Source organism: Cryptomeria japonica, chromosome 7 (assembly GCF_030272615.1).
Source record: "Cryptomeria japonica chromosome 7, Sugi_1.0, whole genome shotgun sequence".
Classification (NCBI taxonomy): domain Eukaryota; kingdom Viridiplantae; phylum Streptophyta; class Pinopsida; order Cupressales; family Cupressaceae; genus Cryptomeria; species Cryptomeria japonica.
The window spans coordinates 507,817,653-507,961,831 of record NC_081411.1 but is presented as its reverse complement, the minus strand read 5'-3'; the positions used below and the strand labels follow the sequence as shown (position 1 = coordinate 507,961,831).

At 36.4% G+C, this 144,179-nt stretch overlaps 1 protein-coding gene across 2 annotated transcripts; it reads left to right on the top strand.

Moving 5' to 3' along the window:
• The first annotated feature begins 34,914 nt into the window (after positions 1-34,914).
• Positions 34,915-103,966, top strand: LOC131060154 (mitochondrial carrier protein MTM1). Of its 2 annotated transcripts, XM_057993272.2 has the most exons (10): positions 34,915-35,434; positions 35,523-35,615; positions 71,395-71,514; positions 71,639-71,698; positions 83,372-83,542; positions 83,809-83,908; positions 102,104-102,195; positions 102,859-103,008; positions 103,161-103,219; positions 103,335-103,966. In XM_057993272.2, exons 1-10 carry the CDS (start codon positions 35,180-35,182, stop codon positions 103,465-103,467), a joined length of 1,233 nt encoding a protein of 410 aa, XP_057849255.1. In that variant the 5' UTR covers positions 34,915-35,179; the 3' UTR covers positions 103,468-103,966. The 2 variants fall into 2 exon arrangements, with proteins under 2 accessions (XP_057849255.1, XP_057849256.1); XM_057993273.2 differs by lacking the exons at positions 34,915-35,434; positions 35,523-35,615 and adding an exon at positions 47,705-47,725.
• The last annotated feature ends 40,213 nt before the right edge of the window (positions 103,967-144,179 follow it).

Sequence of the window (144,179 nt, the reverse complement as noted above, 5' to 3'; positions counted from 1 at the left end):
ATATTACTCAAGCATCTTGGGATGAATTTCAGAAGATATATCAGAATTACTCTAGACCTGCCATGAAGAAGGCTCGAGGATATAGTTTTTTATCGAATAAATCTAGCTCAGGAGTACCAAGGATTGGAATTGGGTAATTTTCTCAATGATTTCAAACAAGACAACATTAATAACATGGCTACATAGTTGGATACTCTTCAAGCCAAGTAGAAGCATGACAAAACTGAGGCTATGTTGGTAGAATATTATCCACATTGTAAGCAAAAAAATAAATATTGTAGATGAGAGGAGACTGTCAACATGGATAGCAGGCCATTACAACCAAAATTTAGACTAGTGGAGGATGATGAAGGCCAAATTTTCTATATTACTTAAAGAAGGCCATGGGCCCTAAGACAAGGTATGCCTCAAGAGTCCCTATCTTTTAATCTTCCATATGCAAACTCTTTTTCAAATAATAACCAATGGCAACCTTCAACTTTTGTAAATTAGGGAAATTATGGGTCGCCACCACCATGGATTAATCAACAAGTATTTTGACCAAATTACCAACACCCTAATTTCCAACCTTGATTACAACCATCTACTAGAAATTGGTAGCAATATCCCCAATGGAGAGGAGGTTATAAATGGTCTAACCAATCCACTGGTTACCTACAAACACAACCACCACCTAGCCAGCCAGCCAGCCATCATGCTACCTGCCAATTTCAATGTAAATGCACCTAGGCCTACTCATTTACCAACACAACCTGCATTGAATCTTAATTACAAGCCATAGCATTAGGAATATTCTTCAAATTCTATCTAATACCTTGCTTATGTTGTGTACATAAGTGGCATGCATCTTCACTCAAGCAAGACCTTGCAGGAACCTACTTCCCCTGTTATTACAAAATAAGAAAAATCAAATAAGTTAACTTGAGCCAACTCAACTTGCTAATCCAGTACCACCATTCCCACAGAGGATGGAAACAAAAAAATGAAATAGGACTAGCCTTTGATTTTCTATATTAGTTAAAACATGTGTGTCAAAATTTCCTCATTTCAGGCCATTAAGGATATGCCTATATATGGAAAAAAACAATAAGGGAATTGTGCCTAAAGAAATCAAACATAAAGAAGAAAAACCCTTAGATTGTTCATGTAATGGGGAAACTAGAAAACATAATGCTAGGTAAAACCATTGTCCCCAAGTATTTTGATCCAGGAAGCCTTTAATGATAGAAATTACCATTAATGACATCTTAGTACAAAATGCATTATTAGACTTATGTGCAGCCATAAATATTATAACACAAGCAATCATGCAATACCTTTATATTACAAATATAAGACCTAACCCCATATTTATTTAGTTGGCTAATAGTTCTATAGTTAAACCAAAAGATGTTATTGAGGATATACTTGTCACTTTAGACTCTTGAGAATATCTTGCTGATTTTATTCGATCCTCTCTCCTAAAGCTACCTTGGGAGGATATCTCATCATTCTAGGAAGGTCATGGTTAGCTACAATAGAAGCTTATATAAGATTTAGGTCATGAGACATGCCAATATCCAATGGAGATAGTAAAAATAAACTTATACTATATCCTCTATCTTAACCTCATGGTGAATTAGAGCAACCCATTTAGCCAGATGTGGGAGATGAGGAGGAAGAAGACAACTCCTTAAAGATGCTCATGATGATAGACTAAGGTCCTATTATGTAACTCCAAGATGAAAATGAAGTGTTATCTTAGCTTATGAAAAATGATTATGAGTTATATCGACAACAAAATAAGTATCTATCCCATTCAACATGCCCTTTGTAGACACTCCTACCTGCATTTGATGCATCTACATTTCTTGCAACCGCATGTATGTTCCATACATTATTTCCATATGAAATTAAGATGTCATGTATTGATGTGGCCTCTATGTCTGATATAATCAATCAAATAGAAATTGCATTAGGCAGATGCTTGAATATCAACAAAAAACTTACTACGACACAACAAGATTCTTTGACAACCCTACTACAAACTCACAAACAAACTTCTGCATGGGATTATATGGAAATGAAGGAGCTAGATCTAAAACTTTGTACACATAAAATCTTTATTAAAGAAGATAATAGGCCTATGAGGCAACCCTAGAGAAGGGCAAATCTTGCAGTTAGAGAAATAATAAAGCAAGAATTGAAAAAATTATTGAATGCAAGGTTTATATAAATCATTTTAGATAGCCAGTGTATCTCCCCTAGTTATTATTCCTAAAAAGGGAGGAAAATGGAGGGTTTGTGTTAATTATAGGAAACTAAATGCAACAAATAAAAAGGACCACTTTCCTCTTCCATTCATATATCAAGTTCTGGACTCCTTGGTAGGTAAGCAATATTTTTCATTTCTAGATGGGTTTAGTGGGTATAATTAGATTTAAAATGCATTAGAGGATCGGGAGAAAACTACCTTCACCTGCCCATGGGGAACTTATGCATATTCAATGCTACCATTTGGTTTATATAATGCATCGACCACCTTCCAAAGAGTAGTAATTAGCATTTTCTTAGACATCTCTCATGATTGCATGGAATTCTATATGGACAACTTCACCACTTATGGTAATACCTTTGAGGAAGCATTGAACAATTTGAAAAAGGTGTTACAAAGATATGAATACCATAATATATCATTAAATAGTGAGAAATGTTTTATGATGATGCAAGAGGGAGTAATATTTGGTCACTATGTCTCTCATAAAGACATTCAAGTGGATCCAACTATAATTGGAGTCATCATTAATCTTCCTATTCCTACCAAGCAAATGGATTTCAGAAGTTTCTTGGGACATGCAAGCTATCATAGATGATTCATTCAAGATTTCAGCAAGATAGTTGCTCCATTGTATACTCTACTCACTAAAGATGCAGAATTCCAGTGGAGACCATCATATGAGAAATCAATCCAAGATTTAAAGACTGCTTTGACACAAACTCCTATCCTTAAAGGGCCCAAATGGGATATCCCATTTCATATACATATAGATGCCTTTGATTATGCAATAGGGGCAATATTAGGTTAGAAGAAATGAGCTATTGAGAATGTCATCTATTATGTTAGCAAGAACTTGCAAGGAGTAGAATTAAATTATACAGTAATAGAGAAGGAGATGTTGGTTGTCATTCATGCCTTAAACAAATTTAGATATTATATAACTCATATATTTTTTTTTACACTAAACATGCTACCATCAAATATCTTATGAACAAATCTCTAATTACAGGAAGACTTGCAAGATGGTTGTTCCTTATGCAAGAATTTGACATTATAATTATTGACAAACCAAGCAAAGCAAATGTTGTAGTAGACTTTTTATCTAGATTGACAAAAAATATTCAAGAACCTGCCATAGATGATTCACTTAATAATGAACATCTATTTGCTACAAGTGTGAAAACACCATGGTATGCATATATAGGAAATTATCTAGTTGCAAGTAAAAGCCCTCCACATTTTTCCCCCAAGGAAAAAAGGTAGCTAGTGGAGAAGATTTTTCCATTCTCATGAATAGCAGGATGTTTATTTTATATAGGACCAGATCATGTGATGAGGAGATGTATTATAGAAGATGAAATATTTGACATTCTTCGTGCCTTCCATGATGAGCCCTATGGGGGCCATTTTGCTGCTAAAATAACAACAATGAAAATTATAAATATAGGGTATTATTGACCTAGTCTTCACAAAGATACAATAAAGTACACAAGGAAATGTGATAGATGCCAATTGATGGGGAGACCAACCAAAAGTGATGAGATGCCATTAAATCCTCAAGTTGTTATTGCATGATTTGATAAATGGGGTATGGAATTCATTGGACCTATTGATCCACCATATAATGGTAAAACATACATCGTTGTATGTACTCATTGCCTAAAAAAAGGGTTGAAGTAAAGGCCATCAAACATGCTAGATATAATAAGGTTGTTGAATTTCTCTATGAGTAATTTATACCAGATATGGAGTTCATAGAGAGATACTGACTAGATCAAGGTGCTCAGTTCACTTCGACTCTGATCATAGCCTTGGTGAATGAATATAATATAAGGCATAAGAAGTCTAATCCTTATAACCTATAGGCCAATGGATCTAGGTAGGGGTGACAAACCAAGAAATTGAAGTAATTCTAACAAATAATATGGCATTTCATAAGAAGGATTGGGCAAATAGGTCACCAAAGGTAGTGTGGACCTACAGAACAACATGGAAGACTACAACTGGTTTTACCCCATTTGAACTAGTGTATGGAAAGACAACAGTGATGCCTATAGATTTCGAGCATAAAAATCTTAGGACAACACTAGACCTTAACATGGATTTATCAAAAGCACAAGCAGACCATGCCATGTAGCTCAATGCCTTGAATGAAATGAGGAAGCTAGCCCTTCAGTATACTGAGCTTATTTAACAACAACAAACTAAATGACATGAAAAATATATAAAAGAGAAGCAGTTTAAGCTTGGCGATTAGGTCTTATTGTATGATTCTCAGTACAAAGATAATCAAGGGAAACTTAAAATAAGATGGTTGGGACCTTAAGAGATAGTAGAAGTTTTCCCAAAAAGGGTTGTTCAACTGCATACTATCGACCCAATCAAGTTTCAACTATTAGTCAATGGTCATCACCTTCATCTTTATCATAAATTTGTTAGAAAGCAAGAGTTATTGCAACAATTTATGAAGTACCAAGATTTCAATCTTGATGCAGCCAAAGATGGTGAGCCTTATGGTTCACCACACACATCATAAAGGTAAGTTTACTTTATTCATATAAAGTTTTCACATATATGTGAAGACCCCTTTCTTCATCATTCATGCCACATCACTTCCATTAAGTCACATATTCCATTTTCACTCTCTTTTATTTCCATTACTATCATCTTTGTATGCCACATCCATCTCTAAGTTACCTTTATAAGTAATAGTTGTCACGTCAAGATTGAATATTCTCTCGAAGCTTGTTGTTTTAATTATTGAATATTTCCCAGTACATGTTATATCTTGTTATCTATCGTTACTTTAAATGTATTTTTTCTATTATTTGAATTGTTGATATATCTTGTATAAAATTTCAATTTTTACCCAATACCACTCTTATTTCAGCATGCATGGACACTTGCTTCACATTAAGTTAAAGGGAGTTCCCAAATGTCAATTTGTTATTTGATGAACTCGTGTCTTATTTAAGAAAAGCTTGCGAAATAAATTTTCAAACAACCATGTTAAACGTACACATGTTGCATGGTCTAGCTAGTTTTAATTCCCAAATCATAAAGCTAACTTCTCCCTTCCCTCTTTTATTTTCATATTGTCTCAATATTTTTTAACCCACTAGCTAAAACAAATTGCCTTTTGTTGCCATAATTAAAATTTGGGAGGTGTGAGGTATTGGGAGGTGTGAGGTATTGATGCCATAATTAAACAATGGTTCTTCATTGTTGTGTTGTTGAATTTTATTGTAGATCTAAGGTTTTGTGGTTGTAACTAGGGTTTACAATATTAGGGTTCAAATTCAACTTATACAACACTTGATCTCATTATTTTTCTAGGTCCATAGGTAGTGTATTATCACTCCCTTTACCTATTATGTTGCTCCTCACTATGTGAGACTAGAAGCTTGCCTTTTGGGGGCCCTTTCTCATTCATGGTGGTACAATTTCATGTGCTATCATACTTGGATAGCAACATAATAGCTTCATTTTTATTGTCTCCATGCTTTGGGGGCAAGAATAATTTCAATATTTTTTCTCCTATTTTATAAAGATTCACTTTTCCTTTGTTGAGTTGCATTTTGGATAAAGATATCCTTTCTTGCATAGAATTGTTCATCCTTCATGGGATTTTAAACCTTGCTTGGAGGTGTGTTTCCTTTGTTAGGACCTCTTCCTTTCTTGAAAGTGTTCATTTTTATACATATCTCTCCTTGGTTTTAAAAGTAATCCTTCATCAAGAATCCTCTATCCTAGCAATAAGGAAGGTGCACATTCTTGGTATCCTTCCCCTCCTCTATAGTTAAAGATGTTATTTTTGTTAAAAAGATATCCTCTCAAGGTAGATATCTTTATAAAAGACCTTTTCCTCCTTTCATCATGAATCCCTCAAAAGGATCCCTTTACACTTGTTGCAAGATATCTCTTTTACAACTATCTCTTTCTGTTAGTTCTGATACTTGATGTAAATTACAGATGCCAATAGCTAACAAGATGAGAGGGGGGGGGTGAATCATACAAACTTAAACTTCAATAAAATCAACAGATTCAACCTCGGTAACTTATACTTCAGCAACTTAACCAAAAACTATTAAACATGCAAACTTAAGAACACATAATCATAACAACACTCATAACACCAGATTTAACGTGAAAAGCCAAATAGGGAAAAACCATTGTGGGATTTCGGACCCACTAAGAAATATACTCTTCTAGAGTATGCTCAGTTAAAAGCAAATCCTGTTAAAGATTACAAACACATTGCTAGATGTGACCCAATTAAGGGATTTCCCATTGTTAGGATCTTCACTTTGTTAGAAGTGACCTTGTTAAAGGATTTCACACACTCACTTAGAATGTTACCTTGCTAGAGGGTTTACATATAAGACTGTTAAGTCCACTCGGTTAAGATATTTTCTGTCACTTACAAAATAACAATAATAAAATCTATCTAAAACTTCACATCTAAAATGCTAAAGCGGATTCTTATTTTCTTAAAACAATCTAGTCATAGGACTTATCTTGTCCCTCTGCTAGGCTCTCTACTCTGTTATTCAAACAGGTCTTCAAGCTTCTGTGCTCGGTAATCACTATGTAGCATCCCTGTGCATACACTTGCCCGCATACATTGTTTATCAACAATTCCTTATTTATAAACAATTGCTAACCGCTAAATCTCCTTGATCACATTTCCCGTGATCAATCTTAGCCATCAGATCTTCAAAATTGACTAGGTTCAATGTATCCTTTTGATCTGAAAATGTTTTACCTTACCTCGGGACTGGCATTCCCATCTTGGAACTTGCATAAGGTTATAGCGGTTCAATCTGTGCTGTAGATCTTTCTGTCGATTTTCCTTTGCCATAGATCCTTAACAAACTTCATACACGACATACCAATCATTTATACATTTCCAACTAATCATTGTCCTTCATTAAATAATGCTTTTATCCATCCCATGTGCACTGTCATAACTCGGTTGTAACTCGGTAAATATTAAACTTTACTCGGTAGACATTTCGCCTTCATTAACCGATATCGATAACCTTAGGGTTTACTGACTAGGTTCCTTAGGGTTTACCGACTAGGTTCCTTGCTCGGTTGCATAGTATAGTATTAACCTTACAATCAACAACATATGTAGGATATCAAAACAATCTAAACATCATGATCTCATCATTGTCAAACTCGGTAATAGTTGCCCATTGAATAACTTATTCCTCCCTTTATTCATCACATTCTTTCTATGTCTTTTACCGACATCTTAATTCTCTTATAATCAAGCTTCTTAAGATATGGCAACATCATACTAAATCAAATAATCAATTTCTTGACATCAATGACAAAATAATGTTATAAAGATAGTTATCATCCTTCTTCAGTTATATCAATAATCTTCAACAACCTTCTTAATATCCTTATTGAATATCAACAATCTTTCTTACTGTAATGCCAACAATCTCCCCCTTTGGCATTGATGGCAAAACCAACAATTAAATGGTAGTACCAACAAGGTATTCAAATTGATTCGGATTCAGATTGTTGTTAGACTTCTCCTGTTATCCTTGATCTATTGTATTCTGAAGTCTTCTCCATTTTCAATAGGCTTCTGAGTTGTTGACTTGCATTTAGTCTTCTCCATTTTGCAATCTACTCCCCTTTTCATTAGTCTTCTGTTATTTCCATCATTCAAGGATTTAACATGCAGTCAACCATTTAGTCTTTCAACCATTTAGTCTTCTCCCCCTTTGACAACAATGCCAAGAAGTAAAAGAACTAAATCATGATTCCTTCCTTTGTGAAGTGATTTGCCTTTCTGTGTAACATCTCAGTCTCAGTCAAATCGACTTGTCTCTATTCATTTTTTTTGCACACCTTTAGAAAACCTTCTAAAGTGCGTAAATCAGCATCAATCCACACATAATATTCTGTAGATTCATCGAATTGATGCTTTCACCGAACTCGGTCAGTGAGTAGAAGATAGGGGTAGGACCCCTAACTTGCTTCTGAGATACTCAAAAGTGTCCCTTGGCAGTGGCTTTGTGAAAATGTATGCTAATTGCTCCTTTGAACTGATATATTCTAGCACAACTTTCTTCTCTTGAACTTCTTCTCTGAGATAGTGATACTTTATAGATATGTGCTTTGTCTTAGAATGCATCACTGGATTCTTTGAAATGTTTATGGCACTAGTATTATCATAGAATATAGTTACTGGCTCTGTAACTTTCTCATTTATACCTTCCAACAGTTGTTTGATCCATGCTATATTGGTACAATTCAATGCTGCAGCAACATATTCAACTTTTGCTGTAGATTGAGAAATACATCCTTGTTTCTTACTAAGCCAACTTACTAGTCTTTCTCCCAAAAAGAAAGCTCCACCACTTGTGCTTTTCCTATCATCTATGTTGCCTGCCCAATTAGCATCAGTATAAACTTTTCAATCAAAATTATTTCTCTTTTCATATACAAAGCCATAATCTTCAGTGCCTCTCAGGTATCTGAAAATTCTCTTGATTGCTATCATATGAATTTCCTTAGGATCTGCAAAGAATCTTGCTACAATACCTACTGCATGTGCTATATCCGGTCTACTATGCACAACATATTGCAATTTTCCAATCATAGATCGGTAAAGTGTCTCATCAACAGATGCAGATTCATCATTCTTTGATAATTTACAGTTAATAGTCATAGGAGTACTTACTGGTTTAGAATCCTCCATTCCAAATTTCTTCAAGATTTCTTTTATGTACTTGGATTGAGTAATGAAAATCTCATCTTTCATTTGCAATATCTGTAAACCTATAAAATACTTTATCTCACCGATTAGTGACATCTCAAATTCTTTGCACATTTCATTTCCAAAGTTCTTGCATAAGGAGTCATTACCACAAAATATAATGTCATCAACAAATATGGCTGAGATCAATATTCCATTGTCCTCATCTTTCTTCATGTATATATTGTTGTTTTCAATTGTCCTTATAAAACCAATCTTGATTAAATAAGAGTGCAATCTTTCGTACCATGCTCGAGGTGCTTGTTTCAGACCATATAAAGCTTTGTTCAGTTTGCATACCTGATCTTTACTCGTGTCTTCAACAAATCCTTTAGCTTGTTCAATGAAAACTTCTTCTTCTAGTATACCATTCAAAAATGCAGATTTAACATCCATTTGATATACCTTGAAATTTTTGAAAGCAGCATATGCCAACAATGTTCTTACTCCCTCAAGTCTAGCCACAAGTGCAAAAGTTTCACCATAATCTATTCCTTCTTCTTGAGCATAACCTTTGCAAATGAGTCTTGCTTTATTGTGAATGACCTCACCTTTTTCATTTAGCTTGTTCCTAAAAATCCACTTAGTACCGATTACATTTTTGTCCTTTGGTCTTGGGATTAGTGTCCATGTGTCATTCTTCTTGATTTGATCAATCTCTTCCCTCATAGCATTTACCCAATCTTCACTGTTAAATGCTTCTTTCACTATTCTCGGTTCAAATTCAGAAATTAGACATGTGTTCTGTCTCAATTTGTTTCTTGTCATCATTGGATCATCTTTATCTCCTATAATCCGACTTGATGCATGATGTCTTCTGACATATTTGGCTAATATAGGCTCGGTAGGTTCTGTATGATCTTCTTCATCACTCGGTAGCTGGACAATATCTTCATTTTTTTCAGTAGTATTCTCGGTAGTACTTCTCAGTTGAACATAAATAAATTCATCATAATCTTCTGGTTCTTTGAAATTTTCTTCATCATTTCTTTCTACAAATTCATCAATTTTCACATTTGCACTTTCCACTATTTTGTTAGATGATTTGATCAAACATTTAAATGCTTTACTTCTAGAAGAATAACCAAGAAATGTTCCTTCTTCACTTTTCTGATCAAACTTTCCATTTCTGTCATCTTTGTGAACATAGCATCTACTTCCAAAGATTTTAAAGTAACTTACATTAGGTTTCTTGTCATACCAGATCTCATATGGTGTCTTCATAGTTCCTTTTTTCAGTTGAACTCGGTTCAGGGTGTAAACTGCAGTGTTGATTGCTTCTCTCCAAAATGTTTGAGGTACCCTCTTTTCTATCATCAAGGTTCTTGCACAATCCACAATTGATCTGTTTCTTCTCTCGGCTATCCCATTTTGCTAAGGTGTTCTTGATGCAGATACTTGCCTCTTTACACCATGATCATTGCAGTATAAGTTAAATTCATCATAAGTGAATTCTCCTCCTCTATCAGATCTAAGACATTTCAATTGTCTTCCCGTTTCATTTTCAACTCTTGCCTTGTACCATTTGGACATTTGAAAAGCTTCTGATTTTTCTTTTAAAAACATAACTGACATCATCCTTGAGTAATCATCCACAAATAATATGAAATATTTATCACCATAATAACTTTGAACTTTCATAGGACCACAAAGATCAGTGTGTACTAGATCTAAAATTCCTTTAGAAGTGTAGGACTTACTCGTAAAGCTTGATCTTGTCATCTTACCCATCTGGCATCCTCGGCACATAGCATTCTCAGGTTTTTCAAGACTCGGTAGACCTCTTACTCAGTGCTTCTTACTTATTTTGATCAGATTATCAAAATTTGCATGACAAAACCTTTTATGCCATAACCAAGTATCATCTATCTTTGCATAAAGACACTTGTTCTAAGTTGAGTCAAGATGAAATGTATTACCTTTTGTTTGTGTCCCGGTAGCAACTAACTTTCCATGTTTGTCATGAACTTTGACAATTCCTTTCTGAAATTCTATTCGGTATCCTGTATTGTTTAGTTGTGCTACACTCAACAAATTGTATTTCAATCCTTCAACCCAGTATACATCATCACATTTAGCATTGTCAAGAAGTGTTATAGATCCTTTACCTTCCACCAGACATGGTGCATCATTACCAAATCTTACATAGCCTCCATCATAGTCTTCTAATTTAACAAACTTGTGTTTATCACCTGTCATATGATGTGAGCATCCACTGTCTAAGATCCAAGAATCATTATTATTTATGTGAGATATTAGGGCTTTCTCTTCATACCTTTCCTCATCAGATCCCTCTTTAATAGCCACATAAACAACTTCCTCAGTATCAGTTTCATCAGATTTGTCATCGTTGGATTCCTCATCTGCTACTAGACATATCTTTCTATCTCTCCTTCTGAAGTTTCGGTGTCCTCTGTATTGGTTATCTTTTTTCCTGTTATCTCGGTATTCTCTCTTTTCACTAGATTCTTTGTCAGGGCAGTTAGAAGCCATATGTCCTATTTTATCACAATTGAAACATTTTAAAGGTAGCTTTCCTATATACTTACCTTTTCCTCTCGGTAACCTTCTGGCTAATAATGCTTCAAATTCTTCTTGCTTCTTGATTTCCTCATACAATCTATGCACTTTTTCCATGTTCATGCGAAATCTTTCACTTGCTCCACTGTGATCTCCTTCAGAGTACTTACTCATTCTATCATTGTAATCATCAGATTCACCAATATGAAAAGAACTGAATGTAGATTCTACTTTATTTACTGAAGACCCACTGTTATCAAAATTACTTAACTCAAATGCATGTAGCTTACCAATAGTAGCATCCAAAGAAACTGGCATGTTAGGTACAGATCTCAAATCATTGATTGCAGAGACTCGAATAGCATAAGCTAGTAGAAGGGTTCTCAACAACTTACTTGTTATATCCTTTTCTTCAATAGTTCCACCTGCTCCTTTAATTTGATTGACAATCTCCTTTAGTCTTGTACTGTATTGGGTTATGTTCTCACCTTCATTCATCCTCATGGATTCAAGTTGTCCTCTTATACTATCTACTTTTGCTCTTTGAACATGTTCATCACCTCCCTACATAGATATGAGCTTAGTCCACATTGCTTTTGCATCATTGCAACCTTCTAGATCATTAAACTCTGAGTTGGTCAATGTTGATGTTATTTCAATCATAGCTTGAATATGTTCTTGCTTGGCTTTAATCTCTTTCAAGGTCATAGGGTTGGTGCTCGGTGCAATTTAATCATTCTCTAGATAATATGTTGCATATTCTCTAATTCCTGATAAATGTAGCTTCGTCCTTTTCTGCCATGTGGAGAAACTTGACTTGTTCAGCTTCGGTGCATCCCTTTTATACATCTTCGGATCTTTGCCTCAAGTACCTTTAAACTTTTTCTTCCAGAGTCCTTAGCTCTAATACCAATTGTTAGTTCTGATACTTGATGCAAAGTACAGATGCCAATAGCTAACAAGATGAGAAGGGGGGGTGAATCATACAAACTTAAACTTCAATAAAATCAACAGATTCAACCTCGGTAACTTATACTTCAGCAACTTAACCAAAAACTATTAAACATGCAAACTTAAGAACACATAATCATAACAACACTCATAACACTAGATTTAACGTGAAAACCCAAACAGGGAAAAACCATTGTGGGATTTCGGACCCACTAAGAAATATACTCTTCTAGAGTATGCTTGGTTAAAAGCAAATCATGTTAAAGATTACAAACACATTGCTAGATGTGACCCGATTAAGGGATTTCCCTCAGATCTGTTAGGATCTTCACTTTGTTAGAAGTGACCTTGTTAAAGGATTTCACACACTCACTTAGAATGTTACCTTGCTAGAGGGTTTACATATAAGACTGTTAAGTCCACTCGGTCAAGAGATTTTTTGTCACTTACAAAATAATAGTAATAAAATCTATCTGCAAATTCACATCTAAAATGCTAAAGAAAATTCTTATTTGCTCAAAACAATCTAGTCATAGGAATTATCTTGTCCCTCTGTTGGGCTCTCTACTCTGTTATTCAAACAGGTCTTCAAGCTTTTGTGCTCAGTAATCACTATGTAGCATCCCTGTGCATACACTTACCCGTATACATTGTTTATCAACAATTCCTTATTTATAAACAATTGCTAACCGCTAAATCTCCTTTATCACATTTCCCATGATCAATCTTAGCCATCAGATCTTCAAACTTGACTAGGTTCAATGTATCCTTTCGATTTGAAAACATTTTACCTTACCTCGGGACTTGCATTCCCATCTTGGAACTTGCATAAGGTTATTGCTGTTCAATCTGCGTTGTAGACCTTTCTGTCGATTTTCCTTTGCCATAGATCCTTAACAAACTTCATACACAACATACCAATCATTTATACATTTCCAGCTAATCATTGTCCTTCATTAAATAATGCTTTTATCCATCCCATGCGCACTGTCATAACTCGGTTGTAACTCGGTAAATATTAAACTTTACTCGGTAGACATTTCGCCTTCATTAACCGATATCGATAACCTTAGGGTTTACCGACTAGGTTCCTTAGGGTTTACCGACTAGGTTCCTTGCTCGGTTGCATAGTATAGTATTAACCTTACAATCAACAACATATGTAGGATATCAAAACAATCTAAACATCATGATCTCATCATTGTCTAACTCGGTAATAGTTGCCCATTGCATAACTTATTCCTCCCTTTACTCATCACATTCTTTCTATGTCTTTTACTGACATCTTAATTCTCTTCTAATCAATCTTCTTAAGATATGGCAACATCATACTGAATCAGATAATCAATTTCTTGACATCAATGACAAAATAATGTTATAAAGATAGTTATCATCCTTCTTCAGTTATATCAATAATCTTCAACAACCTTCTCAATATCCTTATTGAATATCAACAATCTTTCTTACTGTAATGCCAACACTTTCTTGCTTAAAAGAGTTGGGGCCTCTCTATCTTGGAGTGTATGCACATTGTCACTTAAAGGGTATCTCCTTGGCGATAAAGGTGTTTATCCTTGTTCTTTTTTACCTTAAGATCTTAACATAGGGATAAGTTGACATCTCAAGGAGGGCATATATGCGACCTCCTTATTGCTTATTTTGCAGTTGTATTTTACAAATTTAATTGCAAACATCGTGTTTTGTTTGGTAATCCTTGTTCAATTTTAGCAGAACCTTGTCCTAGTGTCAATGCAACACACATTTTGCAATAGGATTTCCTTAAAAAGAATTTTGTTTGGTTATCCTTGTTCAATTTAGTAGACCCTTTTTAGGTGTCACTGCAACACCCACTTTGTAGTGGATTTCCTTGCAAACAATGTGTTTTGTTTGGTAATCCTTATTTTTTCAAGATGAGTCAACTAGCATAACACACCTTGCTAGACCTTTTGACTCTCCTTTCCTTCTTCAATGGATCACACAACATAACATAACTTATTGTCCTATAGAATCCATGCTTTACCATGGATCACCTAGGATAACCCAACTTGTTAGCCTATGGAATCCATTTTCCTTCCCATTCTCTTTTCCATGAATCACCTATCTTAACACAAATTGCTACCCTATGAAACCTATGTTTTCTTTCTTTCTCTCCCATGAACCCATATCATAACACACCTTGCTAATTGTTGGATCATGGTTTCTTGCCTCATCAATTGATGCATGTTATTTCTCTTTCCATGTGATCACTCATGCTCTTGCAATAACATTCCAAGAACAATATTAGTGATTGAGACATTTTATTATCAAGGTCTCTTCAACTAGTTGGTTTGGAGCCTTTGTTTATAGTACTAACCCCTTTATCTGTGTCTTCTAGTTTTGTGTTTGCTTGTATTTTGATTTACTTTTCTTTGTTTTTTGTTTTTTTTGTGTGTCCTTGTACGTGATTGTATGATTTAATATCCTAAGCTTGGGGGCTTGTTACCTTGAATCTAGTGATGTCTCATCTCCTTGTAATCTTTCTCTCTATTGCTTATGTCTCTTTTTTTTTCTACTTCTTTACCGTGACTATGAGAATAGGTTCATACTGACACTAAAGTGGGGGCTAAATATAGTGTCATAAATTATAGTCTTGTATAATTTACACTCCTTTTTTATGCCCTTGACTTAGTGTGTTCTCTCCTAGCTCTTTTCCAAGCATGTTTTTGGTCTTTGAACTCTCAAACTACCATCATATGATCACATTATGATATAGGCCTCTGCCCTAGGCTTGAGTGCACCCAAACCACCTTTGATTCACCCCTTTCTAGGTGGACAGGGTGCTAGGCATACTTATCCCTCCAGATTGGGCCCATTTTTAAATATGTTGGTGCCCTAATTCCTACCAGTAGATCCTCGATCCCAATATTTCAATATGATTGTTGGAGGTTGGCCCAATTTATGAAATACCTTGGGAACCCTATACAAGAGCATCTTTTCTCAATCATCTTCATCCACAACATTTGAGAATTATTGAGATCACTTTTTAGATCAATGATTATTGGTGAACTCCTTTGATCTAATCATTATGGAGTAGAAAGTTATAGCAATCTTCATGCAAGCATGTTTTCATAATTGATCCTTTTTATGTCTTGTAATGTCATGTTATGCATCAACACTTGTGATCACATTTAAAGAGCATTGCATCATCACCATTATTAACATCAACAAGCTTGGGTTATAATATTACATAGCCAACATTTTACTTCAAAGCTTTCCTTTCAATTATTTTATCAAGGGTTAATTCCAAACCTAGGATTTGACCTAGGTAAACCCCTATCAACCCGACACCTTTTTCCCCTCTAATGTGCACAAGTGATAGGAATTGAAGATAACAAATATAGATTTGAAAAGAACAAATTGAGATGCATAGGACTCAATTTTGAAGAAGTAAAAACATTGGGACAAGGCTGGCTAGTATATGTGTCTGACGCCTTTTTGACAAAATTTTAAGGAGATACACAAAGCGACATCCTAATTCCTAAACTATTTCCGTTGTCCACATCTGACAATTTTGGGACAATGACACCTAACATCTCTGTCCCAAATTTCTAAGCCCACATTTCAACCATGGGTTTCTGTCTGCTTTCCATTTCCAAATATGTGGAACTTCATTTTGTAATACCCCAAAAATGGTCACCTAAACCATGGGCCCCTAATCTCGACAACATCACCAAGGTCCTAACCAAAGGCAATCAAATCAACCTTGAGCACCTAATTAATTAATTCTTCAATCATCAATGTTACATGACAAATAAATCACTCTATATTAATTAAATAATCATTTAATTAATTAAATCATTCAAAGTAAATCATTTTAATCAATTATCCTATTTATTTAATTAAATATCCTAGCATATTTAATTAATAAATCAATTTGCCATTTAATAAAAAAATAAAAGAATTAAATTGAGAGAAGAAACCAAACTTAAGATATTTATTTTTCTAAAATTGAGATAACTTGAGAAATTTCACAAAAGCAATTAAATTGAATTAATCATTTTCTCTAAAATTAAAACTCAAAAGCTTTTCTTGAGGAAAGAGGTTCAGTTGCATTGAAAAAGCTTCTTCTAAATAAAAAATCTTGAGCAAATTTTATCTCATGTGCATGGAATCAACTAATTTTATCTCAAGTGCATGGAATCAACTAATTTTATCTCCAATACAAACTTAGACTTATAATCCGAATGCATTTAATCAAGCTATAATTGGAATCTATCTCAAGATTAACTTAATCTGATCTCCTCTGAAACTAAGTCAAATCACTCGATTATTTCAATTAACCTGGATTGTGCTTTTTCTTGGGGAATCTCAATCGCTCATTGTTAATTAATCTTGACCGTTGGTCTCTCTTTTGAGTCTCTATAAATTCAGCCCTTCATCTCTCATTCAAGTAACCCTGGATATTTATTATTATTATGCAGTTTTTTGCTCTATAGTGATTGAATATATTGTGCTTTGAGATTATTGCATCTTAGTTTAGCAAATTGTATACTTGTTTAATCATGATTGCTTGAATTCATCTATCTTGAGAATTCATTCATCTAGCTTGATATTCATTCATCTAGTTTAATCTTGCATACATTTAGCTTAATATTGTGCCCATATAATTTAAATCCTTCGTCTTGGTGTAGTCCAGTCACTGGTATTGCTTAGACAAATCTGAGAGCAAGTCTATACTCGCATCTTTTAGAAGGCAATAGGTCGATTTGTTATGGTTTTTATATTCATGATTATATTTGTCTAACCATGCATGCAATGATTTATTGAAGTGTTGTATCTTACAGCTTGCAGATTCCCACTTTTCACACATACATTTTTGGCGCCCACCGTGGGGCAGAAGACTACAATTTTCGGCCTTACAAATTAGCTTATTTTTATTTTTCGGATTTTGTCCATACAGTTACTGCTAAAACTCGTACGAGTTTTAGCACAGGCTAGTATGAAAATCTGTAGGTTCTCGTACAATCCGTGGTGAATTATCATATGACCGGGTGAGAATTATCGTACGATTTTCTGGTTTCTCATATCAAAACAAATTGCATTTTAGGGTTTTTCTTATTGAGTTTTGATGGTACTAATTCTAACCCTGGATTGTTTTCCGTCTGCCTAAGAGATTTTTACAGCCTAACTAGTTTTTGCAGAACATTTGTCGAAGAACACGTCTGTCGCACAAAAACAATATGACTACTGATTCATTGTTTTTGCAGGTTGCCTGAGGAGATTCAAGTGAACTTCATGTATTCTTTATTATTTTCTAGGCACTTAAATTGTGATATGGTAATAAAAAAAAAAAAAAAATCGTGTTTGAGAAAAGTCTAAAAGGTAGGAGAGTATGCTCTTGTCTGCATAGACAATCATAAATCTAGACCCTTGAAGCTTTTCTAGTTTTAAGATTTGTGTTCCTTTAGCGGGCCTATCATAGTGGGAAAAATTAATCACCCTGTGAGAATGACCCAAATGAGTACAGTTGGACCTGAGCATTCCGACTCACTATAATAAATAGGCCTCTTAGGATTAAAGTCTTAGAGGATGGGATTATTTGAGTTTTCTCTTTGAGATCTCTCATATTGGGCATTTTGTAGGACCTCGTGGTCTCAATCATGTTTACATGACTATAGCTTGTTTCGGTACCTTGTCAGGCTATAGGCCTCAATCATGCTTGTTTGACTTCAAGGGGTAATTTCAAACAAAATTATTTACTAAGAACTATAAGATAGAAGCTACCTGATTCACCACTGAAAGGGGGATAATCTTTGTGCAAGAGAGATAGTAACTCTCCCAAGATACTTGCCATTTCGTGCCCCCATTAGCATTTGGAGTTGGCTAATATGACGTTGAGAATTCATTGCGTGAGACTCAATGGTCATATTTTGATTAGCTATTGGGTGTGTACCTGAGTCTGTAAGCAAAGGTTTTCTCTCTCAGCCAACTTCCGTAGGGTTAGCGTGTTGTGCTTGAAGTCATTTCACATCTTGCGTGTTTGTTGTGTTTTCATCCTTGAAACTGAAACTGAAATACTGAAATTGGAGAAAACAATCAAAAACTCAGTGATCAAAACTCTATCCTTGTCAGAAACTAGTCTATGTCTAGTCCTCTATTGTACGAGTCTATTGTTTTGTCATCTGGCTATATCTATTGTCGTACGAGTATACTCTTTTGTCATTTGGTTATATACCTATTGTTGTATGAGTCTGAATACCTTAGGTTCATCCTTTCAGTTTGTCGTTTGGTCCTGTCAGAATTGTTGTCCTGGTCCTTGAGAATTGTCGTCTAACCTTAGAAACATTGTTGTACGAATAATCATTATCCTCATTAGATTATCATCTAGAGAACATTAAACTGTCATGCGAGTATAGGCAACAACTTGTACGAGAAACTGCCTATGTCATCTGGAACTTGCTAAATTATCGTCTAAGTCAGAATACTCTGTCGTACGAATTTCTGATTTTGTCAATCTAGAACTTTTCTATTTGCATACTTTTCCAGAACTATCATACTTGCCTAATCACTCTACAACGAGCGTGTATTTGGTCTTTTTCATCCCGAGCATAAACAATCTTGATAGTGTACCCTTGTCGTTGTGTTGCATGATTTTGTCGATAATCTTTCAGCTAGTTCAATCAACTACTCATCAAACTTACTCAACGTAAGTTACTTAGGTCACGTCTTATACATGATAGATCATTCCTAAAACCAGACTTAGTCTTAGTCACTTCTTTCAAATCAACCTAAGTTACTTATATCACATCTTATACAGGATAGATCATTCTTGAAACTAGACTAGGTCTTAGTCACCTCTCTCAATCACTACGTTAAAACACGTAACTAGCTTTGATTTAATCTTGACATCTGCATCACATCTTGCCATCGGTCACGTCAGTTGTAAATGCCTGTTTGAACTAGAAGCTCTTCTAATTTTTTTGACAAAAGTAAGAAGCCCATGGCTACCTTGGCCCAACATATTCAAAATCTCAAGCAAGAAATAGATGACATTCAAGCCCAACAAAAAGATTCAATGACCCCTCTTGAGATAAAATTTCATGATATTAAGAACACCAGACTTCAAGAAGTGCTAAAACAATTATATAAGGTGGAACATAAATTAATTGAAAATCAAAATCAAAATCTCATACAAGATCTCAAGACATATTCACCAAGACAAAAAGACATCTATCCCTTGGATAGACAGTTTACACCCTTGGGGCAATCTATTGAGTCGACTTTGGAAGAGCTTCTTAAGCACACTCTTATCATATTGCCTAAAAGACCACATGGGGATGTGAAATTTTGAGTAATTGCTATGCATATCATAGGCATAACAAACATAAGACTTCAATGTGTATGGAATTAAAACATAAAATTCAAAACCTCCTTGACGATGGTGTTATTGAAATTGAAGATCCTAATAATTCACCTAAGGAGAAACCAAATGTCATTACCAAGCATGATCAAAATTATGAACTTGTGTCTAGAAATGGCCCACATGTAGCCTCCATGTCTTCCATGATGCCTCCATCTCCTAAGGCTTCTCAACAACAATCCATACTATATCCCTCAAATGATGAACCTAATGATGAAACTTCTCATGTTGACCCTCAAGGGCTATCTCAAGGGCCATCCCATCCAATGGTTGAAAAAGATCCTATCTCCTTAGAATCCCATGATGATCCCATTATAGCTTTCCATTTCTTCAAAGATGATCCCCTTCCATCTCAAGAGAAAAACATCCTTCCAAATCCCATTCCTAATCCACTTCCTAAGCAAGATCATGATGCCTCTTCCACCTTTTCAAATGATCCTATTCAAAAGGAAGAGTCAAACCCCCTTCCTACTCTATCCAATGGTCCTCTTCCATGTCAAGATCAAAGTATACCTTCATCTCCTTGTCATAATCCTCCATGTTCGCCTCAAGGATCTGTCATGCCTACAAAGCACTCTCATGATCCTACAAGTCAAAATATTTATAGACGCAAAGGGGTAGACCTTCACAAGAAAGAACCCCTCCATGTTAAAGACAATGTTAAGGGTCATGGCCTCAGTGACATTCCTCGAGATGGTGGTATCCTTATTAAACCAAAATCCAAATACACACTTTCCCCTTCATCTCTTCCATCCATTTTAGGACCCTATATTCCTCCATCCCTTGTGCAGGATCAAAAAAAGCGTATATATTTGAGTACCTTCCATCCATCTAGAAGGACACAAAGGCTCACTGAGAAAAATAAAGAAAAATCAAAAGATATATGGGTTCCTAAGGCACTTGTAGAAGCAATGCGTTCCAAGAAACTACAAAAGCATGAAAAATAAAAAACCATGTGTATCTCTAAGTGTCTCCTTGGAGCACAACAGTCTAAAGAAAAATCCAAATCAACATCCAAAACTATTGTTCCTCCATCCAAATCTTCCAAATCTATTCTTCCATCACCTCCTTCATCCATTTTGGATCCTTATGTCCCAAAATCCCTGGTTGTTCCTCCATCCAAATCACAAAATCTGTGATCCACTTTTCCTCCATCAATCCACCATCCCTCAAGATGTGTGCCAATGGTGATCCCGCGAACGTTTCCATTCGCTCATGCACCAAACTTTCAATATCTGGTCTATTATCCAATACCTCCTTTTCATCCTTCCATACCCCTTATCCAATCCTTTGCATAAGACTTTACCCTAGCTTCATTTCAAAATCCAAAAAACTAAGGAAATCAACATTGGAGATGTTGAACATGTATACTTAGCTGAGTCCTTATTTATATCCTATGGGAAAAGACATCTTTATCCGACTTTTCAAGCAAAGATAGATGCACTACCTACACAAAACTTTCTAACCCTATGAATAACATGCACCTTAAATGATATTATATCTAAGGGCTGGGTTAGTTTAGCATTTGCTTTCTGCACTGCATATCATTTTCTTAAAAGCACTACATTGCATATAGTTTCTTTTTCAAATGCATCGCATTTGCACAATTTCTGCATTTGCATATAGCAACGTTAATAAAACAAGGCAACTGTCCAAGTTTATCATTTATTTTCATTCAAGAGAAACAAGGATTGTCTCCTTTCTTAGTTATTCAGACATGAAGTCGTTGAGGTCCTAAGGTCATTCATTTTCAACATCACCTTGTGATGATTCTTTACTTATGGTTGGGTAGTGATTTCACTATTTGAGACTTTTTAACCCAAAATCCATCAATTTCTATATCTCAAACACATTAACAAAATCTCTAATTCATTCTAGACACATAGTTGATCATATGACTGGTGAAAAATCTAAAATTCTACTTCAACACCACTGTAATTGTCACACCCAAGTAGGTTTCATTACTTACAAGTCAAGGCAAGAAAATAAAAAAGAAAAAGTGTTATGCCAAATATTCATCTCAAGGAAAAAGAGCAATGATATATAATTGAAATATCACACGTACAAGTGCAACAAAAATCTTGACTATGGGAACATGTGAGTAACTCCATCAGGGTTATGAACGCCTGCTGGCAATGGAGCAATATTCAAGAGATTATAGTCTATAACCTCGTTAGAGCTCTAAAAGCTTTCTGGCAACGAGGCTCTATTCGGGATGCTTTTGAAGTTAGAATAATCCACGTAGCTAGTCATATAGGATGCTAAGGATCTTTAGTGACACAAGAGCCGAAATTAACTCATTTGCACTCACATGGGCAAAAGAAGATCAAAGTTTCAAGAATCTATGGGGAAGTTTTTTGCATCTCCATTTGTAAATCTTAGTCACTAAAAGTGTTAATTTAGATGTTCCAAGGGACCTTAAGGATCAATTGAATGCTTATCTATGAAAGGTTTTGTACCTCTAATTCAATTGGTGTATTACAGAATGTTAAACAAACACAATCATCTTTGTTCGCATCATCATCATGCATATTGCATTAACATAGGCCATATCAAAAATTCATTATCTCCACATGCATTTTGCAGATCATCATGTCATATAGGTCTGCATACTGGGCACATAGCTGAAAAGAATCCTAAATATCATAAAATATCTTGAGCAAAATCCTAAAAATCATAAAATGTCCTGAACAAAATCATAAAAATAAAAAATTCAAAAAATAAAATAAAAAACTAAAAAATCAAAGCAAGAAAGCATAGACTATCCTTCAAACCAAATCAACTACAGACAAACTCTCAAGGTCCGCAATCAAACTTATCACATGTCTTGTTAATCAATCTATCAAACTCTATCAAACATCAACATGTCTTATACAAGGAAGGGTTCACTCAAAACCAGACAGATCGGTCTTATATGGGCTACTTACTCTTTGAAACCAGACATTCCTATCAATGATCACACAAATCAAAATAATGACATCGATCAGTATGGTTGTTGGATTTTATCTAGGTTAGTCTTCTCTCCTGTACTGAAGTGCTGCATCTTTGCTTTAGCCTGTACATATCTTTTAGTCACTTTTGTGACATCCAGGTTCTTTTGGAACCCTCATGGCTTAAAACCGATCAATGTCCTAGTCTTAGGGTAATTGACTGATCAATCTAGTTGTCCTAAGTAGTTTAACCAAGTCATCTTTCTGTCGGTAGTACCATGTCATCCACTTCAAGTCAGTCACCTATCTCTACACTACCGCCAAGTTTTATCACTGAGTAAACAAGCAAAACAAGACTACTGAAAACAATCATTAAATTGTTTCAGATATAATTGACATTTTCTTTGTGTGTTGTCTTTTAAATTGGATTTCAATTATTTTTCCCTCTGAGTAACTCGAGGAAGTCTATCTTGACTAAGAGGAGAAAGGATTGGGGGCATAATACGTTTTCTTTGTTTTCTGCTTGTAAGAGTGATTCCGATGATCTGGAAACATCTAATAAGTTGGGTGTCTGTGATTAGTGCCTTCACATCAAGGTGAAATCGCCACACATACCTCGACTCCGCTTATTTGTATGCTACAAGGAGGTTGGAGTCATTTGTTTGTTTGTTTTTAAGGGAAATTATTTAATGTTCAATATGGATGCATGTGTAATCTATCCAAGGATATGAACGATAAAAGGGTCATTGTGGACAAGATAATCAATAGTTGCATATAAAAAGGAAGGAAGTCTATTTTGCCAAATGTGTTTGTAAAAGGCTCAACGATGATAATTAAGCATACCAAATTCAGTGACTAAGTTTAAGTTGCATTCATTCTAAATTTTATGCATTTCAATTGATTTCGGGATGATAACAACGATCTCTTTATATTTTGAATGAGAGTTTGAAGCAATCATCATTTCTCGGCCAAGTGGTCCCCTTTTTCATAATCGTTTCTCCGATCGAGTACTTGTGTATTGAGATGTTAGCTGCATACATGAGCATCTTATATAGATCCATAAATTCTATTATATATTTATTTGCATTCATATTATTGCATGAAAACTAAACATTTACACTACTAGTTGCTCATTTTCATCATTTATCTACATATGAAAAAGAAATGAAAAAAAACCACAATATTCATCTGCATTACATACATCCATACTGAAAATATATGCATACATATAGAATAAAGCATATAGAAAAACATCTCATAATCAATCAACACAAGTACGATGAAATCAAATCAAGAGCTTGTATATCTCATCATAATCTCAGTGTCTAAGAGTACAAATGATATCAACTGTCATATACAATGTCTCATCGAAGCAAGAATCGCATAAGCTACAAAAATGGGGTATATAACAAAATCTAGGAGGTAGACAAATCTAGCTCTCTGCCTCTCCCTCATCATCGGGTGGAGGAGGTTGTGCCTGCTGATCGTCATCCTGTTTGGATGCCCTATCTCCCTCAGATCGAGCCATATACTGAGAATATGACACAACCTTCTACGCTACTAGGACCGCTACGCTATAAGCTGCAACATAATAAGCTGCTTGACTCATCTAATGCAAAACCTATCACCGAAGAGCATCCCGCTCTGCTCTCATCTCTGTGATCTGTCGATCGCACTCAGCTCTAATCTCAACGATCTATCGGTCTCGCTCTGCCAGCTACGTCTATGCCACTATCAACTGTGACAGTAAACCTGTCACCCTCACCCTCAAAGACCAAACCATATCTCTCCCCATCTCCTCCTCTCCACCTTCCACCTGCTCATCGATCCGCTGCCTCACCTGTCGAGGAGCCACTCTCTCCTCCTCACCTCCAACCTTTGGTACCCTAGTCCCGCTAGCGTCACCCCCAATAGCTCCTAAGGATCCACCCTCCCCTTTCTATCATTGTCGACCTCCCGCTGGTGCCCTACTGCTACTAGCACTAGGATCATCTCTTGTTCGCCTAGGTGGATCTGCTCTTCGTCACCGTGCCTATGCTGGTGCATCCTCCTCAACCTCATCTATACGAGGCACATGATCTCTAGGATCTGTAAATCAAGGAAAAGGGTGTCTCTGAAACCAATCTCTATACTAGGGCAATACCCCCGTGTCTGCCACATCCTCCAGATACTCCCATATCTGCGGTTGTAAACTCGCTAACTCCTGCATGGTCAAGGCATATGAGATTCTAGGTGCCCATCCTCGTCTCTCCTCGTCCCCAAATCTATCATACACTGTAAACTCCTGGGATATACTCTATGGTCTCCCATACTGCCTCAAAACCCTAGACACTACAAACTGCTCAATAATAGTAGTCAATCTGCTGATAAGAGGTCTAGTCATAAACATATATCTTCATTATACCCTCCAATCATCCCACAGTTGTAGACCCCTATATGGTCTCCATACTACAATGATCAAGTCATCTAACTGCCTCCTCCAAAAATCAGTCTTGCCCAGGTGGGGCTGTGTGATATAACCTGAATACCAACATACGATAGGCTGATGTGCCTCCCTCAAATCATCCACAATAGGTCTGCAAACTGGGATATGCTCCCATGCCCATATCTACAAGACTAGGACACTTGTTGCCATGCTCTTTGCCTCTCGATAGGCGATCTCATGCATCTCATGGTACATATGCACCAGTAAGCATGAACCCCAACCTAATCTAACTAGATGAGTAAGCAATCTCTCTAGCATTTTACCCCATCCACATAAGAATCCATGTTGCCCTTTGTTAGGCATCACAAAACAACCAATCATGCTAGCCAAAACACAAGCAAGAGGGTATTCTACACCATACCTACTCAACAAATCGTCCCAACTAATAGCATGATCAAGGATAGTGTCATCATGGAAAATGCGTTTGAGAGCCTCAATGCCTAGTTGTGGAGTTGAATCGTAATCTACCTTATCTCCAAGGAAAGGAATTCTCAAAATCCTGTAAATATCCTCAGGAGTGATCGCCATCTCTCCAACCGGCAAATGAAATATGTTATGCTCAGAATAGAAACGCTCAACCAATGCGGTCAACAAACCGTGATTCACATGGATATCCGACATCTGCAACAAGTATCAGAATCCACACAACCCAATGTGACCTCACTGTGCATCTAATAAGTCACGCACTAATCTCATTGTCGACGAATATGTGCACCGAAACTGTATATCTGGCAACTTAATCTGCAAAGTCAAACACACAAATCATCAGTACGTGATCAAATTTGTGCTAAGAATGTGTGAAACATGCTAAAGAATCCAAATTTACAACATTGAAAATCCAAAATTGTTGTTTGTACCTTCAAAAATACTTGTTGTTGTCCATACAAGTTACCACAGTCAAGCAACAACTCGTACGACAAAACATTACGAGTTGCATGAGTAAACACTCTTATACGACAGATAGTAACATGTCAAACGATTAAATGGTCTCTAAAGAACACTCTTGTATGATACAAGGGTAGACATCATACGACAAATCCTATATGATCATACAACAAAACACAAATTGACAGATACTCGTATGAGAAACAGTAATGAACCGTATGATAAAATGACACAAAACAACTTCACATGAAATTAAAAATGTGAAATTCAACAAAAAATAAAAAAATGAGAAATGCACAAGGCTTGCGATCGATCACTTACTGCTGGGGAATAGTTCTGAGGTTGATTATGTTGTCTCTAGCGCTCAAATCAATGCTCTTGAATAGGAATTGCCATTTTTCTTCGCAAGAGGGTTTTCAAATTTTTAACTTTGAGAGGTAAAAATGAATTGACAAAGACACATTGAACCCCTTATATAGCCCAAACCCCAATTTTCAAACTTGCTCCTATGGACATATAATATGCACCCCTTGCCTAAATTGATTGTCCTGGGTCCATTTTTGGGATCGAAATCGAAATCTGAGATCAATTTTCTAGTCGCAATCTCACAACGTTGTCCACTTGGTATTTTTGTCTTCCGATCGCTTTTTCTCATCATTTTGCGCTCAATTCAACTTTGATCTCAAATTAATTCTTACATCAATCTTCGTGCTCAAATTATCATCGCTAAATCTTTTTATCTTTTCAAATTTGCCTAAAATCATTGTACCCTTGCTATCTTTAGATTTTGTTCCCGAGGGAGCATACTCATTACATCTTTTTAGTGATTATCATTATTTCAAAAGTCAAGAATTTTTTCAAATCTTCATCTAAAGTCAAGCAGAAATATTTTTCAGTCAAAGAAAATCAACTAAACCTTGTTACTAGGGGCATCTTAACTAAATCACCTCGTATCAAGTTGAGATTCTTCGATGTCAAATAAAGAAATCTCTAGGGGCATATCAATTTTTGTCCTTATTTGAATCAATCTCCAAATCGGTGTTCAATTTCATCACATCAAATCAAGTTGGACATTCTCTCTTGCTAATAGATTCTTGTTCAATCAAGTTTGGAATCGGTTTTATCTCTTGCTAATCGGTTCTTGTTCAATCAAGTTCGGAATCGGTTTTATCTCGCTTTGCTCGGTTGATTCTTGTTCAATCAAGTTTAGAATCAGTTTTATCGCTTTGCTCGGTTGATTCTTGTTCAATAAAGTTCGGAATCGATTTTATCTCTCACTCAATCGGTTCTTGTTCAATCAAGTTCAGAATCAGTTTCGTCTCTTCGCTCAATCTAGTTCAATCAAGTTCTAGATTGATGCTCGTTTCTTGATCCATCAAGTTCAAGAACAGTATCTCGCTCTTTTTTGGTCCTAGTTCAATCAATTCTAGATCAGTATTGCTTTAATCAATCTGTTCAGTTTCATCGCTTCAAATCAAGCAGAACATCTCGCTCTTCATCGGTTTGTGATCCATCAAGTTCAAAGCTGATATCTATTTGACATCAACTATTCTTTGAACCAACGTGTTGCTCGCACATTAATTCAAAGAGGGGCAAATGTAATACCCTAAAAATGGTCACCTAAACCATGGGCCCCTAATCTCGACAACATCACCAAGGTCCTAACCAAAGGCAATTAAATCAACCTTAAGCACCTTAATTAATTCTTCAATAATTAATGTTACATGGCAAATAAATCACTCTATATTAATTAAATAATCATTTAATTAATTAAATCATTCCAAGTAAATTATTTTAATCAATTATCCTATTTATTTAATTAAATATCCTAGCTTATTTAATAAATAAATCAATTTGCCATTTAATAAAAAAGAAGAAGAATTAATTTACAAAAAAAGAATTAAATTGAGAGAAGAAACCAAACTTAAGATATTTCTTTTTCTAAAATTGAGATAACTTGAGAAATTTTAGAAAAGTAATTAAATTGAATTAATCATTTTCTCTAAAATTAAAACTCAAAAGCTTTTCTTGAGGAAAGAGGTTCAGTTGCATTGAAATAACTTCTTCTAAATAAAAAATCTTGAGCAAACTTTATCTCATGTGCATGGAATCAACTAATTTTATCTCAAGTGCATGGAATCGACTAATTTTATCGCCGATGCAAACTCAAACTTATAATCTGAATGCATTCAATCAAGCTATAATTGGAATCTATCTCAAGATTAACTTAATCTGATCTCCTCTGAAACTAAGCCAAAGCACTCAATTATTTCAATTAACCTGGATTGCGCTTTTTCTTGGGGAATCTCAACTGCTCATTGTTAATCGATCTTAACCATTGGTCTCTCTTTTGAGTCTCTATAAATTCAAGATACACTGGAGTTTTATTGTTATTATGCAGTTTTTGCTCTAGAGTCATTGAAAATATTGTGCTTTGAGATTATTGCATCTTAGTTTAGCTTTTTGCATACTTAGTTTAATCATGATTGCTTGAATTCATCTAGCTTAATATTCATTCATCTAGCTTAATATTCATTCATCTAGTTTAATCTTGCATACATTTAGCTTAATCTTATGCTCATATAGATTAAATCCTTCATCTTGGTGTAGTCTAGTCACTGGCATTGCTTAGACAAATATGAGAGAAAGTCTATACTTGCATCTTTTAGAAGGCAATAGGTCGATTTGTTATGGTTTTTATATTCATGATTATATCTGTCTAGCCATGCATGCAATGATTTTATTGAAGTGTTGTATCTTGTAGCTTGCAAATTACCACTTTTCACACACACACACACATATCTGCATATCTGATTCTTAAACTATCTGTGCATGCTCATCATTGTCAATTTCGTACCATCAATCCTAGTTCTTGCATTCGATTCATATCATTTCGATAATTATTTTCAACTTGATCAAGGAGTATTGAATTTACCTTGTGACCAACCCTTTTCTAATAAGTTTGAGGTTGAGCCTATTGAGGTCATTCTCCTTCAAAATGTGATTGTTGCAAAGTAATTTTAATTCCTAGTTTGAATGCATAGACTAGTGAACCCTATTTTCCAACATTACACAAACATGGGGAGATGAGAGACCAAAAGATTACATTATACAATTCATCAACCAAATTTATAAATACATCAAAACATATCAATGCTTAATGCCAAAACTAGTCACAAAATAGGGGCTAACCTGAGGGAGACCCACAAGGAGTCAAAGAGCTGGTAGAACCACTAGGACCAGAGTAATCCAACAATAGAAGTGATTTGATCATCTCTATAGAGATATAGGGGAAATGGCTTAGTGGTGAGTGAATACTAGTAAATTTGTCAAAAGCACCATCTAAAACACAGTCATTGAGCCCTAGATGAAGGCGGTCCATAGACATCATAGTATCTTCAAAGAAATTACAAATAAGACCCACCAACATTGAAGATAGAAGCTCAACATATGCCAAATTCCACCCCAATTCCTAAATTTCTATGAAACCTTCAAGAGTGTCCAAGACACTAGAGATTGTGAATGAGTGTAGGCCTTGCTTAAAATCCAACAAGGAGAAGGCAAATGGTTGAACATACAAATTTGCAATTGAAATTATCATGTATGCATACTGTAAGATATCCATGCAGTTGGACAAAAACCAAGTGACCATTTCTGAGAATAGAGTTTTTGAATTCATTGCCAACCATTGCTTATAAATAATTGCCCTAATTGATATTTCAACATGATCATATTAGAGAATGAAAGCTTTGCCTAGTTTTTAGTTATCATAACTATCCGATCAAGGCTTTCCCAATAGCATTTTGGCATAGACAATCTCCAACAATTCGCCATGAGCACTTTGAGAATTAAACCAAAACTAGAGGTTGTGATAGATGTCATGGAGAAGTGTAAATTATCACCAATGGATGCCATATTTAATACTGAATCCTTAAAGGTTATAATGAAGGATTTTACTAATTTCTTAAATGAAAACTATGCAAAAAAAATATTGATGGAATTGCTTTTCAATTCTTATGATTGCTTCACAAAGACTATAATGAGATGAATTTATTTCTATTTGTTATTAAATTGAAAAATAAATAACATGACGTTTATTAGTTGATTAGAACAAATTAGGTTAATTGCAAATGAAGTGGAAAGAAAGGTCAATTGAGATTCAACTTGAATTTCTAAGGTAGAGGTAGGTCATCTTGTTTCCCTCTTAAAACTAAAAATTTAAGAATTCACTTTTCAAATTACCTTGAGTGTCTAATTTAGGAGAATATTGGGCGTGAGAGCAATCTTTCACAACCTAATTTATTTATTTTTACTTTGTTTATTTGTTAAACGTAGTTTTTAAGTAATATTCAAGTCATCATCCAAGCACTAAATTTCTCATTACATTCCATTACAGTTATATACATCACATTTTGGTTGGGAGCACATATTCAATTAAGAGATGAAAATTCCCCATCCAAAGTTTAGGAGCTCATAATCATAAAAATGCATACTTTAGTTCCAAACTACTACCAAGGATAACAAGGTAACAATCGATTTCACTACTTAAAGCTTAAGACACCTTTTCAAAGCATGTGACAATAAAGGAACATATTTTTAGACTTACTAGTCCTTGGAGAGCTTGTGTTTATAACCACATCAACATTAAACCATCATCACTACATTCATTCTAGAAGGTTTATCTCTATATGTTACATTTATAGGACTAAGAATCATTATATAAAGATCATTCATGATCATTCAAAGGTTGCTTAGTCCAATTCCTAACTTTGATTTTGAAAATGATCGATAAGTAACATATTGTAATATTGTTCATTAATTTTATAATTTAGACAGTTGTGCTTATATATCTTTAAGATAAAGGCCTCATATTATACTCCCTCTTGAAAAAATGTATTTCAATCATGACTGTGAATCGATAAGAATCACAATTATTATTTCATGAGTTCTTTCGTGTGTTTTTCATTTAGCTACATGGTTGGATAATCCTTTATTAGATCCTTCACCAATGATTTACGTCACAATTAATGGTTCATTATTAGAACGGTATCACTCCTCATAGTCTATAAATAAATACACATCTTATTGAATCTACCTTATCCATTCATATTTATTTAGTGATTAAAATGAATGCGTAGTATCGTACTTCTTTTCTTGAGTAAACTTTTTATTGGTGTGTGTGTGTGGGGTATTGTTGCATCATGATGCATGCCACCATTTGCAAAATATAAAACATATATATTTTATGTGTCACTTACACATCTCTTCCATGCATGTTTGATTGTGTTAGGGTAGAATTGAGTGACAACTACACTATGGCATATATGTGCACGTTGCAACATTGTTGTGTGTTGTATTTATTGGTACAAAAAAATGTTAGTCTTATTTTCCATGTATTTTACTAGTTAAATTTAGGTATTATAGTTCACATGAAATTTAAGGACTCGAGGAAAGAGATGAAGTGGTTGGTCCATACAAAGCATATGTGGGAGTGGATAGAGAAAACCATAAGGATATTGTGGTGTGTGCTATTTATGAAGCTTTGCATCTTTCTAGGATAATATATAAGACAACTCTTACTAAAATGAAGGTCAAGGGACTTAAATGGGTAAAGATTTGGTAGATATGTGCACCTAACTATATCAACGTTTTGAGATGGTTGGTGAAACTCAAATGATAGAAATGGGTGGTAAACAAGGGCTTGAGGTGATGCAATTGGCTCACCAATAATAAGAAAGGTGTTGTTGAGCCATTGGCTTCTATAAGGGTACTTTTTATGGCCTTCTCATTATAAAAGGATTATCAAAATAGTGAATCTTGTGAAGAAGTTGAAACATTATGCACAAATGATCACACGGAGTCAAGACATTAAAAGAGTATCGCATGCACTTAATAGAAGTTATAATATTTCTCTAAACACCTAAAGTTATCCACACCTAACTACAATCGATTTTATCTAGCTCTAGTTTTCATTAAATAAAACCAAGTATTTAATTGTCCTTTCCAATCATATTCCCAACATTAATTAAATAAGTAGAAATTATTTATTTAATTCGCTCTTCATCTCCAATTTCCTCTATGGTCATATTTATTAAATAAGTTCATCCTTCATATTTGTATAATCCAAAAATGAAAAAACACATCTTAATGTATTTAATTATCCAAAAAAAACCCTCAAACAATTAGTTGACTAAAATAAATGAGCTAGCTTATTAATCCATTTGCATATTCCTAATCATGCTTAAGACATGATCAAACCCAGTAGACACTTGTCACATCCATCTCTCTTCTCCAAAAATTCTTCTGTCAAATTACAAGTATTGATTTCTCCAAGAAGATTTACATACTCCACTTTACGCATCATTCCCACATATGTGAGAGATATCTTATCTATCAAATCATATGTCTATATGCGATTCTCACATATATGTGAGATATCTTATCTATCAAATCATACATCCATATGAGATTCTCACACATGTTTAAGATCAATCACATCTCATAATCATACATTCCCATAATCATTTCACATGTATGGAAAATTTTATTCCCCACCTTCTGTTCAAATCAAGATATTTTTGACTATCCTAGCCTCTTTGATCCTTACCCTCTTGAAGAGCAACAATTAGGAGCTTTCACTTAGAAGATCCTACTTCTTACAATCCTCTCAATTTATCCTGTACCAATGATCTCTTCGGTCAATCTCAATTGTTGATCAATCATCCTCTCAATCTATAAATCAAACCATCCCCCAAGCCAAAGAGGGGGCCTCTTGAATGGAAAGTTATGTTGTTAGTTTGAAGAGAAACTCATGTACCAATCTCTTAGTTACACACATTTAGGAATATATCCACAATATCGGTGTACAACAAAATGTGTTAAGAGGTCTCCTACGATATTTATCAAATTGGGCACACTACCTCTTAGGATCAATTAGAGGTGCACTTGGATGCAAGGTTAAGGATTAGGTTTTTGTATTCAAGTCTTATTTTCATGCTTTGTTGCTTCATGTTCATAACTTCAAAGGTTGTGCAAAATTTTTAAGGGATTAAAACTATTTAAGGAAACACTCTATCACGTTATTGAAAACTTATCACAATATTGGCTTGTTTAGGGACAAACAAGATACTTCATCTTAGGGGATGTTGATTTGAGCAATGGAAAGTGGGATTATAGATTGGATGTCCTTATTATATGCATCACAAAAGCCCTTGTTGGGTGAAGGTTATGTTTAATAAAATTATTATTGGATTGTTTGTTTAATGATACACATTAGAAACCCATGACAATAAAGGATGTGAGAGAAGCAATTGCAAAAGAAAGGAGTTGGCCACCTAAATATAGAGGAATATCTCCTTGAGAGAAGTTGACTAGTTAGGTCAACATGACCATGCACTAGGACAATCATAAAAAAATGAGGAGGATTGATCCCAACAAAGTAAATCAAGACAGATCTTGACCAAGCAATATGAGTACAAATGTGAGATAGTTAATGTGTTTATATTCTTATAGGTAATTTATGAAGAACATTGTAACACATGATTGGATACAATGAACAATATCAATTTTTTAGTGTTGAATGATGATGCTTTTGACTAAAATTATGAATGTCATCAATAATTATTAAATACTAAGTAGATAAATTTACACAAATGTTGATTCCTTGTAATAATCTATTTGCATGACACTCTAACAACTTCCACAACATCTTTATGCATTTGTAAGGGTCTTTGGGTAGTGTTGTGCTTCAAGTGAACCCGTGTATTCATCCATGGTCTATCTAATATGATAGTGTGATATTTTATACTTGTTTGAGTGATCATTATTCTGTGCATGATTGGAAAAAAACTATACAAATATCCACACTTCAACAAAGAGACCAACAATATTGCAATTTTCTCTCCTCATATATTTAAATAGGTGTTAACTATGCGAATGAAAGGTCTTCACATCTTAAGAAAAGAGCATATGAAGCAAAATATTTTATCTTCTCTTAGATTGTTATATCCCATCCTTCACTCATATGATCTTGCACAAAAGAATTATATAGGAGCAAAAATTAAATGGAAGGCAAAACTGTTAATGGCTCAACAAAGAACTAGTTCACACTAGCTTAAGTTTGATTTTGAAAGGTGGACAATGCCTAAAGAAGAGGGTAGATAGAGTATGCTATTATTGTTCTTTGGAGCTAGTGAAAATGAAAGTACTATGTCATAGAGTGTTTGAATTATATGGATATCAAGGCTAACTACACCAACTTTTTAAATGTGGGTTGCTTGAGTTACTTGTTTGAAGAAGAAAGGATAACAAAAATTGTTGACTGTTTCATCAAGACTCACAATAGAAAATCCAAGGTTTAAAAAGGAAAGGGAGATCAAATAGTCATGATGTTGGTGGTAGGTTTCTTTTAACCTTTTGTGTTTATTGATACTATTGACTACCCTCAGGCCCCATAAACTGTTTGACCTCATAAACATTATTAAAATCCTTCATTCATTCATAACAATATCTATGCAACTTTCACTCCACATTTGACCGTATTAATTAATTAAAAAACAGCTACTTCTTTATTTTTTAGTTAATAAATAAATAAATAAGGTGTGACAAGAGTTTCATTCATTTCTCCCTTGTATAAAAACTTTTGGTTTGAAAAAAAAAACCTAACCTTAATTCAACCCCACCATAAATTCCATGCGAGCTCAAGAAGCTCCTAATTTTTGATTAGAGGCAATGTCACCGTTAGGAATCAAAAGAGGTTTGCCCGCTACCTACGCCAACATTGGTGGTGAGAAAGTGAACAAGTGGAGCTGGCGTTGAAGTTCAGAAAAACAAACTCATCTGAAGGGAACAACAGTCAAACACGAAGGGTGGAAAACTTGTTGGGAGTCGTGGATTGTGGGTTTTTGGGTTTTAGGTATTCAAGCCGGCAACTACAGTATAATACTGATGATATTGGGATTTGAATTGAAGGATGGGTCATCGTTGTTCCTGGATTGCATCAATGAATTTCAAGAATTCCACCGCCTTTTCTTCTTCTGGATCAACTTCTTCATCCGATGACAGGTCGGAGGTTCAAGTTCGCGATTCGTGTACACAGACTACTCAATGTTCCTCCTTTTCTTCTTCCCCTTCCCAGCTAAGTATAGGTTTTAGGGAAAGAGCGTTTTCTGCTGCGGGCGCTGCTTTTCTATCCGCCATCATCGTAAATCCCCTCGATGTTGTTAAGGTTTGAACTTTGCCTGATTAGGTATTAATTTAAAGTTCTGTCATTGCAACTCCAATACATTTTATGAATGTGGGCGGCATAAACGCAGACGAGGCTGCAAGCCCAGGCGGCAGAGGCGCCGTCTTATTCACATTATCACCAGAGTATCAGAGCGCGTATGCTAACTCTTGGCGTAGACCCGGTAATGTTTCCTTCTTGCATCTTTTCTTACACAAGGTTGTAATTCAGGTCCACAAGATTTGATAAATACGCATCGCCCCTGCTCTAATGCTTTTAAAAGAATTAATTTTAGCCCGAATTACGCTTGCTACAAATTTCTTTATATTAATCAATACAATCTCCAAATTCCTTCAAAGCTATATATTTATCACTGCATGACACGCCTGCATGTTGTTATAAAACGTCCTAATCAGCACTTTATAGGCATTGGACGTATGTGGCGGGCGGCTTATTCTTTCTTACCAGCATGATTTGAATCTCTTCTTGATAATCCTTTAAAGACAAGACGCATGCGACTGAACTTTTTCAGGTAAACTTTAGGCGCGGCCCAATGTTCTGCAGTTTTTCCGTGAAGAAGGGCTTCTCTTTTTGGTGTATGCTGGCAAAAGGGAGCAAGATTGTAGAATACCAAGAACCAGGAACCATATTTAAAAGGCCATTTAGTTGCATATTTCAAAACTTTGTGTCATTTTAAATCCTTATAAATCACAGTGAAGTCCGTACTTTCTTCAAGTTTCCACTTATTGCATAAAAAAGTGATGGTTTGCCACCTTCAATAAGTGGTTGATTGAATACCAGAGACAATAGTTTGTGGTTGTATCCTTGGCACTGAAAATTGGTAAGGGTGGTCCAAAGCAGTTGCTAAGGTTGAAATCTACGACGATGATCTAACGAGATACACAATAACACCCTGATTTCTGAATCTCAAGAAGACACGTGAAGGAGGAGGACACTTGACAATGGAGTCTTCATTGACACGTGATCATTCATCTGCTTTGCAAACAACAAGTGATAGGTGATCTGGAGGTTCATTTTCTCAATAAGGGATTTGATGACCTAATAGTGGTTTACTCGATTCCACTTGACAATTTGAACTCTTTCTTCATTTAAGGAGTCCGATTCTTTGTTTCCAAAACTGTAAAACACAGGGTGACAAGGATGATGAACTCATGGACTTAAATTGAAAGATATGGTTTCTCAAAGAAAATAACCATATTACTACTAAAAGGATACGTCTGTTTTGTGATCACAATAGTCTTCTTCTAATGCATAGGTTGCAAAATGCTAAAATAGCAAGTGTGAAGGTTTTCAATGACATATCAACTATGTTTAAAAGGCCCACAACTATGTTCAATGTTTATATGCTTCAGGTTGTCATGATATATAAATTAGCCCTTCCTAATGGCCAAAAGATTAATATAAGGATGTTTATTTATTTGATCAATTCATACCTCTGTTATGAAATGAATTAATATATTATTTTGCATCAACTATTTTAATGAATTTTTTTTAAAGGAGAGATAACCAAAACTTAGTCATGAGTAGGAAGTAGAGAAGAATATATGATGTGTAGATGGATGTGCCCATCGACTAGTCTTGTAAGGCATCCATTTTGGAATTAGAGTCTCATGAACTCCAAAAGTAGGTGCGATATTTGGAAAGAAAGTTTTCACGTGGGTTTGGAAAGAAAATATAGTTGATTCAAGCAAACTTAAGAGCATCACTCAAGGTGAACATAGTGATCACAAACTTAAAATTAATTTTTGGGCCCACCCGATCAAAAAGACAAGTTCCAAGGCCAGCAAGATTCAGTACTCACATAGGCTCTGTCCTCTGCTTCAAAGTTAACAATGCATGCGAGAGCTTGTTTATACACATCAAATCTACTGAAACATCTTCACCTTCCACTTTAGCTTTTATCAAAATAGTCTAAAGTATGTTGGAAGTTGGAAAGTAGAGCTAATTTACAAACTGGCCCCACTATTGTCCTACCTGGTGATTTTTTCCATAGTTTTAAAATATGTGGAGGTTGCTATTTTCTTGGAGAATGGGCTAGGTATTGGAGAGAGATTTTGCTGAATGATAAAAGTTAGTTAATGATGCTAAGGTGTATGGTTCTAGTTTTTCATCATTTGCAATTGTCCAAAGAATGAGGTGTTTTGTTTGCTAGAGAGGGGGAGTTTCATTGTGAAATACGTTCTTGCTAAGATTCCATTTTTGAAATGCGGAGAGGATTCATGATGGGTTGAATAAGGAAAAGTGTGAAAATTTATAATCTACACACAATATTGGATTATGGTAACTCCAAATTCTTAATTTAATAAAAGTACAATTGATTAAAACATCCCCAATCAAAGCTACTTTTGGGTGTATGAAACTTACAAAGGGAGTATTATGAAAATTGATACACACAAAGAAACCAAGTAACAACTCAAGAGAGAACTTGAAGGAGATAAATCCTTCTTATAGGTATTGATAAAATAGCAATGCTCACTTTATATGAAAGCAACAAAATAAGCCCTGGTACTAGGGTGACACAAACCCTAACTAATGACATAAGTGAATGTTAAGTCATCCCTTAATGGTCATTTTGGAAATATACCCAGTTTACCTCTAAATTTTACAACTTTATCTGTGCCAAGAGACTTGGTGAGAATGTCTACAGTTGGATCCTGGATTGGACAAATATGGAGCTCAAATTCTCCGTTGTCTATCAGTTGTCAAGTGAAGTGACAATGTATGTCAACATGTTTTGCTCACTCATGAAAGGTGGGATTCTTTGCTATGTTGAGAACTCCCTTTATCACAATAACGTATTAAGGGCTCATTCTGATGAACTTGAAAACCTGCCAGCTTCCTTCTAAGCGAGGTTGCTTCACATGATCCCTTTATTGCTTTGCTGTATTCTGCTTCCGTAGAGGAAAGTGAAACTATATGGTGTTTCTTCTTGATCTAAAAGATTGCTCTTGTTCCAAGTTTGAACTTTTAACTTGATGTAGACTTAACATCATCCATAGACCTTGCCCAATCTAAGTCTAAATATCCATAGACCTGAATCTCCTTACCTTTACCATATAAAATGCCAAAGTCTGATGTCTCCTTCACATATCTGAGGTCTCTCTTTATTGTTGTCCAATGTTTTGCTCTTGGAGCTGTCATAATTCAAGAGATATAGCTGACTGCATAGCTCTAAGATATATCAAATTGCGAATTAGTTTCTCAGAGCTGATTCATTTACTGCTTTCGAATTAGTTTTGGCTAAAATTTTCAGCTGTATCCATAGTTGTAGATACAATTTTACAATCTACTATCCCGAAGTCTAACAAATTTTTTGCATGTTTTGTTTGAGAAGCAAAAATATGATTATCAGTTTGCCAAATTTCTACACTTGTGTAGGAATGTAAGATGCCTAGATCTGTAATGTCGAAAGAGACCAAAATTTTATTTTACCGTTGCAGTTGATTTGACCTCACCACTGGTGATGATGATATCATCAACATATATCACTAGAATTACCACATCACCAGTCTTGCTTTTGATGTAGAGATTGGGGTCATAAGGACTTCTTCTAATTCTCTCTTCTCCCAAATACATGTCAATTTTGATCTACTGGGACCTGAGAGCTTTCTTCAGCCCATAAAGAGCCTGCTTAAGTTTGCCTATCGTATGTTCCTTCGTGGTAACCCGAAATCCCTATGATTGGTACACCGTACATGTATACTTGTTGCTGTAAATCTCCATCGAGGGAGGTACTTGTCACATCTATTTGATATAGTTTTCAGCCAAACTGTGCTGCTATTGCTAGAATCAATTGAATTGTTTCCACTTTCGCAATAGGAACAAATATATCCTCATCATCAATTCCTTCCTTTTTTGCAAAGCCTTTTGTTACAAGCCCTGTTTTATGTTTGTCAAATGTTCCTTTTGCTTTATACTAATTTTTGTATAACTATTTGTAACCAATGTGTTTCTTCCTAGTAGGTAGCTCTTCTAGGGACTATGTTTGTTTCTTCATCAAAGTTTCTTATTTGGCTTGCTTGGCCGCTTTCCATTCTAGTCTGCCTATGGTTTCTTGATATCAGGCTCAAATGAGGGGTGAAGGTTATCCATTAAAGCATAATTCATTGTATTGGTGCCTATACCTTTTTCTCGTCTTTTTTGCACCCTAATATGGAGAATATCATTTAACCAAACATCCCCAATAATATTGTACCACCATCGTGATCTTCGCTTTGCCTCCTTCAAAGCATCATTGTTCTCTTGCTGATTTGGGTTATTTCAGTGGCTTCACTAGAATTAATCTCAGAGCATTTATTGTTTGTAAGTGATTGAGTAGTGATTATTGAGTGTGTGTGTGCGTGGCGGGGGTGGGGATGGGGGTGGAACAGTTGTTAGCTAGGATCCTTGTTGCATGGTGGTAGGGTTGGTGGGTGGATATCTGTTGGGTTTTGGGAGGTGGGTATGGGTTTTGTTTTTGGTAGGGGGAGGTTGGGTGCTTGGGTAACTTTGCAACTAGTAGCAGGGTAGGTGGGTTCTTTCGCTTTGTTTTAAGGTGATGTATTACATATATACTGATAGGGTGCATCAGTCAGTTTTTTGCTAATGTGAGTAGTTGGTGTTTCAGATATATTGATTCTCCTTCCCTAATTTCCCTTGTTATGGTAGTGTGCAGTATATTTGCTGGGTCTAATTGAATTGCTCTTATCTAGTATATCTCCTTTATGTGAGACAAGTTGAGGGTAGTGCACAACAGCTAGCTGTTAGTGGGGCACATGTTGGTAAAGGTTGTCTCTAGGTGTGCTATCTCAAGAGTGCATCCTTCCCATTAAGATGCTACATCTCTCTTGTAAGCTTGCATTGACAAAGTTTTGATGGCATGCATGCAGTCCAACTGATCATAAGGTAGTAAAGAGTATGTTATCAAGTTTGTAAATATAGGAAGTTTGCTGGTCATTCTATCCCTTAACTTATGATAGTGATGCTAGAGTCTATACTGGTTTACAGTTACAACCAAATAATGGCTATATTCTTTGGCCCAAGGCAAATGTTTGTTATGGCTCAACGCTAATGCATTGTGTTAGGGAATTGATGCTAATTGTGCTAAGAGTCGCAATATTGAATGGGTATTTAAGGAAATGTGCTCTAAAGCAAGGTGACAATGAACTAGTTAATTACAAATTTGACTATAGGAATCAATGGTTGTCCTCCTTGTTGAAGCACAATCATTCCTTTTTTTGGGAGATATTGAACTTATTTTACGTGAAGTATTGTAAATGAGGTGTTCGTACTTCCTATATTTCTTCCTTTCATTTAAACTTAGAGTTGAATGTACCACCTACACAATGGGCTCTATGTTCTATAAAACTTCCTCCTTTTTCTGTGCTTGCCGCTCCTCCATTTCACATATACTTGGAGTTCAACATACCCAATACCTAGCAGGTTCTACTTTCTGTCCTTGATGGGGTAGGTGTGCTGCTCTTGGACTAGGGCAATCATCAATCCATTAAATATATCAAGGTATGTGTGTTCCCTTCTAGTAGTTGAGGTAAGAAGTATCTCCATGTTCATGAAAAAGGGTGTTAAGGAAAGGTTGTAGTGGTTTAGGAATAAATACAGGTAGGTGTGAATCCCTCTAAGCTAGTGTAGGCGTGTTAAGAAGTATCCTTGCAATGAGTAAAAATTAAACCAAGGATTGAATCTTTAAAAGCACAAACTTCCATCAAGGAGGCCTTGGAGTCCTCAGTTCAAAGATAAGTATTATATTGAGATAAATATTATCTTACGTTATAGGGGTGTGCTCCCTTGTCCCTAGCTTCCTATTAGTAGTTATGAGCAATTTTAATTCTCTTAGAGAAAGTAGGTGCTGTGTTCCTTGGAATGTTATCTAGTGAGATGCTGCTTTGGGGAGAGGGTGTTGTTATGGGTGTTGTTATATGCCTTGGTATACTACCTCGTGACATTTTGCATTGTTGTGATACATTATTTAGTGAGAAGCTACATTGAGCCTCCTATTCATGGAAATAAATACCATGTCTTATTTTGAGCTGTATTTCTTCTCCATTGAGGAGTGAATAAAATACAAAGGTAAAAATGAAGCATATTATGTATGGATATAGAGGGAACAACCCAAGGTCCAATGGAATCGATGCGCTGATAGCCTGCATACATTACTTATCTCAAAATTGATGCCGAAAGTCCTCTGGATATTCTTTTCTCGTGATATAACACTTATCTCAGAATTGATGGCTACACCCCCTCCTATGTGGGATACTTTTGGTGTGTTCCCTTGTACACTACCTAGTAAGATTTGCAATGAGAAGAAATATTTGTAGCAAGTGAAGAGTGAACCAAGGGCCTTTGCTTGTATCATATGGATAATCAACTGCTAGGAAGGCCAACTACTATATTTGGGGGCGAGTGCACTTCCGGTGGGCTAGTTATTGATTTGTATACAGTTGACAGAGAATTTATATCTCGTTTCTATAGTGGTGTCTATATGCAATAGGATCATTTTGTTTAGACTAGAGGCAGGTTGTTGTTTTCCTCCTATTCCTAGGTAGTAGTTCTTGGCAATTCAATAGCTTGATACCTTGTCTTATTCTGAGCATCTTTGGGAAATAGTTTTGGTTGTGCACGATCATGTCATGAAAGGAAGTGAGGGGCCATTGATTTAAAAGAAAATTAACTTGGACCTGATCCCAAACTTGAATCTGAAGCCTTTTGGCTAGCAAAGGGACGTCATGTCTTATTTTGAGCATCTTTGGGAAATAGTGAAATATTCCGAGCCAAATTTTTCGTTTGTACAAATTACAAATTACATTCAATGCACCTGTTAAGGTTAGAAGATAAACCAAAACGTGCTGAAGCAACTCTAACCAGAATGTACACCAGGATCCCGTTGTGGGCAAGGTGTGAGCATTGGTCAGAGGATCTAAAACAAATTGCTTATGCAGTAACTCTAACCAAGAATGGCGCCGATGATGGCGAGCATATGGTCAGAGGATCTTCTACCCTAAATGCTGAAAGGGAACTCTGCACCAAGTATGTGCTACCCAATCCAGAATGGAGTGAGGGGCGACCATATGGTGGAGTGATTACAAAACAATGCTTGAAAAGAAATGCGGAAGCTGGAAATACTCAACACCCAGAATGTGCTTGCTAACCCAGAATGGGAAAGTAGCTACCATAGGGTGGAGGTCAATTAAATACAATATCAAATGCTGAAAGTAAGAAGAGCATTACAATTTGATAAAGCAAGATTATACTCTGCTGTCAGTACTACTGCCAGCTTACACTATGAAAGATGAAATCTTGCAAACAATACGTATCAGCATATAAATAGAGAGGTACAATATTAATGAATTCCTTTGTTGAGAAGTAAGATTAACGGAAATGGCAATAAACAGATCCAACCTTTTCTCCAGACTTGAATAAATCTTCAATGAAGCATTCCCATCGCTTTCAAAGAACTCTCACCACCATCGAATAAAGATATTGCAGATTTCTCCAAACTGATTTAACAGACCTGCACCTTTCAACAAATAACCAGCAACATAGGATTCCTTTGAAATGCTCGGAACTCACTCTTTACTCATTCAAAATGCTTGATATCAATTGCAAAACTCTAATAGAAAGGAGGCGCTCAGACTAAGAACAGAAAACAGACTTTAAAAGCATCTAACACTCAATGCACAATTCCCAAGACAGCAAAGGTACGACCCAGCTGGAAAGGGCGATTTCTCTTTTAAAAATCTGATGCTTCACAAATAAATCTACAAATTGGCACACATGGGCGCCTTCCCTATATGGAAGGGAATATGCAATACCCACAACGAATTTCTTTGTCTTTTTTGATTTATGAATTAAACATCCAATCTGCTGAAGCTAACATGCAAAAACTAGGAACTTCTAATATGCAAAAATCAGAAACTAAGAACTACAATGCTGATTACAATGCACAAATTTCAAGGAACTCACAAACTAAACTAAAATCACCACTAGTTGTTGTCTTACAAACAAGAAGCGATGCCCAAGCTAGGAGGCCTTCATTCCTCGAAGCAAACCCAGAGCCAAACCGGCAACATAACAGTACTGTAGACCAAAGATGTGAAATGATGCTCAAAGTCTTCCTTTTATAACTTCCTGTTGACTTCACGAAACCCTAAAATCCACTTCAATATCCAAACCCTAATCCTTTCTCCAAGATGGCGTCCTTTTCCTTTCAAGCTTAATATTGATATTTTAATTAAATTCAATACCTTGATAAATGCGCCCACATTAAGCTTGCTTTGACTTTGGAAATTAATAAAATAATCTTTAATGAAGGCGCCACCCTCAAAAAGCCCACTTTTCAAAACAACATAAAGTCAATAGACTAGGCCAAGGGGTCAACATTCGAATATAATATTAAAACGTGACCTTTTAATTAAATATATCAACTTAACTCTTCAATCATGCCCTGAAGCCAATAATGACCAAGTCAAAGATCAGGTCTGAGAAGGGGACATTACAAATAGTTTTGGTTGTACTTGATCATGTCATGAAAGGAAGTGAGGGGCCATTGATTCAAAAGAAAAAGAACTTGAACCCGATCTCGAACTTGAATCTGAAGCCTTTTGGCTAGCAAAGGGACACTTTTCTATTTTGTACATGAATTTAAACTCCCTTAAGTAAATTTGTGTGAATTAGATCTGGATGAAGATGATATGGGACATGTGCACTTGAAGAGAGTGAAGGAATAAGACATGAGTGCAATGTCTTTCTTTTAATTTTATGAAAGGAATGCTACTGTTAGAGCAAGATTTTGGGCCAAGTTAATATTAGCATCCACATAGAAGGCGAGTTTTGTAGTTTTTCGGAAGGGTTATATGTTGGGATTGGCACATTTAGAATATGCTCTAGACTTACCCTAAATCATGAAAAATGAGATGGTGATGAAGGCTAGGTTTCTTGTTACATTTTATCTTACCATGGGGGTGTTGAAGATTTTGAGAGGTGAAGCAATGCAGTAGATCACTTAACAAAGACACGCTACATGATGCTTTTGTATGTTTTTTGGTGAAGAATAGAATGCTAAAAGATGTAATACCTATGCTAAATGCACATAAAACAAACCCATAAATACCCTGAAATGCTACAGCAATACAATTTTTTGTATTTCTAATGTTTCTTTAAAACAGTTCATAAGCAAATTGAGTTCAATCAAACTAATACAGCTTATTAAACATGCCCACATGCAGAATTGGACAAACTCATATTCCAGTTGTTAGTCTGAATGTTTGTTTGCTTCTTAAAAAGTTTCCATTCTCAAGAAGCCTGATCTCTATGTCTGAGGTGTTTCATTTTAGCCACAGCTGCAGAAACACAATGTCTAGACCAGGAAAAGAAATGTTTGTTTTTGCCAATTTCAAGTGTATCCTTTTTTCTCTGCCATTTTGTAACTCAAACTCTCCTTTCCCAGAGCACCCCAATCAGATGCAAGATGTCTCTCAAATGTTGGCAGTAACTGGGCAAATTAACCAACAAATTTAGCTCCCCACTTGGGCAGTTACCTGACAAACTGGTCCCATAAATTGAGGCAGTTCCAAATGGTTAGCTGTCAAATCCTTTCCTCCATCGATGCAACCCCAAAAAGTTAATTGATCACATGTCCACTTTTATTTCAGTCCTAACTAGCTGAAAGTAACTACAATTCCAACTAAGCTACTCCTACACTGGCAGTCCATTCAATAAATAACCACAGATTAGAGAAAAGGATCCCATGCATCACGGACTTTGAAAGGGGAGTTTACAAATCTTTCCTTCCTACAATTGCTTGTCCACAAGCAATGTAGTGCTGGACATGCACTTATCTGTAGTCTTTTTCAAGTACATTTTTTGTAGGTAGATTCCTCAATGGACTAGGATCCCAAACCATTATATGAGCCCAATTATTTTGGGCTTGAGAGAAAGGAGCACAGCGCTTTTTTCAAGTACCAGTACCCGTCAATTGTTGCAAGTTCAGTACATTGCTGCTAACAATTGAGGCTCAAAAACTTCTGCTGCTTCCTCAACTATGATAAAAGGTGAGGCTAGCATCTTTAAGAGATCTTGATGATAATTGCACCCTTGATGCATGGGATATTGAACCCTGCGAAGTCCTCTGCAAACCGCTCAGGCTAATACTCAGCAATATATTCTTTTGATGCCTGTTGCTGTTCTAAATTATCAGCTTCATGTGCAAACTCATATAAGAAGATCTCTTTCAAATATTGAATTTTTGCATTGAACATCCAGTGCTGATTTCTGATTTTGTTCATTGAGAATAACACTTTACTGGTGTGAGAATTCATTGCTACTAACATCGAAAGTTGTAGTATTCAATTTTATTCATTGTTTGCTTCAACTCATTTTTGTTGTCTTTTTGGCTACTATTTTGGCAATTCCAGTTTTGAGGCATCTTTTCAAATATCTCCAAGTAATTAATGAAAGAGGCTGGAGCTTTGAAATCTTCTGCATAACTTTGATACTGCTAAAAAAATTGTGCCCATATCCTCTATAGTGGTTGTCTCATGATTAGTTTCTTCATCCTTTTTCAGGATATGGATTTGGCCAGCTATGGAATGAGACTTACTGTTGGTTGGTTATTTGCAGTTGAGCTTACCTCTTTTTGTGATGTTCTGATCAGATTTGGATTTTGTATGCTACTTGGAAGTTGCAAATTTTGTTTCAGTAGCTTGATCATTTTATCTTGGCTCCTCTGAATTTTCATTAGTGTTTATTGAAAAGATCTGCCCTCTTTCCTTTTATCCGATTTCTCAAAATTCTCTCCATGATTTACAAGCTAACAAGATCACAACTCTGATATCACTGTAGTAATCTCATATTGAATGCGCATAAAAGAAAATCAAAATGCTACAGCACTGATAAAACAAAACCCAAAAATGCTACAATAATATTTTTTTTTTATATTGAGATTTGTCAAACTAATACAGCTTAAAACACACCCACATGTAGAATTGGACACTTTTGGTATTTCAATTGTTAGTCCGAATACCAGCCTGCTGCTTAAGGGTTTCCAACCTCAAGAAACTTGATCTTTTTGCTTGAAGGGTTTTATCTCCAAGCCCAGCTGCTGAAACACCAAATCCTTCTCAGAAAAAGAAATGATTTTTGTTTTTCCCAGTTTCAGGTGTATCCCTTTTTCTCTGCGTAGCCCATCATATATATTATAACTCAAGTTCTTCTTTCCCAGTCCACCTCAATCAAAATATCCATCAAATGTTGGCAGTAACTAGGCAAATTAACTGACAAATCTAGCTCCTCAAACTGGATAGTTAACTGACAAATTAGTCCCTCAAATTAAGGCAGTTCCAAACAGTTAATTGTCAAAGCCTTTACTCAATTGATGCAATAACAAATAATTAACTGACTGCACATCTACCGTTGTTCCAGTTTTAACTGAAAGTAACTAGAAGTCCAACAATGCTATTCTTACACTGGCAGTTTCTTCACTAAATAGCTGTGGATTAGAGAAATGGACCGCATGCACTCAAAAGTGTACATTACACAAGATTATGTTGGTGTACTTGATTGAAGAGTTTTTGAAGATGACATCAACATCAAGGATCACTATAATTTTATGGATCCAATGGGAAGTGCTCCTGTTTGATCAAAACTATTACTTGAATCATCATGTGCTTATGGAGATAGGAGCTATTACAAATTTAGATGAAAGCTGCAAAGAGGAGAGTCATGAAGTGAAGATCAAGTATTATTTTTTATGTCACAGTTGGGGTGACCTCATTCTAACTCAAGTTCATGAAATCAACAATTAGAGCTAGTTTAGGTGATTTTGTTAGAGTTTTTGTTAGCGAGTAGTTAATAAATAATTAGGATGTAGTTATAAAGTTAGTAATGTGTTGGTTATAAGGTAGTTTCTCTCACATAAGTACCTCTTGTAATTTGAGCATTAGAATCATATGTAATATCTTTGAATTACCAAGTACTAAATAAATGCTATGAAATTTCTGTTTGTTGTAATGAGAACTACTTTGAAGATCAATGAGAAAGATGAATGCCATGGAGTTTTTTATGCCACATTTTGTTCATCATTTACAATTTCATTTTGCAGATCTTCTATTTCAACTAGTGATTGCTGCCTTGTATTGGTTTTTTTGATAAATGAAATCCATGTTATTTCTATGTATTATTTAGAGTCTATTTTGTCATTCCAGAGAAAGTTGGCTTTGGAGAAGGAACTCTGTTGCTAGTACATTGAGGCTGTCACTTCTTGTTTTTGCACAATTTTCAGTTATGTGTTCTTACTTCTTACTATTTGAGACAATTGCATCATTTCACAAAGAACTGGCATTGGAGAAGGATCTCTCTTGCTAGTCCTGCATGCCTCATTAAATGAATTTTTGCATGCCCAAATTTTACATGGAGGCAGGACTTATAAAATAATGTGACCTTGTTCTCATTGTAAGGATTTCAAAAGTAGAACAAAATCTTCCAACCTAGATCCAACTTACTTAAATATTAATTTTCGATCTCAATTAATGATTGACATGACCAATAAGATGCTATTTAAAAAAATCAATGTTTAATTGTCATAAATATTAGTTTACTTTTATATCTGTAATGTGAGGGATATGGGTCGTTGCCCTTTGTATAACTTCCATAATAAGAAACATTACATTCTAGTTCTTACATATAGTCAACTATGGCTGAGCTTTATAGAGTATCAACCTTAGGAACAATTACTAGCACTTACTAACTCTAACTTTCTACTCATACTATGGTTGACATTATCTATACTAATTAGGGCAAACCTTACACAAAAGACCCTTTTGCAGTTCAAATGAGATGTAAATCCATTCCCTCACAAATAAAGGGCCCTAGCTGTTGTCTGAAGATCAAACCCTCCATCCAAATTCCTCACTGAATTGACACCAGTAGCCTGAAGAAGAAACCTGACTGCTCAGTGAGTCTGTGATGCCCTTTTCCCATCTTGGTGCATCGATGGGGTTTTGAATTCTAGGGAATTGAAATTAAAGACTGGAACACATCCCCTTTCCCTTAGCCTTCTGCAACAATGGTCCGGAGTTTCTCCACCTAGCAGCTAAGGCATGAACCTCCCCTTTTTCTTGGCAATTTGCAACAATGGTGTGGAGTCTCTCAGCTTAGCCATGAAGGCACAAAACTCCCCTTTAGCTTCTTAAATGATGCCATATAGTCATCGAAACGTGATTCCCGCAGTTGTTAGATCTCTAACAGAGTGTCTGCATGTTCTGGTGCTATGCCAAAACCACCTCTAAAGTCCACCCTCATGAAGCTCAAAGCTAATGCTGCATTGTTAACTTATTGTTCAAGAAGGTTAGGAGATTGGAAATGAACATATAGGCAACTTCTGATTGATTTAGTTGTAGTTTACAAATTTTAAGTAGTTGGAGCTGAGGGAATCTATAAAGGCATTCTTTATTAATCCATTCTGTGTAATTAAATGATCTTCAATCTTGCATCTGAAACAGGCCTACAAAATTCCATCTCCCTCGAGTGTATAAGAAGTACCTGGGCTTCATTTAGCTTTTGCAAGCCATGTCTTCTGTCCCCCTTGTTACAAAAAATGGAATTTGTTTGCTGCTTTATCAACCTTTTGCCCACCATTGACATTTAATGCTTATGTGGTCTGTCACATGTAGGACCACTTGTCACCAGACAAGGGGAGTAATGGATTCATACGAGGAAAGGTTTAAAATTGCTGTCATTCATCAACACTTTAGCTTGTCTTGAGAATGATTAGTGTTTTATAATTTGGTTTAGGGTCCTGATTCCTAGATATCAAGAAGGCCTGCCCAATGATCTATGACATTATTAATGATACATGTTTCTTGAGAATCAACTCTGAAATTAACAAGTAAATCTGCCATCTTGTTCACTTCTCTATAACAGTGGTGAAATGAAAACTTTCAAAGGTGGGTCCAATAGTGATCATGTGAATTTGCGGATGTTTTCCAACTTCTAGTTATACAAGTGATGATTTTGAATGGTATTGATTATGACCATTGAATCTCCATAAATGCAAATTTTCAAAATCTCACATTGAGTGGTTACTTGGAGACCCAGGATAATGGAGTGGTCTGCTTCATAATTAGTCCCCTCAACTAATTTCTGATATGCAGCTCTGATTAAAGATTTTGAACAAGCCCAAATAATACACATGACACTAAAAGCTGCAGGATTTACCTTGACTGCTCCATCAAAAATTCAATTTAAAACATTCTACGAGGAGGAGGAATCCAATTTGCAAGTGCCCTTTCTTGAGACTTCTGGTAAACTTGAAAGGACTTATTAACTGGAGGATGGGTGTGGAGGTGATCTTCAAGAGATTCTAGGCCTTAGATTTCCTCTTTTCAAGGTCCATTGTTGCCTGTGTCATATCTACCTCTAAAACAATATCTTCCAACTGATTCAAATATTCCTTAATGGAGAGATATCTATCTTGAAATATGCATGCAGTCCTTTCCCTCTAGATATGCAAGATAAGAATTGAAAGACCAACCACCACAATACCGAAAATGATAACCTTTGATTGAAGAATTGGCTATACCCAGAATATTTGAAGGAGATTTCAGGAACTTATTCTGACCAATCAAGTTTATCACAAAGCCATGCCCAACGTTTCACTGGGAAAGGGCAATGAAATAAAATACAAGGAGCTGTTTCCTCATCATTGAGGCCCAAGGTGCATTTGGATGTACCCATTATTCCAACCATTTTGACCCTGTCCTATGTTAGAATCTTTTCATGAATGGTTGTCCATGCATAGCAACACTTGTTTGCTGGCCATTTTGCTTCAGCAATGGATACAGAGGTCACTAAGTACCCAAATCTTCTTGAAGAGCTGCCTGTCTTCAAGCTAGCTCAACGAATCTCATTAGATTCCATCCCCATAATAAATTTTTATTCTTACTAACTGATGACCTAGCATTTTCTTTGAGCCTCTAGAATGGAGGCATTTGCCATGTCTTTCCTTTTGATAGAGACAATGTTGTTCTCTCTTTGTTGTTTAAAGTTGTGACAGCCTTTCATTCCCAAGTGATGGATGGTGATGATCTTTCCATGAATTCTCCTAGGAATTTTCCGATTGCCCATTCCTAATCTCCCAAGATAAGTGGTTGGTGATGATTGGTCTGCATTCCAACCTAAATTTCCAAATGTAAGATTCTCTGGGTCGATGGGCTGTATTCAGACTCTTCATTGGGTACTCTGAATTTAGATATTTCTTTTGAAGTAGACTCCACTTGGCAATGGGCTGAGTAAAAATCGCCCAAACAAGCTTGGCACCAAGGGTCCTATTCTGCTTTTCCAAACAGCAAATCCCAGCACCAACCTCTACATATTAAGGAGCAAACTAGCTCTGCCATAGGGATCTCCTTATGACTTTTTGAGACCCTTTATAACTTCTCCCCTGGATTTTGAGAGACTACATCAAGTAGATTGGTAGAGTAGTGTAATGTCCCCTTTGGAATCTCCCTTATTCAAGCCCCAGAATAACAATTTCAGCAAAAGTTTTAAGGGGGTAATTTATTTTTAACTTAAACTATCAAATATAATACTTGTTTCAAAGTAATCCTGGTCTAGGTCCTAATAATATTAATAATCATTTAACTTATACATATTAACATTAAACCCCAATTTCCATGATTCCATATAACAATGTAATGCCCTAAATAGAGTAGAATGAGATTAGAGATACCTGGTATTTTGAATGAAGACCTGCAAACAGGTTAGGATGATATAAAATCATAAAATGCATGATTATAACAGATCCTAAGAACTTATATGAGTAAAGCATGAATTCATTTTAAATGAACTTAGTCATACAATAGGAATAGGATAGGATGACCAAGTGTGGTGCCCAAGAAACTATCTATCCTAGGCTCAAGGGCGGCTTAACCCCCTTGACCTCATGTGGCCCATACCATCAATGAGGTGGCCTACCCAGTGAGGTGTCCTATCACTGTTTTCCTCCACTTGTCATACCTGTCCTATAACCCATGGTTTACATATTCATTCAGCATGACAGAAGGTATGAGGGCTGTTACAGTAAGGTGCCCAGGAAGTCTATTCTTCATAGGCCCAAGGGCAGCATCTTTGTACCCCCTTGGCCTCATGGGACTCCCTGGTCTTAAACCATGAGGTGGTGTGCCTACAAGATAACCCCAACACCGTTTTCCTAACTGTAACTTCTCTCCTTTTATCATGTTCAGTAATGCTTAGAATAAAGCCTCATAAATATATCATATTTCAGATTTATCATAAGAGATATGAACATATTGTATTATCTATCACGGATCTCAGAATCTCAACAGTATGCAGTATAGATATGCAGAACATGGTTATAATGGATATACAGAAATATATACGTATTTACATGCAGAAATAGTTATAACATTGTTGCGGAGTCTAAACGTATGTGCACCGGAACTCATACCAGAATACCGGAATATCATCCTAACATAACAGTAGCTGCAGATTTGATCTCTTTATTCTGTTCACTCCTTCCAAGATTGGTCCGTCTTCTATCCTTCAATGCCTTGTTGTTGTACCTGAAATGGCTTTATGTATCTTTCATAGGCGGTGAGGAGACATGCCTCTCCATTCAGTCACAATTGTTTTGTGAGACACGACCCTTCTTGTTTGATTGCTGCCAGCCATAACTACTGACTTGCTTCTTTAATTTGTGCTAACTTATCGTCCTTGCTAATAATATTAATAATGCATTAATTAATTAATTGTTTCCACTAAACATAAAATCGCTGTCCCTAGAGGGAGAGGGATGAACTTGTAAGATAATTTTCTTGCTAGGAGCAATTCTGATCAGGGATATGACACTGTCATACATAAGTGTGGTCTATATTAATATTACTATCAAATTCTGCATAAGAACATTATCAGGCTTCATATATTAAGCACATCCCCATGAATACCACCAAGAGCAATGATGTTACTGCCTGTAACTTAATTAACAGTTCTGATCTGATCTGATCGATGGTGATCTCACTAGATGTTTTTGATTCCTTTCCTTTATATCTCTCAATGTTTGAGAGAGGTCACACCTCTTCACCATGTATGCCCTTTTGGCAAGAGACACACCCTTTCCATCATTGGCACTTTTGAAAGAGTGCAACTCTTCATTATATCCGCCCTTTGAAAGGGACACAATCTTTCAAGATCAGATCTGCACTTCCGATTCTCAAATTATCCCCCTCAAATGAGGTTCTCTTCTCCCTTTTATATCTCATGTTCAAGGGAGTCACAACTTTTCATTTCATGTCTTTGACCATTCACTAACTTAATTATATTCTTCCATATTTTAATTTTAATTTTATTATTATTATTTTACTCTTAAATTCTATTTCAAAGTGAGGACATTACAAATAGACAATATTTGTTTGATTAACACGATTCTCCTGTTAAGGAAAGCCATTTTCCTTTCCAAGAACTTATCTCTCTTGAAAGGCTTCTACCAAATTTTTCTGAAGTAAAGACCTAAATATTCTGGTGAAGAGCAGCACCCTTAGATATTTGCTAGGCAAGGTACCAATCTTGAAATCCAACACATTAGCTATTCTTTTCCCTACATCCAAGGAGAACAGTGAGTGAAATTTTTATCAAATCTCTGTTCATTTATTGCAACAGCTTCTTCACAACTTGCTTCCTCACCCAACAAAGTTCTGTGCAAATCGCTGGTGAGTGAAAGCTTCCATCTCCTCTTCCCCACTATTCAGTTTGTCTCTGGATTGAGTCTTCTGAATGGATCTTGCTAGGGCTTCTGCCATCAAGATGAAAAGGAGGAGAGATAACAGGTAACCCTGTCAGAGCCCTCTAGTTGCTTTTAAAAAAACCCAGTGGGCTTCCATTTATAAGGACACAAAATTATGGTCCAAAGATGTAGCCAAAAACCTATTCCCTCAACTCATAACCAAACCAGTTTGTTTTCAAAATTTTGACCAGAAAACACCAATTAACTCTCTTGTATGCTTTACTGATGTCCAACTTCATCAACATACCTTCTAGTTGCTCTTTTGTTGAACTGGTTGGTCTTCCTTTGCTCTGCTCTGATATTTGGTGGTTGGTGGTATTTAAAAATACCTAGAAAGTGCTGCAATTGTATCACAAGGAGACATGTTCTCCTAGGCCAACCCCCAAAAATGTGAACAAAAATTCAAAGATTAGATTCATTAATCCTTTTAATGCATCAAATCCAAATGTTTAACTATTAATTGCTCCTTTAATGCTTTAGGATGAGAGGACTTATGAATTCTAGACGTGTAGAATGAATGCCTCTAAATATTGGCACAAAACATCCCATTTTGCAAAAGGTGTACTTAGTTGGCTTAGGGTGAAAATAAAACGGGCTAGTTTGTGAAAATTTGAATTTGAATTTTAGAATTGCAAGGGTGAAATTTGTAACCATAGGGTTGACCCTGCGATCACTGAAGTGACCTTGGGTGGGCAGTTTGTAATGACTATATCTGGGTGGGTGTAGAGATAAGTGTAATGAATGTATGAATAATATGATTGTATTGGATGTGCATATAGGATAAGGTGGAGGCTAAATATGTGGGAATATATGTGTATAGGGATGGGTAAAGGCTAGAGGAATGAGCAACTTTGCAGAAGACTGCCATTTGTTGATGTGCACGTGTTAAGATATTTCCTCAAAATGGGCACAAATTTAAATGGGAAATGGCATGGGTATGCAAATTATACCTTTAAAAGAATATTTACGTAAGTGAATCTAAAGCTAATTTAAATTATAAATATATATACCCAGATTCACAAGCTATTAAGGATATGAATACCATGTAAAACAAATAGGATTTGTACAACATCTTTAACATCGAAATCGAATCATGACATATCTTGCATCTCATAACTATCTTCATCCCAAATGGTCTTCATTTGATGTTTGAGGAAGGCTATATCTATCATCACGAAGTTCAGCCATAATTAGATACAAAGACTGATTAAGCTTTTTCTTGAGTTGGTTGTGAAGCAACCTGTTTATAGCTTTCTCAATGGTAGTTGAAATTTTGGACATGTGGAGACCATCCTCTTGGAGAATTATTTGGTGTCTCTGAAATAGGCTACCCTTTGTGTCATAGTAGCCAAAAACCTCCAAATCGAAATTATTAAAAAAATCTCATTTTTTTGTCTACAAGAATATAACATCTGTTCAGGGGTCAACAATTAATGATATACCTACTTTCGAATATCAATCAACTTCAATTTTGGTTTTGTATTGCCTCAAATTTGAGTTCTATATGAAGTTATGTAAGACTAAATTTTGGTATTTTCCATTAAATTGTAAATTCTAAATGAAGTTATGTAAGATTAAATTTTGGTATTTTCCATTAAATAGTAAATTCTAAATGAAGTTATGTAAGACTATTGAGATCCTAGAGCCCTGTTGATGTGTTTTTTATGCACATAACAATACAGAATAAATTACCAAAGTAATTTACCCTCTCTTGAACAAAATCACCTCAAATGCTAAGGATGAGATCAACTAATGTGATTCCAAGGTTTCTACATGTCAGGTCTTAACGAGTGGGTAAGTTCAGTGGTTGATGTGAATTGCTGTGTTTCACTTTGGGGACTTACGCAAATGTTTGGATTATCATGAATAATGCGGAATAGGTGTGCTGACAACTTAAGATTTATCAATAAGGATCTGGATTTACTTCTTACTAAAAAAGGGGGAAAAAGAATAGGGTTCAGGAAATCTATTCTAATCCTAGGAATGTAGGAAATGATGAATGGATCTAGTGGAATCAAACCAGGCAAGGTCTCACAATCAGGTATTGACACAAGCTTAGTGCAATCATCTAAGGTATACTTAATGATTTTCAAACTATCACCATCAAACGAAGACACCACCCAAGTTGATGCTTGTCAACAGATGTATAATAGTTGAAGTTATGCTTACTCAAACTCCAGTTGACCACACAAGGCGCACTTACCAGCGGCAAGAGGCTAGTGGTATGGATTAAGGATTCCACACAAATAAATTCAACAAATCTTCCACTCAATCTAACATACATGAAAATAAATTCTAATCTAACTTGGAGGAATTGAGAACCATGAATGCAAATACAACACTTGAAGAGCAAAATCACCAACAATTGAACAATGATTAGGATTCAAATAGCTGTAGCATATACCAACAATTCTACAAAAACTCTCCCTTACAAATGAGAGACAAAGAGGCATATATAGAGTCTCTTACAAAATGGATGGCCCAGATTGATCTAAGATCAACGGCCGAGATCATGCCAACAAAACCCTAGAATTGCCCTAATTAGGGTTACATCAAAAATGGTGCCACCAACATATGGCCCAATAGAAAGATACCTAGTCATCATATAGAGAATCTTCTAGAAGATTCCTCCGTGCATCTCTCTCTCCCCTAGCATACTCCAAGAATCTAGCCAAAACTGAATCTAACTCCTCCATGGAAATGCTAGGCAAGGTATCCTGCTGTAAATCAATCACATCCAATGAATCCGAGCAAGCATTCAAAGTGTTCTCCCATTCAGGTATGAGCTTCTGCGAATTATGAACATGAATCAACAAAGAGACCAAGTCATCTATCTGACTCTTCTGCAAAGGGTCTAACTGGCAAAAATACATAAATTTTATCTTGTCTCTTAATTCGGCTAAGTGTAAACCACTAGCATCACTAACATCAACACCCAATAATTCCTCAATCGAGGCAAGGATTTTCATCTGAATGTCCTGAATTAATCCTTCCATCTCCATACAACTCGATTGGGCGTTCTCATAAGCTGATTTCTTCAAAGCTAGTGCACAATACCAGCCATGGAAATTATATATGTCTCCACTGTGCACAATGTTCTCGCTGACCAAAATGGAATTAGGAACCTTCTTCAATGCCAGGAGGCGTGGAATGGTCTTCTCTTGGATAGGCCGGAATTCTTCCCAAACTCCCTCCAAATACTGGATTTTGAATACAAGCGTTGTTGTCTTATCATATGCTTGGACAAACTGAGTAAGGAAATCATTTGCCTACCTTCTTGTGCTTTCAATCCACTTTTCCACCTCGGAGTGTGTACCTCTCGCTACCTCGCAGTGTGAATGTATTCCATGGTCAACTGCAATAGGGGAAATAAGGGTGGGATCCCCACGCCTTGTCCCTGCAATATACTCTCTGAGTCTAATATTTTCTTCTTTGTACCTTTCATTCTCCGGAATCCCTGTGTCTAACTTGGCATTGATTGCTTGGAGGTTGTCACCAATCTCCTGAAATTCCTGCCCTGCGGATGGACGACCAAGGGCAACTGAAGTGATCTGGAAATCCATGGGAGTAGCAGTGTCCACTGTCACGCCTACTCTAGGAACAACAATCTGCGCAATCCGCATTCCTGTCTCATCTCTAGCTATGTGCGACAAAATCTCCGCTCTCTTGGGCTCTTTCTTCTTAGCACTCCTAGCTAGGTAGTCATCAATATCCTCAATAGGCTGTACTTCTATCATTTGTTTACTTTTCTCCATACTCTTCCTCAACCATTCAGGAATAGCGGTCATCTCCATACCATCATCAAGACATATTTCTTGATCAAGGTCCTTCAGTGCCGAGATAACTTCATCCTTATCATCAGGATTATTCCTGGTCCAATCATATACATCATTTCCCAAACTAACTTCCAAAAGGACAGTAGGGGATCCCGGCTGGTCATCATTCTCATTAGGAGGTGCAGATGTTGCTGTGGCATGAAATTCCTGAGTATTCTCTGGTAGTATCACTGTGTTGGAACACTGCTGAGTCTCCTTATTCTGTTCTGTTACTTTAATCACTTCGATTGATGAGACACTGGGAGGGGGTGAAGGAATGATAGTCTTCTGTTTCTTCTTCACATCCTCAATCTTCTTCTCTCTAGCCTTGACTTCTCCATGCATGTTCTTCCTTCTTTTGGGAGCTTGACTCTCTTCGTCTGCATGAATCCTGACATCACTGACACTCCTCTGATCATCCTCGGAAGTAGACTCTTCCGTCTTCATCCTCTCATAAGTGAAGGGAACACCCATGTCAACTAATCTGTTCATCTGCATATCTACCCATGTGCGGGAGAAATTCAAGACTTCTCTCATCAATATATTCAGATCAGTCTCCTCTGACTCTGACCAATTTGGCAATAGGATTGCCTTCTTCATTTCATTCTCATAATGTGGGTGTGTATGATCTTTATCATCTAATACCTGATCAGGGATGAGGAAAAGTCCACACTTCCTCATGAAATCCACTGACATTCTGGACCACATTCTTCTCTTTACTGCTTGTTCATCCATTAAGTTAGCCCAATAATCCTCTATGTCAACCTTGTGAGTGAACTTCTCTCCTCTGATCCTTCCGACCTTCTTGTCTGGATCAAATCTTTCTCTTTTCTTGTAGGTAGCAAATCTGTAGAATGCAATCTCCTCACCTGCAGTGCTGGCAGCTATGGTGGATTGGTAGACCTCTGACGTCTTCCCAACTGAAATAGGGAATGCCATTCCTATCTTGTGCTTCTCTCTCTGGATAACATTGAACTCTAGAAGCTGTCTTACCACTTCCAACAATATCATTATGTCAGTAGGATATCTAGGAAGCCTGTAGGGTTCAGATTGAAACCCATGAATCCTGAGGTATGTGAAAGTGGGAAACTGTATATACCACGATCCATATTTCTCTATTAACTTTGTTGCCTCCTTGGACAATCTTCTGTGGATTCCGCCCTGCAACATCCGTGTGATGTACATAGTGAATGCATCATTCACTCTTTTATAGTCTTCAATTCTGTGCATACTCAACTGGGGGTAGCATTCATAACTCTTAAACTGTCCTTGCCCATTTCCGACTTCACCTTTGCATATTAATCCTCTGTATGAAACAAACCGTGCAAGTAGGTACACCAGGTAAGAAGTCATGGCAAATGACTTGGACCTCTCTACATTCCTCAACTGAAAATCCAGATTGTCGCTTATGATCTTAGACCAATTCACTAGTGTCCCTTTAAGACAATCCTGGATGAAGTAGAACATCCATCCATGAAATATTGCTCCCTGCGGCATTCCCATCACTCTGTTGAGTAGGAATATCAAATCACTATATTCCTCCTTAAAATCTACGCACATAAGTGTCTTGGGAGCCTTGGAATGATGATTTCTAGGTTCAATCATCCATTATTTATTAATTAAACTCTTGCATACACCCATCTTTTTCGTGTATCTGTCTGCATAATCTTCCTTGGTCACATCCTTCATGTCTGTACTGCGTGGAATTCTGAATACCTCAGCAATGGCATCCTCAGCAAGGTAGGCGATGACAACACCCTTCGGACTCTTGATCATTCTTGTGAGCGGATCGTAACATCGTGCACACTCCAGGATCAACTCACTGCACTGTATGGATTGTGGAAACCCAGCGGCATGGAAAATGCCACTCTTCATAATATTTGCATATGCTGGAGAAGGAACCTGATTTCTGGATTCGAACATCCGACGCTGCATCTGGTCGAAGTCCAGGAAATGCATGTTGGTATCAGTGATCTCCTTCCATCTGGATGAAGTCTTGAACTCTGGATAAAATCCAATCTCCAACGTCTTCAGCAGCTCTTTCCTTTCCTTGTATCCTGACTTCGACATCGCACCTGTACGAAACTGGAAGTTAGTCCTAGGATAAAAATAAATACTTGTAATAAAATTCTTGACTTTCTAGAGATTTAGCTAGTTTAGAGCATGAAGTCAGGAAAATAATCCATACACTAAGGCATGGAAGCCTTCCATAAAAATTCATTTATACCTCCTTACGCTTAGAAAATATGCAAGCAAAGAATGCAAAGGAGTATACCGGATTGATGATGACTTAGGAAAGGTGTGAAAGGTTATGTTTTCACACAATGAATGTTTGAAGACACCTTCCGCAGTCAACAATGGAGGTCAAAATTCTGAAGACAACCAGCAAATTGAGACTTTCAAAATATGTTGTAATCTTCAAAATGTGCATAAAATCAATAGAAATCAGTTTTATTGATGAAAACAATCATTTTCTGGAATGTAAGTATGGCTGGTAAAAATTAGTTTTCTGAGGACAAGTCTGAAAATCGAACACTTCAGACTTACTAGCACCTTGCAAAGTGGTTTAAATCCCTGAAAATGATAAAAAATGGCTTAGGAAACAGCCCCAAGCAAATTCGCCAAAATTGGTTAGGTGGCTGGAAATGAAATTTCTGAGGACAACCGCCTAACAATGGAGTTTCAGACCTGCAACAACGATAAAATGGTCTAAAAAGTGCACAGAAAACTCCACAAAATGTCTCCAAATGCTAATTATTTAAGTTAGAATTGGCTGGGCAATAAAAACTTAAGTCTGAAAATTAATGGCAGCCATTAATGGAGGTCAAAATCTGAAGCAAACTTCAGATCTGAAGCGAATCAGCAGGCTGGAAATGATGACAGCCAACAAACATGCATGAAAAATCCACCAAAATGTGGCCTCCAAGCAAAATCGAAATTTTCCCAAGTCTAGTGCTAAAATGGAAATCTAAAAATTGATGCCAATGGTAGCTCGGATCTGCAATAATGGAGGATGGCAATAATCTGGAAAAATCGCCCAAGTTGGGATTGAAAACCCCAAACACAAAAATTTGCCTTCCTTAGCAAAAAAAACGAAAATTTCAAAATTCTGAAAATTGTTGTTAATGGCAGCAATCTGCAGAAATGAAGGTCTGAACAACAAGCAACAATGGTGGAGGAAAAATCGCCCAAGGTGTCCAAACACAAATTCGCCAACTTTCACCAAAAAATGCTAAATTTGGAAAAAATCGCCAAACTTAGCAAAATCAAAAATCTGAAACTGGTCTTTAATGGCAGCCAAGAGGAATAAATCAGCAAGCTGGAAAAAAATGGAGGAAAATAAATCCTCAATCCCACACTTCACAAAAATGCCTTGCTAAGAAAAATTCGCCCAACTTGAAAAAATCGCTCTCATGGAGACACCTGGCAGAAATAATAATAAAATAATGCCGAAGTTCCTCTCATATACTTGCTTTCAGCTCCAACTTTCACCACACAAGCAATGTGGGATAAAAAAAACACTTGTATAAATACTTGCTTGGTGAAACCCTAACTTGCTTCTAGAAGATTCAAACATTTAATAATTATTGCGAGTTATTAAATTTGCTTTTAAATTTTAAATAATCATTTAATAATTATTTAAAAGCAATCAAAATGGGGCTTTTATTTAAAATATTGCAATTTAAATCCAAAATAAAGCCTCCAGGGGAAAATCGCTATAGGTTGGGATTAAAAAATCCCTTCAAAATCGCTTAAGTGTCAAAATTTGCCCCATAGGGGAAATTCGACCCATGCTTGGATAAAAATCCATGCTCAAAATCATCAAAATGCACATAAATCACCCTCCAGGGGAAAATCGATAGGAGTTTGGACAAAAATCCAGACAAAATTGCACTCAATTTGCAAAAATCACCCTCCAGGGGAAATTCGATGGGTGTCTGGACAAAAATCCACACTCAAAAATCACTTAACTTGAAAAAATACCTCCCTGGTGGAAATTCGACCTCAGTCTGGACAAAAATCCAGACTCAAAAACTTTTCATAATGTTCCCATTGGAAAATCGATCCCTGTCTGGACAAAAATCTGGACAAAAATCTTTACAAAAATGCTCAGGGGAAAATCGATCCCTGTCTGGATAAAAATCCAGACAAAAATCCTAACTTAGTTGTCACAAAAATCCTGGTGGAAAAATGACCCAGGCATGGAATTATCCTTGCACTCCAATCTGCACTCCCAGGGGAAATTCGATGGGTGTCTGGATAAATCCTGACACTTAGCCAAATTTGAGCATTCCCAGGGGAAAATCGCTCCAGGTGTGGATAAACAGTGGGGGAAATTAGTGGCCAGTATGGATTCCAGGGGAAACCCATGTATAGTATGGATTTTGAGTGGGGGAATGGGTTGGGTAGTCTGGAATGTGAGGGGAAAATCACTTTTAGCATGGATTTTGACCCTTTAACCCTTGGAATATGGATTTCCCTTAGGATTTTAACATTTTAACCACTCAAAATTACTCAGCGACTTTAAATTTAATTGGACTTAGACTAATTTTCCAAAAATATGAGCGAAACGCCAGGAAAATGTTGGAATAAAGTGCGAAACCAACTTAAATATTACCTTAGGAGCGAGAAAACAACTCCAAAAGGTTTGTGAATATCTTAGCACTTTAAAATTATTGATGCGCGTGTTTAAAAACACGTTAACGTTCAAATGCTCAAACACTTAGCAAAACTTAGGATCATTAAAAAATATCATCTTTTGCAACTTGATCCTAACACTTCAAAAACCCTAGACGACACTAGGCATGATCAAAACTCTGAGACTCGGGCACGGAAAATGCAAAATTGCCCACTAAGCAGCCAAAACCCTAACCTAACGATGCAGGAAGCTAGCAAAGAGGGGGTCCCCGTTAGCAATGGGGCGATGTGTGAAAAGGTCACAACAAGCCCCCAGTTTGATAACCTTTTTCAAGCACATCCAGGAGTTTGGCAGCTCTAAATGGCTTTTGGATACAACTACTTTTATAGATGCAAATAGACTTATGAGACAACATCTCTCGCTGCTTCTACCTCGACATGTTATACCTCAGCATCATGGTCCTTTTTCCTTTTTAATGACGTGGTTCAACTTCTTGTCAACATAGATCTATTCCTCTCCAATCACCCCCATGGCCGTAGAGGCAGATACACATTATGAGATTTTTCATATTAATACAAGGGTTACTTTGGCCTTGGATGTTAGATGTGATCTTTGTGGGATTACACTGCTTGATCCTTCCATCCTTGGCACTCCTTGATGAGCATTATCAGATCTTGGATTGTTTCTTTTGTAGTGATCGCCGATGGCAGTAATGACTTCACCATTTCTGGTCCAGACAGTGATACTTGATGATCTCCAATTTGATGAATACTAAGAGTGGGGGGGGGGTGAATTAGTATGCCAAAAATCTTTACACTTAAACACTTTACAAGACTGACAGTAAACCGGTAAAACAGTTTGGTAGACAAACCGGTTAGCACACATGCAAACCAAATAGCAAATAATGCATTCACTCACAAAAGCACAAACACCATAACACATGAGATTTTGACGTGGAAACCCAAATGGGAAAAACCATGGTGAGATGGAACTCACAAGTAACTATCTGCAGAATAGGAACCAGACCGGTTAAGGTCTTACAATGTTCTTTACCAGAACAGATCTTGTTAGGAATCTCAATCTTTGTTAGGAGATAAGTCCGATTAAAGACTACCTTGCTAGAGGATTTTAGATCCACAGATGTGAACCACCTTGTTAGAGGATTTACAAAAGGCTTTTGGGCCTACCCGGTTAAGGGCTACAAACTTGTCAAAGATGTGAGTAATCAACAAGTGATTGATCTAGCTAATAGCACAAATTGCTTGATTAGATCCTTGATAGCTCATTCCTAATGCATTCCAGCATTACTTTAGTCTTCTACACATTCATATTCTCTCCAACTCCTCAACCATCTTAAACCCTAGCAACAACATAAACTTTCGCTACAACCACATCAACCACCTAAAACTCTAGACATGATGTCCTTATAAAGGAATCTGATTTCATGTTGGTCCAATAGGATTACATTACAATTTTCTAGGTTCAATGAACCTGGACATACTTGATAACATGACACAAAAAGCACCGTTAAAGTGTCGCACCGTCAAACAATCGGTGGATGGTAACTCATCGCAAAATGCCGGTTGCCAGTTTGACAAAATGAAGACTGGTAAAAATGTGTTATGCCGCTTTAATCCCTCGTACCGCTTGGGATCCACGAACTGCTTGGGATCAACATGCCGCTTTAGACCGGGAAACACATTTTGCAGAACACCAATAGTCTAAAGACTATAATACAACATACCGGTTGGAACAAATATTGGTTGTGCTCTAACTCATACATATAAAGGGGATCTCAATGCAAGTGTGTGTCCATCAATGACAATCACAACATAAACATCAAAAATGCCAACAATCTCCTCCTTTGGCATTGATGGCAACACTTAGGAAAGTAAAATTTTGACATCTAAGTGTTTTACAACAAAATCATGCCATTAGCAAAATTGCTCCCCCTAAGCATATACACTATCCCTTTGACAATACAATGTATAACAATTTTGCATATAGAGCATAAACATTGAGATATTCAGAGCATATATCAAAATTTTGATTACTAGATACTTCTCCCCTATACTTCTCCAAATAGAATTCTTCTCCCCCTTTGCCAACAATGACAAAGTACAGCTGAACAACCCTGTTTTCATTTGATATTAAAATAATAAAAGTTTATGACAATAAGGAATAATATTTGTCAAAAACAGATTTAAAGTCTTGCAAGAATTGTTTCATCGATAAAGACCAGGACTCAAGTAGGGAGGTGGCTACTTCTTTCTCTGTCTGCATCTGGGAGACTTGTTCTTCCATGGCATCAATTGTACTCATCTCTTGTGTCACTGTTAAGGCATCCAGGTTTAGATAGCACTTCTGAAGAATTTGCAATCATGGGAGTAGAACCAGTTGTAGCTCCTGCAAATCTCTAGACCGGGTGCTGATCTCTTGCTCCATTTTTGTTGATTGCATGTGAAACTGGTGAACGGTTTGCTCATAAGTTGTAAAGGAATCATAAGGCGGCTTGAATGTGCTCATGTAGGACTGCAAGTATGTTTGAAGCTTTTGCTTCTGAGCTAGCACATCATCATAGAACAAATGGGGTTGGCAGATCTTGCTGAGTAGCAAATTCCCCTCATCCAGAGCGTCCTTTATATCCTTTTGTTCTTTTTGCAGTTCAGTCCGGAGCTCATTCAACTTCTTTACCAGAGCTGTATTAAGAGCTTTTTGATGCTCTTTCTTGACATTTGCCTCTACTGCCTCTTCAAGGCTCTGCACCTGATCATCCACTACTGTGCATAGGAGCTTAAGTTTAGCCAGTGATGATTCAGTGTTGGGAAGGTTAGTACCGGGTATCAAACCCGTAAGAGTGTCCACAGCCACTTGAATTACATCTTGCTCCTTCTTCCTCCGTATGTTTTCAAGCCGTTCTTGGGCAACTTTGATGCTCTGCATCAGCTCCATTTCACTTGCAGACTGGAGGTCGATAGGACTGGTGAGGTCAGCCGGTTTGGCTTGACTACTGGTTGCCTTCGGAGTCTCCATCTGGGTTCTCTTTGCCGCTTCTCTTTCCTTATCCTCTTCTACTTTTTTCTTCTTCGCTTCTCTCCTCTTCTCCTCTGCTTTGTCTTCCTCAGCCTTTTTCTTCTCAGCTTCTATCCTCTTCTTCTCTGCTTTGTCTTCCTCTGCCTTCTTCCTTTCTGTTTCCTTCCGCTTCTCCTCTTCTTTCTCTTCCTCTTCCTTCTTCTTTTTCTCTGCTTCTCTCCTCTTCTCTTCTTCGTTATCTTCCTCTTCCTTCTTCTTCCTCTCTGCTTCCTTCTTCTTCTCCCGTTCCTTATCTTCCTCTTCCTTCTTTTTCCTTTCATCTTCTTGCTTCTTTTTCTCTTCTTCTTTTCTTTTCTCCTTTTCCTCTTTTCTCTTTTCCTCCTCTTTCCGCTTCTCCTCATCTTCATCCTTTTTCCTCTGCTCTGCCTATTCCTTTGCCGCTTCCTGTCTGTCCTCGGCTTGCTTATCAACCTGTTTAGCTTGTTGCTCCTGTCCTGTTGCCTCAGATGGTGTTTCCTGAATAACATCCTCTATGTCCATAGCGTCGACATCAATGGTGTCGATCAACTCAACAACCAAGTTTCCTTCATCATCAAATGCTTCATCCGGTTTTGTTATTACCGGTTCTTGCTCAGCCTTTCGGTTGGCTTCAGCCACTCGATGCATTTTCAGAGCTTCTAGAGCAAGGGTGTGTGTATTCTTGAGCACTTCTTTACCCTTCCCTTCAAGTAACAGGAGTCTTCTTCTCATGAAGAAGAGGCCTTTGTATTTGTTCATCACTTCAAACAGTTCCGAATTTGATACATCCAGAAAATGTTCAGCAAAAACTTTTTCTCTCATTTCCTGTTCCTGCTCTATGGCAATTCGCCATTTATTGTCTAAGGATTTATACAAAGAATCCGGTGTCTCAGATCTAATTTCTGAAGGCGACCGGTCATTAACACATAAATATTGAATTATTTCTTTTTCAGCTGCTTCCTTTTCATCATCATTAAAGTCATCAAAACAATCAATTAAATCATTCAATACTTTTCTCCTAATATTTTTGAAGTTCTTTGACAATGTGTCAAAGGTTTGTAGGAGATGTCAATATTTACCGGTGCCGATGATGCCGGTTCATTCTTTGTCTTTTTCTTTGCTAGACATTTCTTCTTTGGTTTTTCCTTAGACACAGTTTCTTTTGAGTCTGGAGAGGTATTCCTTGTCTTCCTCTTTCTCTCGAACACTTTAGTAGGTGCCGCTTCAGGTTTCTTTTTAGCTGGTGATCGCTTGGTCACTGTAGGACTGGCTGTAGTAGCAGGTGCCGATGCTGAAGGCACTGTTTTTGCCTTCTTCACTGAAGGTTCTTTTCCTTTCTTTGCTGAGGGTTCCTCAACCGGTGTTATCCTTTCTAGATAGGTGCCGGTTCTTTTTGCCTTTGGATCAAGCGGTGAGGCAATAAGGGTAGAGGCATATCCTTCCAGCATATCATTCATTACCTCATAGCCCATAGGCTCCACTTCCTCCTGTCTTGGCTCAACAGCCTCCATTATGCATTGATCCACTTTAATGGTGAAACATATATCTTCATATTTCTTGACAATATCCCCTGATATTCTCACCCTTTGACTCATTTTGCGTCTGAACTCATCAAAGTACTTGTTCAGAACTTCAGGGTAACCGGTTCCAACTACTTGAATGCTTTCCTTGATTTGCTTGGTTACCGGTTGGTCAGCAGACCATTGGACATCACTTACTCCTGGAAAGTAGCCTTGGAAGTAAAAGAATAGCCCAACCAGTAGTTGTCCAAACTTGAACCTTAAAGCATTATCCTGTTTGATAGATTTCAGATTTAATAGGAGTTGCCTTTGCATACCGGTGCATAGGTCAAATGATGCATCCTCCTTGATCATCTGGTAAGCGGCATTTACCGCTGCAGCAGATACAGAGTTAATTCTGCTGGCTGAGAATGTCCGGTATCCAATCACCATACATGCATACTTCACCAGATCGTCCTTGATAGAATTGACGGTCATACCTCGTGAGTCGCTCACTGAACCGGTGAGCTTGGACATTTCAGTTTTGCTTACCGTCCTTAGGGCTGGCACATCCCCTGTATTGCAGAAACCGGTGACGGCATGAATTGCTTGTGGTTTTATATCATGCGTTCTTTCCAGGTACATTTTGTCACCATGAACTCTGCTCAGAATGATCCTAATGTCCACAGAACAAACCTAGCTGGGAGTGGATAGCTAGAGACCCTAGGTCTTCAATCTTGCAATCTATGTAATAAAAAATCCCTTGTTCTACTATAACACCAGCCGAAACTTGTGATAGGGCATTATACTTAGACTTGCGTTGAATAAAACTTGCAGACTCGACAGATGCACTAGAACTCGTATGAGATGCGGAAGCCATGATAGAAACTTAAAAACTCGAGAAATACCTTTTGAAACATGTGAATTTAGGGCTTTCAGATTCTCCTTCACTTCACACTCTGTCGGTTGCAGAATCACCGCTCTTTGCGTTTTTCACTTGGCCGTTTGCAATTTGAATTTGAATCTCCTTCGCAGTTTCTCAATTTCTCAAAATCTCAGCACAAATCACCTTTTCTTCGCTCTGCTCTTTGAAAAACTTTTCTTCGCTCGAAAATTGATAGTGAGAAATCGTTTGGAAAATGCTTTTAAGCATATTTCTCACCTACCGCCATTAATGCTCCTCCACTAGGGCGTAAACCCTAATTTGCCTTTTATCGTTTCCGGTCTTCCGCCAACTGACAGGTATCACATATCGGTTAAGGTCTTTTACCGGTGTAAACCGGGGGTTCGAAACATTTCGCCGTTTGCTCCCCCTAAGCTTTTCTGAAGCTTAGTTTGCCGATTCCGTGATTTCCAGACTAGGTGCAGAAACCAGTTCCTCTTGTAACACCGCTGGTTTCTTCTTCCAGGTTTTGTTCATGTCCGCTTGAACAGTATCAACATCAATGTTTCCCTCCGGAGTGATCGGTATATCATCAGATATGTTCTTTCTTGATCTACAAAATCTAGCAATGTGACCCGGTTTGTTGCAGTGATAGCAGACCAATCCAGGTGCTCTCCAAGGTCCATTGTTCATGTTTCCATTCTTCCTTCTACATGTTGCAGCAATGTGACCATGACCATGACAGACCATACAGTTTGCTCTCCATCCGGTTGGCGCTTGATAGTCACCGCTTCTTGGCTGATGATTGAAGGCATTAAACCGGTTGTGATTCCGGTTCACAAAAGGTTCAGGACCAACTCCTTGGGTCCTCTGAGGATATCTTCCAGTGTTATTCATAACAGACCTGCATTCAGATGCTCTATGCCCAAATTTGTTGCATGCATAACAGTTACCATTGAATCTATAGGATCTAGGCTTATCATTTAGGAAATAAGGAAAATTGTTGTAAGCCTTACTCCTACACACATTTGCAGTATGTCCTTCTTTAAGACAGTTAAAGCAAACAGGTTTAAACTTTTGCTTACCTTTATCCTTTGATGCCAGTTGTTTCTTTGATGTTCCAGCATTTGTACCAGAGGTCTCACCTTCCTCATGACCAGAATAACCAAGACCATTGGTATTCTTTGCCGGTTTGGCAGATTCAAGCTTTTTCTCTAGCTTGATAGTACTCTTGTTGGACTTAGCAAGTATTTCCTTTGACTCAGAGAGTTATTTGGAAATAGCAGCATTTGTTTCCATCAGGTTTTCATTCTCAGAGATGGCAATGTTCAGTTCTCCTTGCATGTCTTCCTTTTCCACTTTGCTTGCATGGAGTTGAGCAGTTAGGGCACTGATCTTTTGTTTCAGCTTGGAGATCTTAGGATCTCTGTCCTTCACTAGATCTTCAGCGTTCCTTCGGTTCTCAAGCTCTTGACACATCCGGATAGTCAGTCCTTCCAACTCCTTTCTCAGGTTGGAGTTTGATTCATTCAACTTATTTACTTCTGCAATTAGGGCTTCCATGTCTGCTTCATCTGAAGAACTATTTTCAGATAGCTCCATCAGCTTTTCAGCATGTTCTATCCTTTTTGCTTGAGAGACCTTATATTTTGCCATAAGTTCATCATAGGCTTGCTCAGACTGAGTGAGCCGGTGAGTAAGTTCTCTTATAGAGTATTCCTCCATATCTCTTTCCAAGTGGTTAAACTTATAGAAAGGTAGGCTTTGATACCAATTGATGAATACTAAGAGGGGGGGGGGGGTTGAATTAGTATGCCAAAAATCTTTACACTTAAACACTTTACAAGACTGACAGTAAACCGGTAAAACAGTTTAGCAGACAAACCGGTTAGCACACATGCAAACCAAATAGCAAATAATGCATTCACCCACAAAAACACAAACACCATAACACATGAGATTTTGACGTGGAAACCCAAATGGGAAAAACCACGGTGAGATGGAACTCACAAGTAACTATCTGCAGAATAGGAACCAGACCGGTTAAGGTCTTACAATGTTCTTTACCAGAACAGATCCTGTTAGGAATCTCAATCTTTGTTAGGAGATAAGTCCGATTAAAGACTACCTTGCTAGAGGATTTTAGATCCACAGATGTGAACCACCTTGTTAGAGGATTTACAAAAGGCTTTTGGGCCTACCCGGTTAAGGGCTACAGACTTGTTAAAGATGTGAGTAATCAACAAGTGATTGATCTAGCTAATAGCACAAATTGCTTGATTAGATCCTTGATAGCTCATTCCTAATGCATTCCAACATTACTTCAGTCTTCTACACTTTCATATTCTCTCCAACTCCTCAACCACCTTAAACCCTAGCAACAACATAAACTTTCGCTACAACCACATCAACCACCTAAAACCCTAGACATGATGTCCTTATAAAGGAATCTGATTTCATGTTGGTCCAATAGGTTTACGTTATAATTTCTTAGGTTCAATGAACCTGGACATATTTGGTAACACGACACAAAAAGCACCGTTAAAGTGTCGGCACCGTCAAACAATCGGTGGATGGTAACTCATCACAAAATGCCGGTTGGTAACTCATTACAGAGTATTACCGGTTCATACAAAATACCGGTTCAAGCAAAATGCTGGTTGCTGGTTTGACAAAATGAAGACTGGTAAAAATGTGTTATGCCGCTTTAATCCCTCGTACCGCTTGGGATCCACGAACCGCTTGGGGTCAACATGCCGCTTCAGACCGGAAAACACATTCTGCAAAACACCAATAGTCTAAAGACTATAATACAACATACCGGTTGGAACAAATACTGGTTGTGCTCTAACTCATACATATAAAGGGGATCTCAATGCAAGTGTGTGTCCATCAATGACAATCACAACATAAACATCAAAAATGCCAACACAATTTTCCTTAGCATTTGATCTATGGGGTTCTTGTTTGCCTTGCTTGGCTATATGTACTAGTTTCTTGACTACTTTTGTGGTTGGTTCCTTCTTGTTTCATGTTTCTTTGCTTTTGTTCTTCCTTTTTGTGGGGCCTATCTAGGTTTCTCTTCCTAGAACTTTCTATTGTAAACATCTATACTCTTGAGTCCCATCAATGTACTTCTTGTCATTGTGGACATATTTTTTTTTCCTTTGTTTCTTTCTATAACTTGCCATACCTATTCCTTTGGATCTTCTTGACTGTCACTTATTGCAAATGTCTAGAAAACACATAAGCTTCTCAACTGCAGTTATGACCTTTGCTACAAGAAAAGATGCTTCTATGTTGAAGTCAGTAAACACTAACTTTTAACGTTAAGTATCTTCTCATTCACATCGTTTGAAATCAATACAAAATCTCAGTAGAAAACAACAGATGATTCTTTTCATGAAACTAGAAATGCACATATCAAGCAGTTCCACACCAATTAGAAAATTAACAGTGCCTTTATGAATGATTCGTTTTTTTTTTAAATCTATATAGTTGGCATTCTTCTTTAGATCAAATGAGCATATTAAAAAGATGTCTGGTGTATTTAGGTTGTTGTCAAATTGAACACTGACCAATGTTATAAGTGGATTTAGCAAGGACCATTCCATATGGCAATTAATTCCAAATTAACAACCATGTTAAACAATATTTTTTTCAGGCCCTAGGAGTAATGATAAGATTGCCTGATAGCTGTCAAACTGCAAATTGTGATAATTACACGAGTAATAAATTCAGTAGGTGCATGTTTAGGTTGTTCATTTTGTTTCTGCTCTATATAACAAATAACTTAAACATCAAATTGCAAGTAGAATGTCCACATAATTTGATGATCATTCCTTACTAAGCTGCTCCACCAGCCAGTTCTGATTGTCTTTTGATGCCAATGATCAGGGTAAACACTATTCAAATTAATCTTAAATTTTGACATGATTATCATATGGTCAATGTTTGACCATTTGGTTTGGTGCTAATGTAATAAACTTGGTTTGACTTTTAAGTTTTTTTACAAGCTTTTAATTAACTTTGTGCCAAACCTGGTAACAAAGCTCAATAAGCCTTATGTGGCTTGAGAATGAAAAGTTAAATTGCAGTTAAACGGGGTTTCTTATTAACCTTTTGAGGGTTCTCTTGGCCTTACTCTATATTTAGTACAGTATTTCAAAGATTCTGTGGCCTTACTTGTTTGATATGATATAATTGTTTCAGTAGTCCTTCATTTACCATAGATTATCATAACTTGAGGCAGTTCTTTGCACAGATTTTTGCTGAGATGAAGTGTCCTCCAGTTTGTCCTCGGTTTGGATCAACTCCATTATGTCCACCTAGTTGTTTTCAGTATAAAGGTGCTCTGGATGTCTTCTACAAGATTATTCGACAGGTGCACCCAATTTAAACTTTTTCGGTGTCATTGAACTTATACATATGCATTAATTGCTGTGTTGGTTAAAGAGTTGCATGCTTATCTGAGAGAATTTCAAATATGCTTGCATTGACATTTTCAGGAGGGATTCTTTCGCCTGTGGAGAGGTACCAATGCAGGTTTAGCACTAGCAGTACCTACGGTAAGTATCTTTTACACTGATCTGTAAATTTGTGTCTACTATTTGTTTATATTTTTGAGATACAAAATCAGCTCACCTCACAGATTGGGGTTAAACTTTAACAATGTTCCATGTGGACAATATGGTATTTGGATATGTTTTTTGACTAAATTGCTATTGTAAGTTCTGGTTCATACCACTTAGCAACACATGCATGGTGTTTTATGGGGGAAGTTAGCATAATTAATCAGATTTAACGAGTTAACCACAAAAAACTCAAATCTAATTAATAAATCCGTAATGACAATGAAAGTATATCGAAATCAACAAAACATAAAAATCAATCAGTCAGAACTCCCTTTCTGAATCAATATTTTGCTTTATTGTTCTTCTACATCTTATGGTAGGATGGCACTTAGAGTTGCGCTTGAAAACTTGCACAGTAATGACACAAGAAACTCGAAGATCGTGGTTGTTGAAAATGGGAGATTGGTGCAAAATTTATAGATTTTGGAGAGTTTTTGGACGGTCGAGATTGATTCAAGAACTGAATTGATCAATGGTTAAGATTAATTGAGACATAATTGATTGGAGATGATTGCGAATTGAACTGGCTACATGACTGAATTGATTGAGAGTTGATTGGCTTGATTGATTAGTTAGACAGGATTGATTGATTAGTCAATTGATTTGATTGATTTGTTCAAAAAAGCTGACTTGGAGTTAGAAAAAGTGATTGAAGAGTTAACTGAGTTAACTAACCAGTTTACTGATTTGATTGCCTAGTCGAAAAAAGGTGATTGCCAGTTAGGAATTTAGGCATGTGCAGTAGGAAATTAGCATGGAATTTGAATTTGAGTTTGGATTTTCGAAAACATGAAATGAAATGCACATTTATTTGAAATTAATTGAAATAAGAATTTGGGGAAAATTTGAATTAGTTAGAAAAGAATAAATTAGATAATTAAATAATTTAAAAGAATTATTTAATTATGGAAGACTAGAAATTGAATTGAATTAAGATTATTTAATTAAAGTTGTAAAATCACAATTAATTAAATAATAAAATATTTAATTAATTTTAGGAAAGGGAGGTTAAATGATTAAATGATTTGAGGGAAATTGAATAATTAGAAGTGATGAAATATGATGATTAAATTAGTTTAAAAGAATAAAATTAGATTAATTAAATAATTAAAGAATTAATTAAAACGAATAATTAGTGTTGTTAGTAATGCGACATTTTTAGGTGTCTACATTTTGCCCCTCTTTGAGACAATGTTGGAACAATGTTGTTTCAAAGAAAAAAGTGAAAAAAAATCTTGCCTCGACATGTCCTGATAGTTGTGTATAATTGTGCCCCTTCGAGATATTGTTTGTGCATTAAAGGCATGAATGATCTCTCAAAAGAAGAAGAATGTTAGATGAAAGATATAAGAACAATTAAACTTGATGACATGAATGGGTTTGATTGGATAGAAGAGATGGCTGGAATGATTTGTAGATTGATTGGATTGATTGGATTGATGGGGTAAAGATCAAGTCTAGTTTCAAGGACACATCTTGTATAAGACACAAGATAGATGATCGTCTAGTTTGAGGAAAGACACATCTTGTATAAGACAAATGATATATGACAACGTCTAGTTTTAGGAAGGATACATCCCTTATAAGACAAATGATAGATGGAAGTTTTATGAATGATAAAAATATTATGAAAGTGAAGAATAATTAGCAAGAAGTGAAGAATGTTAGGAAATAGAATAGATTGATCGATAGAATAGTTGATATGCGGAAATGGAACTATCATGAATTACATTTTCATCATTGAGCCTTATTATGTATCAATGGAATTGTGTACATCAGGGTATGAAAGACAAAGGTGCAAATGATATCCCATCGTAAAAACAAACACATAGCAGACGAGTGAATCTATCCATTCTAGGGTTGTATTAAGGGTCGAGGTATGTGTGATAGTTAAGCATAACTATCCTTGACTTTCATTTTTGCATAGGATACTTACCGAATGAATGTACCAACACAAACACCCAAAATACCTGTGCCTGAGAACTTCATGTAAACACACCATAGACAACAAGCAAAGAAAAAAGATCATGAACCATCTCGGCTCCTCTAGTCACTTGTGAACATCCTTGAGTAGCATAGGAACTTGACCTGTCATCAATTGATAAAGATAAATCAATAAAAGATAAGGCTTACTGGACCAAACGAGTCAACAAACATATTGATCTTCTTGCCAAGGATAAGTGTTTCTGGATAGGATGATTATTTGATAGGATGCCCATTGTAGTAAAGATGTATCAGTTAGGACATCATGTTTGATAGGGTGCTTGTTTTAGGAACGATGTATCCATAAAGACACTTTGTTTGATAAGGATGCTTAAACTGATAGGTAGTTGATCAAGTCGTAGGCTAGTTTGGTAGTGTGTCTGCTGATACATGATTTGTTAAGCTCAATGTTTTGATTTGTTTTGCGTTTTGTGTCTATTGGAATGCTTGTTGTTTGCAAAGGATAATTTATTGTGAATTGTGATTGATGGATTGTTTTTGTGTTTTTTTTTCTGATTTTCACGGTTTTTGGATTTTTTTTGAAGGTTTTTTTATGATTTTTATGGATTTTTTCCAAGGTTTTTTATGATTTTTATGGATTTTTGTAGAAATTTTATGATGTTTTTTTCTGATTTTGAAAGATGTTTTATTATTTTTTGGAATTTTGAATTTTTTTTTGATTTTGAAATATTTTTTTTTTTTTGTTTTGTTTTGGATTTTGAAAGATTTTTTGATTTTTTTTTCAGTTATTTGGATTACAAGCAAGATGTATTTGTTTGCCCCTAGTGTCTAGCAAGGCAAGTAATATTACGAATGGATGAATGAAATGTTGAGGTGAAGATGAATAGGAGAAAGGAGGTAGCTTATTATGGAACATGACGGGACATATCAAGAGCTTTTTTGAAACCATGTTTTTTCATTTTTCTTTTTGTCCTCAGTTTTGATCAAGATCAAGGATGGAAAAGGGGATATGGATAGAGATAGGATATGGATAAGAGAAGCAAGATCATAGGTAGTAATGGATGACGAAAGGAAGGAATGGATATGATAAGGGATATGCATTAGAGGGTATGGATAAGGTGAAGCAAATAGGATGCCTGATGCTTATGAAGATCTGTAGCTTTGTCAAGATCAAAGATGGAAAAACAAGATGGATGTAGATAGGGTGATGGATAGTAGATGAAGGATAAGGGGAGATGTGGCAGGAAGGATAAAGTGGATGAAACTTGCCCCCAAGTATAGAGGTCTCCGTTTGCAAAAGGGCAATATGTGAGATCGTCACAACATCTAGTGCCACCTGAATAACTGTTCTTGAACATTTCAAAGATAGAGATCCAACCCACACTTAAAACCTTCGGAAAATTCAACTGAACATATCTAGTGACTAGGAAGCATACTCGAAAAGGGAAGAAGAATCACAAACTGGATCAAGGTACTTAGTCTTTGATTACCCATGTGTGTGCAAATGCATTTATTCTGGCCCATATGATCATTGTAATCCTTAGAATTCGACATGACTAGCTATGCGAGTTACCTTGACTTCAAGAGCATCCTTGATAGAGCCCCCAAAGTGGCCTCTTTTTGCTAACAACAATGTCACCAGGTACATCTGTGGGATTCATAGGCTCAAGTGGATCATTATGCATTTCTTGAAGTGGAGACACAACAGACTCCATCTGAATCTCAAGGTTAGTATCAACATTCATATCTTGATTATCATTAGCCTCATCAATGTGTGTGCAAATGCATTTATTCTGGCCCATATGATCATTGTAATCCTTAGAATTCGACATGACTAGCTATGCGAGTTACCTTGACTTCAAGAGCATCCTTGATAGAGCCTGGCATCCATAGCCCCGATGGAGTTACTCGCATGTTCCCAAAGCGAAGCATTTTAATATTTTATTTCATGCATTTTTGCTTTTCTTTTCTCGATATTTCTTTTCTTGCTCATTATTTTGTTTGGATCTTTTGATATTGCTTTTTCTCGTCATTTATTCTTTTGTTTGTTGGCTTGTAAGCAATGAAGCTCACACAGGTTCAAGAATCGCTGTGGCGCTGAAGTAGGATTTTAGATTTTTCACTTGTCATGTCTACACCTAAGAAATCACAATGACTTAGAGCTATTGATTAAGTGTGTGAGATATAGTAATTAAAAGATGTCAGTATCAAGATACAACAAGTGATTCTCTTTTCGGATCAAGTACGCATCCCAACCAAAAGATAGTGTTAAAGAGGAACAACCTCGGATTCTGAAATTTTTCATGAATATATATCTAAGAAATGGACTAAACATAAGATTGAGTGTGGGCAATTTCACAGATGAAGGATTCATGCAACGGACTGAATGGGAGGGATGGAAAATAGGTGTTGGATAATAGATAGGATGTTGGAAGATTTGAGCAAGGATAGATGGAAATGTCTTCAAGATCAACGTTGGCACACACCTTGAGAGGTGGTGGAGTGATGGAGGACAAGTGGATCTTGGATTTTGAGATTTTAGGGAAGGAGTGGACGTGGATTTCGGGACATAAGGATCCAAAATGGATGAAGGAGGTGATGGAAGAATAGATTTGGAAAGTGGGAGAGGTGTAGATGGACAATTGAAGGAAGCTTTTGGAATAGCAAGTTTGGATGCCAATTTTGATTTTTCTTTTGGATATTGTGCTTTTATGGGAATCCACATTGATTTTGATTTTTCTTTTCTTTCTCGTTCTTTGAAACACATTGCTTCTATGGGTAATTTAGGAAGCCACATCGTTTTGGATTTTTCTTTTTGCTTAATGGGTCTTTGTGGCCTTTTGAAAATTGCTTTCTTCTTTTGGATCGGATTATTCTTTGATTTGATGTCTTTTAGATTGGACATGTTGATCTTTGGATGTATGTGGATTTTTGGACTTGTTGATTTTATTTTTGGGATCCAAATCTCTTCCAAAGGGAATGGGATTCAGGGATAGATAGGAATGATATGAAGGTCTTTTGGATGGGTTGATGTAGGTAGATGGTTGGAAAGTGCTCAAAGATGTGTGCCTTTGCTGATCTTAATTTATGATAGGGTAATTGGATTGTGAGCTAGGGGTTCTATGGATAGTGAATGGAGGGATGTAGGGTCCTAAGATAGATGGAAGGGAGGAAGACTTTGATTTTGGGATAAAAGGACCCAAAAAGGATTTGGAGGATAGGGACTGTGTATGCTTGGATTTAGATGGAGAAATGTGGGATTTAGTAGGGACACCAATGTTTTGAGAGTGAGCTATGTAGCCAAGGCCATGCTAATTGAGATTTGGTTTGATATGAAGGGGTTCTGATATACCTTGTACATGTAGGCCTAACCTTTTGCCTTGATAATGCATGTTTTGACAAATCATTTTAGCAATGGGGTACTTGTTGCATTTAAAGAAAGACGTGGGTCCATTTTGAGGAGCATATGGTATGGAAGGAACGATAGGATCATGAAGTAGACCAGATCGGATGAAAGTGGAAGAACCCATTTGATAAGTAAGGGATTCATGAACTTGGGTAGATGCAACGGGATCTAGAGGAAGATTAGGATCATGAGAGGGATAAGATGGGATGATGGGATTTTCAGGTGGATATGGAGGATTATGACATGGAAGTGAAGGGAAACTTTGATCTTGACTTGGAATAAGATCATTAATATTTGCATTTTGCTCCTGATTTTGAATTGGATCATTGGAGGGGATGGAAGGGATATCATGATCTTGCTTAGGAGGTGGGTGCTGAATGGGACTGGGAAAAGACACTTAGCTCTTGAGATGGAAGGGTATCATTGTGAATGGAATGCAAAAGGATTAGGGGATCTTCATAGGATTCTTGACAGGTGGGATCTTGATCAAAAATTGTGTTGGATTGGAGAGTCATGGTATATTGACCTTGATTTATGCTAGGACTCATTTCTTTTGACTTTGGATTATCCTCTTGACACGAGATAGGAGTTTGGATATGTATGGAGGATTCTTGGAAGGATTCAACACTTTGGCATGATAAGAATGGATTTTGAATGGTACTCTTCAAAGTAGGTTTAATTGGGAATGGAGCATATGGTGGCATTGGATCTAGGATTTCTGAATTGTGCAAGGGATTGTATAGATTAGCTTGGATTTGTATAGTCACATGAGATAGATATGGCATTTATATAGTCACTTTGGAATGAGCCATTGCTAGACATAGTTGGATGATTTTGCTCATGCTTGACAGAGGCATCTTGACATGTTCGGTTTCTCTTGTTTTGGTATTGTGCATAGGCCATGAAACACTTACTAGTGACACCTAAAGGGACTCTATTGATGGCAAAAGTTTTGAAGTCATTTGGATGCTACTTGTGAAGGATGAGATCATTTATCTGAGTACATGTTTGTTGATCAAATGCAGGTTTGGACCAAAACAGATGTGAAAAATTCGTCTGACAAATGCAGAATAGGTTTTGATCAATGTGAAACAGGATTTGAGCAAATGCGAAATAGCGGTAGGGTGAATGTGAAATGCATATCGGGCGAATGCGAAATTCTAAGTTTTAGTTTAATTTCTGGGAAATGTGTGACTTGTCTCTAATGTTTTTAAGTCAAAATGGTGAAGTTCAGACACTCAGAAAACATATTAGACAATATGGCCATCGGATCTTTTTGGAAAACTCCAAAAATTAGAGTTTTGTGTGAAAGGGCCTAAATTGGCTCGATATTGGACTAACTCTACTGGTCTAGCACATCGAAAGATTTTCAAATAGATTGAGAACAATTACTTTCGTACTCTGGATACAAAGGAAACCATCCAATGGAGCCTCTACGATAGAATACCACAAGCAGGATAGACAAATAGAGATTCTGGTAGCATTGACTTCCCCACCACGACACTCACTTCTTGGGCATACTAGATTCTCTTAACCTGTAGATCTGAAGATCTTATAATGGGGAATTCCTTTCTCATCTTGAAGGGTACATGAGAAGTATCTACGTGTACTATTCGCACTCCCTGAACCATCAGATGTAAGGATTTTGGCCACTAAGAACAAGGTTTTAAAATTTGAATTTAGGGTTGCCAAGATAACCGTACTCGAGGTATGAAACCCCTTTTGGATTAGCAAGAACGATATGAGCTAGTACCGACGAGCTATGACTTTTGTCTCACCCTTTTTTGTATAGCAGATTAGATTTGTACCGCTTGGGTCGTTCCCTCTCACCCGGCCTAAGGCTTCTCATAAGGTAGGTCCACTACTGGGGTTAAGCATAAACGAGCTTAAAGCTTCAAACACAGTAAACATTGGTTCATTTTATGCATCGAACAAAGTGTTATTTAAACTACAAGAAAAACAGACAGTCACCCATTTCACCTCGACAACCACAAATTGTTAGTAGTTTCTATTTATTATCTTTGACCAATCAGATTTCTTCCTCCTTAAACTTTCGTTTGTCACACACTACAGATGAAAGATTAGTAGCAGAGAAAATAATAGAAATAAAAAAAATTGACAGAGAAAAAAAAACATAAACATAAAGTTTTTATTTCCTTTTAGTTAGTTAGATGCAAAACCAGACACTAGCAAATATGAAGCCCAGAGTCAACAAATGCGAGAGAGCAAGACATCAAATGTGAGAGACTAAGCTATCAAATGTGGAAGACTAAGCTATCAAATATGAAATGCACTAAGCTATCAAATGTGAAATTGTAAAAAAATAATTTTTTTTTTTACAAATGCAAAATTGTAATGGCGGATGTGAAATTGTTAAGGTGAATGTGGAAATTTGGACACGGATGTAGAAATATGGACACAAATGCAAAAATCTGGACACGAATGCGGAATTCAGTACCTGTAACCTGTAAACACACACGTAATGCAGAAATTAGAAGATTGTTCACGTCAGGTTCACCATTTGTTTTATAGGGGGAAATTAGCACAATTAATCAGATTTAACAAGTTAACCACTAAAAACTAAAATCTAACTAATAAATCCGTAATGACAATGAAAGTATATCGAAATCAACAAAGCATAAAAATCAATCAATCAGATTTCCCTTGCTGAATCAATATTTCACTTCCTTTGTTCTCCTGCATCTTGTGGTTGGATGGTTCTCAGAGTTGCACTTGAAAACCTGCACAGTAACGATATAAGAAATTCGAAGATAGTGGTTGTTGAAAATGGGAGATTGGTACTGAATGTATAGATTTCAGAGAGAGAATTTGGACGGTTGAGATTGATTCAAGAACTGAACTGATCAACGATTAAGATTAATTGAGACAATTGATTGGAGATGATTACGAATTGAACTGGCTATATGAATGAATTGATTGGGAGTTGACTAGCTTGATTGATTAGTCAACTGATTTGATTGATGAGTTAACTAATTTGATTGATCTGTTCCAAAAAGCTGATTTGGAGTTAGAAAATGTGATTGAAGAGTTAACTGACCAGTTGATTGATTTGATTGTTTAGTCAGAAAAAGGTGAATGACAGTTGAACTCAGAGTCAGTGCCAATTAGGAATTTAGGCATCTGCTGTAGGAAATCAGCATTGAATATGAATTTGAGTTGTATTTGATTTGTATTTGGATTTTTGAAAACATGAAATGAAATGCACATTTATTTGAAATTAATTGAAACTAGAATTTGGGAAAAATTTGAATTAGTTAGAAAAGAATAAATTAGATAATTAAATAATTTAAAGGAATTATTTGATTATGGAATAGTAGAAATTTAATTTAATTAAATAATAAAGATAATTTAATTAAAGTTTTAAAATCACAATTAATTAAATAATAAAATTATTAATTAATTTTAGGAAAGGGAGGTTAAATGATTAAATGATTCGAGGGAAATTGAATAATTCGAAGTGATGAAATATGATGATTAAACTAGTTTAGAAGAATACAATTAGATTAATTAAATAATCAAAGAAATTTAATTAATTAAGACGAATAATTAGTGTTGTTAGTAATGAGACATTTTTAGGTGTCTACACATGGAAGCTAGATCCTAGATAGTAAAGTGATTGAAATAGTAAGCGTGTCATGCGAGTGTAGAGGTGATTGTTAGGGACCACCACTTCGACAAAAGGAATTCACGGGAGGTGGTTGAAATTGAAAAGAATTTCTATGATCTTAATCAAATCTTTGTGAAGCTTGGATTCCGGTACTTATCAAGCTAAGGGATTTTTTTGGTCCTTTGGAAATGTATAACTTATGAGTTAATTTAACTAATTAAATTTTAATCTGTAGACTTGATGAATTTTAAGGAGGTTAAATGTGCTTGTAATGGCCAATTCCAATATATGCTTATTAGCCTAATGGCTAGTTTGTAATCTTTTAGTTTTAATAACCGTTGTTTAATGAATTTTTTAATTAATGCTTTCCTTGGGTTGATACTGTATATATATATTATGATAAGGGTTACCTATACAAGGAACATTAATTCTGTAATTATATCACAATTTTTAATCTTGATCATGGATTATTGTGTGGTCTGAATCATCGATGCTGTAAATATTTTGCACACAATTTTTTTTCTAGAAGCAATGCTCCCCCAGCCTCTCCACAATAATTTTCATGCACTGTGAAAGCCACGGTTATCTTTTTTGTTTGTCCCTAAATGAAGGGAATCTCTTTCTGAAATTTAAGCTTCTTGTGAAACTGAGGGCATGCTTGCAAGAAGATTAGAGACTTGGTGTCCCTGAAAAAGTGTTGGGATTAGAATATCCTTTTGAGGATTTTTTTACATTGAGCATTCCTCTTATAGTAAGGTGGTCGACATATTTTCGAGGGGGTTAGCACAGCCTTTCTTGGGTTCATGATTGGGGAAGATCTAAGCATGACATTGCCAGTTTGTCTTCTGAGTTTTGATTTGGTTTCTCTTTTTACTATATTGGTAGTTGAGAAAGCTAACATGGTGGTTCAAAAGCAGACATATATTAAGACAGCTGGTTTGGTGGAATTGTGTTTAAAATGCACTTACTTTAGCTTTCAAAAAAATAATTTATGAACAAACTGAAGGAGTTGCAATGAGTTGACATTTTCAGTGGTGATACCTAACCTCCTTAAAGAGCATTTTGAGATTCTAGAACTCCTTTTCTTAAAAACCAAAATTTTGGAAGAGGTACATGGATGACACTAATGTGGTATGTTCTTATGGGATGGATAAGCTTGGATAGTTCCACTCTCACTTGAACATATTTGATAGAATAAACTAGGAGATTGAAAATGAAGGCTGTTTTCCTTTCTTAGAAATGCCCATTTAATGGACATCTGATGGCTCTTTGACATGACCACTTCATAGAAAAGAGACACTCTGATCTATATTTGCAAGCTTCATTTTGTTGCCGCTCACCACAGAAAGGTGTTTAAAAAAGTCTCGCCACTAAGGCTTTCAGGATAGCAAATGATCAACAATAGAAAAATCACTTTATAGGTAGTCAAGAAAAATAGTTATCAGGGAAAATGGATTTCTAGGGCACTTCGTAAAGCAGGTGATGAAGGAAAAACAATTGTCATGATGGGGACACCTTTGAGGTTCAACATAAAGCATTTCTATCCTACATGAAGGGTTATCAATGATTTTGCAAATTGCAAGGATTTGAAGAGGCATAACATCTAATTGACTTTTCTTTCTTCTAACAAGCTAAGGCAAAATATCAAAGTCTTCAGAGGATAAGGTAGAAGCAAAATGATTGAGTGTACTGCATTAAATGCTCACGTGGGATGCCATACATAGGTGAGGCACAAGGTGGAAAAACTCGTTCTAACAGTTTATTTTGATGATACCCAACAGTCCTAATCAGGATAATGTTGTAGTTCTAAGTCAAGCTTGAAAGTCATTAATCTGAAGCCAAAAGATGATTCTTTCCCTAAGAAATGTATGATGTATGAGTTGATTTATTTTTTATTAAGGAGGTGCATCTAATTACTAATGGCTAATTCACTTGAATGTCTAGACCAGTGGCTTGATTGCAATGCATTAATTACCAAGTCAATAAATTAAATTTTGATCAATTAATAATTAATGCTTTCCTGGTGGTGATCTGATGTATTGTGATGATGGTTAATGGCGCATGATCAGCAATTTCAATGATGTATTTGTGTTCCACATAGCCTTTTTCCTAAAGTATATTTTTTTTCCAACTGTGGAAGCCTCAAACACCTCACATTTTTCCATATTATATTGGATGATGGCTTTTGATTGTTGGTTGTTGATTTATTTTTGAGTTCTAGGGATTCAATTTCATGCTTGGGTACTCTTTCTAGTGTTATGTGGAAGGGTGGTAATGATTGGTCATTATAAGTCTAGAAGAGTATCAGTGAACTGCTTTGCCTTTCAGTTTTGTAACGAATCAGAGTTTTAGATTACATCTTACAAAAATGTTCATTTTTTGTATCGCAAAAGTTTTAATTAAATAAATTTAGCTTTCTAGGTTGAGGTGACAGGAAAGTCTGTTGACCTGGAATGTGGTTTTTGTTTTATCTCTCTTATGTGTATTAAATTTTGTATGTGAAGCTGTACCTTAGGTTGAATATGAAAATTTTAGTATATGCTATGGGTGTGTTGAATTAGGCTTTTGTGAGTTTTTCAATTAATGTAGCTCGTGGCTATCTTATTTATATTTTTTAAATGTTAATCAGGTGGGGATATATTTACCGTGTTACGACATTTTTCGAGACTGGCTTGAGAGCTTTTCAAGTGCAAATGCACCCCAATTGATGCCATATGCTCCATTAGTTGCAGGATCAATGGCAAGGTCATTGGCATGCATTACCTGTTCTCCAATTGAGCTAGCAAGAACACGAATGCAGGTTAATCCTTATTCTCTTCTTCATTACAAAATTTATTTGCATTTTCTTTGATGAGCATCTTCAAAGGCTATGTGATGTACCATGCACATGTATTAATTGGTGTGAAGATGCTAGATGAACATTTGAACATTTCACCTATGTGATTGCAATTATGTTATTAAAATATTTCTACAAACATAGGACACAGGCAATTTCCATATTCAAGTTGTGCATTTTGCACGTGTCTTTGCAAGCTTTGATTTAACAGCTGTTTTCCTGGAAATTAGGCACAGAAAGGAATTCCAATGGGAGTGAAGCCTCCAGGCATGTGGAAGACCATGCTGAGTGTGCTGTCACCTATGAAAAGTGAACCAACTCTAGGAAACTGTAAGATTCATATTGCTTCCTCTAGACCATTATTATTATTTTTATTTGATGTGTTGTTGCATACATATGGTATAGGGTGTTGAATATATTAGGCTAAAATGCTTGGAGTTGTCATTATCAAATGGAAGGCTGTTTTCTATTATGTTATCCAATGTTGCTGGTTTGGGTTTTGGATGTTTGCTGATTTTTTATTTTATTTTTTGGTTCAGCTGTAAGCCTGTATATATATAAGTTGCCGGTTTGGGTTTGGGGATCCAGTTAGCCAGTTCAGCTAATTTTCTTTTTGGGATTTGGGTTCGTTAGAACAAAAAAAATTAAAAATCACGTACTATATGTGTGTGTGTGTGATACCCATATAACCATATTTTGCACAAAATGTTTAAGATTAAATACAGAATTAAGAACAGTTGATAAGTGTTAATTCAATGTCAATTGTCCAATCATAAATGTAAAAAAGTAGTAAAATAGACGATATCCTAGTAGCGTTACTTGGAATCAGGATTGGCTTGGCAAACCTGGAGTATAAATGGAATTCAATTTCTTGGGGAAAACTCAGGAGGAAAATGATATTTACATCTGGCATAGTACAAAATAATTTCTATTGTTTCGTTTTTAAAATCAGAGTGGAGTCTAGGGCAAAAGTTCTTATTGGGGTTTTTTAATTGTACCATGTACCCCTCTCCACTCCTCCCTACAAAAAAGAAAAAATAAAAAAATATAAGAATTAAATATAGACTTAAATTTAAAAGGGAAGGTACCTGGAATGTCATTAAGGAGTGATTGAGTTATAACAAACTAGAATTAAATTAATATTTAATTTTATCAAAAGTCAAGGGGCATTATGAAGAGTTATGTCTATGACTGAAAAAAGGTATGTAAGAGAAATTAGATTTACTTGTATGATCTTTGCAGTCGGTATCCAAAATATTTGCTCATCAAAAATCTAATTTGCCACATTAACCCTTGTATGGGTATTAGTATATAATGAAGAATTCCACTCCTCACTAACTAGCATGCACCTAAAAGGTCTCTTTGCTTGGAGCAAGGATTGTAATGTGATGAAATTGGTTGTAAACTGGGTTATTTTAGGATGAGCCAACTCCTACCCTCTGAATTGCCTCATTAAGCTGAGGACTCACGTGTGATTGTATATGAATTAGATTACAAATATTTTTTACTATCTGCACACATGCTTTGATCCATGGAATCTTGCTAAGATCCCCCAATATAAGGGCAAGGCAATGAGCAGCGCATGGAGTCCAAACCAATGATGGTTGGCTATCCATCAATAGTCTACCTGCAACAACATAATTTGCTGCATTATTTGTAAACACTTGCACCACGTTCTCCCCATCCACGTTAGCCAAGACTACCTCCAAAGCTTCACAATGGAATTCAACATTTTTGGAGTTTCTTTAAGTATCAGTACATTTGATGAATGTTGTGCCACCTAGGAAAGAAACGAAATCAATTATCCGGTAAGGCATAAATTAAAAATATTGATCACTAAAGCAATGTATTTTAGGAAGTATAATCATTTGAGGAAAGAACAAGGAAATTTAGCAATGTATTATTTCTTTTATCCATTCAACCATCAGTCATGATGTTGCAAATCTTCTTCCCCCATATCTGTCACCGGTCCTCTATTGTAGATTTCACATCAGTCACCTTTTGAGAAAATGGGGCCCTTTATCTCCTCATCATTAGGGGCTTTGTACCCACACCACGAACATTAATATCATCAACCATTTTTTGCCAATAAGGAGACATAACACAAAGAAACCCATGAACTATATTATGTTCATTAAATAAAATGTCAAAGCTATAAAAAATTCTTATAATCATGATTCATAATTTAATTGTATATCTATATGAAGTTATAATTATAACTTTATGCTCGCCTAGTTTGATCGAAAGGTTAAAAACATCTTATTAACTAAAAATAAACGAAGAAAAAAGTTAAGTGTGTAGACATGTTCCATGTAATTTAACCTAACAAATTTCCACATGTACATGGAGAATAACTTAGAGTCATCAAAAAACTAGTTAACTCATAAAGGAATTCTATTTGTTCTAGCAAGAATCATAATCCACAAATGTATTAAAACATTGTTTTTATTGGAAAATGTGAAGTGCAATTGCAAAGTAATATAAATCTACATGACCACCAACACCAAAGAATGAAAAGGAAAACGAAAGTTGACACATTATACAATTGGCTTTAAATCTAAGAAAACAAAAGGAATTAAATATGATTCAAATTTTAAGGTCTTGCAATTAAGTTTGGATTGTTAGACTTTTCTTGGTGTTCATAGTTGGCTTCTTAGCTATCTCAACTAACTAGGGTCCTTGATCCTATACTAGGCTCCCAATGAGGGGGTTTGTGAGAATGGGGAGATGGAGATTGTGGAGCATTCGCCAAGCAGGTGGCTCATGAATATTTTTTAGATAATAAGTTGGGGCAACCTATAGGGGTCCTTTCTCGAGAAAGAAACAACATTATATCAAATATATAAACTTCAAATAACAAATAGCTGAGAAGTTGATAGAGAAAGACAAATATGAAAAACTAAAAGGACTGTAGCCAAACAAAACACCTTGTCATCCTAGGGGTAGAGCCAACATCCACAAGCCAAAACCCCACACTTGATGCCATTACTTGTCATAAGAAAGCTACTAATAGAAACCAAGTAGCTAATCCAAAAAGTTCAACCAACAATAGAGATTCCAACAATCACCCCACTTTGCACCGAATAATAGATGTACCGCACCACAAACCAATTAGACACACTATTGATCACTTGTCAATCCCTCAATGACCAACTCTTGAGATTGTTGCTTCTCTCCATCTTGTTATATCTTCAACTCCTTGAACATAGGACTTAGTCAAGGTGTCTAGGGCATTGGAGCACTGCCTTTCTTCTCAATTTTGCTTTATGTACCAAGTGACCAGAAAGCACAATTTCTAGAGACCACACAACACCTTTCTTGTATTAGCTCAATATGCCCTAAAGACACTTCCTTTTATAGTGAGAGAATTTTCTTTTCGATAGCTCCCATCTTCATAGAGCCCTTTTCATTGCTGTCTTGTTCATTCTTCTCTCTAGTACCATTGATGACAAGCTTTGACGAGTGTAGAAACATGCCCCCAAAAGTATTCAAGATGAGCATATGAAGTAACCATGATTGTATGCAACATGTAGAAACAAAATAATTAGGCAAGATACAAATGTCTAACACCATTGCTTTGGAATGGGGTGAGCCTATGCTCCCAGCCCTTACTCTTCCATAACAACTTTACAAAGCCTAGACCAGCATCAAATTCTAGTTAAAAGTTGATCCCATAGTGTGATTCCCCTATATCTTTGGTGACTTCAACATATTCTTCTCTTTGTGGAAGTCTAACAATGATGTTTAAGGACTAAGTTAATGTTGCCTTTGTTTTTGTCCACCCCATTTCCTTTAGTTTCTTTGGGTCATGTTGGTAGGGAATTGTAAAGGTCGTGAAACCTTGGTTGGACCTTGACAAGGTTCTCGAAACCTTACTAAACTTCGGCAAAGTTATCTCACATTTTGAAATTGTGTGTCTTCTTTTTTCTGTTTTAGCTTTCTTCATCAATTTCAAAACCTACATCGGAACCTTATAAGAATGTCATTGCTCGTGAGTGGTTTGCCACTCCAAAGAGAGGTAAATCTCAATTGCCTAAATGGCTACACAGGTCCCACTTTGCAGAAGAGATCTCACATATAATAGTCCTTTTGCATAGACTAAGAGGTACTGAAAATGCACATGATTTCAAGGAGTGGATGTATTTATTCATCCAAATAGTTGTTCTTTGAGAACAATTTATTGACTGGGCCCAGCTCATCAGGTATTAGATACACTTAGTGATTATCCAATTTCCACTGAATAAGTCCTACATGTCCTCTTATCTATTTTATGCAATTGCTTGCACTAGGTCTTGGCTAGGCCCGCGTCTAGTGGAGGTACATGATGACATAGTTCAAATTTATGATTATTACACCCAACTCGAATTGGAGAGGAGTTACAGAAGTTCTAGAAAAGTAAATAATGTGTTTACTATGAAAGTAGTGAGAGAGATCCAAGGAGACATGGGTTAGCAAATCTCTTCGAAGGCTATTCAGCTAGTTAACACTTATGGCAGCCACTTCACATATTTCCAAAGGTTCACTTACATCAGGGTTGGAGGCTTTGATGGGCTCCCTTATAAATTGCCCAAATATGCTGAAGACAAATTTGTTCTCATTGAAGTGTGTAGACAAGTAGTTGAGGTGAATAAAAGGTGCCATGAAACGAAGAAGGCCTGCATTCAATTTCACATTGGTCTCGATTATTATTCATGTAAATCTATGTCTGATACTCTCAACATTGAGAGGGACTTGGTAAAGTTTTCCATGCAATTCTTTGAAAGAAGGTTTCCCTTTGATAGCAAGGATTTTGTCAAGAATAACCCACAATTAGGTCCAAGCTTTCACCAAATCCCACGTTTGGAATATTATTGGGCAGATTGTGCAGATGAGTATGAGGTTAGGAAGAGAAGTTGGATGAGAATGACCTTGAGGCAGATTGTGATTTTCAAGCTAATTAGGTATATTTCAGAAATTGAAGAATAGGTTATTCTTGCCAAATGGAGCAGAAAGGAATTTAATTGAGACTTCCAATTTTGATTAAGTGAAACAAAATGTCTTGGAATTTGGGACTTAATCAAACAAAGGGAAGGGAGGGGCAAATATAAGTGCAAATAAATACATTTCACTCTGCCCAAACAATTTGTAAAATGGGAAAAAACATGATCAATGGGTAGGGAGAGCATTGTAATGCAATTGATGGCAAATTGACCGAACTTTTCTAGGGTAAAAAATGGGGATAACACTTCCAAATCGTCAAACTATGGTCTTCTAGACAATGTGAAGTCTTGTGACAACTCTTGACTAGTAATGGTGACAAATGATCCCCATGTTCACGTTTCTTAGATCCTTAATGACAAGTATGTCTTGATCAATAGGTTTAAGGACATCCCAGATATACTCCTCTATATTAATCTAGCTGTTATTAGAGAGTTGGGTATCCAAGCCTAGTTGAATTGGGTGATTGCAACTTCATTACCGATCTATAGATATTAGCATAGTTACAAGACCCGGCGAGTCTCGAGGTGGGTCACCTCTGCTGAGGCCAAGCGACCCTAGACTTGGACTTGGTTGAGTCTGGCCGGGTCTTGGCAGACTTGCCGAGTCCCGAGCCCTGTACTTTGCCGCCTAGACAACATAAAACAAGCAAAAAAATAATTAATGTGTTTGTTTTAAGTGAAACAAAAGGTAAATATATTTAGACTCTCACCCTAAAAAGTCATTTTTCTTGTTTGCAAACACAAGGAGAGAAAAAGAGGGTTTTGAGCAAAAAAATAGAGGCATTGAAGAGCATACCAGCAGATAGATTGAAGAGGAGATTGCAATTGTTGATTGTTTGTGCAATTTTGTAGCTTGCATTCAAGCATTTAAAGGTGTTAAAGGAGGATTTGGAAGAGGTTTCTAGCAAATTTATAGAGGTAAGTACCATTTTTTTGTTATTTTTTGATTTTCTTACTTTCATATTTCCATTTTTTTACATTTGTTTTGTTTTTGTTTAATTTTATATTGATGGGAAAAATTTGAAAGTTGAAACCCTAGTTTTGTTTTTTCTTTCTATTATTTATTTTGAAGTTTAACTTAATTAGAATAAGAAACATTATGCTGATTGTTTTCATTTATAATATATTGCAGCATAATGTCTCTTCCTACTGGTAGTGGAAGTGGTGCCCTAGTTAGACAGGATAAGGCGTGGAAACATGGCATCCCCGGATCAAAAAAAGAAGTAACATGTATTTATTGCAAAACAAAATATAATGGGGGAGTTATTAACCGGTTAAAATATCACATTGCACAAATAGAATGCCATGATACAAACCCATGCAAAAAAGCACCCCTTGAGGCTATACGCGAAGTGCAAGCTCAATTAGAGGAATTTAAAGAGAAAAAAGAATTAAAAAGGAAGCAAATGGAAGAAATGGCAGCCATTGGTGGAGAGGCTTCTTCAAATCTTCGGCCTCCATTTGCTGGATTTGGAAGTAGTGGTTTGTGGTAGTGTGAGTGTGAGCATTGGGCCTCGAATTGCGGAGTCGAACGATCACTGATATTGGCTCCTCTGAGCCTTAGACTTCTAGCTTTTATGTTGATATATGTTTTGAACTTTTGATGACATGGATTTTATATTCCATGAATTTTGTAGACATTTGACACCATCTGTATTTCTAATGTGTTATTTAGTTTAGCTCATTTCCTTCAGCTCAATCCTAAAATTTGCATTTATACTTATGTGATGAATGCAAACTTGTGTGTGTTCAAAGTAGCTTCTATTTGATGAGATTATTGTGTCTTTGAGGTTTATTTATTAAAAAATACATGAAACAAGTTTAAAAATTTCTTGGGTTTTTCAATTTGCTGAGTCTTGGTCGAGTTTTTGCCGAGTCTGAGCGCAGAGTCCGAGTCCGAGTCTTGTAACTATGGATATTAGGAACATATGGGTAATTGGGAATAGGCACTGACCATAGAGGGGTATTTAAAAGAACACAAATTTTGGATTCTTTGCAAGGCTTGTTGATTAAACTTTCTCAAATTTTTGCTGTCACCTGCAATGCTGGTTTCATAAAGTTGGCTATCCATTCAGAGAATTATGGATAGGGCTAGTCCTATGTTGGTCAAAAAAATTTAGTGCATAAAGTTGGCTATCCATTCAGAGAATTATTGGAAGTGAGATTAGACTTTTCAGTTCCAAGCAAGGACTTGGGAAAGGAACCATCCTTTTAGCCCACTATGAAAGGATGTAGAGAGCTCCAAATAGAGAGAAAAATTGAGAAAGATGATTCAACTTAGTGTAGATAAGTAAAAAGCAAAAGATTGGCAAAGAAAACCTAAACCAAGGGGAGCATGTAATAAAGAGTGGGATGAGAAGACACTTGCAAAGAAAGCTTCCGGTTGAACACAACATAGACTTAGTTGCAAAGGAAGAGATAACACAAAGGAAACACAAGAAAAAATATTATTCCAAGGAAAAGTCAAATACTTTAGAAGTGAGAAATTGACAACAAAATAGTGATGAATCCAAACCCAATCTTGATCAAAGAGGTCAAGACATCATGCACGAACTATAATGCTACAATAAGTGTGATGGCATGCTTATTCATATGGCAGATCAACAAAGGGGAGGATTGAGGAGGAATAAATTGCCAAAGAAAGGAAAAATTGAGGATTGCTTAGTTGGTTGTATGAATAAAAAATATGGCAACCTTCAATGCACCTAGGAGTAGAGGGTGGTCAAAATTAAACTGAAAGGGTCTTTCTCATTGTTGATTATATTTGAGAGGTTTTCTCTATGTCTAAGGTGTGGGAACTTGGCCTTGTTAAGAAGACACAGTTGAAAGGTATGCTCAAAGCATAGGGACATGGAAATCAGTCTCAGTAACAAGACATTCTTACAAGGGAGGAAGAAAAGGAGACTTGGTTTGCTTTGACATCATCAGTGTTGTTATCTCTTTGAATATGGTAGAACCAGAAATTTTTAAACCTTTGTAGGAGGCGACAAGTGTTTCCCAAAGCTTTCTTTAAACACTAATAGTAATTTTTGATGATAGCGTCAGAAGAAAGTGCAGAAGTTAATATTTGCAACTCAGATTTGTTGATGGTTTTTTGGAGCTTATGGTGGAATGCATAAGAGATCACCCTCTATATAACCAAGGCTTACGCTAGTTTATTAGAAGCTTATTTTAGCTCCAAATAAAAACTATAAGTAGGATGATCTTTGTGTCACGACAAAGCCTCTGACCCGAGCCTGATTTAGATTGCATTTGGAGGTTCTATCTATGTGCAGTTTAGCCTAACTGTCCTCTGGAGGTTCTATCATACACAACTTGCTTGCAATCTTAATGACTGTTTCCCAAATTCGACAAAGTTGACAGCTTTTATCTTCAAATTTTCTTTGATTTAATGAAATACTTTCTGGTAGGTAAGGCCATGGGCATAAATTCTAGATCAAGTTGAAAGATTTAGAAGTGAATTCAGATGAATTTCATTTGGAGCAAAGCATCATGAGAGCTGAAAAGTATGCAATGGGATTCCAAGATGAATGGATGTCATGGACATCTTGAAACTATCCAAATTCAATTTTACTTCTTGCAAATTTGATTGAGAGGTTCTCACTTTGGGAACTTGCTAAAATGAGGATTCTGATTACAAGAATCTTCCTAGAGGACAGCTTGGCGACCAGCACCAATTAATTATGAGATTTAAAAGAGGTTTTGGGAGATGAAAAGAGCCCCGAATTCGATGGTGTTCCAGATTGAGACCCCACCCCTGAGGGATCCTACCTCCACCAGGAAGTACAGATCTGACCAAATTGAGCTGATAAAATTCTACTCCAAAGATAATTGAGCTCGCTCCCCATATCCAACATAATCAGGCAGCTAGAGTTTTGCAATTAGAGTGAGAGTAACTGATACCAAGGCCTCTTTCCATCTTCTGGCAACAAACTTGCTGTCAGTTGACGAGATGAAGTCACAGAGGAGTTTGCTCAAATCTTTGAAAAGGTGATTGAGGGGCAGAGGACGGAAAATGAGAAAAGAGATTAGTAGGGATCGCTTGCAGGACAGATTTTATAACTATAGCTTTGGTCAACATACTTATGGTTTTTCATTTCTTCAAGTTAAAGATTGTTTATTTTACTGCAATGTTATAAATATTAAGTATTGTTGTTAAATATGGATCGAAGAATAATGACAGCGATTCTGGAAGATTGATTGCCGTGAGTTATTGATCGTCTCCATCATTGAATCCGGTTTAAATACAAGAGGAAAGGTTGCCTACGTAGGGACATGTCCATACGTGGCAGTTGCCACGTATGGACATGTCCCTACGGAGGCAACCGTTCATAACAATTAGTTTGTTTATGTTTATTTCCAAACTGTATGCTCTGTTAATATATCACTCTCCAGATAATAACCGATTTACCATTAGTTAGATTCATGAGGGCTATATCTTAACACTCCCTCTTAGCAGGAGTGGATCTAAGTAATTTTCTTGGGAGCATATTCTGTCATGACTTCCGACACAATTTGGGACAACATTTAATATAGTCTTGTCATGACAATAAACTCAATATCATGATATCCGGCTCAGTCCGGGACAATCACTTAAGAAGTCAATCATGAGATGATCACATACTTTAGGATCAAGATATCCGACACAGTCCGGGACAACAACTTAATGTAGTCAATCTTGACACTTGGTCAACTATTGTCAAGATCGTCACCTTGAAATAGTAACCTTAAACATAAGAAGATCGTCATCTTCTTGAACACAGTTAGAATATTGCAATATACATTTTATTTATTTATTCATGAACAAATTACACATGGTAGGAATTTCATCCTAATAATCTCAATTATAATCTAGTCATACCATGTTTACTTCTGAAGTATTCTATCTTCAATCTTGCAAGTGGCTTGGTGAAGATATCAGCATTTTGTTCTTCAGTACTGATGTACACTAGTTTTATGACGTTTCGATCTACCATATCTCTTATGTAGTGATAAGGGATCTCAATATGTTTGGATCGATTGTGAAAAACTGGATTTACTGAGAGCTTGATATAGCTCTGATTATCACAGTGAATTATTGTTGAATTCAGAGTTTTTCCAAATAATCCAAATAATAACTTTCTTAGCCATACCGCTTCACGAGCTCCCATGGAGGCTGCCATATATTCTGCTTCGGTGGAGCTTTGTGCAACTGCTGATTGTTTTCTACTGAACCAAGATATCATAACAGAACCAAGACTGAAGCAACACCCTGTAGTACTTTTATGGTCAGTGGTACTTCTGGCCCAATCAGAATCAGAATATCCTTCAAGTTGAATCTCAACATTTTCATACTTTAAGCCAAGTCCGATTGTGCCTCGTAAATATCTTAGAATGTGTTTAGCAGCCATTAGATGTATCTTCTTAGGTTCACACATGAAGTGACTTAATACATTTGTAGCATAGCAGATATCAGGACGAGTATTTACCAAATACATGAGTGAACCGACGATTTGTCTGTAGAGTGTGGGATATGTAGGTTCTGAATCTTCTGCCTCAATTTTCAGCTTGTGCAAATTAGTTTCCATTGGTGTAGCTAATGGCTTACACTCCATCATCCCAAATCTAGTTAGAATATCTGTGGTGTACTTTCTTTGATTTAGGAAGATGTAGTTTTTCTTCTACCATACTTCTAATCCCAAAAAATAATGTAGAAGCCCTAGATCCTTCATATCGAATTCTGCTGCCAGATCTTGCTTACATTTCTCAATGAGATTATCCTCTCCTGTTATCAAAAGATCATCCACGTAAAGGACCAATATAATCATATTGCCATTTGAAGCCTTGAAGTAGATGTTGGGATCTGCTAGGTTCTTGGAGTACCCTAGTTTGGAGAGATAGTTGTCTATCCTTGCATACCAGGCCCTAGGTGCTTGTTTTAACCCATAGAGAGCTTTCTTTAGTTTACAAACATAGCAATTTTTATCACGTATGGTGAATCCTTCTGGTTGTTTTATATATACTTATTCTTCAATTGAACCATTTAGGAAGGCAGTCTTTACGTCCATTTGGTGAATTTTCCATCCTTTGGATGCTGCAATTGCAATGATTGTTCTTATTGACGTATACCGGGCAACTGGGGTAAATGTCTCTTCATAATCAATTCCTGCTTTTTGAGAGAATCCCCTGGCCACAAAGCGAGCTTTATGTTTTTCAATGCTGCCATTAGATGCATATTTGATCTTGAATAACCACTTGGATGAGACAACTGATTTGTCTTTTGGTCTAGGCACTATATCCCAAACATCATTCTTTAGTATAGATTGATATTCTTCAACCATAGCATCTTTCCAAGCCTGTTTTGATAAGGCTTCTCTGACATTTGTTGGTTCAGAATTTGTGAGTTCGGTTAGAAGTGCAGCATAACATTTTAGAGTTCTTGTTCTCTTATTTTCTTTGGAAATTTCATTTGGTTCTACATTATTCTCTTCAATCATTTTCCTTGCCCATAGAGGTCTTTTCTTGTTATTGAGTGTTTCAATATTTTCATCAACAAGAGGTTCAGAAGCTCTTATGATGTCCTCCCTCTCAGTGTCTGAAGGTTTGGAATTTTCTATGATATTCTCCCTCTCAATCTCAGTTATGTGATCTTCTTCTTCTTTAGTAATGTTATCATCCTCAGGTTCTTTGAGTGTGGTGTTTTCTTCAAACTTTACATCTCTACTTATCTCAACAGATTTTTTCCCTGGAATGTAAATGCGATATCCTTTAGTATTTTCACTATAGCCTATGAAGATACCTCTTTTTCCGGATGGTTCTAGTTTTGTCCTCTTTTCTTTAGGAACATGTATATATACGGGACAACCAAATATCCTTAAATGACTTAAGTCTGGTTTGTTCCCTGTAAAAGCTTCTTCAGGAGTTATGTTTTCTAGAACTGAGTGCGGACATCTGTTTTGAATGTAGACTGTTGTATTTGAAGCTTCTGCCCAGAATGAAGTGTGTAAGTTTTGGTCATGCATCATGGCTTTTGCTGCTTCAATTATGGTTCTGTTCTTTCTTTCTGCTACTCCATTCTGTTGTGGATTATATGGTACAATATACTCCCTCTTAATCCCAACAGAATTACAAAAGTCTTTGAAGTTGTCAGATGTATATTCTCCCCCATTGTCGGATCTTAACACCTTAATTTTCTTCCCTGACTGGTTTTCTACTAGTGCCTTGAATTCTTTGAACTTAGATAGTACTTCATTTGAGTCTTTGCACTTTAGAAAATATATCCATGTTTTTCGAGAGTAGTCGTCAACAAAGATTATGTAGTATAAGGATCCAGTTAGGGATGGTGTTGACATGGGACCGCATAGGTCTGAGTGAATTAGTTCTAAAATAACTTTTGATTTGTGCTCGCTTGAGGGAAAAGAAACTTTTACATTCTTTCCCAAGGCACATCCTTTGCAAATGTCTGTGTGTTCAGATTTTAGTTGGGGCAGTCCCGAAGTAATCTTCTTTATGTTGGATAGAGCACTATATCTTAGGTGTCCTAATCTTTTGTGCCATAATTCATTATTATTTGAAACTTCAAGATTTAGTGCTTCCTTTTGATCACTGCATAGTTTGTATAGGCTAACATCTCTTGAACCTACTGTTATGGCATTTTTGATACTTGTATTTTTAGGCCAGAGTAGAACTTTATCTTCATTGAAGGTAACCCGATATCCTTGATCAGCTAGGCCTGAGATTGAGACTAGATTTCTTTTTATTCCAGGTACAAACAGAACATCCTTTAATTGTAGAGATACTCCATTTCTTAGTTTGATAGTACAGGTCCCAATTCCTTTCACAGGATATGTGGAGTTATCTCCAATAGTAACCTCTTCACTTGAGTGCCCGTTAAGTGTTTCAAACTGATTTCTGAATCCAGTTATATGCCTTGATGCTCCACTGTCTACGATCCAAGTGTTCTTATTTGTATTTATTTCGCTTGATAGGGCTAAGAAGAAAAGTGAGTTTTCTCCTTTAACTTCGGCTAGACTAGCTTGTGTTTTCTTCCTTTCTGGACAATTCCTGTGAGTGTGCCCATATTTGTCGCATTTGTAACACTGAATTTTAGACATATCTCTTTTCTGATGGTTTTTATTTCCTCTCTTCTGTTTGGAGAACTTTTTCTTTTTGTTGAAGGTATTTGTATTAAGTGCTTGGATTTCTCCTTCTTGATTTGTCTCTAATCCTCTTGAGATTAGTCGAGATTCCTCTTGAATGCACTCATTCTTAAGTTGTTCAAATTTGGGTAAGGGGGGTGTTCTGCTAATACATTGAATGTAGGATTCCCATGAAATTGGTAATCCTCTTAGGGCTATGAGAGAGATTTCTTGATCATCTACCTCATTTCCAATAGTTTGTAATTGGTCTTTTACTTCAGATATCTTTGAAAAGTATGTAGATATTGTATCATCTTTATTCATCTTTATGTTTAAAAGTTGTTGTTTCAAGGTTAACATTGTGCTCGCATTGTTAACTTCATATGTATTTTTAATGGTTTTAAATACTTCATATGCTTTAGGCAGTTTGGCTATAGATGGAAGAATATGATCTTTGACTGAGTCAATAATTATTTTCTTTGCTTTATTATTACGCCTTTTCCAGGTAGATTTCTCTGGTTCATCATTTGGCATGTCTAGATTTTCTTCTATGTAAGACTCCAATTCTAGTTCTTCAAGAATGGCAATGATTCGTATCTTCCAGGAAACGAAGTTGGAGGCTCCTTCGAGTCTATCTTCCACTCTCATATTACTTGACATTTTGAATATTTTCTTAGTTGGATATATTCTCTGCGTTGATTTGTTATTTACTTCTGATAAATGCTTATGAGTATTATGGCTGTCTAATTTATTCTCTTAATATGTTGGCTCTGATACCATGTTGTTAAATATGGATCGAAGAATAATGACAGCGATTCTGGAAGACTGATTGCCGTGAGTTATTGATCGTCTCCATCATTGAATCCGGTTTAAATACAAGAGGAAAGGTTGCCTACGTAGGGACATGTATGGCATGTCCCTACGGAGGCAACTGTTCATAACAATTAGTTTGTTTATGTTTAATTTCCAAACTGTATGCTCTGTTAATATATCACTCTCCAGATAATAACCGATTTACCATTAGTTAGATTCATGAGGGCTATATCTTAACAAGTATAATAATAACTATAGGATATAGTTTAAAAATATAATATTTTTAAACAAAACTTTGTCAAAGTAAAATTTTTATTCTATATAAAATAAAGTATATAAGTTTTATTCAGTATTTCTAAATTTTTATTAAAGTTCATTAACCTTTGTATACATGCTAATGATCATCAGTAAATTTATATGAAATTTTATTTACCTGTTTTCATTATTTTTAAATGATCTTGTAAAGTGATAGAGTTTTCTGAGATTTTGTAGAGTTTTTTAATCGAGTGTCAAAAATTGGCTTCCATGGTTTTGCCAAGCCTGAGATTCCACACTATGCTTTAGACTGGGAATTTAGAAAACCAGAACAAATGACCTAATTGAACAAATCTCAAAGAATCTGTAACATGCCCGAGAAATTTAGCCTGAATTACTTCACCATCATCAGTATTGCTAGTACAACAACTCACAACCGTTGTGACATTGGTTTATGTAATCAAATGGCAGGATATTTGCCTAAAGGAAATCACCATAATGGATTGGTTTAAAACATCCAGGAGGGTAGATAAACGAGAGGTCCAAGTGTGGGTGTTAATATCAAGAAGAGGAGCTTTCTAGAAAGGAGGAGCATGCAAGTAGGTCTTGGGAAATATCCAGAGTCTGAAAGTGTAATGTTCCTTAAATGTGCTGATGACAAACCCTGATTCGTATTACTGAATTTTAAAATGAAAAATCAATGTGCTAACCAATGTTAACTCTGAAAATGTGTATTTCTGGTTTGTGAAATAATCCCTAACTGCTGTATAAAAATGTTGACTAGATTCTGCAACCTCAATAATAATATTTAATTGAGCTTTTTGCACTTACTAGCTGCTGCATGGCCTGGTACAGTTGTATGGTACTGCATTAGAAGACTGAAACGTTGTACAACTGCTGTTAGGAAGGTACAATGTGACTGAAATTGATATGTAGACCCTTCTTGATGCTGATTCCTCTCACAAATGATGAATTATCATTACTTAATGCCCTGGAATGGAACAGCTGGCTAGAGATCTCAATAAAAATGCTAAAAAATTCAGAGCTGTCATGGAAACATCTGCAATATGTCATAAATCAGAAATTTTCTCTTTGCAAGGTTGGTGCTTTACTTCAAATTGCTGATTGCTGATTGCTGATAAAAGATGACTGAAATAGCAACAAACAATGGCTTGTGTGACTATTTTAATGTTCAAAGTGTTCGATTTTTTTACTTAAAAGGTAGCAGTCAGCCAGGCTTGACTGGAAATGTCATAAACAATTCTAGATCCAACTCCTTGTCATCCAAAGAGTCAAATTTAAGGATCAAAAAACCCCTTCACAGGGGTAAAAGCAGATCTCTTTCTCCATATATTCTTTCCAACTTTTTATGATCCAAGAGTGGAAGGTTGTATAACTTTGGCCATGTTTTTGTAAATCTGCAACTGAGGGCATGCTTCTGCAAATATTCTTCCTTATCACAAATGAAACTGTCCACATAGATCTCATGAACATGGGTCGAATTTTGGATAGGGAGAGGATTGTTTTGATTGACCACTGTTCTTAGAATAGAAGTGTCAGGAGGAGAATCAATCGAAAGGGATTCGGGCGACTGTTGCTGCAAGCCTCTGAAGGCAAAATTCTGCTCGCAATTTGCAAGTGCCTCCCTAGAGTTGTGCAGCAGCCTTCAAATCTTGAGCATTTTCTTGCCTGAGATGCATTCATTATGAGCAGGGTAATCTGGCATCTCAAGATTGCCATCTACAAGATCGACAACAGATAATGGACCAAAACAGGTTTGGATCCTTTAAGTTATCTTTTGAACTGTTGAATTGTCAAACCATTCCCCGAGGCTCCACCAGAAACACTTTTGTTTCCATCTGCCAAGGTGGGCAGCGATACTAAATGGCATCATCTGCTGGCAAAAACTACCTGCAAATTGCTGCCAACAAGTGATTTGTGAGAGGGAATGCCATTTGGGCATCAAGATTTGCAAAATTTTGCAGAGCTTGAAGGCAATACAAGAAAATTTTAAGAGAGAATTTTTTCTTGCACATACACTAAGGGATGAAAAATTCTTTCATATCTCAAAGTACTTTTAATTTTTAATTTAATTTATTAATTAATATTTAATTTTAAGAATTTAAAAATAATTTATTTTAGCACTAGTTTTTAAAAACACCATTTATTTTAATTTTAATAATATTATTAGCTGCCCTTAAAATTAGAGATTATTGCACCCAACTTAAATAATATTATTAATTATAGTAATTCAAAAAATGAGGACATGACAAGAAGCTTGCTGCTTCAGTTAGAAATAATTCTTGCTTCTTTTAGAGATATTTTCTTAGAATGATGGGGATAATGATGAATTATTGGTGAAAGCAAAATGATGCTATTCATGCATGGATTTGCAGTTGGAAATCATACAATGGTTCTTCATGCACACCTGTGAAAGATGAACAATATCACAATTCTATGAGTGTGAATGGGGTGTGGCCAACAGACATAGGAAGCTCCCTATGGATGTGAGGCAAAATTTAGCTTTTGCAGTGTTTGGGAGGGAGTGACATTTAGGAATAAGCAATGAGCAGTTTAGATTGCGACACGTAAGAAAGAAGTGAACATCAGCACTGAACATTTGGAGGTGTCAAAGAAGACTGACTGGTGGGAAATGAGAGAGAAGAAACACATCAGATAAAAGCCACGTAGAAATAATCAGCAATGGCTAGAGAATGTGAGAAATTGAGGCCATTTTTAATGCTGTATAGTCAACCACACTTCGCCTCTACAATTAAGAGGGCTAGAGACAAGATGATAAAAGTTTTGAATATGGAAAATCAAGGCTATCTGTAATTCTACATAGTCAATCACTCTCTACAATTACAATAAGTTCATTAAGAATAATTTAATGTGCTCCACGTAGATGTGCCCCCAGCTCTCAACCTCCGTCCCCATCTCCAATGACATTTCTGGTATGGCAGGATGGCAGGGGATGTCCCCTAGCCATCCCCAAATATCTTAAAATATTGAAATGTTTCCACGTGTTGCAGAAGTAGGAAACACTGGGAATGTTTGGCTGTCTGTGAGATGGCCGAAGACATCTGAGATGTCTTTGATCATCCTGGGGATGGCCAGATGTTCCTGATAGCAAATAAATTTTTATAATTCGTAAAAACAAAACTATCATTTATAGCATTAAAGAAAAGACTGTTAGATATGGGATGACAGCATTTTAGCATCAGCAATAAATATATCATGACACCAGTATAAGAGCAATTAAATTTATCATGAGAGTAGTGACAGCAACAATGATAGTATAACAAGAATAAATATATCATGATGCAGATTCATAGCTAATGATATATGTTATATAACAGTTAACACTAACAGCGATAATTTGGATTTTTGATTATTTCTTCAAAAAAGTCTTTAACTTCAAAATTCTTGATATGGTATTAGAGTCGTTATTATTGTCAGTTGCAAAAGAAATTAAAGGTGCATTGACCATGGTGTGGTACAGTGTTTTATTGTGTGAGAAGTGCAGTTTTTTTGGAATGTGGTTGGCATGCAGGCTTCTGTAGACATCGTCCAACATAATTTTAACAGTCTCATGTTATATTGTTGCTGTTATACTGCTGTCCATTAACTCGTAGAAATTTTACTCTCTCTCTCTCTCTCTCTCTCTCTCTCTCCCTCTCTTTATTCTTTTTCTTTCTTTCTATATATATATATATATATTAGAAAATTTCAAAACATACATATATGTATTACTGTACCCCCACCATCCCCTGAAAATGGCCCTCAGATTGCCATCCCCAAAACATGTCCCCTGCAAACCTTATGTTCCTGCCAAGTAATTCTGAGGAACTGATGCTCATATTCCTCCAGTTCTGGTAAAATATATTCTGCTTTATTTTGTGTTTGATTTTATTAGGGTGCTCTAATCATTCAGCTTTGCACGTGCATGTATTGCACCTACTTTTGGAGACTATCCACTTTATGCGTTTTTCAGGGGAAATCTGATACTGGTTAGGATGTTTGGTAATTTGGTCTCATCTCATATGTTTGCGAGGGGTATGTTGGATATTAACATCATTTATGCTTGAAGTACAAGTCATCTTCTAATGCATATTTTTTAGATTATCTTGCTTTTGTGCTTTGAAAGAAAATTGTAAGGCAAGTTCTCCTCAGCATTATGCTCAGCATGCATTATTTTTTAGGTTAAAATTGTCTGTAAATTTATCACTACATTGAAGATTTAAAGGAGGAAACTACCTACTTTTCATGCAATTCATCCATTATTTGGAAAATGGTAAGCTAATCTAATGTGTAGCTCTATATGAAAATCACTTCTAAGATGTGTATTTGATTAAGTACAGTTCAAGGATTGCGGGTGTTATGGACTGGAGTTGGAGCTCAGCTAGCTCGTGATGTGCCATTCTCTGCCATTTGCTGGGCAACTCTTGAGCCAGTAAGGAGCGTTTCCTGCCTTTTCTTTTTCTTATCCCTTCGTTTACAAATAATGGATAACTAGTGCTTGATAATTTTGGACAATTCATTTGTATTATGGTGAGCTGCTATCATTTGAAGACATTACATGCTGAAACCAGTTAACAAATATATATATTTTTTAAATTAATATTTTGTTTGTTCTGCTGGAAACACATGTTTTCAGAGCATGCTGAGTTTTAAATACAAATATCAAATCTATAAATGACTATTTTTCCTTGCCCCATCAAAATATTATTGGATTGATCTCCTTTTTTCTGCTATCATTTAATGTCACTGAATTGCACGAATTTAACATGTAAAAGTTCAGGCAAGTACATGCAGAAAAGTGCTAAATTGCAAAGCTTGAAAGCTTGGATAGTTTGTTTACATGTACTATTTCTTTAATGGGATAAAATATTCTATGCAAAACTCTATTTTGTATATCCTTGATGCTAGTAGTATTATATACAATAAAGTGGGCTGCTATTTGTTTCATAGCTTTCTCTAAGTGGTATATGTGACTGTTATCATATACGAATTTCTTTGTGATTCTCAACTGTATACTTACAATGTTGAGATATATGCTTATTTGTGACCCTCATCATGTGATTAACAACCAAGGGTCTCAATGTTATACCTACAGGTTAGGCGACATATTCTTGGACTTATAGGTGACGATGCAACTGCAGTTAATGTTTTTGGAGCCAACTTTTCAGCTGGTTTCATAGCAGGAAGTATAGCTGCTGCTGCCACCTGTCCTCTGGATGTTGCAAAAACTCGTAGACAAATAGAGGTATTTCTGAAGAGTCACTACTGTAATATTCTTGCTTTAGCTATTTGATAATTTCTGCATACACAACCTTAATGCTTTTCTATTGTTTGTATCAAAATTAGCTTAGCAGATTCCCATTAAACTTTATTGATGATGTACTTGTTGCTTTTCAGAAAGATCCAATGAAAGCAATGAAAACTACCACAAAACAGACTTTGGTGAATGTTTGGAGGTCATTACCTTTGTCATTATCTTGATTTTTTTGATAGGATTAAATGAAATTGTACTGTGGCTAACAGCCTTGTCCAGACATTTTGAATGAATATCTAGTGGGTTTCCTTTTCCAGGGATGGTGGATTGCGGGGACTATTTATGGGTGTAGGACCACGTGTTGGGCGTGCAGGCCCCTCTGTTGGGATTGTAGTTTCATTTTATGAAGTTGTAAAGTACTTGCTACACCAAACACAAGCAACCTCTTGATACGGCTTAACTAAGGAGTTGAGAAACCAGATCTTTCAAGCATGCGGAGTTGAGATGGCTTATTACAGGGCTGCTAGCAAGATCAGTAAGCTGGTTTGCAAGGGATGCAAATAAATCTTTCTAGATCATGGCAAATCTCTTGTGGGTTTCAGCACACATTAGAATCTTCTTTTAGTCAAGAGTAATGTGAATTTTTGACACAAGGTAACCAGGCAAATGCAAATTGTCCCTTGGCTCATCATCATTTTTTCAAACGGAGGCTTCTTTGTTCAATGAATCTGAGAGATCAAATAAATGTCTCATGTCGGAGGTCACACTGCTGGACATACTGTCGGCTCTTCAGTCAAAAATTCAAAGTTCTTGTTTATATCGGGTCTCAATAGGGCAAAGTTGCACATGGAAACATTTTAATTAGTTTTGACTCATGACAGGGGATGTTAGAAGCTTCCTCTGTATTTGTTTTTTTCTCATATAAGGAGCAAATGGTATTTTCCCTATATTTTCTGAGCAAATGTGCACTGAGAAATTTCCCATCTTCTGCAATTCTTTCAAGCATATGCCAGTATTTAAGCAATAATGTATTAATGAAGTAAAGGGTGAAGGTAAATGAAATGAAAATATCTCATAAACATCCAAGTCGTGAGTAAACTGCAAGTAAAATAGAATGCCCGTAAAGATGAATTATCAAGAGTGGTTTAATAATCGGAAAAGAGTTATTAAATTAGTTGAACTGATTCTTCACGAGTGACAAAAATCAGTGTCTGTAAGGGCATGTACAATCCTCTGTAAGAGGATGAATTTGGTTGTATTTGTAGAGAAGAAAAAATTCTAAATATAGAAAATGCTACATTGTTGAGGTAATGGTAATTTTGAGTACTATTATTTTAAGCAGTGGAGAGTGGAGAGCTTTGGTCAAAATTTCAAATATTTATTTTTTTGGCTCTATACGTGCATAAAGAAATAGAAAGTATTACTTGTTAATATTTTAAACCTTTTAATAGCGCAAATGTAATTCTGTAAATATATGTAGTCAGGTTTCATCATAACTAGTCAGTAGTAGGACTGGCCAGTCACGTTGCACTTTACTGAGTTGACTCCATGACATTTTTGCTCAAGTCTTTTCTACTTGCTGAAATGTCTATAATAATGTTTCTCTAAGGAGCATTCTGATATAGCACCATGATTCAATAAATAACAATGGGAATTCATTTGTGCACTTGATTCAACAACTAAAGTTGGAAGGTTTGTGAAGAGTTATGCTTTGGAACTGGGTCATTTTTCATTTTATTTTGGTGGTATTCGATTGGTGGCAAAACTCAAATGCAGGTTATAGTGCTCAAGTAATTTATCGGCATCGCTGGAAGTGAGTTGTATGTCTCATAGTGTTAGTGCAAATATACATCCTGTTATAGAGCGTACATCTAACATGCCATAAAAACAATTTGCAAGAAACATGAAACAAATGTTATTGACTTTTAGGAAAGATTTGATGTAAACAAGGCCCGAGCAAATAATTAGGCTTAGTTGTGGAACGGTAGTTGGAATGGAATTCTATAGTTCAGGTAAATCTATCGAGAGTAGATGGCATCTTAGATGACAGTTAAAGGTCACTAGAGTGTAGTATAGGGAGTGATTCACCCCTATTATGTTAACCTGCAGCCATGCATATTGATTTGAAGGGCGTGTATCATTTGAGATGAGTATTTTGCATACCACTTGATACATTAATTGTCATCACTACCACTGCATCTATCTCATATCCATAGCAGGTGAGTGCCACAACTTAACCTGTTATGTAACTGCTTATCAGAGAGTGCGAAGGGAAGCTTCTAGATCTTATGCAGGCATGCACGTGAAACTATCATTGCCAATATGATTAAGTTTTTTGATCAATTGTCAATCATTCATAAACAATTTTTGATCAAGTTGAGTATATGCCCAACTGAAGAAAAATTAAGTCCACCTGAGTTTGTAATGAAGATGACTAGAACAATGGCAAAAATAAGGGTAAAAGATGTTTGGGCATAATTTTTTTTGAATAGGGGAATGGTTACCAATAGTCGTTATAGTTAACTTTGTTCAACCAGAGCTTCTAAATGGTACACCAGATTTTGATGATTGTTTTTGTTTTCTAGGTATGCAACTCAAGTCTAATGTTTTGACTTCTGCGTAGTTATGACAAATGTGGTGGGATTTGTTATGCATGCAAGGATAAAAAAGTGGTCATTTCAAGTTGACGTCCAATACATCTCTATTGCCCCGTTAATTGTTCGCTTTGACCATCACAAAATTTGCAAAACTGATTTAATACTTGTGCTCATATGCCCCAATAATCGTGTGCTATTGGTACCAATAAAGTTGCATAGTTCCTCTAACTACTAACTTTTTTTCAGCTACTATGTATTACTAGTGGGTGGCTATTAGCCCACAAAATGATTTTTTAGTGGGCTTTTAATTAGTGAAATCCAATGAATGGTTATTGGAACACGGATGGTAATTGAGCCCCTTCTCCTATTGTTCACATACAACTTTATAGTATTGTTGGTACATTGTTTTTCTTGCATTCAATTTATTATTTTATTGCATTATATGAATCTAGGATAGAATATACTTGGTTTATATTTGTGTAGGTAAAATTTGTACTGTGTAACTTTTATTTTTTTGCTTGGCAGAGATGCATGGTTTATATTTGGGTAGGTAAAGTTTGTATCGTGTAATTTTTTAGTGGGCTTTTAATTAGTGAAATCCAATGAATGGTTATTGGAACACGGATGGTAATTGAGCCCCTTCTCCTATTGTTCACATACAACTTTATAGTATTGTTGGTACATTGTTTTTCTTGCATTCAATTTATTATTTTATTGCATTATATGAATCTAGGATAGAATATACTTGGTTTATATTTGTGTAGGTAAAATTTGTACTGTGTAACTTTTATTTTTTTGCTTGGCAGAGATACATGGTTTATATTTGGGTAGGTAAAGTTTGTATCGTGTAACTTTTACTTTCTTTATTTGGTGGAGATACACGTGATTGCTTCTATTCTATGACACACACACACACACACACACACACACACACACACACACACACACACACACACATATATATATATACGTATATATATACACACAATATATATATATATATATATATATATATATATATATATAAATATAAAATAAATCATTTATAATAAATCTGATTTTCTTTTCTTTTCAAAATAAAATACCTTTCTCTTTATCTATTTTCAAAAAAAATATTTTTTAACCATATATATATATATATTTAAAACTTAATTAATTAATATAAAAAAAATAATTTAAAAATCAAAAAAAGACTTTTGATTAAGTGCTGCCACACAGCCCTTTAGAAAGGGAGGTGGTGGCTTATGGGGGCCACAACCCCACAACCAAGGCTGTGGGTGGCCACGTCGTGGCTGTCCAACCATGGCACCCCCTCATGGGGTGGGGAAGCCATGGCTCCCCTTCCATGGGGTTCGTGGTGCCCAACACCCCCCCAAAAATATATATAAAATACATTTTTTTTTTAATAAAACAAATCAAATGCAGTCACTGTGAATTGTTTTTTTTCACCAGAAAAATAAAATTGAAAAACCCAGCCACATTTAATAAACAGCCAATTCTTTTTTTTTTACAGCAATTTTTTAACAGGGCTAAGAAGACAAATCTAGGGTATATGATTTTTTTTTTGGTTTGTTTCTTACAAATTCTTCTCACAAATCTTTCCTTTCAACATCTAGAAATTTCAAAACAAACCCAATTTCCAAGTTGCCCAAAATGGAAAATTTTGACAGCATAACCCCCTATTTAATGAACAATGAAGGAATTTAAATCTTAAACAAACAATAGAGAAATTAAAAACACTAGTTTAAATTTCATTCAAACACACCCACAAACTTACAAGAATTGATTTTAAACCGAGATTTTACAAAAACAAAAGATTCAAAATATCAACCTAGTGAGCTTTCCAAGAAGGCTAAATTGAAGAAGAGCAAACCTCCAACTTAAACTAATCTTCAACCACAAACTTCTTCAGCCCAAAACCCCACAAAAAAAATATCCAAAAAATATTTTTCCCCCAAATTCAGGATGAATGATTTTGGAAAAATATTTCACATTATATAAAATTTTTCTCACACAAAATATCTTTTAAGTTACATTTAAACTTCTAAAATAAAAATTGAAATATAATTTTTTTTTTCAAAATAATACACACTTAATTAAATTTCTAATTTGAAATCTTTTTTTTTTTTTTCAAAACAAACCAATACCTTTTTAATTAAATTTTCTCATTGAAATAAAACCCCCTTTTTTCAAAAATGAAAATCAATTAACCATTAAATAAATATAAAGGTAAAATAACTTTATCCCGTTTTTAAACAATTGAAAACACGGGTTATTAACAAGAGGCTCTGCAAGTTTCAAAATTCAAACACTTGTCGTTCATGGTGGATTTTGCTAGTGGGGATCTTTCCCCACTACCTTTGGGCCCCGCTTTGGACTCTGCGATGCTGATAATGTCTGTCACATCCCCACCTGGTTCCACGGTCGATTCTCCTTCCGGTCCGGCTGTGATTCTGCTTGATAGTTCGATTGTGGGGAGTACACTGGTCACGCCCATGGTTTCTGTTCCTAAATCCGTTGTGTTGGTTGTTCATGATAAACAATCTATCAGTGAACCTCTTGCCGATATCATGAATCTCAAAGGCTGGAAAAATGTGTTGGTCGGAAATACTGAGACTGTGGACCCCAACATCGTCCCTGTCTACTCAAAAATTGAGGAGGGAACGTCTTTAGAGCTCCTTGACATTGTTCTCGACCGCATTTTGCACAACATGGCTAACACCTTGGTGGGAAAAAAATTATCCTTGTGCCCCACGGTGGAGATGGTTAGAAAATGGGTTAAGGACAAATGGAAACTGAAAGGGAGTGTCTCTGTTAGCACTATGCCTAGAGCCCTCTTCCTCTTTAAATTCACTACTGAGGAGGATGTCGCTCTTGTCCTTTCTGGTTGCTGGTCCTATGGTCGTAGCAATCTTTCCCTTTATCGATGGAAGGCTGGTTTTGACTCAGCGGCTGATTTACAGAAAACTGCCCAGGGCTCCCCCTTGAGTATTGGGATGAGTCCATCTTTAAATGGATTGGGGATACCTTTGGTCATTTTGTTGGTGTTGATGAGATTACCAGAACCAAATCGCGCCTGGTCTATGCACGTTTATGTGTTCAAGCTACTGTGAGCATGAATCTCCCCAACTTTATAACCCTTAAGTCCAGACTAGGAAGCTGGACTCAGGCCCTTGTTTATGATAATGCCACCCTTTTCTGCCAAAAATGCCGGAAAGCTGGGCATATTATTTCTCAATGCAACGCTCTGGCTCCCATGCCTCTTAAGCTTAAGGGCCCGACCCTGGATGAATGTCGTGTGCCAGATGTTCCTCCCACGCATAATGTCTCGACAGAGGGGCATGTTGTGGCTCCTTTTGGCATGGATCTGCCCCCCCTGCAGTTGATGACCTGCTTATGGAAGAGTACCCCCTTGCTGAGAGTATTATCAACTTTCTCAAATCTCCTGCAAAGAATGAGGACGAGGCCCCTAAGTCAGCCTTGAAGGAACAATGCATCTCCCTAATGCCCAACTCGGTCCCACTGGTTGATCTTCTGGAAGATGGTGAGATTGCTAGGGGCCCCACTATTGCCCCGGAGATGGCTCGTTCCCCAACGGTGTTAACTCACCCCACTTCGCATCGGGGTCCCCCCACTCTTGGTGCACCTAGAGCTTCATCCAGCGATTGCAAGACTCCTGATGATGAGGGCTGGAATACTCAGAGACGCTAAACTAGGAATGCAAAGCTTGATGTGGGGACATACCTTAAAGCGAGCCGACCATCACGAAGACTATCAAGACAAAAGGAGGCAGCAAGGGATATTTCCAATGGCAGGGAGCGGACCTTGGAGACATCCATGAAAGGTAAGAAATAAAGGTTCTCTCTTGGAATATGAGAGGCCTCAACAACCCCGAAAAGCAATATACTCTTAAGAATTGTATTTTTGAAAATAAAATCATGGTCCTTCTCCTCCAAGAAGTTAAGATGACTATGTCTACCTTTTCCCTTGTTTCTGAAAAAAAATGGCCCGACGCTAAGTTCATTATCAATGATGCTATTGGAGCCTTTGGTGGCTTGGTTACCATGTGGGACCCCTCCCATTTCTCTGGTAGTCTTCTCTCCTCCTCTGCCAACCTTTTGGTCTCTAAACTCTCTTCCCCGATGGACTCATGCCTTCTCATTAATGTTTATGCCCCCAATGTCAGATCGGGTAGACTGAATCTCTAGAATGACATAACTGCTCTATTGCAAAATAATGCCAACGCCCACTAATTGATTACGAGTGATTTCAACTCTCCTCTGATCCCCTTTGAGAAGTTGGGGGGCCTCCTAGAGTACTCCGACAACATGACTGATCTTGCCGACTTCATTGGTAAGAATGGGTTAATGGATGTGGAACTAACAGGGAAAAGATTCACTTAGTCCAGTCTAAGAAAGGGGAAGGATCTTAATCAAGTCAGACTTGATAGATTTCTCATCTCGAACAATTGGGGAATTGGTCCTTCCTTGAAGCTCACTGCCCTCCCCAGAATGGTCTCTGATCACAACCTCTTGCTCCTTTGGAGTACCACGATTTCGATAAGGAAAAATCATCCTTTTAGGTATGAAATTATGTGGAATTCAAATCTTGAGTTCAAGGACTAGATCAAAAGATGGTGGAAAACCTGCATCCTTGGCACTCCTATGTTTCAGATTGCCCAGAAGCTAGATTTGATCAAAAGGAATGTCTGGGGTTGGAACAAAAATACCTTCAGGGACATCTTTAGGCAAAAAAAGGATCTCAATAGTAAATTGATTGCTATCCAAGAGCACATAGATCAAGGTGACTTCCTTGAAGCTACTCATATGGAGGAGGCTGCTCTCCACAGAAAATGGAAGGAGAACTCCTACAAAGAAGAACTCTACTAGAAACAAAAATCCTGGGTACAATGGCTCAAAGAGGGTGATAAGAATATGACTTTCTTCCACAGATCTGCTAATATCCACAAGCGAAGAAACCACATCTCCTCCCCTATGGATGATAACAATCATGAGGTCAAAGATGAGGACAGTTTGGGCAGACTGACTACTTACTATTTTGCCACCTTGTTTAGGGAGGATGGTAACTCTGGGGCCCCTACTGGGGAGGACCTTCTCAACTGCCTCCCGCCCCTCCTCTTGGTGGAAGACAACAACCTCATTTTGGCCACTATTTTTGAGGAAGAAGTCAAGTCCACAGTTTTTGCTATGATCTTGATAGTTTCCCCCCAACTTTTTTCCAAGATTTCTAGGAGGTGGTGGGCCCTGATGTTATCCTTGCCACTAGGGATTTTTTCAGATCTAGAAGGCTTCTCAACAAGCTCAATAAAACCTTCATTTCCCTTGTCCCTAAAGTGCAGGAGGCGACTAGGCTCAAGGACTTCCGCCCTATCAGCCTTTGCAACACTATTTATAAAATCTTCAACAAAGTTCTTGTTAATAGGCTCAAACCTTTCCCAAATTCTCTGATTAGCTCTACCCAGAAAGGTTTTGTCGCTGGTAGACAAATTCTTGATGCAACCATCTCTACTTATGAGATAATACATTCCATGGATAAGTGCTATCAGGCAAGGATGGTGCTCAAGTTTGATATCTCTAAGGCTTATGACAAAGTTAACTAGAACTTTCTCTTCAAAGTTCTGAGGACTATGGGGTTTGGAGCTAAACTCATTAAACTTATTGGGAAATGCATATCTACGATCACCTACTTTGTGCTTCTCAATGGGAGCCTCCTGGAGAAGTTCAAGGGCTCTAGAGGTCTGAGGCAAGGGGATCCTCTCTCCCCCTACCTTTTCATCATCCTTATTGAAGTGTTGGCTTCTAATCCGAACTCTATGGTCAACAGAGGATATCTCCTGGGCATTAAACCTGCCTCAACGACGCCTCGTAATGTTCTGCAACAATTTGTTGATGACATTATTCTCTTTGGTATCTCCTCTATGATAGAAGCTACTGCTTGGAAATATTTTCTTAACTCTTATGCTCAGGCCTCTGGTCAACACATTAACTATTAGAAGAGTAGCATCTACTTCTTTCACACTCGTGTTCAACTCCAAGATAAAGTCTGCAGAATCCTTGGTTATCAAAGGGCCTCCCTCCCTGGCCCCTACCTTGGTCTCCCTTTCACTATCAAAGATGTCTCTAATTCCTTCTGGATCTCAATCCTTGAAAGAATGTAGAAGAAGCTGGTTGGTTGGAAAGGTAGATTCCTTAGTAGTGCTGGGAAATTGCAGCTGCTCTCCTCCCTTCAGGGGATCCCTGTGTACTTCCTCTCCCTTTTTAAGATTTCAATGACTATGGCTACTAAATTGGAGAATCTCCAAAAGACTTTCCATTGGACGGGGATGGACGAAAAGAAAAGGCTCGCTTTGGTGGGCTGGGACAGAGTTTGTCTCCCTAAGGCCATGGGCGGATTGGAAACCTGCAAGATCTCTAGGTTCAATAAGGCCCTTATGACCAAAACTGCTTGTAGGCTTTTGAATAAGGATGCGGATTGGAGAAGGATCATTAGGGCTAAATACCTGGGTAATGGGTTTTTTCCTCCGCTCTTAAGGAGGAGGGCCTCCCCATGGGTACCAAAATTTGAAACAACATCTTGAGCTGCAGGGACCCTTTATCCCATGGTATGAGGTGGCTTATTGGAAATGGAAGTAATATTCTTTTTTGGGAGGATCGTTGGTTGGGAGAGAAACCCCTTGCTTCCTCCCCCTCCCTTAGAAGGCTCTAGGATGCTGCCAAAAGTTTCTTTAGAGAGAGGGTCAGTGATTATTTCATCAACAACACTTGAAGGGCTTTGGAGGATTGCTGCATTGATCATCCCTTCCTCCTCCCTACTGCTAGAGAGCTCCAGAAGCTCTTGGTTTGCACCTTTCTCCCCCTCTTTCCCAGGGAAGATAGATTCATTTGGAAGTGGGACCCTTCTAGGGAATTCTCTGTCAGAACTGCCTACAACAACTTGCTAAGAGAACCTAATAACACCACTATTTGGAAAGAGGTCTGGAATCCCCAACTCATCCCCAAGATCAATTTCTTTTGTTGGACTGCTCTCCTCAACAAAAGATTTATTCAAGACAATTTGATCAAGCAGGGATTGCAATTACCTAATAGATGCATCCTTTGTAGAAAAGATGAGGAAATCCTCGCTCATCTCTTTCTCCACTGTGTCTTTGCTCGGGAGCTCTGGGGGATGGTCTACAACAAGCTCAATAACTGTTGGATTATGAATGACAATTTGTTAAGTTTGTCCCTTGAGTTTTGGGGCCCCTCATCCAACCCCCTTATCCAACAGCTGTGGAAGCAGACACCCCTCATTTATGTTGGAGTATATGAAAGGAGAGGAATGATAGGATATTCAGGGATAAGAAGCCTCTGTGGAAACTGTGTTTGCTCGATTCCTTAAGTTGCTTCTTGAAAATATCTCCGTTTCTAAAATATGGCTGGCCTCCAAACCTTCCTCTACCTGGGACTAAGAAATTGCTAGATGCTGGAATATCCCCCCCTTGTTCTCTCTTGTCGACTGCTCTAAGAGACTCCTAAGGCAAAGCACGGTTTAGTTCCCTCTCGCCTCCCATTTCAAACTCAACTTTGATGGGGCTGCCAGGGGGGTCTAGCTGCTGGTGGAGGGATTATCAGAACCCACTCGGGGGCCCCTTTTGTTTCTTATGCGAGCAACCTGAACAAGCATTCCTCTATCAGGCTGAAGCAATGGCCTTAGCTTGGGGAATCCGTCTTGCCCTCACCATGAGAATCAGAATTATGGATATTGAGGGTGACTCTAAGCTCATCATTGATGTTGTTAAAGGGTGAAATAGGCTCAATTAGACCATTGAGGGAAACATTAGGGACACCCTGAGGCTCATCTCCGGGCTTGATTCGTTCAAAATTATGCATGTCTATAGGGAAGGCAACATAGTGGCAGATGCTCTGGATGCCCTTGGCCTAAATTTTTCTGGTTTGAGATGCTGGAGGAACCATAATTCCCTCCCAAACCATGTTAACTTCCTTCTTCAGGAAGATAAATCTAAAATTCCTATCAATGATTGAGCTATTGCTAAGTTTTTTCCTTACTCTCCTCTCTTCCCTTGGGGTCGTCCGGAGGTGTTGGTTTCATAATTCATATTATGAGAATATTCTTTTGATTAATGATGGTGTGACGGTGTCTTGTTCGACCAGGCTGATGGTGATGGACATTTTGCTTTGTTGGCAAATCCTTTGGGCTTACTGTGTTATGATGAGGCACGATTGGGAAGATAACGTGTTGATTGCCGCTGGTATTTGTTAGCTTTTCATACCTCGTAATCTAGAAATCATTTCCAAAAGTGATTTCAATATTTCCCATGCGACCAACTTCACGTCTCACTTAATGACGTCGGGCTCACACACTTCCCATTGTTTTTTAACGGCTTGCTTCTCGAAGGGTCTCTGCAATAATATTTTCATGTCTAAAGAAGTTCTTTTGGCGGAGGATATGGGGGGTGAAAGAGTCAGATATGAATTGGGTAAACTGGATGACTTCAAGAATGACCCCCTAGTTTGGAATTACTGCGTTGAAGGTGGGGTCGCGGATTTTATGGAGTGTCTGCAGGGCCATGATGAGCAACTCTCGGCTGCCTTTGCCTCCTTCTGGTCTAGGAGATGTGTTTCAGTGGGTGACATTTCTTTTGATGTCTCTGAGGAAACAATTGCCCAGGCCACGAGGTTGGCCCTTGACAAACGACGTTGGAAACACACCAACCATGTTGCCAACAATGAAGGCTTGAAACGCTTCTTCCGCAATCGTGAGGAACCTGTCAAACTCTAGGGTGGGTTTGCTCGAGAAGAGATTAAAAATCCTTGGAATGTGATCTGCCTTATGATTATGAAATACTTCATGCTCGAGGGAAGGCACAAGGTATTTTATTACTATCATTTGCCCCTTCTGAATCATTTTTGCAATAACAATTTTCTCTGTTTGCCTTTTTATTTACTGCATTCCATTGAAAGCTCTTTTAAAGACACTATGGACCCCAAGAATGGGGACAAGCCACCCTACCTCCTTCACCAGGGCCTCATTTATAGGCTGCACAAGTTTCATGATGCCCCTTTCCCCCCCGAAACCTCTCGCTCTCTCAACCCCTTATGCCAACTCCCCAACAACTTGCTGCCCTTTCTATGGCATTCCCCATATTTTTTCAATTTCTACATGAAGGATTTGCTACGAAAAACTTCTCCATGTCTCTGCCTACTTTTGCCTCCACTGTTTCTTTATCTGCGGGCTCCCCTAGCTTGACTCTGCTCGCCTCTCCCAGCGCTTCCCGCTCCCTGTCCAAGGGTAAAGACAAAACCTCTGTTAAACACAAACGAATTGTCTTTGATGACAATTCGTCTTCTGAGGATGCTGAGAATGACAACCCTTCCCCTAACTCTAAGTGAAAAATGAGGTCCTCCAGATTGGCTTTCAAAAGCTCGTGCAAAAAGAAGACCCCTGTGATTGAAAAAATGACTCAGAGGAGGACCCCATTGAGGACAAGGAAGAAGAGGACCCTAAAACCACTATGGGGGCCCCCAGTGAGGTTGTTGCTGAAGTGGATAAGAATAAGGACCCCATGACTTTGGGCACTGTTGGTGCCACTGGCAAGGGCAATGTTGAGATGCAAACCCAGGACTCTGTTGATGTTATGGATAGGGCTCCTATGAACATGGGTACTGGGGGTGCCACGGGTGAGGAAAGTTCTAATACTAAAGCATTAGACTCTGGGGACGTGGAATTGGATTTAAAGATGGCGGAACAGGTGATGAACACTATTCCTCTAATGAGCTTGGGCATTGAAATTGACTGTTTCCCTGCTGAAGATGGGGCCAAGGTGGCAGATAAGATTGTGGATGACAAGGATACTATGAACCCTCAGGGCGTCCCTACCTTGGAGCAAATGGAAAAGCTGCGCACGGATGTGTTGGACATCATGTAGAAGATCGAGAACCTGGGCCCTGTGCTTGAACTGTAAGCTATCATGGATGAAGTCAGCTGGCTTAAGAGAAAGGTGGAGGCCAAGGACGTTGAAATTGCAGGCCTTAACAAATTTTATCTGCAGATTTTACATAGCTCGACGATCACCCTCTCTCTGCTAAGGGAACGTACTGCGAACACAAAGGATGAGAAACAAGAGGCCAAGGATCTTTACAAGTTCCTGTTTACTGAATGGAACAATGCCATTGATGCTACTGGGTATGCAAGGCTACCATGTAGTGTGTTTTGTGTTTTTTTGCTTTATTGTTTTTTATTTTCAAAGACCGATTCTATTACTGTTAATGTTGTTATAGTGTTGTTGGTGCACTGCGGTTTCGTTAATAGTTATGCTATGTTAAGGGTCAGTGTCCTTGTTCTCATTGCTTTTGAAATAAAAAACAATTGAAAACACAATATAATTTTTTTTAAATAAACCAACAATTCAACTTTAACTAATCAATTAAAACAATTGATTAGTCTATTCAAACATTAAAATACACAATCAATTATTTCTAAATTTAATTTAATAAACACATAACACATAAACATCAAAGCAAAACAAAACCATGACACACATACCAACAAAGGGAAGGTTGACCAACGACTGACAATGCTCAGTGACGAGCAAGGCTAAGGTTGAAACTTAGGGCCTTAAGACTATCTCCTCCACTTCCATTAGATTATTTAGGTACGCTCAGACCTGTGGGACCAGGTGAATTCAGTATCTTGTACTTGCAACTCCTGCATCACACACACACACACACACACACACACATATTCAAACACGATAGACACACTGAAGAAGGAAAATCATGACGTTCCTTATCTCACCAAAGTGAGTGAAGGAAAATAATCTCCTCAGACCCCATACACTTACACACAAACATGATAACAAATACATAACACATCTCACACATAAAGTAAATGTATTAGTCCATGGTCGGTAATCCAATAAAATTAACATCTAACCATCAATAAGGAAATAATGCATAAACAACATCCACTGAATCTCAAATGAAAACATAAAACAATATAGTATAATATCTGAATAAAAAAACATCACCATATAATGTATCCACTAATATCCACTGAAAAGTCAACCTTAGGAAAAAAATGTATCTAAAAAGTCTGATCGAGGGAGGGGTACTACATCCTCCCCCCCAAAAAACTAGGCTTACTCGTGGAAGCCTAAACCAGATAAGGGTAAAGCTCTCTCATCTTCACTGCATCCTCCCATGTAGACAAGGTCTCATCATTTGGGTCCCATAGGACCCTTACCTGGTCGATGGTATGACTCCTTAGGGTCAAACCTCGACGCTGCAGAATGCGCACGAGCTCCATGGAAAGTTGCCCATCCTTGACCTGCAATGCATTCCAATCAAGAACATGGGTCACATCAGGATGATAAGGTCTAAGAACAGAAACATGAAAAACATCGTGGATGCAAGATAGGCTTGGTGGCAAGGCAAGACAATAGGCAATAGGTCCTATCCTCTCAAGGATCTCAAAATGGACAACAAAAAGCCAACTTAGAAACCTTTCCATAATGGATTAGACTCTTTCACAGACGCACTTTCAAGAATACTCGGTTGCCAATAGAAAATTGACGATCCACTCTGTGAGCATCGACATACTTCTTTTGCCTATCCTATGCTACTACTAAATGCTCATGAATCCGCTCAACCTCTTGCTCCATCTCTCGAAGCATATCCGGTCATATACGCACCCTGTCCTCTAACCGATCCCAACTTAAAGGAGTACGACAAGGACAACCATACAATGCCCGGAAGGGAGACATACCTATGGAGCTATGATATCCATTGTTATAAGAAAACTCCACTAGATAAAGATATTCCTCCCAGCGCGACTGTTGGTCCATAATATACATGCGAAGCATGTCCTCCAAAACCTAATTCACACGCTCGATCTAACCATTAGTCTTTGGGTGATAAGCTAAACTAAAGTTCAATTGGGTCCCTAAAACATGCCAAAGTGAGGTCCACAATGATGAAGTAAAGACTGTAGTGTCCACCCTTGATCTAACTTATTTTGACTAGAGTTGACTTTTATATTATGCTTGATAGACTTATCTAGACTATATTTGATGATTTGGATGATGATTACTCATGTGCTTTAGTAACTTATTATGGATGTTAGACACTATTGGACATATGCTATTTTGATTATCTATATGAATGTTGGTACTATCATGTTTGATCATGTGATTTGATGATATATGTACTTGATGGATTCTATATGCTCACTATGTGATGGATTATTGATAGATTAGATTTATCATGGTTTTGATGATGATTACGAATACGCTAACCCTACTCCATGATTACATTTGATGAGATGTTTATGAGATGTGTTTGACTATTGTTTAACTATCTTCATGATAGAGACGATTCCACATCACTCATTGCGAGCGAGATGTGAACTTAAACTCTTAAACAATTTAGCAGTTAACCGGTATAACAGATTTACTAACAAACCGGTTAAGACAAATGCAAACCACACAACAAATAAAGCATTCACCCACAAGAGCACAGTCACCATAACACAAGAGGTTTTGACGTGGAAACCCAAATGGGAAAAACCAAGGTGAGCAGAAACTCATGAGTAACTATCTGCAGAATAGAAACCAGACCGGTTAAGGTCATACAATGTTCTTCACCAGAATAGATCTTGTTAGGAATCTAGATCTCTGTTAGGAGATAAGTCCTGTTAAAGACTACCTTGCAAGAGGATTTTAGATTCACAGTTGTGAACCACCTTGTTAGAGGATTTACAAAGGCTTTGCTGGGCCTACCCGGTTAAGTGTTTTAGACTTGTCGAAGATATGAGTAATCAACAAGTGAGTGATCTAGATACTAGCACAGTATGCTTGGTTAGATCCTTGATAGCTCATTGTCAATGCACATTCAGCATTACTTCAGTCTTCAATATCTCCACACTCTGTTTCTTCACATAGACCTAATCTTCTCTTCTATAATCGCACATACAAAACCCTCATCAGCAATACCTAAAACCCTAGACATGATGTCCTTATAAGGAGTCTGATTTCATGTCGGTCCAATAGGATTACATTACAAGTTCCTAGGTTCAGTGCATCTAGACACATTTGGTAACACGACACAAAATCACCGCCAAAGTGTCGATGGATGATAACTCATCACAAAAATACCGGTTGGTAACTCATCATAGAGTAATACCGGTTCATTACCGATTACCGGTTCATACATTTTACCAATTGTCGGTTTTCAAAATGAAGACTGGAAAAATGTTAGCTATCGCTTTGTTCCTTCATACCACTTTGAGTTCCTTGAACCGCTTGAGGTTTTCATACCGCTTTGGGTCTTCAGTCAGTTTGTGACCGGTAAACACCTTTTGCAAAACACCGATAGTCTAAAGACTATAATACATAATACCAGTTGGAACAATTACCGGTTTGAGCATAACTCATACATAAGGAAGTGATCATAAAACAACTATGTGTCCATCAATGACAATCACAACATCATCGGAATGCCAACAATCTCCCCCTTTGGCATTGATGGCAACACTTAAGTAAAATTTTGACATCTAAGTGTTTTACAACAAAAATATGCCATAATCAAAATTGCTCCCCCTAAGCATATACACTATCCCTTTTTGCAAAAAAGACAATGTATACTACCCCCTTAAAGAAATAACAAGAAAGTATACATAACATTCACCAAAATTTTAGATACTACTCCCCATTTGCCAACAATGACAAAGTACTCCAGAATAACCCCCGTTTCTCATTATCATTAAAATAAATAAGTGTTTATGACAATAATGAGTGAAACTTATCAAAAACTGATTTTAAATCCTACATAAAAGTCTTCATGGATAATGACCATGACTTGAGTAAGGAGGTAGCCACCTCACTTTCCGTCTGCATATGTAATACATGTTCTTCCATGGCATCAATTGTACTCATCTCTTGAGTTACGGTTAAAGCTTCTAGATTGAGAAAGCACTTCTGAAGAATTTGCATTCTGGGTAATAAAACCAGTTGAAGTTCCTGCAAATCTCTTATTCGGTTGCTAATCTCCAACTCTATCCTAGTAGACTGAAGCTGATACTGGTGAACAATTTGCCCATATGTAGTGAAAGAATCAGACGGGGTCTTAAAGTTGCTTATGTATGCCTGCAAATCAGATTGTAGTTTATCCTTTTGTGCAAGCACATTATCACAAAATAGATGGGGTTGGCTAATTTTGCTCAGAAGTAGTTTTCCCTCATCCATAGCATCTCTTATATCCTTCTTCTCTTTCTGAAGTTGAGACTTGAGCTCATTCAGTTTCTTTACTAAGGAAGTGTTAAGTGCCTTTTGATGCTTCTTCTATGCATTAGCTTCAACAACTTCCTCCAGACATTGTACCTGGTCCTCTACCATTGTACATAGAAGTTTCAGTTTGGCCAGAGAGGAATCGGTACCGGGCAGGTTGGTACCTGGGATCAAACTGGTAAGGGTGTCAATCGCAGTGTGAATGACATCCTGCTCCTTTTTCCTCCTTAATGCTTCCAGTCTTTCCTGTGGTAGCTTTATGCCTTGCAGCAACTCCGATTCATAAGCAGATTGGAGGTCAAGAGGACTGGTGATGTCGACCGGTTTGGCTTGACCACCGGTTGCCTTTGGAGTCTCCGGTTGTTTGCTCTTTTCTGCTTCCTTCTTCTCTTCTGCTCTTTTCTTTTCTTCTTCTTTCTCCCTTTGTTCCGCTTCATACTTTTTATTATCTTCGTCCTTCTTTCTTTCTTCTTCTTTTCACTTCTCCTCTTCTTATTTCTTCTTCTCCTCATCTTTCCGCTTCTCCTCTTCTTTCTTTTCTTCCTCTGCTTTCCTCTTCTCCTCTTGTTTCCTCTTCTCCTCTTCTTTTCTCTTTTCTTCTTCTTGTTTCCTCTTCTCTTCCTCTTGTTTCTTCTTCTCCTCCACTTTCCTTTTCTCTTCCTCTTTCTCCGCTTTCTCTTTGTTTGCCTTTTCCTTTTTCAGCTTCTGCTTGTCTTCTTTTTCTTTGTCCTGTTTATCCTTGTCTGCTTTTTCTTTATCAACCTTTTCCTTTTCAGCGTCTGGAGTGACATCTTCAACATCCAAGGCATCAACATCAATAGTGTCCACCTGTTCTGTAATTGGTTCTCCTTCATTATCAAATGCCTCATCCGGTTTTGGTTGAAGAAAGGTCAGGGTCTTGTGCGGCCTTCTTGTTGGCCTCAAACACTTGATGCAACCGAACAACAAATTTGGCATGCAGATGAGTGTACTTCTCTACTTCAGAGGTTTTGCCTTCTAGCAGCCCGAGTCTTCTTCTTCTCATGAAGAAGAGACCTTTATGCGTGTCCATAATCTGAAATAATTTGGAATTGGAGGCTTTAGGAAAGTACTGAGCAAATACTTTCTCCCTTATTTCATGTTCTTTTTCTATGGCAATGTGCCATTTGTTGTCCAAAGAATTATATAAAGAATCAAGTGCCTTAGATCTAATTTCTGATGGCGACCGATCATTCTTACACAAATAATTAATGACTTCCCGCTCTGTTTCCTCTTTCTCACTATCGGTAAAGTCATCAAAACACTCCTTCAGATCATTAAGCAATTTCCTTCTTATATTCTTGATAGTCCTTTGACAATGTGTCATTGGCTTATAAGAAGAGACATCAATATTTGCCGGTGCAGATGATGCAGGTGTCTTGCCGATAGCTTTTGTCTTCTTCCTTGTTTTCCTGGTCTTTTTGGGCTGCACATCTGATTCTGTATCTTCAGACTCCGGTGAGTTTCTCTTGGTCTTCCGCTTCCTTTCAAATACTTTAGCGGGTGCAACTTCCGGTTTCTTCTTGGCAGGTGACCGCTTGGTCACTTTTGGGCTGGCTGAGGTAACCGGTGCTGATGCCGCTGGCACTGCCTTTCCCTTTTTCACAGAAGGCTCTTCAACCGGTGTTACCCTTTCCAAGTAGGTGCCGGTTCTCTTTTTCTTTGCATTTAAAGGAGATGCAATCAGGGTAGAGGCATACCCATCCAATATGTCATACATCACCTCATATCCCATAGGTTCTACTTCTTCCTGTCTGGGCTCTACCGCTTCCATTACACACTCATCTACTCTAATGGTAAAGTAGATGTCCTCTTTATATTTCTTAACAATGTCTCCAGATATCCTCATCCTTTGACTCGTCTTCCGCTTGAATTCATCAAAGTATTTATTCAAGACTTCAGGATATCTAGTTCCCACTGCTTGGAGACTTTCCCTAATTTGTTTGGTGACTGGTTGGTCAGCAGACCATTGAATATCACCGATTCCGGGGAAATAACCTTGAAAGTAGAAAAACAGACCCACCAAAAGTTGTCCAAATTTGAATCTTAGGGCACTGTCCTGTTTGATGGACTTTAAGTTTAATAGAAGTTTCTTCTGCAAACAGGTGCATAGATCACATGAGGCGTCCTCCATGATCAGTCTATAGGCGACATTAACCATAGCAACAGAGACAAAGTTTAATCTGCTGGCATAAAACGTCCGATATCCAATCACCATGCAAGCATACTTGACCAACTCATCTTTGATGGTGTTGATGGTCATTCCCCATTGATCGCTCACAGAACCGGTGAGCTTAGTCATTTCTATCTTGATGACCTTCCTTAGGGCTGACACCTCACCAATGTTGTAGTAACCGGTGACGTCATGAATTGCTTTAGGCGTAATGTCATGCGTCCTCTCGAGATACATCTTGTTGCTATGCACTCTGCTCAGGATGATGCGGATGTGGTCTTCTGTGAACTCTTCAAGAAGGTAAACCACATTGTGAAGTTTCTTGCTCTCCAGAATGTTGTATACCGATTTCATCTTCTTGTCATCCCCACAAAACAGACTTAGCTGGGAATGAATCGTTAAGGATCCTAGGTCTTCCAGTTTGTAGTCAATGTACCATGAAATATCTCCTTCGACAATGAATCCGACAGGTATTTGGGACAGGGCATTGTATTTCATTTTTCTTTGAATGAATTCAACTGAGTCCATAGGTGCACTAGAACTGGAGTGTGATGCAGAAGCCATGATTTAACTGATAAACGAAAATTTCAAGAAATACCTTCACAATTTTGAAATTTAGGGTTTGACAAATGCAGCTCACACCTCATCACTTCAGTTGCTTGATTACTGCTTGGTGTTCTTCACTTGATTGATTGTAAATATCTTCGGATACTTTTGCAAGATTTGAAATCTCTCTGAATCACAAGTCGAATTGCCTTTTGTCGCTTTGCTCTTGAAAAAATTCTTCGCTCGAAAACTGATAAGTGAAAATGACTTTGAAAATTCCTTTTAAACGAATTCCTCACCTACCATAATAAATGCTCCACCGCTAGCGCATAAACCCTAATTTTGCCTTTTACCGCTTCACAATCTTCTGCCGATTGACAGGTAACATATACCGGCTAAGGTCTTTTACCAGTATAAACCAGAGGTTCGAAACATTTCACCGATTTGTTCCCCCTAAGCTTTTCTGAAGCTCAGTTTGCCGGTTCAGAGACTTCCACAGTAGGTGCAGAAACCGGTTCATCTTGTGACACTTCTTCAGGTTTCTTTTTCCATGTTTTATTCATTCCTGCTTGAACGGTTTCAACATCAATCTTCCCTTCTAGAGTGACCGATATATCATCTGATAGGTTCTTTCTCATTCTGCAGGTTCTGGCAGGGTGTCCCGATTTGTTGCAATGATAGCATACCATTCTAGGTGTTCTCCATGGTCCATTGTTCATTCTACCATTCTTCCTCTTGCATGTTGCAGCAGTGTGACTGCTACCATGGCAGATCAAACAGGTTTCTTTGCAACCGTTTGCCGCTTGATAGCCACCAGCACCTGACTAATGGTCATAGGCATTATACCGGTTTGGATTCCGGTTCACAGATGATTTAGGAAAAACTCCTTGAGTCCTTTGAGGATATCTACCAGTGTTGTGCATAACAGACCTGCATTCAAATGCTCTATGCCCAAACTTGTTGCATGCATAACAGTTACCATTGAATCTATTGGATCTAGGCTTATTGTTTAGAAAATAAGGAAAATTATTGTAGGCCTTATTTCTACACACATTAGCAGTATGTCCTTCCTTGAGACAATTAAAGCAAACAGGTTTAAACTTTTGCTTACCTTTATCCTTTGATGTCGGTTGCTTCTTTGATGCTCCATCTTTTGTTCCAGAGGTCTCACCTTCCTCATAACCCGAAAAACCAAGTCCAGTGGTATTCTTTACCAGTTTTGCTGATTCAAACTTTTGTTCTAGCTTAATAGTACTCTTATTGAATTTGGCAAGTATTTCCTTTGACTCAGTGAGTTCCTTGGAAATAGTAGAATTGGATTCCTTTAAGGTTATATTCTTAGAAATAGCCATGTTTAGTTCACCTTGCATTTCTTCTTCTTCCACTTTACTCTCTTGGAGATGAGCGGTAAGGGCACTGATTTCTTGCTTCAGCTTGGAGATCTCATGATCTTTGTCTTTTACCAGGTCTTCATCTTTCCTCAGGTTCTCAAGCTCTTGATTTATTCTGATAGTTAGTCCTTCCAGTTCCCTTCTCAGGTTGGCATTAGATTCATTCAGTTTTTCAACTTCTTCAACTAGGGCTTCCATGTCTGCTTCATCAGAAGAACTATTTTCAGTGAGCTCCATCAGTTTCTCAACATGCTCTCTTCTTTTTGCTAGAGAGGCCTTATATTTGACTTTGAGTTCATCAAAGGCTTTCTCAGTTTGAGTGAGCCGATGAGTAAGTTCCCTCACAATATATTCCCCCATATATCCTTCCAAGTGGTTAAACTTATAGAAAGGTTGGTTGTGATACCAATTGATGAATACTAAGGGGGGGGGGGGGTGAATTAGTATACCAAAAAATACTGAACTTAAACTCTTAAACACTTTAGTAGTTAACCGGTATAACATATTTACTAACAAACAGGTTAAGCAAATGCAAACCACACAACAAATAAAGCATTCACCCACAAGAGCACAATCACCATAACACAAGAGGTTTTGACGTGGAAACCCAAATGGGAAAAACCACGGTGAGCAGAAACTCACAAGTAACTATCTGCAGAATAGAAACCAGACCGGTTAAGGTCATACAATGTTCTTCACCAGAACAGATCTTGTTAGGAATCTAGATCTTTGTTAGGAGATAAGTCTTGTTAAAGACTACCTTATGAGAGGATTTTAGATTCATAGTTGTGAACCACCTTGTTAGAGGATTTACAAAGGCTTTGCTGGGCCTACCCAATTAAGGGTTTCAGACTTGTCGAAGATATGAGTAATCAACAAGTGAGTGATTTAGATACTAGCACAATATGCTTGGTTAGATCCTTAATAGCTCATTGTTAATGCATATTTAGCATTACTCCAGTCTTCAATATCTCCACACTTTGTTTCTTCACATAGACCTAATCTTCTCTTCTATAATCGCACATACAAAACCCTCATCAACAATATCTAAAACCCTAGACATGATGTCCTTATAAGGAGTCTGATTTCATGTCAGTCCAATAGGATTACATTACAAGTTCCTAGGTTCAGTGCATCTAGACACATTTGGTAACACGACACAAAATCACCGCCAAAGTGTCGATGGATGATAACTCATCACAAAAATACCAGTTGGTAACTCATCACAGAGTAATACCGGTTCATTACCGATTACCGGTTCATACATTTTACCAATTGCCGGTTTTCAAAATGAAGACTGGAAAAATGTTAGCTATCGCTTTGTTCCTTCGTACCACTTTGAGTTCCTCGAACTGCTTGAGGTCTTGATACCGCTTTGGGTCTTCAGTCAGTTTGTGACCGGTAAACACCTTCTGCAAAACATCGATAGTCTAAAGACTATAATACATAATACCGGTTGGAACAATTACTGGTTTGAGCATAACTCATACATAAGGAAGTGATCATAAAACAAGTGTGTGTACATCAATGACAATCACAACATCAACAAAATGCCAATAGTTTTGTGGTTGCAGGATTTTGCAGGTACCAGACATCGACTCCACCTGGTTTCACAGGACTGAGTGTGTCTTTAGTTCGAATGGCTTATGTGGTTCAGAGGTGGCATGAGTTCCCCTCACATACTCTAGGTTTAAGTTGTTCACTGTGAGCAGTCAACGTCTTGGCATAATTTGCCTTGTCAGTTAGTAAGCTTGGTCTTTTTGTTATTGTGAGTTCGGTGTATGTCTATTGATTTACTTGATTATGTTAGAGTAATTATGTGGCTCTTGATGTGTGGTTTTATATTTAGTAATGTTTATTTTAATGTATTTAATTTATTAGTTTTGAATATTTAATTATTTGGCGTTAATATTTATTTGATAATTAACGTTTATTGATTTTATGATTATTTAATATTTGGTAAGCTTTGTCGTTGTTTAATATTTATTTTTATATTTGTGATTTAATCTTTAATGGTATTTGATTATTTAATTATTTATTTGACTTTCTAAGGTTTAGTATTTATTTGATATCTTATATTTATTTGGTTCTTTATTTTATTTTATTAGCTTTTGGTTTATTTAAATTTTAATCCCCATTTGGATTATTTATTTATAGCTTATGTTTATTTAATAGTTTGACTTTTATTTTCTAAGTGGGGTGTATGAACACATTTAAATTAAAATAATAATAAAACATTCCCACTTAGCTGGATAAGTATATTTTATATTTACTTGACCTACCCTTTAATCTCATTGGCTAAATTCAAAATGGGAGAATAAATTATAATATAAGGTGGGTTGGTAAAATATATTCCAAAATGGAATATTTTGTTTGGCCGAGATTGAGGCTAGGGTTTTTGGATATTATTGCTTTTTATTTTCATTCCCGTGATGGTTTTCAGGTTGGCTATTCTCTGGAAATTTTTCCAGCAAGCATTCTTCCTTGGTTTTGGATTTCTTTTACTCTTAGTTTCGGGTTGGAGCTTGGTTGGATTTTGGTTTGGCTTTGTGGGAGCTCTTCTTCAGCTTCATTCCATTACTTCAGGTTGCAGGTTGGAGTTCTTTACTTTTGCATTTTGATTTTAATGGCTTCTCTGTGTATGCATTGTGTCTACAAGTGTTTTGGGCTTGGGATGAAGTATTATTTTATTCTACATTTTTTATATTGTTGAAGATTAATATTTGGGGAGGAAACTTTATGTTTAAGAGTTTTCATATAGTGGATGGAGAAATATATTTGTTTTTTCCTGTGCATACCGTTTCTTGGCTCTATGAAATTATTGTAAAAACCTCTAGTTGATGAATCTTTTGTTTGTATGGGAGTTGAATGGATATTTTTCCCCTTTGTGAGTCTTTCAGTTTGTGAGTGTTTGGATTTGGTCTCATTGGTTTCTCTATGAGTTTTGCAGTGGTTATGTATGTTGTTTTACCATGAATTTTTTTTGATTGAATCTCGAGTTATAGTCTAGATTTATTTACCTTGTTTATACCTATGTATTCCTTGTTTCTGGGCATCTCTATTCATGTATTTTTTGAGCCCTTTGGTTAAGTGTGGATTTTATTATTTTACCCATAAGATTTATGAGTTTTTCGTAAGAAATATGTAAATGCGCCATTTCTGTAAAAGCGTTGTTTAAAGTGTAAAAGCACTGTTCTGTTTTGTGTTTGCGCTGTTCTACACAACATAAGCGCTGTCTCAGAAGGCGTAAGCGCGAATCTAAGAATGAATGCACCGTCTTAGGATATGTATGCGTGGTTCTAGAAATGTTTGCGCTATCCTAGGGGATGAGAGCGATGTTCTATTGGACAAAAGTGATGTTCCATGGGATAAAAGCGCTAAACTGTCTGTGTTTTGTGTTTTCTTAGTTTTGGTCATTTTTGAGGCATTATCTCGAGTTGATTTTTGTACCAGAGGCTTTATTTGAGGTCTACTAATATTTTCCAATTTTGGGTTTGATCAGTTTTGATGCATTTTGATGGTTTTAAGTATATTTGTTTCTCTATGTCTTGTGGATATTTTAGACTCTCTTCCATGTTGATAAGCCATGGATGTTTGAGATGATTATTGTTGTTTTGGACCAGCAAGTGAGTGGGCCTTGCTGTGATGTTATCTTTTATTTGATGGCAACATTTGATGGCTTTATATGCCTTTGTTTATTGCTGGCCAAGAGGCTCATTTTTCTATATTGATGTTGTTGTAGCCTTGCATATGTTGCGAGAGTATGCGTGGAAGTTATTAGCTGCATTGAGTGTTATTTTCATGTGTTTATTTTGGTTAGAGCCTCTTATGATTTATTGTTGGGCCATGTTAGGGGGAGTGGGATTCCTTGTGATGATCGGGGTCACGAGAGACAGGCTTGCATGAGGTTCCTTGTAAGGATGCATGAAGTCTAGACCATCAGGGCACATTGGAGTTTTCCATGATTTGTAAATAAATGATAACCTAATAATTGATGGGTTGGGTAGCTAGATTAATTAATAAGATGATAAATTGATTTGAGCCTCATGACTTAGTCCTAGGGAGGATGTTTTAGGATAAGCATGAGAAGGCCGTGAAGACGGTAAGATAATCTCCCTTAGTCTCTCATAGGTTGAGATGGCTCCACATGTCCATCAGGCTAGTGCCTTATGTTATTATGTTATTATGTTTTGAGGATGGCATGTGATGACACTCCACTCCTACATGTGTTTCCCCTTTATGATTTATGATTATGCTTATTGGATGCATTTATGTCTTGATGAGTTTTACGCCTCTGGGAGTTCATTCTTGTTGTATTGTGTGAGTTCTTGCTTGAGAGTCCTTGTGTGGTTAGTCTCTTTGGTTAGAGTGTCAGCTTAGGTTTAGAGTGTGTGTTGGGACCTTGTGTCATCTCCTAGCACAAGGGGTGGTTCCTTTGGTTCCACATGGTCGGGAGGTTGGTTCTTTTTAGCCATTGGGATGTTCTCTTGGATTCTTCTTGTGCAGATGTGGATTCTTCTTCATGATGGACTATGGATGTACCTTGTAGCAGATTTATGTAATGAATGAAATGAAATGCATGTAATGTAACATTCTTGTACATAGTGGATGGACTCTTGTAGTAGAAAGAGATATGCTCATGTTGTATTTAATGTACTTATATTTGTAAGATGAATTGTAGTTGGAATTAGAATTAAGACATATTTGTAATTGTAATATTATAGAGATGTGATCTTATAAATCATGGATATAAATGGATTATGGCTGGAATATAATAGATTTGCATTATGGTACAGTTGTTTTATCTCATGGAATGTCTAGAGGCAAGTTATAATGTCAGATAATCTTGAAAGAGGAACATTCGTAGATTAATAAATGAATATGTTAGGAGATGTTAATTGGATCTAGTAACGATGAATGATTCATATAGATGCATTGGTAGAAAGGAAATTATGCATATCATGAGGAATAAGTAATGTTGTAGGTTGCATATCTCATGGTTAGAGAATTAGAATATGATGCATTAAATGAAGATGAAATATACCTATCATGTGTGTAGTATGTTATTATGGTGGTGAATTAAGTAATGATGTTGAAGTACCCTAGGGAAAAGTTAATTGTGTTTTGTTAATTCCGCTTGCGTTATTTGATGAAATGAACAATGATGTATATTCATAATGGTTAATTGGTTAATGAATGTAAATAGATGGAGATGTTATGTGTTGCATTAGTTGTTATTAGATGTTAATTAAGAAATTTTTTTATCTCCATTTGCATATTATTGTTTAGTTTCTTTAGGGTATTTTGGTGGGCATTACAAAGACAAGATCTCTATTTGAAATGATCTGCCTAGGAATCCCATGAAGCCTCACCACATTTTTCATGAAAACTCATGCCACCACTGCTGCTGTATAAGAAGATTGAAAAGGAACAAAATGAGCAACTTTGGTCAATTTGTCAACAATGACCATGATGGCATCATGACGATGCGAATAAATCAACAACCTAAATATGAAATCCATAAAAATGATGTCCCATTTCCAAACCAGTACCAAATTAGGTTGTAAAAGCCCTGTAGGGTGCTGATGCTCCTCCTTTACCCACTGACATTCTAAACACTTTGACACAAAATCAACAATGTCACATTTCATTCCAGCCTAATGATATACTTGTCTCAGATCTGCATGCATCTTCTTGACACTAGGATGTGCCAAGTAAGGTGCACGATGGGCCTCAGTCACGATCAAAGTACGAAGTCCATTCAATGGAGGTACATAGATCCGCCCAAGATGTCGAAGGAGGCCATCTGCCTCAAGGTTATATTCAGAATATCTGCCTTCTTATGGTCATCCAGTCTTAGTCACAACTCTAACCTCTTGATACTAGGTGTCTTGAGGAGGAATTCCAAGGATTCTCTCTCTTAAATCCACCCCAAGGGACACTGCTGCAACCTCATGCCATCTATGATTCAAAGAATCTTCCACTACATTCTCTTTCCCCTGAATATATAGAACCTCAAAATCATACTCGCAGAGGAATTCCATCCATCTTCGCTATTGAGCATTCAAGTTCGGCTGTGTGAAAATGTACTGCAAGCTACAGTGATCATTGTGCAACTCAAACCGACGCCCTAATAGAAAATGTCACCACTTGACTAAAGCATGAACTACAATTGCCAACTCTAAATCATGAACTAGATAGTTCAACTTATGGTCCTTGAGTTTGCGAGACTCATAGGCTACCACATGACCATCCTACATAAGCACTACTCCTATGCCTTCTAGAGAGGCATTTGTACAAACCATGAAATCTTTGGATGGATCAGGAATTGCCAAAATTAGTGCACTAACAAGGAGTTCCTTCAAAGTACCAAAAGTTTCCTCACACTGTTTCGAAAATAAACTTCTTCCCTTTCCTCTGAAGAGAAGTGATTGGGTGACCTATTCAGGAAAAACTTTGAACAAAGCGGCGGTAATATCTGGCCAAGCCCATAAAATGACAAACCTTAGAAACATTAGTTGACGCTAGCCAATCTACAATGGCTTGGATCTTAGAAGGATCCACGGATACACCTTCTCCTGAAACCACATGACCAAGATAGTTCACCTCAAATTGTAAGGAATCACACTTAGCCAAGTTGGCATAAAGTTGATTCTCCCTCAAGCACTACAATACCTGTTGCAAGTGGCCCTCATGCTCTTCCATAGTTCTAGAGTAAATCAAAATATCATCCTAGAACACAAGGAAGAAACGATCAAGGTAGGTGCAAAAAGCCCCATTCATGAGGCTCATGAATACTGAAGTTGCATTGGTCAACCCAAATGGCACCACTGTAAACTCATAGTGACCATAACGGGTACGAAAAGTCATCCTATGAATATCTGCATCATGAATATGCAACTGATGATATCTAGATTTCAAGTCAATCTTAAAGAACACCTTGTCTCCCTTTACCTGATTAAAGAGATCATCCATATGAGGCAATGGATACGGATTCCTGATGGTCACCTTATTCAACTGTCAGTAGTCAATGCACAACCAAATAGAACCATCCTTCTTCTTCATGAAGATAGCTGGCACACCCCAAGGAGAAACACTAGGACGAATGAACCCCTTAACCAACAATTCCTCAATCTGCAACTTCAACTCACTCAACTCATGAGTGATCATCCGATATGGTTCTCTCGAAATAGGTTCTGCTCTAGGAACTAAGTCAATGCGAAAGCCTATATCTCGCTTCGGAGGCATACCAAGAATGCCACTAGGGAACACATCAACATACTCCTGAAGAAGAGGGTGACTATCAAGAGAAGTTTCCCTACTTCTCTCCTCATCCATGTCCTCAAGAGAAACTATAAAAATATGGCACCCCTGACGCATACACCGCTTAAGCTGCATAGCAAAGATCATACGAAGTGATATCGGTCTAGGAATCCCAACTATCTCAACTTTCCTGCCATGGTCATCTAAACACTCCACTGTCTTCTGACGACAGTGTAGACTAGCACTGTGTGATGCTAACCAATCCATCCCCAACATAACTCCATAAGACCCCAAAGAAATGACTCGAAGATCAACTATGGTAGCAATGGATCTTAGGTCCAACTCACATCTAGGAATGAAGGAATCTACGACCACACGAAAACTAGTAGTCAACTCTACTTGCCACCTATCTGCCTGTCTAGCGGACACGATCCCACACCGCTTCACAATGAAGGAAGACATAAAGGAATTAGAAGCACCCGAATCAAATATTACTGAGATAGATATACCACCCAACACACATGTAGTCTTGATCACAGTGCTCCGTCTAACGGTTATCAACTGCCACAAAAACTATGTGGGATCAACCTGCATCCCCAACTATAGGCTATGAAACTATCGCACTCTGACTACTAGTCTGTTGTGATCACTGTGGACAATTTGCAGCTATATGGCCATACTGACCATAGGAGAAACAAGCTCCCTTGTTGGGTCCTCTACCTCCAGTCGGCCCACTGGACTACTGGAAACTTCCCCTACTAGGGGCCTGAGAAGCATTCTGTGAGGACTATCCTAGAAAGCTCTATCTAGCCCTCTGCTAGTTCCTATCCATCCAAAACTGAGGATTTCCCCCACGCTGAACTTGAAACTGCTTCAGCCTAGACTGAACTTTATGCTGTTGCTACTACTAATGACCACCCTTGGCGGGTGTCTGAAAAACTCCTATATGGTGCAACAACCTGAGACTGGCTACCTCTAGTCCCAGATCCACTGAAAGGTGCATTGCCAATTTGAACCTTTGGCTGACCACCATGTGCACGTGAAAGATTCTGCTCTACTAGCCTGGCTTTGTTAATGGCTAACTCAACTAATGTAGGCTCAAATACTCGTACTCCCCCGCTGATGTGGTCATTAAGACCTCTCATGAAATACTGTACCAACATTGCCTCATCATTACCAATACCGACATACTGTTTGAGCTCATAGAATTTGTGCTCATACTGGTCTATAGTCATGCCAAACTGGCATAACTCGTTAAACTCATTTGTGTGACGTTGTCTCCACTACACTAAGAGAAATCAAGCTCTGAACCTCTCTAAGAACAACTCCCATTATACTATACCAATGTCCACACTGATCCTCTGCTCCTCTAACCTCCACCAAGTAGAAGCAAAATTCCTAAGATGCATAATAGCGCACCTCGCCTTGGTGTTACTACTGTATAGATGCATGGTGAAACACCTATCCAAGTCTATGAGCCAGGTCTCAGCCTCAAGTCCGCTGCTTGAACCATCAAAAGTAGGAGGACGTGATCTCAACAAATCCCTCATATGACCAACGACTATTGCATCCTGGTCAACTGCCAACTCTCTCCTCCTAGAAGACCTCTCTCTCTCTCTCTCTCCACATGATCCTGAAGGTGTGACTCCCCAAACTGAATATTGCCCTGCTACTCGGCCTCAGGTCTAGGACCTAGTCGAGCCAATACCTCTTGGAACATCTGTCGCAGCTCCTCCCTTTCGGGGACCTGCTTATGTTGCTCGCTATGCTGACTAGCCTCCCTGTGCTCACTCTGGTGAACAGACTGAACCTACTCAACAATCTCATGTATAGGCTATGGTGAAGGACTCTAACAACCTGCATTACGACCATGACCCCTACCTCTACCACGATCACGGCTACGACCACCACCTTTACCTTTCCCAGCCATAATCCTAACACCAACACAAGAGAAAAAGTTTAGATCTACAACAAGGATACTAACAAGGGAAACACAAGCACTAAGACTTAGCAATAGATCTAGTTAGATGGGCTCAATTAAAACTAGAGTACCCAGTGTTGAAACTTGGGCTCTGATACCAATTGTAATGCCCCACCAGGAAACCCCGAAGGGATTAAACTAGAACACTTGAAAAGAGTGCAAATAATTTTAAAAAAAAACTTTAATAAGTTAAATGATGCATTAAGTTAACATTACAGTTAAATTACACAATGAAAGACTTATCTTAACTCCTAAAGGGTTTCCCAACATAGTTTACACGATTTAAACTAAACTTCACTTATTGTCAATTAAACTAATTAATATGATTTAAATCATAAAGACACAATTACACTTAAACAATGATTAATTCATCCAATAGTATGAGATATTATTAACATGTCTAAGTTCCATTCATGATAACCCGTCCATTACATTTCATCAATGATTCAATTAAAACATATGCATTTAACCATTTAATTTCCATCAATACATTTGTTTTGCATCACATGATTAAGATAACATTACATTGCACTAAATCACTAAGTCTCATAAGTTCACATAATGTTTACATTATAATTACATCTTTCCATGAAGGCATACATAACAATAATACAACTGACCATATAAGGTCCAAGATAGACAAAGAATGATCCAAGATGACAAATAGGATCCAACTAAAATAACGAGACGCTCGAATCCAATAGCAGCCGGAATACCTGTGAAGCCAACTCCTGCAAGAAGGAACAACCACACCCGATGGAAAGCGGCACTACCACTCGACCATGTGGCTCAAAAGAACCACCCCACCATGCTAGGAGATAGAAATAAGACCCACTAGCAACCTACAAGGTATACACACACATGGTCGAAGCAGAACATCAAGAAACTCACTTAAAGCATAACCTTGCAGAACATGACTCCACAACAAAACTCAGGTGATACCAACAAGGCTACACACTAGTGACCATAAGGGAAGAGTGTCATCACACAGTTTGACATGGTTATCCTAGCGGGCCTCCATAGGTCCCAACCCCCATCTTGGGTTATCTTGGTAACCTCTCCCGAACCCCTGGCCCCATCCAAGTCTCATGCAGACCCAAACAATCCTTTCGTGAGGACAAAGTTGTTGGTTTTCCATTCCAGGCCTTCCCACTGCATCTTGAGTATGTACAAGCACTCAACCATGAGCGGGGTACAATTATCTTACTTAATGTTTTAACTACCCAACCCCCTAATATATTATTAGGTTATCACTTAGTTATACAATTTTCGATTGGTTATCCTACTAACCTCTTTGGGCGTGACCCCCATTCGAAAGCCACTCTTCCTTATGACACTAAACAAAAAAGTCCCAAAAGAATTCCAAAACCAAAGTACCAAAACGAAGTTACACAATGGAGTTCAAGACCACTGAGAAACACCTGGCCATACAAGCCTTTGCACATAGATTAAATCAATAGACAAAACACAATAAACTCACATGACCGACTAATGGAAAAGACCACATGGAAAAGCCTAATTCCATTTAAAACTAAGGACTTGTAGATTAAAATTAAATACGAAGACATTAAGAAATAAAACAAACACCTTCGCTAATATAGAATAACAACATATAGTTTACTTTCTTAAGTCACATTTGACCAAGTTTTCTAATTTTTGAAGTTTCAAAATAAACCATTCATCGATAATCATTTCACTAATTTAGTTAGAAACTCAAAACACACACACACACACACACACACACACACACACACACACACACACACACACAATAAATCATTTATAATAAATTTGATTTGATTTTATTTTCAAAATAGAACACCCTTTTCTCTTTTTCCATTTTCAATTTTTTTTTTAACCATATATATATATATATTTAAAACTTAAATTAATTAATATAAGAAAACCAATTTAAAAATTAAAAAAAAACTTTTGATTAAGTGCTACCACACAATCCTTTAGAAAGGGAGGCGATGGCTTATGGCGGCCATGACATGGAAAATTTTGGTAGCATAACCCCCTATTTAATCAACAATGGAGGAATTTAAATCTTAAACAAACAACAAATAAATTAAAAACACTAGTTTAAATTTCATTCAAACACACTCGCAAAACTTACAAGAACTGATTTTAAACTAGGATTTTACAAAAACAAAAGATTCAAAATACCAACCTGGTGAGCTTTTCAAGACGACTAAATTGAAGAGCAAACCTCCAACTTAAACCAGAATTTTCAACCACAAACTTCTCCAACTCAAAACCACACACAAAAAAATTCCGCCAAATGCAGAATGAATGATTTTCACATTATATAAAAATTTTCTCACACAAAATATCTTTTAGGTCACATTTAAATTTTTAAAATGAAAATTGAAATATAAAATTTCTTTTCAAAAAATACACTTTTCATTAAATTTCTAATTTGAAATCAATTCTTTTTTTTCAAAACAAAACAATACTTTTTTAATTAAATTTTCTCATTGAAATAAATTCCCTTTTTTTCAAAAATGAAAATCAATTAACCATTAAATAAATATAAAGGTAAAATAACTTTATCCTCTTTTTAAACAATTGAAAACACAATATAAAATTTTCCTAAATAAACCAACAATTCAACTTTAACTAATCAATTAAAACAATTGATTAATCTATTAAAACATTAAAATACACTTAATCAATTATTTCTAAATTTAATTTAATAAACACATAACACTTAAACAACAAAGCAAAATAGAACCACGATGCATACCAACAAAGGGAAGGTTGACCGACGATTGACAATGCTCAGTGACGAGCAAGGCTAAGGGTGAAACTTAGGGCCTTAAGACTATCTCCTCCACTTCCATCGGATTATTTAGGTACACTGAGACCTATGGGACTAGGTGAAGTCGGTACCTTGTACCTGCAACTCCTGCATCACCAAACCACACACACACACACACACACACACACACACACACACATATATTCAAACACGGTAGACACACTGATGAAGGAGAATCATGACGTTCCCTGTCTCACCGAAGTGAGTGGAGAAAAATCATCTCCTCGCACCCCATACACTTACACATAAACATGATAACATATACATAACGCATCTCACACATAAAGTAAATATGTTAGTCCATAATCAATAATCCAATAAAATTAACATCTAACTGTCAATAAGGAAATAATGCATAAGCAACATCCACTGAATCTCAAATCAAAGCATAAAATGATATAGCATAATATCTGAATAAAAAAACATCACCATATAATGTATCCACTAATATCCACTGAAAAGTCAACCTTAGTTAAAATAAGTATCTAAAAAGTCTGATCGAGAGAGGGTACTACAGTCTAACCTTAATGTGGAATTATTTTCAAACCATAACATATCTATGATTTCAAAGACAACCAATAATACTCTTAAAATTAGTTTAACTTAAAGAATCTTAAGACCAAAAACATATTAGTATTCTTGATGTATTCTCTAATACTTTTAATCCTTAAGATATGAGTATACACCTTGATATCAAAACCATATCACAAAAAATAAGAATATTAATTGAAAATATAACTTCATCTAATATATTTCTTATTACAAACATTTAAATACCTAATTACTTATAGCTTAAAGATATCATATGTATCTCCTAAGCAAATTAAAAAATATATAAAACATTAAAATCTCTCATACTGTAATATATTCTACAAAGAGGCTATTACTATTGAATAGACAAAATAGATTCCTATCTAAGAGCCGCATGAATTTTATTTCCATTTCATATTAAATGGAATGGATTTAATAGCCGCATGCTTTCATTTGGTGATATTATCTCTAAACTTGTTTCCCTTGTTATCATATAGAACATCTAAAATCGACCTATTGAGTGTTTGAACACTTGCATAGAGAAGCAGATTGTTGTGAATATATAATAAACTCATGACATGTGAACCTTGAAAAAAAAAAAGCTAAATCAATTGAACCTTGAAAAAAAAAAAAAGGTAAATTAGTTTCTTTAGAAGTCTACCCGTTGTGGTTGAAGTGTTATCTTGAAAAATTCATTTATTTGTTTTTGATTAAGGAAAATTAGGTTTTCAGGGACCCGAAACCCGCTTACATAGTGAAAAGATAAGCAAGAAAGAAACAAGAGAGAACAGAACATAGAAAGAAAAGCTGCAAAAGACCATAGTAATAAAGATTAGTGAAACAAGTATCTGTACAATCTAGACAAATGTAGTATCTAAATTAAATAAGAGACACAATGTGTTAAGTTTTTGTGGATGTTGTGATAATTTGGATTATTTGTAAAATTTAGTAGAGGATTTAATACAAGAGTATAATAAATTGGAAGTAGAAAATGTAATCTATTGAATAAGTTAGTTTGGGAAATGGAAACTATGAAGTAAGGTGATATTGAAATAGATACAAAGTACAAAGTAGTATAATTTCATTGCTTTACAATATATAAAAACAATTGAAGTATAGTAAAAAATTGAAGGTTGACAAATAAAATTTAAAAAAACATTAAGCAAAGTTATTCCATTGTATCAATGTTTGCTCTACTTTAAAATTCCTTGAAAATACTAGGATACAGATCTTTAGATAATATTTTTTAATACTTTTTATACACATTTTAACAAATGCTATAAGATAATGTAACATATGAGCAAATAATTATAGAGTCAAATGCATGTAAGTCAAAATCAATGACATACCAACAAAAATTCACAAATTGTCTAATGGATGATTGTTTAAACTAAATGACATGATAAATATATATAGAAAGAGACAATTTTTAACTCGTAATAAAGATTAATGAAAACATACAAAAAAATTATACATATTTTGACAAAATAAAATATAATGTATACACTTTTATAGTATTTCTTTATACACCATATAGAAAATATTACAAAACATCAATATGAAAAATACAACAAATTTTTTATGATGATATTTAACTGATATAACTGTGAAACCAATCAGCTTGGTTTCTTGGCAAGTTCTCCAACTGTTGTAATATTATAAATAATGTATTACAACATGAAAATTTGAAATTGGCCTTGAAAGCAGAGTCTGACAGAGAGTATTAAGAATTTTTCTATTTCTATTGCCTGCATGCCTCTCAACTAATAAATTCAAAGTTTGTTGTGTCACATATTTTGTAAACTGCAGGAGTCTAGTTTAGTTTTTTACAGCTGGTTTGTTGCATGCTTGCACTAGAACGTACTAGAAAGTAGAAAGTAGAAAGGGTTTTCTAAAAAGCATAAGTTGTTCTTTTGAGTTGGATAGATTAAAAAATCATTTGTATGGATAAAATTTTTAGTTAAATGTTTTTTAATTATGAATTTCCTTGATCTAAAGATTAATTTTTTTTATGATTGTTAAATTAATCTAATTAAATAATACATTCCTTCAGTTATATTGAAAGAATTTCAACTGTTAAAATTTCTGGTTATGGATTAGATTGGAATTAAAATGTAATTAATCTTATTGTTCTTATTAGTACTTGCGTTTTTATTTTCTAAAGTTATTTGTGCAATTTTTAAGTTTACATATTTTAAAAATTATTTTTTTGTATCCTGATTGGCCAATACAACTTTTGTTGTTATAAGCGGATTTTTCCCAAATCTAAAACAAATAATGTTCGCGACAACCATTTAAGCGGGGATATAAGTACCGATTAATAATGTAATTTTTATAATTTAATAATTTGTCAATCTGGCAGCTCAATACTAAGCATATCAGTAGTTTGGTATTAAATATTTAGATTAATTAGTTTTATTGATGTTTTTTATAAAAATATTATCATATAAAATTTATTTTATTTAATTAATATACATAAAAAACTAAAAAGTCATGACAATTAATCTTGAACTATGATCTATTAAGAATCATATTTTATTTTTTTAATAGATATAATTTATCATATATTTATAATATTAAATAAAAAATTCATATTGAAAATTTACCTATAACAAAATTAATATAAAAAATAATAATAAATCATAATTTTCATATATTTATAATATTAAATAAAAAATTCATATTGAAAATTTACTTGATAACAAAATTAATATAAAAAATAATAATAAATCAATTTATTATTGTAAAACATAAGGAGAGTAGGGGTCTTAGCAAAATGAAATACTAAAGATTAGCTCATGATTGAGTTTTTTTTTTTTTTTTTGGAAAAACATCATTTTTATGAAACTCTTCAAAATTTATACAAGTACCTTTGGTCCCCATTACAAGTCACAAACAATAGCTAACAATATTTTAAAACATCTTTTATGCATATTTGTAACATTGATAAAATTGCTAAGTATCTTACAACTCAAATTATTTAAGATTTCAATTACACTCAATTAAAAAATTAACAAAGGCAAGTACTCGCCACTATGTGACACTTGTTCAAAAATATAATCACTTGCATGCAAAAAATTCTTAATGAAAGACTTTCTAATTCCGAGTTTCCATGATCTAAAGACTAAATTTTTTATGATTGATAAACATATCTAATTAGGTAGTACATTCCTTTAGTGATATTGAAAGAATTTCAAATGTTAAAATGTAATTATTTTTATTGTTCTTATTAAAAAATATAATCACTTGCATGGAGAAAAATCTTAGTTAAATGCTTTCTAATTCTAAGTTTCCATGGCCTAAAGACTAAATTTTTTATGATTGTTAAACATATCTAATTAGGTAGTGCATTCCTTCAATGATATTGAAAGAATTTCAACTACTAAAATTTCTGGTTATGGACTGGATTGGAATTAAAATGCAATTATTCTTATTGTTCATAGTCAAAAAAATAATCACTTGCATAGAGAATTTTTTTAGTTAAATGCTTTCTAATTCTGAGTTTCCATGGTCTAAAGTCTTTTTTTTTTATGATTGTTAAACATATCTAATTAAGTAATACATTCCTTCACTGATATTGAAAGAATATCAACCACTAAAATTTTTGGTTATGGACTGAATTGGAATAAAAATGTAATTGTTCTTATTAAAAAATATAATCACTTGCATGATAAAAAATCTTAGTTAAATGCTTTCTAATTCTGAGTTTACATGGTCTAAAGTCTAATTTTTTTATGATTGTTAAACATATCTAATTAGGTGGTAAATTCCTTAAGTGATATTGAAAGAATTTCAATAGCTAAAATTTTTGGCTATGAACTAGATTGGAATTAAAATGTAATTGTTCTTATTAAAAAATATATTCATTTGCATGGACAAAAATCTTAGTTAAACGTTGAGTTTCCATGGCCTAAAAACTAATTTTTTTAGAAAGAATATTGTAACACATGCTAGAATTCATTCTTCAAATAAACAAACAAAGCTATCAATTAGAAGCACAAGGGAAATCACGAATCCCTATCTAATCAACAAATCTAACAAACTAGACCATGAAATGATGCAAGATCAAATAAAATAGGAATTATAAATCAATTCAAATAAAACTCCCTATTCCAAGATTTGCATATTGCTTCCATTGCTCTTCTCCTCTTCGTGGTATGATGGCTCTCAGATATTGCGCTGGTAACCTGCAAGTGACACAAAGATTCAAAGTTCATGATTGTTGAAAATGGAGATTGGATGCTCAATTTATAGAAAATTGAAGATGATTGATTGAAAGGTGGAACAAAATGGTCAAGAGGTTTGAACTCAGGTGAGCTCAAATGCAAGTTGATAGTTGAACTGCTGATTGTGGGAGTAAAACTCAATAGATTGAATAGATTAATTGAGTCAACTGATTGAGAAAAAGCTGACTGAAGGAAGAAAAAGAATGATTGGTGGAAATAAAGAAGATGACACAACAAGCTTAATTTAGAAAAAGCTAACTGAAAGATAAAAATAGAAGTTGGAGAGATAAATGATTTAATTAATTAATTGATTGAATTAATTAATTTAGCATGTGCTTGCATTTAGATTTAGATTATTAATTTAATCTTTGCATGAGATTTATTCAAATAATTTAGCATTTGAATGGAAGAAATAAAGAAGATGACAAAGAAAGCTTAATTTAGAAAAATCTAACTAAAAGATAGAAATAGAAGTTGAAGAGATAAATGATTTAATTAATTAATTGATTTAATTAATTAATTTAGCATGTGCTTGCATCTAGATTTAGATTATTAATTTAATCTTTGCATGAGATATTATTCAAATAATTGAATTAATAAATTCAATTTAGCATTTGAATATATTTAGAACTTGACTTTGATTTTCAATTTGGTTTTTGAAATCATGCACATGTATTTGAATTTGGAAGAAATTAGAAGAATATGAAGTTGAACGAAATTAGAATTTGGGGATTTAGAAATGGAAGAATTAATTAGTTAATTAAATAATTTAAAGAAACTATTTAATTATTTAGAAATGGAATTTAATTAAATAATAAAGATTATTTAATTTAATGGATTAAAATCACTATTAAATAAATAATAAATATTTAATTAATATTTAGAAGAGGGTTGAATGATTAGACGATTAGAGATAGAAATTGAGAATTAATTTATTTAAATAATAAAGATTATTTAAATTGAAGAATTAACCATAATTAATTAAATAATAAATATTTAATTAATATTTAAAAAATGATTAAAATGATTAAATAATGAAAGATTAGGAAAATAGAATAATTAATAAGATGATGAGGAAATATGAAATTAGAAGAAAATAGAAGAAATAGAAGAATTAGAAGAATAAGATTAATTAACTTAATTAAATAATTAAATAATTATTTAATCAATTAGAGGAATAATTAGTACATGATCAATGAGACATTTTTAGGTGTCTACATTTGCTCCTCTTTGAGACAAAGTTGGAACGACATTGTTTCAAAGAAAACGAAAAAATTCTGCCCCAGTATGCCCTGGTGATACTTAGGGTGTAATGCCCCCTCGAGAGATTGTTTGTGCATTAAAGACATGAATGATCTCTCGAAAAAAAGAAGAATGTTAGATAGAAGAATAGTTAGCTGATTAGAGATATAGATAGGTGATGTGAAGATGATATTGAGATAGAATATGACAGAGTGAACTTTAGAATGAAATAGAACAATGTTAGATGATAGAAAATGATTTAGAAAGAGACAATGATAAAAGAATTAGCAAACTAGCAATAAATAAATGAGATGAAATTGAATGAATCATGAACCTGTGTCACATATTTTATCGCGTCAATATATATTCATCACTGAGCCTTATTATTGAACAATGAAGCTTAGCACATCAGGGTATAAGGAACCAAGATGTAAGATATCTCATTGAAGAAACAAACACATAGCAAACAAGCAACAAACAAAGAAAAAGATAATGCCCATCATGGCTCCTCTAGTCACTTGTGGACATCCTTGAGTAGCATAGGAACATAATCTGTCGCCAAATGATAAAAAGATAAAGACTGAACCGGACAAAATTCAGCAGCTATACTGACCTTATGCCTTCGTTCTCAGTTGTTTGATGTGATGGTTGATAATGTTTGATCTCAGAAAGTTGTGGACCCTGTTTAAGACTGACCTGTCTGATTTTGAGTGTATCCTCTTCTGTTTAAGACAAGATAATGATCACGTTGATATGGATATGATACGATTGATAAGACAGTTTGATCAGTTGATTGCAGATGTTTGACTGGGTAGTCGTATCCTTTGTTAACTTCGTGCTAAGTGTTTGCTAGATATCTGCTAGGGTATTTGTTTCTCACAAGACATTTTATTGCAAGTTTTTCTGATTGATTTTTGATTTTTAGTTCTTTTCCAATAGCTTTTTCGATGTTTTTGGATTATGTAGTTCGATATTTGAATGTTTTTGGTTTGATTTTTTCAGGATCGTATTTGAATGTTTTTGGATGATTTTTTTCAGGATCGTATTTGACTTTTTTTGGATGATTTTTTCAGGACTTTATATGGATGTTTTTGGTATTTCATGATTTTCAATGTTTTTGGGTTTTGAGTTTTTCAATGTTTTTGGATTTGTTCAGGACTTTATCTGATTTTTTGGATTTCTTCAGGACTTTATCTGATTTTTTGGATTTTTTTCAGTTATGCCCCCAGTGTGCCGACCTGTATGACATGATGATCTGTAGAATGCATATGGAGACAAATGAATTTTTGACATGACCTATGTGAATGCAACGTGCAGGATGAAGATGCATTTCCTATTCGAACAAGGTTGACTGTGTTAGTTTTTGCATTTGAATACAACAATTGAAATGGAGGTGCAAAATATTTCAGAGATAAGCGGTCAATCAATCTCTAAGGCCCTTCGGAACATTCTTCTCAACACACTTAGTGACTTGGATTTACAAATGGAGACGCGGAAAACTTCCCCATTGGTTCTTGAAACTTTGATCTTCTTTTGCCCATGTGTGTGCAGATGAGTTAATTCACGCTCTTGTGTTCACTAAAGATCCTTAGCATCCTATACGACTAGCTACATGGATTATTCTAACTTCAAAAGCATCCCGAATAGAGCCTCGCTACCAGCAAGCCTTGAGAGCTCTGATGGGGTTATAGACTGTAATTTCTCAGATATTGCTCCATTTCTAGTAGGCGTTCATAGCCTCGATGGAGTTACTTGCCTGTTCCCATAGTCAAGTTTTTTACCGCATTTGTATACATGATATTTCAGTTATATATCATTTCTCTATTTGCCTTTAGATGGATATTTGGCATAGCTCTTTTTCTCTTTTTTTCTTTTCTTGCCTTGACTTGTAAGCAATGAAACCTACTTGGGTGTGACAATTACAATGGCATTGAAGTAGAATTTTAGATTTTTCACTAGTCATATGATCAACTAGGTGTCTAGAATGAATTAGAGATTTTGTTAAGGTGTGAGATATAGCAATTGATAGATTGTGGGTTACCATAAGTAAAGCGTCGTCATAGGGTAA

Excerpts from the sequence above, each read along its gene's own strand:
- LOC131060154 (XM_057993272.2), top strand. The coding sequence starts at position 35,180 with ATGGGTCATCGTTGTTCCTGGATTGCATCAATGAATTTCAAGAATTCC. Across the intron at positions 83,543-83,808 it reads TAGCAAGAACACGAATGCAG|GCACAGAAAGGAATTCCAAT; the intron begins GTTAATCCTTAT and ends CCTGGAAATTAG. Across the intron at positions 103,220-103,334 it reads ACTTTGGTGAATGTTTGGAG|GGATGGTGGATTGCGGGGAC; the intron begins GTCATTACCTTT and ends TTCCTTTTCCAG.